At 46.6% G+C, this 121,896-nt stretch overlaps 1 protein-coding gene across 1 annotated transcript; it reads left to right on the forward strand.

Moving 5' to 3' along the window:
- The first annotated feature begins 4,229 nt into the window (after nt 1-4,229).
- Nucleotides 4,230-115,569, forward strand: UBE2H (ubiquitin conjugating enzyme E2 H). Its single transcript, XM_062200357.1, has 7 exons — nt 4,230-4,460; nt 69,813-69,889; nt 70,450-70,524; nt 90,854-90,893; nt 92,218-92,270; nt 111,836-111,964; nt 114,413-115,569. Exons 1-7 carry the CDS (start codon nt 4,408-4,410, stop codon nt 114,535-114,537), a joined length of 552 nt encoding a protein of 183 aa, XP_062056341.1. The 5' UTR covers nt 4,230-4,407; the 3' UTR covers nt 114,538-115,569.
- The last annotated feature ends 6,327 nt before the right edge of the window (nt 115,570-121,896 follow it).

Consider the following 121,896-nt stretch of genomic DNA (forward strand, 5'->3'; position numbering starts at 1 on the left):
TCCCACACACCAAGAGCACCAGAGCTCAGAATGAACTGCCCTCCCCACGCGAAACCCGGGCAGCGGGATCAGGAGGCCGTGTGTGGCGGGGAGCGGGGGATTTTCACACTGGGGAGAAACAAGGATAAATTCATTGTGGCTTCAGAGCCACCAAGGTTAGCGGGGGGACTGCAAAGGCACAGCAGTTTCTGGGCTGGGCTCTTCCACCCCACCAACTCCCTCTTGGTAGTTTGCTCAAAGCGTTAACATTCTCTGCAAGCTTATTTCCTTGCCTGGGAGAAGCTGCTTCTGCCATCAGAGGCCCCATGGGTCAAGCATGGCCCTGCCCTGGGCAGAGATAAACAGGCCCCTGTACACATTTCCCAGATTGCAACACTGGTGAGTCAGGCCGGCTCGCACAGCTGCTCGTTCACAGGCACCCCTGGGTTGCACCTGATAAGGAAGAACACGACTCATCCCAGCGCAGCGTCTTGTGAGTGCACACATATAAACAGACACTCCCTGGCCCCGTGTTGTCTTGGAGTGAATTAGTGACATTCCGAATGACTGAAACATCGGAAAAAGAGCTGACAGCAAACTTCTACTACCGCGGTGCTCCGGTTGTTGGAAGCCAAACTAAGTGGGGCTAGGGCTGTCGGCTGGCTCTACATTTTGTTTTGCTTTTAAGTTTTATTTGTTTGAGAGGCAGTGGGGGGGGGGGGAGGGGGAGAAAGAGAGACAGAGACAGAGACAGAGAGACAGAGAGAGTGTGTCCATCTGCTGGGTCATTCCCCTAATGGTTGCAACAATGAGAACAGGACAAGCACTTGAGGCATCTTCCATTGCCGCCCCCGGCACATTAGCAGGGAGCTGGATCAGAAGCAGGCAGAGCAGCCGCCACTCTAACTGGAGCTCCAGTACTCAAACGACAGCTTAACCCACTGCGGCACAGTGCCAGCTCCCGGTAGCTCTAGCTTGGGGCTACCTCTTGAGCCTTCCTGGTCAAGGGCAAGTTCAGGCATCTTCTGCAGCTGTGGAAGGCAGAGGGGAGGAAGGCAGTGGAGGAGGCCGCACAGGGGAGGTGGATTTATGAAGGAACAAATGGCGAGAGCCCCAGAGAGAAAAGGAGCGAGCTGAGGCCACTACATCTTTGAAAAAACAAAAAGCACTGGGAAAAAAGCCGATGCCACACAGTGTCCAGCGAGTGGGACAAACAGGAGGCTGACATGAATAATCGCGCGATAATCCCACCCCCAGTAACATGTCGCACCTCGTCATCAACACTTGGCCTTCATTTCTAGTTTACAGGGGGCTTTTCTGCTCATTCTCCCCTTTCGCTTCACAAACCACTCAAGGGAGTAGTGGCGTAGAAGCCACGTTCTACGTAGGAGAAGACGGAGTTACCCGAGGCATAATTAAGAGCGAGATGGGGCAGGTTTGTCCTAAGGAACCCAGAGCTGAGATACCAAAGACACAGTAACTCTTGGCGTTGATTGCTGTTCAGTGACTGCCCGGAGGGCTCCGTCTCCCGCAGCATTTCTGGGCGCTTCAGCCCCACCTCCTCCAGCGCCCAGCACGTTTCTAACACTAAATACTCCTCTACGTTTGACCCAGAATTTGGATCACAGCAGCTACAGCGTTGGAGGTTAGAACACCAGGGGAGGGGGAGGTTTCCTGTCTCCTACTCCGTGCCCTTGTTCCTGGAGCGTCCCTGCCTTGACCCGTTCCTTCAGGTCTGTTCTGTACTCCGCTCTGACTCCTCTAAGGTTCCCACTGTCCCTGACAGGCTGAGGAAAACCGGAGGGCACGCACACCCTCCCTTACTTGAAGGACATCACAGGTGCACTTAACCCACCTGGAGCAGTGGGGCAGGTGCTGCCTCCTGGTATCCTCAGCCTTCGGCCTGTATCAGAATCATGTGGGGGGGAGGGGATGGTTAAAGACCCGGGTGTCCAGGTCCCTTGCAGCCTTTCTCAATCAGAATTATCTCCCGGGGCTGGGGCCTGAACTCTCGTGAGCTGTGCCAGCTGTGCAGGTGATTTTTTAAATACACCAAGCTTGAAAACCACCAGGGCATTGCGGGGAGCCTGGGTTAATTAGGTGACGGCGGCAGGGGTGTTTCGGGAGAGGAGACAGCTGCAGCAGCAGCTCAGAGAACCAAGCTGACACTGGATCAGGAAGACAAAACTCTGCTCTGGCTTTCTCTCTCCTTAAGAGCGAGGTCAGATAGAGGGGGTCAGGACTCTCCATTCAGACGTGTCCTCCTCCTAATAGATGTGCTGTGTGCCGCAGGAGAGAGCCATGAACTCCCATTGGAAGCAGTTAAAATAGCCCCTGGTTCTCAGAACATAGAGGATAGGTCACCCCCTGCCGAGCAGAGGGAATGGAGAGTTATTGTTTCATGGGTACAGTTTCTGTTGGGGATGATGAAAAAATCCTGGAACTGGAGAGTAGCAATGGCTTGGAGCATGGTGAATCTATTGAATGCTCCCGAGTTACATGCTGCAATGCTAAATTTTACGTTATATACATTTTGCAGTGAAAAAAAAAAAAATAGCCAGGCCTTTTGAGGGCTGGAACTGTAGGAGCAGACAATATTCAACTTCACCGATGGCTGTAGGCAGAGTTACGTAAGAGGACACAGCTGGCCAGCGCCGTGGCTCACTAGGCTAATCCTCCACCTTGCGGCGCCGGCACACCGGGTTCTAGTCCCGGTCGGGGCACCGATCCTGTCCCGGTTGCCCCTCTTCCAGGCCAGCTCTCTGCTGTGGCCAGGGAGTGCAGTGGAGGATGGCCCAAGTGCTTGGGCCCTGCACCCCATGGGAGACCAGGAGAAGCACCTGGCTCCTGCCTTCGGATCAGCGCGGTGTGCCGGCCGCGGCGGCCATTGGAGGGTGAACCAACGGTAAAAGGAAGACCTTTCTCTCTGTCTCTCTCTCTCACTGTCCACTCTGCCTGTCAAAAAAAAAAAAAAAAAAAAAAAAAAAAAAAAGGACACAGCTCCCAGCACAGGGGCTGACAAAGTACAAGCGGATTCACAGGAGCCAGGGAACAGGTGGAAACTTCAGAAAAGCTGATATGGATATGGGCGATGCCTGGAACCCTGTCTCCTGCCCTCTTTGTCTCTTCACTGTGCACGGGGATCACCTGGGGAGCTTGTTAAGCTGCACCTCCTAATTTCATAGGTTTGAGGGGAAGCTGGTGTCTGCAGTTCTAACAGGTTCCCAGGTGATGTTCATGCTGTAGCTCACACGGACTGGGAGGGCTGTGCACGTTTAGCCTTGTTTAGTTCCCCCATGACAGCCTCGTGTCCAGCAACGTGAGAGCCCCCAGGAGGGGCTTAATTATTATTATTTATTGATACCGAGGCAGTCGTAAGAGGTGCGTGCAGGCGTTTGGAGGATGGGGGAATCTTTGCCGTGAACTCTAGCATATTCGAGCCGTCCCCGGGTCGCTCACCTTGTGATCTCAAATTCTGTAGAATAAGGGTGTTAGTTCTAAGTTGTTTCTGGGCCTTACCACCTTGCTGCCTCCACTCTGATCCTTGAAATCGTGGCCCTGACCACGTGAAAAGTAATGGCCCTGATTTGCAAACTGCGGGGAAGCCTGCAATCCTGCAAATTCTCTTCACCTGAGGAGGCAGGGGCTTCCCAGACCTGGGCGTCTGTCTGAATAATTGCCACTTTGGCCTCCCCCAAATCAAATAAACAGCCTTTAGCGCCGTCTGTGTGTGAAGGCGGTTCATTCCCTAAAACACACGCGGGTGTCATAACGTTGCCATTATTTACTAGGAACGTCTAGGACGACGCTAACACATTGGCGGTTGAGCGACGAAGTGTGTGGGGAAGGTTGGGGGAGGGGACAGAGGGCGGAGAGAGCAGGAGAAAGAGGAACTACAACTCCCAGAAGTCCCCGGGAAAGCCCACGGCGCGGCGGCGCCCCACCCCTCTCGCCGCCCGGGCCCGCCCCTCGGATGACGTCACAGAGGTGACGTCACGGCGCCCAGAGCGAGGCTGGGGTAGAGAGGCCGACCGAGCAGGAGTCGTCCGCTTGTCGTGGAGGCTGCCAGGAGTCGGCGAGGGGTGCGCGGGCGAGCGGCGATCGGGCGAGCGAGCTAGAGCGGGCCGGAGGGAGCGTGGCGCGGCGGGGCGCCGGGGCGGCCCCACAGCCGGAGAGAGCGGCGGAGCGGGGCGCCGCGGGGTCCCCACCCCCACTCGGCCGGACCGGGCCGGCGTTCCCCCGTGCGGGGGGCGGCGGCGGCGGCTGACGGGACCCGACGGGACCCGACGGGACCGGGGGTGTTGCCACCTCCGCCGAGGAGCCGGCGCGGCCGCGGGCTCCTCAGAGCCGGGCCCTTGACAGACGGGGCCGAGGACCGGAGAGCGGCAGCGGCGGCGGCGCAGGCGACGGGGAGGCGGCGGCGACACCATGTCATCCCCCAGTCCCGGCAAGCGGCGGATGGACACGGACGTGGTCAAGCTGTATCCTTCGAGGCGGGGGATCGTGGCTGTGGGGAGGGGGGCGGCGTGGGGACGCCCGGGGCTCCCCCTGAGGCTCGGCCGAGGCCCCCGGGGCGCTCCAGGCCACTGCCCCCTCCTCCCGCGGCGCCCACGGCGGCTCCCCGGCACCTCCCAGGAAGCGAGGGCCTGTTCGGCTCCCCTCTATCTGCAGCACCCCACAATATGCGTAGCTCCTGCTCTTCCTGCAACCCCCCCACCTCTCCAGTGCCCGTGACTTTTCTTTGGGGCTCCCAATACGGCCTTTTTTTTTTTTTTTTCTTCCCCCCCCAGGACCAGCCGCCTCACTCTGTCTACCGCTGGGCCCACCGACAGGGTCTCTCTTTCCTGTTTGTTCGCTCTGTATTTTGGGACTCCAGGCAGGAGGCCTTTCTCCCTGTAGATGCCCCCGTTCCCTGCACTCACAATGCCTCTTGAACTGGGGTAACTCCAGCGACCTTCTTTATCCCTAATTCCTTTCTATATTAGGAAGAGAGTAGTCGGCGCAGGGCCCCCTCTGCTAATAAAGAGCTCGGTGGGTTTTTTAAATGAGAGACTCCTGGTGCGGTGGCCGGTCCTGGCAGGACCCTCCTGACAAAGCCTATCCCACCCGTGCTCGCGTGCCGTGAGGACCCCCGGGCCCTGCGGCCAGCCTCCCTCCATGTTCTGGCTGTGACAGCTGGGGGCAGGGAGAGCAGGCCTCCTGAGGAGACGGCCCCCCAACCACCCACCCAAGCAGAACTCCCCGTGTGAGGCTAAGGTTCCTGGGGAGTGCTCGCCCTGCCCCCGCCCCAACTTTATTCTCCCTGGAGGTTGCAGTGGGGGGGAGGCCCCCCCCCCCCCCCAGCAGGCAAGGGTTCTGGTTGGAGTCCAGGCTGATTGTTTCATGACCAGCTAGAGATATTCGCGAAAGTTCCTGTGACAAATCAAGGAATCTGGCTTTTGAGGGGATAAGTTAGAGATTGAGGGGGGCCCTCGTGTGGGGAACAACTAAGCCCTGGGGAGGGGGGACTCGGGGATAGGGTGTGAAAGGCAGTTTAAAAAATGTCTCCTGTTTGTCTTTGGCCCTCACCCCATCCCCCCATTGCCCCCTGTTGCAGGGTTTTGTTTATATAACTCAGGTTGCTGGGCCAGATTCTTCAGGTGAATTCTTCCTGACTTTTATTTGTTGCCATTTCCGATCGGCTGTTTTACTTCTTTGTAGGGATCGATGATGGTCAAACACTCAGTGATGGGATCTGCACAAGTTTTTAAAAGTAGTTTTTGCATATGGTTTGGAGGTGGGGGATGGGAGGGAAGTTGCCTGGGCAAGAGATTATTACTATTTTTTTTAATAGTCTTTTCGGTAATAAGATGTTTTTCTCCTCACCCAGGGAAGACTTGGCTAGGAATTAGGAACAGTAGGTGAACTTCTAAGTTTAGGGTTTGGAGTTTTAAAATTTTGGGGGGTGGGTGTAGGGATTAGACACAAGCAAGTGATAGAGTATAATGTGCAAATAACACATGGCTAGGCACAGGTGAAATCAACTGTGAGGTGTTTATGGCTGTGATTGTCTTGTCAATATGTGAATGACACCAGTAATATTGGAGTTTTATAAGGTTGTAACTGACTGTGGGTGTATTTTAGACAAAGCAGTGTTGGGTTTTATTTTTGTTTAGAAACTAGGAAATGACATGGTGGTAGAAATGAGTTATTTTTACCTTGAATTCAGAGTTACTGTCACACCTAATGCAAATTTCTACTTAATGTGTGATTGGGATGGGGGGGAAAGAGAATTCCAGCTGTTTGTGATCGATGTCAGATTATGTACATACATAAATTTTTCACAGATTGGGGAAAAGAGTGAGGCCTAACTTGACCTGATGCCTTTTCCATACGGTGCCTTTTGTTCATTGAGTAGTTGTGGCATCTAGAATGATTACGGCATTTAGGAGTGGGGCGGGGAGGGGGGGCAGAGGGAGAAGAAAACAGACAAAGAACAGCAGGGTGTCTTTTTTTTTCTTTTCCCCTAAGTGGCTTATTTCATAGCTTATTTTTAGTAGAAGATGAAGAAAGGCAAAGATGCTCTGGCCTTCTGTTCTTTCCCCACCTTCCTCCTTTCTGACAAAGCAGAGGCGGCTTTAAAATCGCGGGTCTCGTAGATGGCAGATAGCGGGGAGGCAGGAGGTCAGCTTTGTGTGTGTTATTTTCTGATCTCCCATAGTTTGGAAGTTAAAATTTTCGGATTTCCGTGTGTGTGTTGTAGGGGCGAGGGATTTTGTGGCCTCCTTTTCCCTGTTGAATTCGCCTCAGTAGGCCCAAAGGGAGCCAATTTTTTTTTTTTTTTTTTTTTGAGTACAAGGTATATTTAGCAAAAACGGTAAGGGAGAATTCCCCAGCCCACCAGTAAAACGTGTGCAATTGTGTGAAAGGGCCAGGGGTTGAAAATGAAAGATGGTTGAGAGGAAGTAGAAAGAAAAGGTTTGCAGGAATGTGCAATGCCTCCTGCCCCTCATTGCTCCTGGATGGTTTCCTTGGTGTGGAGGCTGATAGCTGGCTTCATTGCAGTCTCCTCTTTCAGCCCATTTTTGGGTGTCTCCCGAGTGCAATTACACCACCAGGATTTACAGCCTGGCAGGGAACCTACAGAGTAGGGAAGAAGCCCTGTGGGGGTAGGGAGCGAAGAGGCTGTGTAACTAATTGGCCACTGCCTCCCACCACCTTGCCAGGTTCATGGGAGAGACTGGCTCTGGTTGTTTGGAGTCGGCGATACTTCTTTTGTGATGGGTCGGTCGGAGGAGAGCTGACTCCCAAGTTATGCAGGGAGTGAGTGTTTTGCACCAATGCATTTAATCTGCTGGGCGATTATGTTCTGAAACTCTGACTCATTCATTGTTTCTCTTCTGAGCCTCTGCTAAGGGTTGTGCAAACCTCCCCAGGAGCCTAGAAACTGATTTTCATGACTTTTGGGTGCAGTAGGAATCCCCTCCCCCCCCAAAAAAAAAACACCAAAAGCAACAACTAGAAAACTTGCAGTTAGCCTGAATCTTGTGGAATGGTCTGGAACAGCGCTGCCATTTGCGAAGTCAGGTAGTGGGTGATCCCGTGCTGCTCCCAGCTTGGCAGCCTCTGAGGTTTCCATCTGCAACTGGCTGATTATTTAGATTGTCTGAGAACTGGGGCTCTAGTGACCTTAAAGCGTGATTTGCCCTAAAGGAATATCGGTTTAAGTTCTCCCTGGTGGAGGAACAAACAGCTCAGATTACACGGGTTTCCTTGTTGGTGGGGGTGACGCGTCTCACCCTGTTGCACCGAGCTGGTGATCCTTTTATCTGTGAACCAGTGGCCCCTGCTGAAGGCTAGACCTGCTTGTTTTGGAAAAGCTATGCAGGCAAAAGGCCGCAGGCAGAGCTCCTCACTGCTCATTGGCTGCTCTGTTACTACCCGGAAAAGGAGGAGGGGTGGAGCTACCGAACAGCTGATGGAGTGTGTGACAAGAGAGTGTGTTTACATACAAAAGAGCTGGGGGCTGGGGAGACCTGGGCCGCGGCCTTAGGAGACCTAGTGTATTTTCAGGGGGTGAAAAGAGGAGAGGAAACCCTGACCTGTTCAAGTAGAAGAAATGTCCAGAAAAATTAAATCAGCTCAGAGTGGATCTCATAATAGTGGTGACTTGGCATATACCATGTTTGTTACTGAAGTTAAGAGTTGGGAACTCAGAATACAGAGAATTTTCACACAACAGGATCAGTCTCCTTCACTGGTTCTCATGCACGAATTCAAAATTACGGTAGAAATGTTAAGATTCCCTTTAAAAGCTTCAAGAGTGATAGAGCTTCGAAGGTCGTTGTCTTACAACTACATTCATTACCAGCAGGAGTGAGTGTTTAGGGTTTTGGAGAGCTTTCTACAGCAGGTTCAGACTGTCAAGTGTTTGAGTCACCCATTTTGTGTGCCAGGCGTGCTGGTGGGAGTTTAGGAGTGAGAAGTCCAGTGTGAGTGGTCCTGGGGCTTAGGTAGGTAGTTAGAAAGAAGAAATGGTTTTTCAGGCCGAGAAGTGAGGCTGTGTTTCTGTCGGGTCAGCACTACACCAGAATGTGTCACCTTGCTTTTTGAGTAACATGTATTTTTCAGTTGACTTCTCCAAGAATAGAAAGGTGAAAAAGTGAATTTCTGTGATGAGGTATATAGAGGGATCTGTACTCTTGTATTTAAATGATATTTTTAAAACAAAGAAAAACATTAAAATGTGTGGCCATTAGTCTTTGACTTCAGCTTTGGCATTTTGCTGTTAATCAGTAGTTATTCTGTCCCTCATTTAGTAGTCTTTGTTACTCTTTAATTTGTGTGCACAGCGTAAATGATTCTAGGATCTTTTAACTTGCTCCAATGTCAGTTGGGAACCTAGGATTTGCCTTTTATTTCCTGTGGCCTCTGTTTTAATGAGTGGATGAGATGGAAGGTTGGGACAGTTTCGTGGTCTTCAAGCTGAAAGTTAAAGATTTGGCAACTCCCAGTGTTCTGAATTTGCCTTCCCTGCCTAGATTTTGGTGACAAATATAGCCTGCTGGTACTTTGGTTAAGCAAGAACCTCTATGAGTAAGCGTTCACAGCTTTAGAACATCTGATTTCTTCAGTGCGCTTCTAGTAAATTATACACAAGCCTAAAAATTCATCTTTTAGGGGGGAAATTTTTGCAGATGTAACCCATAAAACTTTCCTTTCCCTGTTGGTGTGCGTGTGTTGGAACAACCTAGATTGTTTTGTTTTTGTAGTGTTGCTATCTTCCCAGCACCGTGTGTGTGTGTGTGTGTGTGTTTTAAATTTGGAATCTTGTTCAGTCTTAGCAGATTGGATGGTCTTAAGAGTCACTGGAATTCTAGGCATGCAATTCAGACCTTAGATTACAGTGCTTACAAAAGCTTTATGCCTGTGGACTCCACAGAGTATACATTTAATAAAATAATGAAAAAAAATTTGTTGCATTCTAAAAGTAATAATTGAGGAAAATAGACATTACAAAAGAAAAAGAAAATAGTTACCTCTAAACTTAACCTTTAAACAATGATGCAGAACTAGTTACAGGGTCCAGAAAGCCAGAACCCTGAGCTGTTCCAGACCTCCCAGAACCGCAGTGTGGTACTCATCTCCTGGAGGGCTTGGTGAACATGTTACTGGGTCCCACCACTGTACTTTTCCGATTCAGTTGGTTTAGGGTGGAGTCTAGGAATTTATATTTCTTTTTTTCGATTTATTTCTTAGGCAGAGGCAGAGAGAGAGGTCTTCCATCCGCTGGTTCACTCCCCAAATGGCTGTAACTGCCAGAGCTGAACTGATCTGAAGCCAGGAGCTTCTTCCAGGTCTCCCACTCGAGTGTGGGGGGCCCAAGCACTTGGGCCATCATCTACTGCTTTCCTAGGCCAAAGCAGGGAGGGAGCTGGATTGGAAGTGGAGCAGCCAGGTCTCCCATATGGGATGCCGGCACTGCAGGTGGCAGCTTTACCTGCTATACTACAGCACCAGCCCCAAGAAGTTGTGTTTCTAAGAGGTTCCCAGGTGATACTGATGCTGTGGTCCAGGTACTACAGTTTAAGAACCATTATTGTTGAATACTAACCTCTTGGTGTTTTTCCCATCTATTGTTCTTCCCAGGATATGTTGTTTCAACCTGTTGAATCATATGCTATGTACCTGCTTAATATTTTTGTCATTGTTTCTACCAGATAAAAATAACAGGCATGGGGCATGTGTTTGGTCTAGTGGGTAAGATCCCAGTTAGGATCTGGTGTTGTGACATAACAGATTAAGCTGTCACCTGCAATGCCGGCTTCCCATATGGGTGCCAGTTTGTGTCCTGGCTGCTCCAATTCCGATCCAGCTCCCTGCTAACGGGCCTGGGAAAGCCCAAGTGTTTGGACCCCTGCACCCCCTTGGGAGACCCAGAGGAAGCTCCTGGCTAAAGTGGCCATTTGGGGAATGAACCAGAGGATGGAAGCTCTGCCTCTCCCCTCTCCCTTATTCTTTCTCTTCTCCCCTTTCTTATAACTCTGCCTTTCAAATAAATCTTAAAAAAAAAAAAAAAAAAAAAAAAAAAAAAATCCCAGTTGGGACGCCTGCATCGCATTTTGGAGCCTTTGAGTTCAAGTTCCAGCCTCACTTCCCATTCCAGCTTCCTGCTAGTTAGCCCACGCTCTGGGAGGCAGTGCTGGTGGCTCTATTAGTTGGGTCCCTGCCATTCATGTAGAAGACCTGGATTGAGTTCCTGCCTGGCCTAACCCCTGTTGTTGTAGGCATTTGGGGAGCAAACCAGCCCTGTCAGTCTCTGTTTCTCTAATAAGTTTTTTTTTTTTTTAATTTATTTTTTGACAGGCAGAGTGGACAGTGAAAGAGACAGAGAGAAAGGTCTTCCTTTTGCCATTGGTTCACCCTCCAGTGGCCACCGCGGTAGGCACGCTGCGGCCGGCGCACCGCGCTGATCCGATGGCAGGAGCCAGGTGCTTCTCCTGGTCTCCCATGGGGTGCAGGGCCTAAGCACTTGGGCCATCCTCCACTGCAATCCCGGGCCACAGCAGAGAGCTGGCCTGGAAGAGGGGCAACCGGGACAGGATCGGTGCCCCGACCGGGACTAGAACCCGGTGTGCCGGCGCCGCAAGGTGGAGGATTAGCCTAGTGAGCCACGGCGCCGGCCCTCTAATAAGTTTTTTTAAAAATTAAAATAACGGACACAGGGACCAGTATTGTGGCACAGTGGGTTAGGCTGCCGCTTGTGATACCAGCATCCCATATTGGAATGTCGATTTGAGTGCTGGCTGTTCCACTTCTGATCCAGCTTCCCGCTAATACACCTGGGAAGGCAGTGGAAGGTGGCCCAAGTCGTTGGACCCCTGCACCTGTGTGAGGAAGGAAGCTCCTGGCTGTTGTGGTCATTTGGAGAGTGAACCAGCAGATGGAAGATCTCTCTCCCTCTCCCTGTCCCTCTTCTCTCTGTCACTCTGCCTTCAAGTGAAGAAATCTTAAAACCAGACATAGTAGTGCATGGAATATGCTGTCCCACAGCTGTGCCAGTGATTCTTTGATGAATAAGGTTGAAATTAGCATCTCTACACCTAAGGTTTTTCTTTGAGTTATTTCTATCCTCTAGGAATGATTCTAGACTAAAGAAAGTAAACATTTGAATTAAAATACTGAAATAAAAATGAGGCCACATACTTAGTGGACCCTCGTTCTTGCGTTTTCTTGTGTTTTGCATGGTGTCCTTTGGTGCTGAAATAGGCAGCCTGGTGTAGTGACTGAAGACGAGATTTGTTCTCATTGTTTACACTCCGTGTTTTTTGTGATACAGTGATTCTAAGATTAGGCATGCTTCTGCGCTTCTCAGAGTGCCTTCTCTGAGTTGATAGGTTACATAAGTTGGATTCGTGGTCAGATTGGACTTGCAAAGGCTGTAGAATTAGTTTTGATATTTTTCTTGAGCTATAACTGGCATGCCATAAGCTATACATGTTTAAAATGATAACATTTGATGTTTTCATGTCATGCATCAATCATGAAACCTTATCACTACAATCATGATAGCGAACATAGTCATCTTCCCTGAGAGTGTATTGGGGGTCTCCCATCCAAGTACTCACCAGGCCCGACCCTGCTTAGCTTCTGAGATGAGTTCAGGCATGGGCGCGTTCAGGGTGGAGTGGCTGGAGACTGTTGGGTCTCTTAGTAGTCTTTTCTTCCCTCCCTCAACCATTGATCTGATTTCTGTTGCTGAAGATCATCTTTTCTGAAAGATTGATTTACTTATTTATTTGAAAGGCAAAGGGGGAGAGACTGAGGGAGAGATTTTTCTATCCATTGGTCCACTCCCCAAATGGCCACAGTAGTCAGGTCTGGGCCCGGCTGAAGCTAGGAGCCAGGAGTTCCCATCCTGATCTCTGGCGTGGGTGACTGATGCACAAGGACTTGGCCCATCTTCTGCTTTCGCAGGTGCATTAGCAGGAAGTTGGAACCTGCACTCCAGTCTGCTATGCTGCTGTCACAGCGGTGGTTTAGCATGCCAGTGGCCACGATGCCGGCCCCCACGGGATGTTATTTTATGTTTCTAGCATTGTACAAAGGGTCTTCATAAAGGTCATGGAAGTAAACTCTGGAATAAACTATAAGTGAGTTTCAGAGCTTTCTGGTTAATTTTTTGTTAATTCCATTTCCACAAAGTATCTGAAGTAGCCTGGTAAGATTCCATGTAGATGTGCAATGTGTACTCTTTTTGTGTGGATTCTTTGATTGGAATTTGAGATTCACCTGGTTGGTTCCTTTTTATGGCGGGGTTTGGTATTCCATGTTTATTCTCTATTTGTATGCATTCACCTCTTGGTGTTGGTGGCATTTGGGTTATTTTCAGTTTGAGGCTGCTCTGAACGTTTGTATGGACATAGGCTTTTTTCCCCCTCTTGGCTAAGACAAATAGCTGGAACATCTGGTAAGTGTATGTTTAGCATTTGATTATTATTTGAAAGAGAGAGAGATTGAGAACTCTTGCAACCAATGGTTTACTCCCCAAATGCTCACAACAACTGTGTCGGGGCCAGGCTGAAGCCAGGAGACCCACATGTGTTACAGGGACCAAAGTGTTTGATCACTTGTTACCTCCCAGGTGCACATTAGCAGAGATATAGAATTTTTAAGCAGAGCTGGGACTCTGATATGGGATGTGGGCCTCCTAAGTGGTATCTTTTTTTTTTTTTTTTTTTAAGATTTATTTACTTGAAAGGCAGATTATCAGAGAGAGGTAGAGGTCTTCCATTTCCTGGTTCACTTCCCAAATGGCTGCAACAACAGGTGTTGGGCCAGGCTGAAGCCAGGAGCCAGGACTTCATCTGGGTCTCCTACGTGGGTGCAGGGGCCCAAGCACTTGGACCATCCTCCACCACTTTCCTAGGCGCATTGGCAGGGAGCAGATCGGAGTTGGAGCAGCCGGGACTCGAACCAGCACCCATATGGGAGGCCGGTGCCACAGCACCAATCCCCCTAAGTGGTGTCTTAACCACTACACCAAATGTGCACCCTATATTTAACTTTTGAAAAATTAGTTTGAATTTAAGTTTTACTGTGAGAGTTTGTGTTTCATTCACAAAAACTGTGATGATGCATTAAATAACCTGTTCCTAGGGCCTGACTTTGTTGAAGCTGGTTTTGTAGCTGCTTTTCTTCCTCCTTCATCTGAAATTAGTGAATTAAATTTTCCTTGTGAATTATGTTTGTTTTGTGGCCTTTGGAATAGCACTTTAGGAATTATAGTCAAAAATAATTTGTTTTTGCATTTGCTAACAAGACTTCATTATACTTTTTAAAAAAATTTTTTTTACTTGACAGAGTTAGACAGTGAGAGAGAGAGACAGAAAAGTCTTCCTTCCTTTGGTTCACCTCCCAAATGGCCGCTACGGCTGAGCTACGCCGATCCGAAGTCAAGAGCCAGATTCTTCTTCCTGGTCTCCCTTGCAGGTTTAGGGGCCCAAGCACTTGAGCCATCCTCCACTGCCTTCCCAGGCCACAGCAGAGAGCTGGACTGGAAGAGGAGCAACCGGGACTAGAACCCAGCACCCATATGGGATTCCTGCGCCGCAGGCGGAGGATTAACCAAGTGAGCCATGGCGCCGGCCTCCTCATTATACTTTTTTTAAAAGAGTTATTTATTTTGTTTGAAAGGCAAAGTTAGAAGGAGAGACAGAGACATCTTCTATTTGCTGGTTCACTACCCAGGTGGTTGTAGCGCTCTGGCTAGGCTGGGCTCAAGCCAGGAGTTAGAGGAGTCAGGAGCTTATTCCAGGTCTCCCACGTGGGTGCAGGAGCCCAAGCACTTGGGCCAACTTCCACCGCTTTCCTAGGCACATTGGCAGGGAACTGGATTGGAAGTAGAGCAGCCGGAACTTGAACCGGCATCCATATGGGATTCCGGCATTACAGGTGGCAGCTTAACAGCTGTGCTACAGTGTTGACTCCTATATAAACTTTTTAAAAAGGTAAGGACAGGGACCAGAGTTGTGGCTCGGCAGGTTCAGCAGCCGCCTGCTGGTACCCCGTAGGAGTGCTGGTTTGAGCCCTGGCTGCTCCATTTCCAATCCAGCTCCCCGATACTGTGCCTAGGAAAGAAGAGAAGATGGCCGAAGTTGAGCTCTTGTGACTCAAGTGAGAGACCCAGATGGAGTGATCTGGCTGAGCCCCAGCTGTTGGGGCCATTTGGAGAGTGAACCAGGGAATGGAGGATTGATCACACAATTGATTGCCTTCTCTAATTCTGCCTTTCAGATAAATGCTTTTTTTTTTAAATGTAGGCACACTTTTTGATGGTAACCTTTCCCTTTTGTAAAGTATTGATAAGAATTTTTTTTTTAACCTTTCCTTAGTATCTCCTGCGAGGTTTATAATAGTTTACAAATAGTTGCGTCGGACTCTGTTGATGTATAGACGGTGTCTTCAGTTTTCATAGAGATTAAATTCAGGTAAAAGAAACCAGCAATAGCTCAGTGACAGAACTGGAAACTGATTTTTTTAAAGATTTTATTTATTTATTGAAAGAGTGACAGGTGAAGGAAGAGGGAGGTATCTCCCATCTGCTGATTCATTCCCCAGATATCTGCAGCATCCAGGGCTGGGCCAGGCTGAAGCCAGGAGTGTATAACTCCATCCAGATCTCCCACTTGGGTGGCAGGGGCCCAAGCACTTGGAACATCTTTGGCTGCTTTCCCAGGGACATTAGCACTGAGCTGGACTGGAAGTGGAGCAGACAGGACTTGAACTGGTGCTCATATGGGATGCTGGTGCCTTTGTGCCACAGTGCCAGCCCCTGGAAACAGATTCTGAGAGTATCCCTCAATATGCTTCTCGAAATTATGAAAGTTAACTTTTTTAAAAGACGTTTTTTTAAAAAAAGATTTATTTATTTGAAAGAGTTACACAGAGAAAGGAGAGGCAGAGAGAGAGAGAGAGATCCTCCATCCAGTGGTTCACTCCCCAGTTGGCCGCAACGATCGGAGCTGTGCCGATCTGAGGCCAAGAGCCAGGAGCTTCCTCCAGGTCTCCCACTTAGGACTTGGGCCATCTTCTGCTATCCCAGGCCATAGCAGAGAGCTGGATTGGAAGTAGAGCAGCTGGGGCTCGAACCAGTGCCCGTATGGGATGCTAGCACTGCAGGTGGTGGCGACTTTACCCACTATGCCACAGCGCCGGCCCCAAAGTTAACTTTTAATGAGATGGAGTTTAAACTTTTTTTTTTTTTTTTGGTATTCTGTATGAGCTGATAGGTTAATTAATAGACATTAATAGACATTGCCATAATAAAATGTCGGACATTGGCGTGGATGTTGTGGCACAGTGGGTTTATCTGTCACTTAGAACTCCTGCAACCCATGTTAGAGCACCTGATGTTTCGTTTCTGCTTTTTTTTAAGCATTTATTTTATTTATTTGAAAGAGTTACAGAGAGAAGTAGGGACGGAGAGAGGTCTTCTACCACTGGTTCACTCTCTATAGCTGCAGCGGCTGGGACTCGGCTGATCTGAAGCCAGGAGTCCAGAGCTGCTTCTGGTTCCTCCCATATGGGTGCCGGGGCCCAAGGTCTTGGGCTTGGGCTATCCTCTGTTGCTTTCCCAGGCACATTACCAGGAAGCTGGATCGGAAGTAGAACAGCCGGGACTCAAAATGGTGCCCATGTGGGAAGCAGGTGCTGCAGACTGGGTCTTTAACCTGCTTTGCCACAGTGCCTGCCCCATCATTTCTGCTTCTGGTCCAACTTCTTGCTGATGTTCTTTGGAAGTAGTGGATGATAGCCCAAATAATTGTGTTCTTGCCATCCTTATGGGAGATGTGGATGGAGTTACTGGTCTGGCTTTGGCTTTGCAGGCATGTAGGGAGTGAGGCAGCAGATTCAAGATCTCTCTTCCCCTCTTCTTTGTCATTCTGCCTTTCAAATAAATAAATGTTAAGAAAAATAGACATTACTTTGTAATAGTTGTTAAAGTCATACCTTCTGACAAATTAGACAATTTTTATTTGGGTGTTTATATGTGTGTTTCTTAAAAATTACTGACAGCTGGAGCTTTTAGTTTGGCTAACAAGAAAAAGACCATCTGGTTTATGCCTGTTTTAATTGAAGTTGACCACAGTGTGGAGTATATTGGGTGAGTAGACTTTGTCTCCATAGTCAGTGCAGGGATGGTGCAGTGAGCATGTAACATAAAGTGTATTTCTAATTCCTAAGCGTAATTTAAGTGCAGTGTAGACATATTGGAAAACAGAGAAGTCATTTCATGCATTTGAGGGGCTGCTGTTGCATTAGTGGTTCTCAGCTGGATATCAGATTTGAGAAGAATTACTGTGTTTTTAAGGACACGTAGTTTATTCTGTGTGTCTTAGCAGCCGCTTGAGGAGAGTCCTTGGTTTGCAAGCGGATGTGTGTGGTGTACAAATATCTGCTCCTGCCCAGTAGAACCCAGATCCTCTCGAGCCAGGTGGAAAGCCCATCGGGCAGCTGTGTGCTCATGAAGGGTGAAGGATCCTTTTCACCTCCCCCTGCTGTGTAGGTATCTAGGGTGTTAGGTAGGCGGTTTGAATGGGTGCTGCTGATCTGACCTGGCTCCGCAGACTTCAGGGAGGAGTAGGAAACCCTTGTAAAGGTGAGAGGCTTGACTGCACTTTGCCATTCTCTGGAAAGCGGGCGCTGCTGGTGGGTCTGTCCCTGGGCTGTGGCATTGGAGGAGCTGTATTTTGAGTTAGAGTATTATTTCTTTGATTGGGAATGCAATCCATATCTTTTGTCCAGCTTCCTGGAAACTTTTTTTTTTTTAAAGATTTATTTATTTGAAAGGCAGAGTTATAGAGAGGCAGAGGCAGAGAGAGAAAGCTCTTCCATCCGCTGATTTGCTCCCCAGATGGCCGCAATGGCCGAGCTGTGCTGATCCAAACCCAGGAGCCTCTTCGAGATCTCCCATGCGGGTGCAGGGGCCCGAACACTTGGACCATCTTTTCCTGCTTTCCCAGGCCGTAGCAAAGAGCTGGATCAGAAGTGGAGCAACTGAAACTCGAACTGGTACCCATATGGAATGCTGGCACCGCAGGCTGGGGCTTTAACCCACTGAGCCCCAGAGCAGGCCCCTAACTTTTTTTTTTAAGTTTATTTATTTGAAAGGCAGAGCAACAGTGTGAGAGAGACCTTCTGTCTACTAGTTCACTCTCCAAATGCCTGCAACAGCTGGAACTGAGCCAGGCTGAAGCCAGGAGCCCAGAATTCTCGGGGTGGGGGGGGGTGTCTCAAGGGGAGGCAGGGACTAAAGGACTTTGATCATCTGCTGCCTCCCAGGGTGCGTGCTAACAGGAGGCTGGATCAGAAGCAGAGGCGGTGCTTGTCCCCAGTCACTCGCATGTGGGACAGGGACGTGCCAAGGCGCAGCTCCACCTGCCCCTGCTTTTATCTTCGGGGAGATGTTATGCATGAGAGTAGGAGATACTCCTTAATACATGAAATTGTTATTAATGGTGTAAGTTACATATTTGTGTTTTGATATTAGGCAAGCATTTTTTTCCCGTGTGTCTCTTTTTTAAATCATGTACACTGGTAAAGGTTTCTTGGTTTTTAAAATCTTAGATGAAGTGATATAGGAAGGAGATTAGATACAGGGTGGGCCTGGTTCATTTTACCTCAGAAGCAATTGGGATGCCACTCAGTCTCCTAAAAGGCCGAGTTGGTTTGTTCAAATGATAGCTATACAGGTGAGGCTGTGGATTTTGCTTTTTAATCAGTTGACTTTATATTGTATAGGCAGTTCCTGGAAGGCTGATTCATTGAAAATTCAGGTGAACATTTCTTTTGTAGCATTTGTATCTGAGGAGTTGGATTGGGTTAGAGTTGTGTCTAGCAGATGACGAAGTGTAATGTAGTTGTATATATTGTTTTATGGTCTTACACTGAGAGCTAGATGTTTAGTACCTTTTTGCTAATCTTGAAAAATCTAAAGAAATTAGTGAGAAAGCTTGAAACTACATAACCCTTGTTATTTCAAAGAAAAGAAACTGGGTCGGTTTTTCGTGTTTCTTTTTTTCCCCCATTACCAGTCTTTATTATAATGGACTTACGTTCTCGTAAGTGTTGTTGGTCAGATTACTAGTCCAAACTAGGAGAATCTATAATGGAATCATCCCATGATGTGGATCTTGGACAGTTTGGATTTTTATTACAGATTATTTTTATATTCAAATGGATGAATGAAGGAAATGCATTTTAAATACCTTAACTTGGTAGCCGATATTAATGTTGTTTTTAAGTATACAAAAATGTAGAAAGTAATACATGTTTGATAGAATCATTGGGTGAGGGTCCAGCGCTGTGGTATAGCAGGTAAAGCTGCCACCTGCAGTGCCAGCATCCCATATGGGCGCCAGTTCGAGTCCTGGCTGCTCCACTTCTGATCTAGCTCCCTGCTATGGGCTGGGAAAGCAATGGAAAATGGCCCAAGTCCTTGGGCCCCTGCACCCATGTGAGAGACTGGGAGGAAGCTCCTGGATCCTGGCTTCAGATTAGCCCAGCACCGACCGTTGCAGCCATTTAGGAAGTGAAACAATGAATGGAAAATCTCTCTCTTTCTCTTTCTGCCCTTGCCTTGCTGTAACTCTGCCTTTCAAATAAATAAATCTTTAAAAAAGGGGCCGGCACTGTGGTGCAGTGGGTTAAAGCCCTGGCCTGAAGTACCGGCATCCCATATGGGCACCGGTTCTAGTGCTGGCTGCTCCTCTTCAGATCCAGCTCTCTGTTATGACCTGGGAAAGCAGTAGAAGATGGCCCAAGTCCTTGGGCCCCTGCACCTGTGTGGGAGACCTGGAAGAAGCTCCTGGCTCCTGGCCTCTGATTGGCACAGCTCTGGCCGTTGTGGCCATCTGGGGAGTGAACCAACGAATGGAAGACCTCTCTCTCTCTCTCTCTCTCTTTGCCTCTCCTCTCTCTGTGTAATTCTGACTTTCAAATAAATAAAATCTTTAAAAAAAAAAATCTTAAAAAAATTATTGGGTGAATAGAGGAAGAACAGTGTTGATGATGATGTAATTTGGTGCTGAATGATTGAACTTTCCACAGGCACTATCTCGATACTGAATAAAAGGGAAAACCCTGTATTTCAGCTCTCTTCCTGTCTATAGATTGAGAATACAAACCAAGATACCTTTTAAGTTAGAAGGAGAGTAAGCAGACTTCTGAGGATGTTTTTGGTCTGATTATCTGGATTGTTGCTCGTTTCTCCTGGCAGTAAAGAAGGCCAGCTCCTAAATTGTGTCGTTGATGGTCAAATGACACATATTTGAATAGATCTGTGTTGTCAGCCATGCTGTTGTGAACTCTGCTTTGTTTTTTCCTTCTACAGACTCTTCAATTCGAATCATTAGTAACCAGATTCTGCCCTTGAGTAGTTAGTTAATGTGTTATTTCTGTTGTTAGAGATTTAGCAAAGAGTTTAGTAACGGGTTGACCATGATGTATGATTATCATGAAGGCTGTATTGGAGGTTCCTAAAGACTGTGGCTTCATTTTCATATATTGTGTGTTTTCGAGTCTCTGTGTCCATTTTCTGCTAGTGCTCTTTGATTTCTAGGAATTAAGGCAGTTAAACTCACTGGTATGAAAGTACCTGTATGTATGTATGTATTTATTATTGACTTGAAAGGCAGAGTTGGAGACGAGGAGGGACAGAGATTTCCATATGCTGGTTCACTCCCCAGATGGCTGCTGCTGCGCCAGGCTGAAACCAGGAGCTTCTTTCGGGTCTCCCATGTGGTTGCAGGGGCCTAAACCCTTGGGCCATCTTCCTCTGCTTTCCCAGGCACTTTAGCAGGGAGTGGGATTGGAAGTGGAGTAGCCAGGACTCGAACTGGTACCCACATGGGATGCTAGTGCTGCAGGTGGTGGCTTAACCCATTGTGTCACAGCACTGGTCCTAGAAAATCCCTTTAGATTGCCCCCCCCCCCCCCACATATATGTTTACCCCTTTTGGAGAGAAGGTATTTGCAGATCTTTTATAATATCTAAAATAGTAGCTTAATTAATAGTAGTAAAGCCATGTTTTTTGTTCTAGAAATTTGAAAATCAAAGTACACTTGGTTTATTTTTATTTTGTGCTTTTTGGCAATTATATATCAAATGTGAACTTAGGCTAAACAGTATGTATCCCCTGAATGTAAAAATAGCAGGCAACACCTTCAGTTTGCCTTAATTCTGTCACTGCAGTCAGACACCATGGAACTTGAGATCCAAATTGTGTGTTCTGTTCTTCTCAAGAATTTGTCCTTTCTAAGCTAGATAGTTTTGTCACTGTGAGATTCAGGAGCTGCAAAGTATTTTCTCTAATCCTCAGGACGGCTAGAAACCTGTGTCACTCAACATCTCCTGTCCCATTCAGGCAAGGTAAATGAGAGTGGTCCCCTGCCCCGCGGGAGTTTATTCCCAGGATTAAGTTTGGCCCCTTTGCATCTTGTAACTGAAAGAACGGTTACTAAAATCCCTTGTCTACCTGTGTTTATTCTGCATTTCTTTTCCTTTTTGGGGGGAAGGGTTGGTTACCTGGCATATATACTCAAGCCTTTGAACTGGATTAATTTGACAGACAGACATGTCTTATCTTTCTCTTTGCTTAATGGGAAATAGAATTAGAAATTCTATTTTTTATAAATCAAGAATTACTGTATGACTTGTGTGCTTTTAAATTGGAGCTTATTACTCATTTGAATGAACTGGATAAAATATAATGGTTTTAGTCTGCCAGTTCTGGCTGTTTTATTTCTTAACTGTCACTCTTAGAGTGTTTTGTCAGCCATGATGAAGCTCTGATGACATCTTATTATTTAAAGTTAAATTTCAGTAGATATTACATTCACATAGGTTTTAGCATGCTTTTATACTTAGAGAAAACCTGGACTGCAAATAATAGTATTAAAAGGCAGCGGTTGCTTTCTGAATATGAGGGCTCTTTGAATGAAAGTTAACTTACATTTTTCTAGGCAATATCATTTTGGCCTTCAATAACAGTTTAAGAAGTACCGATACTTGCACTGCTACAGATTAGGGCCGTAAACTCTGGAAACTTTGTTTTTATTGTTGATAGAAAAATAGAGGCCAACGTTGAAATAAAGAGCCTGCTTTTCATCTGTGAGTTGTAAACTCAGTCACTCAGTTTTACTAGTCCGTAGTCACATCTGTGTGAAAAAGAATTAAAGCATAACCCAAGAATGTCCTAGCTAATCCTGTGTATGAATATAATACTCATAAAGAAAAAGTAAGCATGGCTTAATAGGTTTTTTTTTTTTTTAAAGATTTATTTACTTATTTGAAAGTCAAAATTACAGCAAGAGAGTAAGAGACAGGGGTGGGGGTGGCTTCTATCTGCTGGTTCTATCTGCAGGGGCCCAAGCACTTAGATCAATATATGTTGCTCTTCCAGATGCATTAGTCGGGAGTTCGATCAGAAGCAGAGAAGCTGGGCCTTGAACCGGCACGCTGATATGGGATGCTGGAAGGCATATGAGACGGCCTAACCCACTGTGCCATGCCAGCCCTACTTCTTTTAAAAATGATTTACTTACTTTGAATGTCAGAGTTAGAGGGAGAAACAGAGATCACCCATCTGCTTGTTTGCAACAGCCAGCACTGGACCAGCTGAAACTAGGAGCCAGGAGCTTCATCTGTATCTCCCAAAGGATGGCAGGGCCCCAGACACTTGGGCCACCTCCTGCTGCTTTTCTCAGACCGTTAGTAGGTAGCTGGATTGGAAGTGGAGCAGCTGGGACATGGACTGGTGCCTGTATGGGATACTGGCTTTGCAGGCGGCATTATCTGCTATGTCACAACACCAGCCCTAGGTTGTCTTTGTTTTTTCTTTAAAGATTGATTTACTTATTGGAAAGGCAGAGTTAGAGGGTGAGACAGAGATCTTCCATCTGCTGGTTCATTTCCCAGATGGCTGTAGTGGTCAGGGCTTGGCCAGACGAAAGCCAGAATCATGGATCTTCATCCTGGTCTCTCACATGGGTGTCAGGGGCCTGAATTTGAGTTCCGGCTCTGATCTGATTTCAGCTTCCTATTGGTGTACACCCCGGGAGGCAGCATGTAGTGGCTCAAGTACTTGGGTCCTGCCACCCACATGGGAGACCTGGATGGAGTTCTGGGCTCCTGGCTTTGGCCTGGCCTTTCCTGGGCTATTTCAGGGATCTGGGGAGTGGACCAGCAGATGGAAGATCCCCTCCAACCCTCTTTGTGTTGCTTTCAAGTAGGTGAAAAATAAGTAAATAAACATTTTGAGAGTATATTATTCATGTATTTATTAGAAAAAGCATTTGTGTGATTTTTGAGTTGTGAGTTGAATGAGCTGCTTTTTCGTGGAACACAAAGTATGACTGACACTGGTTATTTGGACTTGGGTGTTTGGTCAACCTTTTTTAAAAGAGTTAAATGAGTCTGTCACTTCAAGAAAAACTGGTAGCATGTGTTGCCAGTGATAAAATGTGAACCTTAAGACTCAGAATTTTGAAAAACTGCTACCATGTGTTTGACAGCTTTCTGATACGTCTCTGCCGTGATGTTCCAATGTCATATGATGGCATGTGCCAGCTTTTAGAAGATCTGTGTGAAGTTCGTGTACCAGTTATTTTTCTAATGGTCAGTATATGATAGGAAACCATGCTTGAGTGAAAGATCCATTCAAAATGCAGGGCAGATCATGGATTTTAATGTAGGAGTATGAAAAGTCCTTGATAATGATTTCAGGTCCATATTGTGGTTGGGAAACTACCAGTTGTCAAGTTTTGGGGTAATATCCATGAGGAATGTACAGAATTACTGAAAAGTCTGTTATAGTACTCTTCTCTAGTTTCATTCAAAACATATTTGACTAGGTTGGATGCAGGAGCAGATAGGAGAATCTAGGTTTCTTTTATTAAGCCAGATGTTAAAAAGATTCATAAAATCACTTTAAAAAAAAAATGCCATTCTTGGGGCCACCACTGTGGAGCCATGGATTAAATTGCCACTTGTGACTCCAGCATCCCATAATTGGAGTGCCTGTTCTAGTCCCGCTGTCTCACTTCTGATCCACCTTCCTATTAATGTGCCTGGGAAGGCAGTGGAAGATGCCCAAGGACTTGGGACCTTGCCATCCATGTGGGAGACCAGGATGGATTTCCGGCTCCTCGCTTCAGCCTGGCCCAGATCTGGCTGTTGAACCATCTTTCACTGTTTTCCCAGGCACATTAACAGGGAGCTGGACTGGAAGTGGAACTGGCACTCAGATAGGATGCCAGTGTCACAGGTAGTAGCTTGACCCACTGTGACATGACAATGGCCCCTATAGTTATTTTTCATAAAAATGATTTGTGTTAACATGCATGAAAATTATTATATTTAAATGAACTAATATTTTAAGTTTCAGAAATGGTAATATTTTTAGATAAAATTCACATTACAAAAGCTTGTTGCGGTCCTTAGTCTTTGAGAGTATAAAAGGGTGCTGAGATGAGAAAGTTTGAAAGCTACTCCAGTGAATGTCAGAAGAGAAGTTGTTATACTACCATCCAGTTTAGGAAATATTTTAACTGCACCTAGCATGGTGCCTGGTGTATTAGTAGGTTCTTTAATAAAATAATCAAATCAATAGAAGTATACAATAAAACCATATAAATGCATTTAGCCATGAAGGAAAATGGGTGTTGTGTGAAGATGACAAGTGTTGTTATGTTAGTAAACAATGTCAGATTTACATCAGGTTTTATAGATGCTAAGGCTTTTCCCTCCACATCTTAACATCTTGCGATGTCTTAAAATTGGTGTTGAGTCACAGACTGATTGGCAGCTGTTTGCTTTCTCGGTTTATCATGACACGGCATGTTGTAGAGTTGATGAAATGTGGTAGTTTTTGTGTGTGGAGAAGGGGAGGAAACATGTTGGGGAAACAGTTCAGTTCTTGAGCTACAGGCTATGCTGCATTAAATATTATTTTTTATTAGGCACTGAATTGACTCTGGGCAGTTGACAGTGTGCCCATTGTTGGAATATTCCATTCATAAAGCAATTATCTCTATTTCAAGCCAGAAAACTAAACTTCAGTGCTGCAGTTTAGTCTTTTAAAATAAAATGAAAAACCTATAAATCTTGTTTTTAAATATTCAGAGCTTTTTAAAAATCATATTGTTGGTTTCCATAAATTTTTTTAGTCTTTCAATAGTACTACTTAAAAGTTACTATTTATTACTTTGTACCTTTTCTTTATTTTGTGTAAAAAAGAATAAGAGCATAACATGGCATTATAAAGATACCGTACAAAGATAGGCATCCTAAATGTAAGTCTCAAAAGGGGATGGGGTCTTGGAAAAGTACAGAATTGAGTCTGTCAGGCTTCTTGGAGGAAGTTGAGGGCACCTAGGGGTTGGCGAGGTGGCGGGTGGCTTAGCTTGATTAAAGGATAAGAGGTTGTGAATTAGTCATGGGAGGTAGGCGTGTGTGTGTGTGTGTGTGTATACTAGAGTGCAACACGTGTAATGAAGATTGTGTGGGTTTCCCTAAATGAGCTTTTTGCTTTTTATGATGTAAGGGATATTTTGGAACCAGTATGGCCACACCTGTTATTTTTCTGAAGGTGTGAACTCCGATAATCAGTCAGCCGAAGGAGGATTCTAGGTAGAGAATTTGCCTACAGAGTTGTTGAAATCTGAACATGGGTTTGCACAGTTTTAATGGATAGACGAATGCATGGATTTATGACACATTATATGACAATGATTAAGATAATATTTTGAAATGTGTATTCTTTTTCAAATATGTGCTACATTTGGTGAAGTAAAATATAGCAAAACACGTATAGGCTTTAGTCATAAATTTGGATTTGCATCTGCCTTTGTTTTATTTCTTCATCCAAAAAGTGCAGAAAATACCTATAACTTGTTTTTGAGGGTTATATGAAATATGTATGTGAATGCATTTAGTGTGTAATTGTTTAGCAAATAACTCAGGAATTGTAACTGGCTGCCAGTTCCAGTTTTTAAACAGTATAACTATAATGGGAGGTTAGCTGGTAGACAAATGCAGGCAGGCTTGGTGTCAGTGGGAACCCAGATTCCTTTTTGTGTACCCAGCCCCAACCTCTCTTTACTATGGAGTTTGCATCCTAACGGGCTTGCTCCTGCCATCACCTTAATGTTTGGTGCAGAGGGTAAGAAAGCAGGAAGGCGAGGGGATAAGACCTAACTCACGCTGCCCCCTACTCCCAACCTGCGGGGCCTTCCCTGTGAATTTCACTGGTAAGTCAGGGTAAGAAATGTCAGGTGACCAACCCTTGCTGCAAACAAGACTAGAAAACATGGCTTTTTAATTGCACTGAATAAAATTAGGATTTTATTACTAAGAAAGAAGGGGAGAGGAACCAGCATTGTGTGGCATAACAGGTAGAGCCGCTGCCTACGATGCCGGCGTCCTATATGGGCACTGGTTCCACTTCTGATCCAGCTCCCTGCTAATGGCCTGGGAAAAGCAGCTGGAAGGTGGCTCAAGTGTTCGGGCCTCTGCCACCCACGTGGGAGACCCGGATAAAGCTCCTGGCCCCTGGCTCTGCCTTGGCCCAGCCCTGGCCATTATGGCCCTCTGGGTAATGAACCAGTGGATGGAAGATCTCTCTGTGTCTGTCTCTCCCTCCCTCTTTGTAACTGTGCCTTTCAAATAAATAAATAAATAAATAAATAAAAATAGATTTTAGGTTGAATAACCAGCAGTGTCATGAATTAATGTCAGGTTTAATTCATTCTCTTATTTCCATATTGACAAAAAGGAGGTATCTTATAAAATCTGATAAAGGGGATTGTCCTGTAGGCCTACCCTCCCATTAAGTGTCCTGTTTTGTTCCTGAAACTTTTTATCCTATGTCTTTTAGTTTCTGCTTTGCTGGGAAACTGGACTTATGTGATAAAATTATTTTCTCTTGGGCAATAAGGGAGAAAGAAAGCAGTTGAGCTGCCTGTGCGTGTAGTTTAGCTGACGTCTTCACCCTTCAGCCCAGCAAACCTAGTCTGGGAGTTTTGTCTCTGCTGGAGGTCGGTAGTGGGGATGTGGCGTGTGGGTTGTGGGAAAGAACACACGCTTGGCAGACTGTCCAGGATTCTGCCCTAGGTTCTGGGCTCAGTGACCGGGAGACTCTGGGGCTTTCGATGCTTTCTTGGGTGCCTGTGGTCTTATCTATCAAATAAGGAGTTGGCTTAGATGTTTTTTTTTTTTTTTTTTTTTTTTTTTTTTTTGACAGGCAGAGTGGACAGTGAGAGAGAGATAGAAAGGTCTTCCTTTTGCCGTTGGTTCACCCTCCAATGGCTGCTGCGGTAGCGCGCTGCGGCCGGCGCACCGCGCTGATCCGAAGCCAGGAGCCAGGTGCTTTTCCTGGTCTCCCATGGGGTGCAGGGCCCAAGCACTTGGGCCATCCTCCACTGCACTCCCTGGCCACAGCAAAGAGCTGGCCTGGAAGAGGGGCAACCGGAACAGGATCGGTGCCCCGACCGGGACTAGAACCCGGTGTGCTGGCGCTGCAAGGTGGAGGATTAGCCTAGTGCACCGCGGCGCCGGCCTGGCTTAGATGGTTTTAAGTTTTTCCAACTTGAATATTTTGATACTATCCGAACATAGTTTGCATATAACTTTTTTAAGAATTTGATTCCTGCATATTACATTCAGTCTGGGGACACAGAGTTCCACAGTACTGTTGCTGGAGCCCTTTCCATGCTGCTTTTTTTTTTTTTTTTTTGACAGGCAGAGTGGACAGTGAGAGAGAGAGACAGATAGAAAGGTCTTCCTTTTTGCCGTTGGTTCATCCTCCAGTGGCCGCTGCGGCCGGCGCATCTTGCTGATCCGAAGCCAGGAGCCAGGTGCCTCTCCTGGTCTCCCATGCGGGTGCAGGGCCCAAGAACTTGGGCCATCCTCCACTGCCTTCCCGGGCCATAGCAGAGAGCTGGCCTGGAAGAGGGGCAACCGGGATAGAACCCGGTGTGCTGGCGCCGCAAAGTGGAGGATTAGCCTGTTAAGCCACGGCACCGGCCTCCATGCTGCTTTTAAGATTTTTATTTATTTATTTATTTAAAACTCAGAGCTACAGAGAGAGAGAGAGCTTTCATCTGCTGCCTAACTCCCCACATGGCTGGAACAACCAGGCTGAAGCCAGGAGCTTCTTCCAGGTGTGGCAGGAGCCCAAGCACTTAGGCCATCTGCCACTGCTTCTCCCAGGCCCTTAGCAGGGAGCTGGATCAGAAGCAGAGCAGCTGGGACACAGACACCACATGGGATGCCGGCATTGCAGGCGGTGGCTTTACCCGCTATGCCACAATGCTTCCTTCCCTATCATATAACTCCTAAGTGTGCATATGAATGTACAGTCATATCTGGGGATACTTCAAAAAGTTTGTGGAAAATGGAATTTAAGTGTCTTTTTTTTTTTTTTGTAATTTAAATCCAGAAATAGTTTTTTCATTATACATTTTCCATGAACTTTTTTTGAAATATCTTGGTATTGTCTTCCAGGGAATAGAGATTTGAACTTAGAGTTACAAAGCACAAACTTAACATCTTACCACCTGCAAACTCCCGCATTCCACATCTCTTTGGTTTGGGTTCTGGCTGCTCCACTTCCTATCCAGCGCTCTGCTGTTGCTCCTGGGAAAACAGCAGAAGATGGCCCAAGTGCTTAGGCTCTTGCATCCACATGGGAGACCTGGATGGAGTTCCAGGCTCCTGGCTTTGGCCTGGTGCAGCCCCAGCCATTGCAGCCATTTGGCCAGTGAACCAGCAGATGGAATTTCTCTGTTTCTCCTCCACTCCTGCCATCATTCTGCCTTTCAAATAAATAAACCTTTATAAAGATTTTTTAAAGTCTTAAATTTTAGACCTTAATATCTTTGCACATAAATACAGGCAGTAAACATAAATTTTTCTGTTTTACTTTCTTGGCATGAGTTTTTACTGGGATCTTTTGAAGTCTGAAATAGAAAGTCCTTGACATCTTCATTTATGTAATTTTAAAATACGGTTGTAAAATGTTCCTTCATATTTAGAAACCTGTGTTAATGTTGAATTTGACTAGAAAAAGCCTCTGTCTTAGGCCAGTAATGAAGGGTTATTACTCTTTTGCTTCTAGGAATGTGTCACTGGAATTGGTTGACGTATTGTGGATGTGTAATTATTAAAATGCTATGCAGTTTTAACTCATCACTTGCCTAGTTAAGAATTCAGGTGCTCTATTTACCATGTGTAGGTCAGACTGACCAGCTTTGTGGATGAGTCAGTTGTTGCCATTATTACAGGTGGTGGAACAGAGGCAAGATGCTGATGATCCTCGCTTGGAATGGGGATCAGCCAACGGAGGAATGTCTTCTGATTCCATCTTGTGGGGCTAGCGTCTCCACTTTATGTTCTAAGACAGGGAAACTTGCAGTTCTTCTGTGTCTTGTTTTGGTTTTCGTTTTTTTTTTTTTTTTTCTTTTTTTAAGGTTTATTTATTTGAAAGTCAGAGTTACACAGAGAGAAGAAAGGCAGAGAGAGGTTGTTTTTTTTTTTGGCAGGTAGAGTTATAGACAGAGACAGAAAGGTCTTCCCTCCGTTGGTTCACTCCCCAAATGGCCGCTATGGCCGGTGCTGCGCCTATCCGAAGCCAGGAGCCAGGCGCTTCCTCCTGGTCTCCCATGTGGGTGGGTGCAGAGCCCAAGGACTTGGGCCGCCATCCACTGCCCTCCCCGGGCCACAGCAGAGAGCTGGACTGGAAGAGGAGCAACCGGGACTAGAACCCGGCGCCCATATGGGATTCCTGCGCCGCAGGTGGAGGATTAATCAAGTGAGCTACGGCACTGGCCCAAGAAAGGTCTTCCATCCGATGGTTCGCTCCCCAATTGGCCCCAACTGCCGGAGCTGCACCAATCCAGAGCCAGGAGCTTCTTCAGGGTGTCCCATGGGGGTGCAGGGGCCCAAGGACTTGGGCCATCTTTTTTTTTTTTTATAATTTTATTTTATTTTATTTATTTATTTATTTTGACAGGCAGAGTGGACAGTGAGAGAGACAGACAGAAAGGTCTTCCTTTTGCCGTTGGTTCACCCTCCAATAGCCGCCGCGGTAGGCGCGCTGCGGCCGGCGCACCGCGCTGATCTGAAGCCAGGAGCCAGGTGCTAATCCTGGTCTCCCATGGGATGCAGGGCCCAAGGACTTGGGCCATCCTCCACTGCACTCCCTGGCCACAGCAAAGAGCTGGCCTGGAAGAGGGGCAACCGGGACAGGATCGGTGCCCCGACCGGGACTAGAACCCGGTGTGCTGGCGCCGCAAGGTGGAGGATTAGCCTACTGAGCCGCGGCGCCGGCTGGACTTGGGCCATCTTTTGCTGCTTTCCCAGGCCATAGCAGAGAGCTGGATTGGAAGTGGAGCATCTGGGTCTCAAACTGACACCCATATGGGATGCCGGCACTGCAGGCCAGGATGTTAACCCTCTGTGCCACAGCACTGGCCCCTGGTTTTGTTTTTCATGAAGAATACATATAGAGAGGCAGTATGGCAGAACAAATGAAGCAAGGCCCTTGGTTTGAATTCTTTCACATAATTGCGTCATTAGGACCAGTGAACTGCATCTTCACTCCCTGATCCCTGGTGTTATGAACAATAGGTTTCAGAAATTTCCATGTTTTAGAACCACTTCTATAAATTACCTTAGATCTTAGTAATTGGTAATTGGGATATTTTAATAAGGTAAGAGTAAAGTTTTATAGATCTTTAAAGCTAAAATTGGCTTGTTAAAGGTATAGTATCCCTTCTCTAAGATGCTTGGAGCTAGAAGTATTTTGCTTTATTTTTAAATTTTGGAATATTTGTATATACATAATATATCTTGGGAGCTGGCCCCAAGAGTAAATGTGAAATTTGTTTTTTTACATGCCTTATACAGTTGCCTAAAGATAATTTTATACAGTATTTTAAATAATTTTGTGCATAAGGGGTGGGTATTGTGGTGCAGCAGAGTAAGCCAGCACTTGGGGCCCAGCTGCTCCACTTCCCACCCAACTCTCTGCTGTTCCTCCTGGGAAAGCAGTGGAAGGTGGCCCAAGTGCTTAGGCCCTTACATCCACATAGGAGACCTGGATGGAGTTCCAGGCACCTGGCTTCAACCTGGCCTAGCCCCTGGCCACTGTGGCCTATGGGGAGTGAACCAGCCAGTGGAAGATCTCTCTCTCTCTCTGTCTCCCTCTTTCTCTGTATAACTTTACCTTTCAAATAGATAAATCTTTAAAAAACAAAAACAAAAAACCCTGTGCTGTCCTAGTGGAGAAAATAGTTTTTATGCATCCTAGTAATTTATGAAGTCTGCTTTCATATTAGGCTTTACGTTTACTGTTGCAGCTGCCTATTTTTAAAAGTTCAGCAATTGGTGCAGGGTGTACTTGAGAGGGGACCCATATTGAATTCTTTCATTTTTATTTATTTTTTTTATTTGAGAAGTGGGGAGATTAAGTTCCTACCTGCTGGCTGGCTCACATCTAAATAGCTATAACAGGCAGGGTGAGGCTAGGCTAATTCCAGGAGCCAGGAATTCAGTCTAGGTTTCACATGTGGGTGGTGGGAACCCAGTTACGTGAACTGCATTAGCAGGAAGCTGGGGTCAGGAGTTAGAGCTGGGAGTTGAATGCAGGTACTCTGATAAGGGATGCTGCTGCCATAACTGCCGGTCAAATGCCTAACCCAGGATTCCTTTATTAAAAAGGATGTATTTATTTATTTGAAAGGCATAGTGACATTGATCTCCCATCTTGCTGGTTCACCCCTGCCAATGCCTGTGAACAGCCAGGTCTAGGCCAGGCTGGAGCCAGGAGCCAAAACCCAGTGATTGCATCCAGGTTTCCCATGTGGGTGCAGGAACCCAGGCATCTGCCTCCCTGGTGCATTAGCAGGAAGCTGAATTGGAAGCAGCATAGCTGGGACTCAAACCAGGTGCTCTGATACTGGATGCAGGAGTCCCGTATAGCTCTTGAACCTGCTGTACCACACCCAGTCCACAAATTCCTTCATTTTCAAAGCCAAGTGGCCTAGATTGGTGTTTATTGTGTGTATGATTATTTTATACAAGCTCAGTAGGTAGGATACTTTTTGGTGAAATTACAGCTGTATATAATTCTTGAAGTAGTTTCTTTGGATTCACTGAGGAAACCCTTTGGATTTGAGACCATTTAAAAATTTCCCTGAAATACAGGGATCCATTTTTCTACCCATATTAAATGTGGAGTGGTGAGTACAGCTAGACCCTCAAGAGTCAAAGATCAGAGACAGGGATGCAGTCAGGTAGAAAAATAAGAGTTGCTACCGTGGAGGGCCACTATACTAAGGAAGTGAAAGTGTTCCTGCTGGTTATCACAGTGTCTGACATCTAAGCACGCCGACGTCAGCTTCTAAAAACCACCATACGGATGAAGTATGCCCTGATTTGGAACTGTGGACACCAGGACCTTTTCAAGATTGCTTTTTCCCCCAGTGTCCTAGCTGTTACTCATTAAAATTTTTTTCACATGGTAAAATAAACATATTAAGTGCCACAACAAAGAGGAATAAAATCATCATTGAAGGAGCATACATTACCCAATTTGTTTTTTAAAGATCTGTTTATTTATTTGAAAGGCAGAGTTACAGAGAGGCAGAGGCAGAGAGAGATCTTCCATCCCCTTGTTCACTCCCGAAATGGCTGCAACAGCCAGAACTGAACCAACCTGAAGCCAGGAGCTTCCTCCAGGTCTCCCATGTGGGTGCAGGGGCCCAAGGACTTGGACCATCTTATTCTGCTTTCCCAGGCCACAGCAGAGAGCTGGATTGGAAGTGGAGCAGCCAGATCTCGAACCAGCACCATTCCATTATTCAATTTTGTCTGAGTCTGACATTTTGCCTTTTTGCTTCAGAAAGTTTTTTTTAAAAGAATTGAAGTTACGTTGAAGCTTCCTGTGACTTCTTCCCTATTTCCACTCTCTCCATGAATTAACTTTCCGGTCATACTTTTTAATTTTCTTATGTATATCCATAAATAGTGTGTAGTAGTATCCTGCATATTTAAATAGCATTATGTATACTCATACTTTTTTTTTTTTTTTTTTGCTTCTTTAAGTTAAAAAAATGTCTTTTCCACTTGAACGGCAGAGACAGAGAAAGAAATATCCTCTGATTCACTGCCCTAATGCCTGTGATAGTAGCATGGGTTGGGCCATGCTAAAGCCAGGAACCTGGAACTCAGTCCTGCTCTCACATATGTGGCGAGGACCTGAGTACTTGAGTCATTACCTGCTTCCTGCCAAGGTATATGGTGGCGGGAAGCTGGAATTCAGCCTGGAGCCGGGACTTGAACCTAGGCCCTGCTCTGGGTTGCAGGTGTCCCAAATGCTGTCCTAACCACTCAACCAGATGCCCACCTCAGCTTTGTTTTTAAAAGTCTAGAAGTGAATTCTAATATTTAAAACAAACAAACTTGGTCAGTCAAGTGTTTAGTTCCCATTTCAAACTCATTCGTGTGGCTGTTATTTTTGGTTTTTTGAAACAGATAGGTAATAGAAATTATTTTACCTTTGAACTGGAGTTGCTCATTGGCTATCTATCCCAGCAGGAAAATGGGATCTAGCCTAGTACTTTGAAACGTTTGGTCTCCTCTGTGCTTCCTGGGTTTAAGTGTGATAACGTTCATCCTGGTAGATGTTGTTTGTCGCCAGATACAGCTTTGTATAGGATTGGTAATAAGTATTATATTTATTTGAGGAAAAAAAAATAGAGACATCCCATCCACTGGTTCACTCTCAAAATGGCCAGCAATGGCTGGGGCTGAGTGTGAAGCTGAGCCTGGGCCAGGGCCAGGACCTGGGAAATCAATCCTGATCTCCCACACTGGTGGCAGGAACCCATCTCTTTGGAGTCAGCACCTGCTGCCTTCCAGGGTGCACATTGGCAGGAAGCTGGAGTTGGAAGCCAGAGACTAGCATCAAACCCAGGCTCTCTGATATGGGCCAGGGGAGTCTTAGCCGCCAGGCCAAATATCTGCCCCTGTCAGTCATTTTTATTCAGAGCATTTGTCTTGTAAGGCTGAGTCCTTGAGGTCTGCCAGCGCCTGATTTAACAGAGGCCGTTTCAGGAGACAAAATTAGAGTGGTAATAGTAAACACAGGGCACAGCATGAAAAGCGAGCACGTTTTGTGTGGGCATATTTGGTGGTGATTGTTGGTAAGACATCTCCAGCTTGTATTAGTGTGTTATTCAAAGGTGTGCTCGTTGAGGAGCTGGGGCAACCCTGAGCGTTGCATACATTCTGTTTTTACGAGAGTCCTGGACAGGGACATTAACTTTTCTAAACCCTACAGTTAAGTTTTGTCTTTTCTAGCTGCTTGATATTTAAAAATTATATACTTCCTTCACTTCTGAAATAAAAGCTTTTTATTTGTTTAGAATTTGAAGTTTTCAGTGAGAGAACCATGCTTGGAATGAAAAGAAAACGTAGAAGCATGTGTTGCCCAGTAACCCTGCCTGTGTCCGTCCTTATTAAAAGAAAAAGAAAAATTCAAGCAAAAAAACCCCTGGGGAATTCAGCCCCAAGGTTTCCTGTTGGCCACCCAGACTCCAGCATGCACTCACACTTGTGCACACAACAGTTTAACAGGAGGCAAGGCAGGGATGGGAGAGCATATTCTCAGTAGGAGCTGGAACTGTTTTTATTTACTTCCTGCCTTCAGCAATTGTAATACATGTTAACACCTTGGCAACAAAAGTGGGCTGGATCAACTGGATACAAGGTGACTGTTCTAAAATAAACAAAATGAAACAGCATAATCTTGAGTTTGCAGGCAGCATGTGAGACTGAACAAATGGCACTTTTGCAGGTGGTTTGGCCATTAGCTGTGAGCATGCTCAGAGCGTATTTAGGCAAGTGGACAGGATGTTCTCTGTGTGTACTGTATAACCTTGAAGCCTTCTATTTCCATTTCCAGAAATGAAATCTAAAACAGAAAAGCCACTTTCCTTCTCCTTAGCTTTCAAAACAAGTTGAGGCTGCTAAGTCTGAACTAGACTGTTTTAAAAGTGTTGAAGAGGATGGTGTGGTCTTAGATTTGATTTTTTTGGCTGAGTTAAAAAAACTGTTGAAATTTGAGAATAAATACATGCTATTTAAAACATGAGAAGAAAATACAAGATCGTTAACCATATATGCATATTGTGTTTCAAAGGCTGCGAAGTTTAAAGCAAATTTGTTCAGGTCTGTGGGAGCTGAGGGTGTTGATTTCTGCAGTGGGTAAACGCTCATGCTGTGCCTGGAAACCGGTTGCCTGTTTTTCTCAGACACCCCTTGAACTGGATCTGTTTCATGGTGGAGAACTTCTGTGTTAAGCCAGTTATAATGCCCATTAAAACTTAGTGTTTAGGATATTAGGGCCCTGAAGTGAATGTAATTATCTGCCTATAAAAAAGCTGAAGTCATTTGAAGAGAAATTAACAGGTGCAGGAATATGAGCCATTTGAAAATTTAAAATGCATTTGAAAAAGCCTCCTGAGGGTCGGAGAGGTTTATGGATTTCTTCTGTCTTGTCTTTGATAATTGAACTTGATGTGAAAAGCACATTTTAGCCAGATGGACGTTCGAGGCTGGTCAAGGTCAAGGAATTGTTTTGTTGTTAATTACAGATAGTCTTTGCATTACCTTTGGTCTGTTTCTATAATTGAAAGAAAGATCTGTGCAACTCAGCGTCTTGGTGGCTTTTGAGAAGTGAGTGGAGCGCAGAGGTAGCTGCCGTGCCGAGTGGTGGGAGTTCCTTTGAAAGACAGATTTAGTCTTGCAGCTTTGCCAAGCCTGTTTGCTTCTGCTTTGGCCACAGGTGCAGGCAGGCTGTTTTCTGAAGAGTTAATGTTCTGCCTGTGAACAGATGCCTTTCTGTTTCAGGGTTTCTTCTTGGTGCTCAGAAAACCATATGTGGGGGAAATAGTCTGACTTTTTCAGAGATTAAGGGTGTGGCCTGCCTGAAAGCCCCAAGTAGTGTATTTAGTGTGTATTTTAAAGTCTGAAGTAACAGATGAAGGTATCTTCTCGCCATCTGACAAAAGAGAGCCAGACCGGCAGCTCCTGTCTTGGGAAATGGGCTTCTGCCACACCTTCAAAGCTTTAAAAGTTACTTCTGCAGCCTCAGCTCTCACTTTCCCAAAAGATTGGGTCTATAACTTACACCGTCACTTGGTCTATAACCTACACTGATAAGAAGCTTCTTTGAGTGCTTACCCAGTGCCAGATGCCTTAAAAAATAGTCCTAACAGCTGACGCGGGAGTGCTTTCGTGTTCTCCCTCCATCCTCAGAATGACCCTGAGAGGTGGGTGCTCTTCATTTGTCCTGTTTCACAGATGAGAAACCTGAGGCGTAGGCCCCAGGCTCAGGCCAACTAAGTTGCAGAGCTGGGCCATAAACTGCACTGTGGGACTGGGGATCTTTGTGACCTGCTAAGCTCCGATTTACAGGTAATACCCTGGACTATGTGGCAAGGAAGTGGGGTGGGCTCAGAGAAGATTAGCGATTTATTGTCAGAAGGTTCATATTGGACCCAGAATTCAACCCTGGGTCAGTTTGAAGTGAAAGCTTGTATTTCCACCCGGTGGATCGTATGACTTCTTAGAGTACATTACTGTAGTGTCTGATTTACAAAGACTGTTTTATTGCTTGTGTGGGCTGTCCCCTGTTGATGGAGGTGGCTGTTTAAAAGTCGATTTGTGAAGTGGTTATTTGGAGCTCCGAAGGCATTGTGTCCTGCGGTGGTTCTGAGGCTGAGGCCAGAGCCTGTTGGTCCAGTTGCTATGCTTTGTCTCTTTAAGCTGATAACACCAACCTGCCTTCTGAGACCTACACTGGGTGCCCAGGGAGGAAGAGAAGCCAGTGTGCGTCCCTCGTCACCTCCAGATGTCACTTGTCCCTTTTCAGGGACAGCTCATCCCCCTTGGTGTGGCTAAGCACAGAGTCACTGAGGTTAGACTTGCCTCTCTCACCCATGCCCTACATGGTGTTGAGGGAAGGCTCTTAACTGTTCTAGGGCACAGTGTCCTTATCAGTAGGATGGATGGCTTGAATGAGACACGTGGGTGTTAGATGCTCAGAATGGTGTCTGTAGGTGTCCAGGAAATTATGGTAGCGGTGGAAGAGATGGTGGTGATAGACTCCACTGTGTAGTTCGCTGCTTCTGTTACTGGAGAGTTCTGTGGAGGTGAATGTGGCCTGGAGTCGGTGGGGGATAGAGGGAACGTTTAGATTCCGTTTACTTTGTGGTCACATGTAAGTCAGTAGATTGCCTTATAATGTAAATACTACTGGTTTATACTCATTCTAGTTTCTAAGTTTTTATATAATTTCAAGCTTTGACTTTAATTGGAAACACACTTGGTTGTGTTAAACAAAATTGTTTAAAGGTTGAGTAGAAATTTTGATAAATGGCTTTGAAATGAACAACTTTCATGAGTCTTAAGTTCTTGTTGAATCTAAACATAAAGTACTGTTTCCTCTCATTTTTCAGGTAGAGAGCCTGAGATAGGAAGTGGGATTAGGCTTTGCCCAGGGACTTGGCCTCCAGTGGGAGTGGTGGGGAGGGCAGACTTTCTCTGTCAAGGGCCCAGTTGTAAATATCCTAGGCTTTGTGGGCAGCACAGGGACAGCCACTGACAATATGTAAATGGGGGGCAGGGCGGATTCCAGTGAAAGTTTCTGTGGGGAATCAGGTGGTCTAAAGGAGCAGTCTCAACTCTGAGCACCTTGGTCTTAGCTATCTCGGTGTCCGTTTATTGAAAGTTGGCTTCCCTAAGGGCTTCATTTTCAGTCCTTATTTGCTGCAAAGATAATTCTCATACCTGCATCTTCAGGTGAGTTGTTTCCCAAACCCCAGATTAGTGTGGTTTCCACCTCCCAAACATCTCTCCAAGAATATCCCAGCAGGTCCCTAAAACTTTTTTTTTTTTTTTAATTTTTTTATTTGAAAGAGTTACAGGGAGAAAGAGAGACAGATCTTCCTTTCACTGGTTCACTCTCCAGATGGCCACAATAGCCAGGCTGAAGCCAGGAACTTCTGGGTTTCCCACATGGGTGTAGGAGCCCAAGGACCTGAGCCATCTTCCGCTGCTTTCCCAGGCATGTTAGCAAGGAGCTGGATCAGAAGTGGAGCAGCTGAGACATGAACCAGCATCCGTATGGGATGCTGGCGTTGCAGGTGACTGCTTAACCTGCTACACCACAGCGCTGGCCCCTGGTCTCTAAAACTTTACACGTCTGGTCCTGACTTGCAAACTCAGTCTGCCATTTGGTGTGTGTATTTTCAGTCATGTGTTACCACACATGGGAAACCTGTGTGTCTTGACGTCTCCCTCATCCTGTGGGTTGGGCCTTCATTCTTCTTTCCGCTTTGCTCCGTCCCTGCCACCAAGGATGTTTGATTGCAGGCCTCATAATCTTCCCTGACTATTGAAAATCATCTCACAACTTCAGGGCTCCTTCTGCCTCCTTCCACTCTGCCTTTGATTTTGCTGCCTAAGTGACCCTGTTTTTAGTACCTCTGATGAGGCTACTTCCTGCTCAGAACTCCTCAATTGCTCTGTACCGAGGTTAGGTTTAAAGCCTAACCTAAAGCCTAACCTTGGTCTAAAAGTCAGTTTGATGGAAAGGCTAATAGCGAGGTCAGCATTGGTATGAAAGCGAATTGGTAGAAAGGCCACTCTGTCCTACCTTGTATGCCCAAGACACAGTGGTTTCCTCCCTGCTGCGCACCTCCGTTCAGTCACCTGTCAAAGAACAGTTCCTAACTGTCTGTTTTATATAGTCCCTTTCACTTCTGGCTAACTTTTGTACTTTTTGCTTTTTGAAGATTTTCGTATTTATTTGAAAGGTAGAGTGACAAAGAGAGATCTTCTAGCCACTGCGTCACTCCCTAAATAGCCTCAACAGCCAGGGCTGGGCCAGGCTAAAGCCAGGAGCCAGGAACTCAGTTCAGGTCTCCATGTGGGTGGCAGGGACCCAACCACTTGAGCCATCATCCATTGCTTCCCAGGCACATTAGCAAGGAGCTGCATTGGAAGCAGAGTAGAGGGGACTTGAATTTGTATTCCCATATGGTATCTGGGGTCCCAAGCAGCAGCTTGACCTGCTGCACCACGATACCTACCTGTTTGTTCTTCAGTATCCCTTAAGCCTCATTCCTTCCTCAGAAACCTTCCTTGAAACATGTGGGCCACTCCCCATCATCAAATGATGAAGCTGTTAATGTCTCAATTTAGAACTGAGTGTATTTTAGAAATATTGGCATAGATGAGGGTTAATGTTAGCAAAGTAAAACAGTGTAATACAAATGCAAGTGGGTTAAATTGGCTTTTATTCCTGAGGAATTACATTCTAAGTAATGACCTTCAGAACTTTTGAAACAAAATTCAATTCTGTTAGTTGAGGACTCAAGGAATCGTTAATATCATTCTGTACTTCTTGCTATACCCCCTCCTGCTTCCCTTGTCTCTTACCATTGCAGATAGAACCCAGGAGCTCTATACAAGCAGCCTTTCTTGGGAGAAATAGTTGATTGGCCCCCTGGAAAGTGAGTTGGAAAATAGGGAAGGAGGCACTTGTCTGTGTTTCTCTGCAGCTACATCAGAAGAACACAAAAATAATTCTTTGCTGTCATATTGAGAAGTATGCTCTGCAGGGTGTGAGATGGAGCCTCTGCACTTGGTTAACTGGAGGCTGTAAAGAAGTGAATTCTTTATTCTTAAGTGACTGCTTAGTAATCTACATAACAAATGAACTGGTGTGCTTCAGAGATGGGAAACAGGCATCTATAAATGAATAGTTTTTGAAACTAAAGTTGTTAAGACAAAGTTCATCTTTTCACAGTAGGGTTTCTCAAAAAGAATGCTCTACTCTATTGAAATGCAGCTAGTTTGATCTAGGAAAGCATATTCCAATAATAGGCCCTTCCAATTAGCCTTTACTATAATGGAATGAATGCTGGAATTTTTTGTACGTTATCAATTGCTATTAGTCCCAGGCAAACCATATAAAAGGTAGAAACCTTAATTGAGAGACTAAACAAAGGTTTCTGGCTTATTCAAAGGCATGCTTTAGTTCTTGAAACTAATAACAACTTTAGGCTCTTAAGTCTTAAACTTTGCTTTGATAATCATTTACGGATAAGATTAAGAAATGATGCTTCAGAACTGTATCACAGTTCTGAGTTAGAAAATGTTGAAGACCCTTCATTTAGTCCCATGTTCAAGCTGGACCTGTGTAGAAATGACACAGTAATGTGCTGGTGCATATTGAGCAACCACCTTTGTAAGGAGAATGTCCTGATTTGTAGTGTTTGCAGATTTCTGAGGTACAGTTAATTACTCTGCCGTGGCTGGCTTCAGGCTACCAATATGGCGTCACTGAAGTTGAAGTTGGGAAGAGATGCCTATAGTCAGCTGGTTTGAATTAACCTCAGCTATCAAATGTTGAGGATTAGTAGCCTGTTTTTTTTTTTAAGTCTGCATTTTAAAATAATTAACATTCCTTTCTTTACCTTTGTCAGGATTTAATTATTTTTCAAGATTTATCGAGGCAAAGTTAGGGAGAGACAGATCCTCCGTCCACTGTGCCAGCCACTCTATTCACACCCCAAATGGCTGCAACAGCCAGGGCTGGGCCAGTCTGAAGCCAGGAACCAGGAGCTTCTTCCGGGTCTCCTACAAACATGCAGGAACCTAAGCACTTGATCACCCTCTGCTGCTTTCCCAGGCACATGAGCAGGGAGCTGGATTGGAAGTGGAACGGTAGGGACACGAACTGGCGCCTGTATGGGGTGCAGTGCCAGCATCACCACAGGTGGCAACTTAACCCACTATGCTACCACACTGTCCCCTGTCATTAGTTTTAAAATTTGGTGGTACTGGAGCCGTGCTGTGGCATAATAGGCTGAGCCTCCACCTATAGCACTTGTTCATGTTTTGGCTGCTCTTCTTCAGATCTAGCTCTCTGCCTGTGGCCTGGGAAAGCAGTAGAAGATAGCTCAAGTGCTTGGGCCCCTGCACCCACGTCAGGGACCTGGAGGAAGTTCCTGGCTCCTGGCTTCAGATCAGCCCAGCTCTAGCCATTGTGACCATTTGGGGAATGAACCAGCAGGTAGAAGAACTTTCTCTCTGTCTCTATCTGTAATGCTGCCTCTCAAATAAATAAAAATCTTTAAAAATTGGTGATACTGAAGTATCACTTACCTGTAGTAAAATTCAGCTGTTTTAAGTGCACGTATTTGTTGAGTTTTGACAGAGGTTCACTACCCCACAATTGTGAGAACCCATGACCCCTGCTATATACAGTTGCCAGCTTAATTTTTTAAAAAACTTGTTTTGTATCTCTTATCTACTTGTCATAAAAACTTCACTAGCTATGTACTGTCCATATGATAAAAATATAAAGCTCTGTGGCTCTCTGCCTTCTTACCTCTGGTCTGCTTTTCCGGCCTTATCTACAAAAACCTGCCTGGTCCTGTGAACTTCTCATTCCAGTAGAACTGATCAGCTGGTTCCAGGCATTGTTCCTGCATGGGGGCTTTGTTCATGCCTGTACCCTGCCTACAATATTCTTATCACCTCACATTCCTTCTTGTCTTGGCTGTGGTGCTTTTCCTGGAGTCTGGGTCAAGCTACATTTTTTTACTACAAGACAGTCTTTAGTGACTACTCCATCATACCACTTATTTCGCACTTAAAATTTTTTAAAGAAATTTATTTGAAAGATTTTCCATCTGCTAATGTACTACCCAAATGCTGGCAACATCTGGGGCTGGATCAGACTGAAGCCAGGAGCTTCAGCGTGGCAGGGACCCAAGTCCTTGAGTCATCACTGCTTCTCTCTTGGCGCACATTAACGGGAAACTGGAATCAGGAGTGGAGCCAGGACTTGCACCCAGACACACTGATACGGGGTGCAGGCATCGCAAGTGGTGTCTTAACCACCATGCCAAACGCCCACTGCTTGGCACAAAACTTTTGCAACTTGCATTGAAATCCCAGATTTTTTATGGAATTGTCTGGTTTTTCCCCAACAAAGTTGTAAACTGTGATGTTAAGGAATGTTAGACAACTAATTTAGCTTTGTTAAAAATAAATTAATAAAGGTTTCTTGATGACAACAAACCTTTAAGCAGTTGTTCCTACACAGTGAGTCACCAGTTCAGTGGCACTGCTGGGGAGAACAGTACCATGATCTACCGTAGACCTCTTCGAGACTGAAAAATCTTTTTAAGTGCTTTCTTTCAAAGCAAGTGTTAATCATTAGAATTCACATTGGAGGTTATATCTGTGCCTTGAAAATTTATCCACAAGTGGTTAGCCTCATGGACTTTAGACTTCTGGCAAGGATTAAAATTTAAAATCTGTCCTCAAAGAGAGTTCTTTGTTCCCTTCAACCAATGTTACTACAGTTTTAGAAACTGGTGAGAAGTCAGGAGGGTGTATCTCATTGGTTTCCTTCCTGTCCCAGGGAGCCACATTAGGGCATTCTCAAAGAACTTTTCTTTCTCAGTAACTTAGACTGTAAGCAAATCGTTTTTCTTTTCATTTTAAAAAAAAATTGGCATTTTCTCTGTGAAAAATTACAGATGTGAGGGGCAGGCCATTGGTGCAGTAGTTACTATGATACTTTGGATACCCTCTTTCCATATCCCAGTGCCTAGGTTTGAGTCCTGGCTGCCCTCCTGATTCTGCCTTTCTGATTCTGTACATCTGGGGAGGCAGCAGACAGTAGTTCAGATAGAAGGGGCTTTGACACTTAACATGAGAGACCCACCTTGAGTTCCCACTTCCTGGCTTTGGCCTAGCCTCGCCCTGCCTGTTAAGAACATTTTTTAATAAAGATTTATTTATTTGAAGGGCAAAGTTAGAGAGATGAATCTTCCATTTGTTGGTTCGCTCTCCAAATGTCCGCAGTGGCCAGGGCTGGATCAGAAGTGGAATAGCTGGGACTCAAATTGGCACCCATACGGGTTGCTGGTGCTGCAGGTGGTGTTTTAACCCTCTGTGTGCCACAGTGCCAGCTCCTGTTACATGTATGTGCTTGTTGATAGCTGACATATCAATGGCTAAATGATAACCTAACAGATACTTAAGATAATTGTGGATCTGCCTGTTTCTCAATCTGCCTTGCAGGTTCTCCTTCACCCGTCCTTCAAATGCTAATTTCACTCAGGGTCGCATGTAGATCCTTATCTCTTTCCTGAATGATTTCATTTGTTTTTGTCTAAGTACATGTTTCCAGAATAGAATTAAAATCCCAAATCTCTTGATCTCTAGTCTTAGATGGCCAAATGCCTACACAGCACCTCTTCACTTAGCTGCTCTTCAGAGCTCGGAGTCAGCATGTCCTCCATGGCACCTGCCCCCACTCATTCCCCACTTGCTCAACAGTGCTTATTGTCCCCAAATAACTCAGGCCAGAGACCTTGCGGTCATCCTTGGCTTGTCAGGTCCACGTCCAAACATTTTTTCTTACATCCTTATTTTCTCTTTGAATTGGGGCTAACCTTATCCTTTGGGAGGGGGACTTCCCTGCACTCCCAAGTATTTCATTTGTGAATTAAGAGCAAGTTCACTTCCCTGGCCTCTGGTTAACCAAGCTCCTACATCTCAAAGGTGAAAATGGAAATTTTCATTGGGTTCTCCCCCGACAGGGGGCATAGCTGGGAACCTACACCGTAACTAGGTTATTGGAGAAGGACTTGGAACAAGAGCAGTGAGATGAATTGACCGTAAAATGGCCTGACACCATCTGATGCTGCTGCTGTCTCATTGCAGAGGGAGCTGTTCTGGCGAGAAGACTGGTGTGTGTGAGCAGGAGTTCCTTTGCCCCCCTCTTCAGTAGCTTCAAGGGCCCCTCCCAGCCTTTGTTTTTTGTTTGCTTTTGTTTTTTTAGTTTTTCCAGTGTTTGCAGAGTTGATGTTGTGTCAGGGACCCATTGTCTTCGCCTGTGAGTACATTCAGTCTGGTCCTACTTGAGTCTCGCTCCATGGAACCCTCAAGCTTTGTCTTTGGCTCACACCCTCCCCCCCCCCCCCCCCCCCCCAGTGCTCCTGTGCTGCCCTTAGTTGTACCGTGTTACTTCCTGTGTCAGAGGAAGCGTCACTGTAGGTTCCACGGAAGGCTGGAATGCTAGTCTCCTTTCAGGATTAGTCAGCATCACCACCTCCAGAGGCCCCTTACCACCGCTTATCACGGTCTCTTGGGGACATGCTCACTTGCCTATTTCCCCTTCGAACTTTGAACTGTCTCAGTGCAGGCGCACTGCTGTTTCCAGATTGACCATGTAGCATTGCCTGGCGCCCATTCTCAGTATTTGTTTAACCAGTTTTTGTTGCACAGCTGGAATAGGCCAGACTCTCAGCTAAATGTCAGGAATAAAATAGCAAAATCAGAAAAGATTCTTGTCCTCTTGGAAATTGAATTGTGTTGGAAGTGAGGGAGGATAGTATTCATAGTAAGACCTGCAGGTAGGCAGACAGTTATTGAGGTAGGATATAAATGAAGGACTACAAATATTTTGCTACAATAAAAATATTGGAATGTAAGTATTTGGGTGGGGAAGGTCTGTTGGAGTGTGTTCTTCAGGTGATCAGAAAGGTCTCTGAGGAAGTGTGTCATTTAAAGCGGAAAGGGCAAGAAGCAGCAAACCATTTGTACAAAGAGGGAAGTCAGGGCTGGGCAAAAGAAGTGGCCATTGCAAAGGCCCTGAGGAGGAAGAGAGCTTGGGTGCTTGGGTTTCAGGAAATGAAAGAAGACTGTAGGGCTAGAAAGGCAGAGGGGAGGAAGGTGGCGCAGAGTCAGCCTTGCGGCCTTGGAGGAGTGAAGTTGGACAACTATTGATGTAGTAATTCATGCAGGTTAAAATGTGTTTGGCATTAGCACTGTTAGAACTTGTGATTTCTGACAGACAGATCTTCACCTGCTGGTGCGCTTCGCACATGCCTACAACAGCCAGGTCTAAAGCCAGAGTCTGGGACTCAATCTGTCGCCCACATGGGTGACAGGGATCCAGGTGCCAGAGCCATCATCTGCTGCCTCTTGGAGTGTGCATTAGCAGGAAGCTGGATTGGAAGCAGAGGAGCTGAAACTCGAACCAGGCACCCTGATAGGCCCAAGCAGTGTTTTAACTGTGGCCTGAAACACCTGTCCCCTAAAACTTGGGATTCTAAATGTTTGTTTTTGTATATTTTTCCTGGAATGTTAATATTCACAAATAACGATAGAAAATCTAGAATTGAATCTTAATGTGAAATGTATCCTACAATTGCAGATGCCCCCTCCCTTGCCTGAATTTCTTTCCCTGGTGAGCTGGAATGTAGTCAAATTGAGATATTTTGGTGTCATACTGAGGATTTTCATGCAATCTTAATTGGCCATCATTGTTTTCTGTTGCTTGATGTACTACTTTAGCACAACTAATGAGATAAATACTATTACTTTGATGTCACAGCCTTATCTGAAAACCAACTTAAAGCACGGACAAGTTATTTAAACTTGTGTGAGTAGAGTTATGTTGACTGATGTTTTAAAACTCTTGCATAGTCTCTGTAAGTACAAAGCTTCGCTCCTTTCCTGCACTCACACCGTGAAGTGCCTTTACTGCACTAGGTTGCAGGTGCAGTATTGGGGATGATGGGAAGCCGAATACAGCGTAGAGACAGTGAGTAGTGGCTCCACTGTTCACCAAGAGTCTGGCTTTGGACACTGTTGCAACCTGGCAACTTCATCTTTTTTTCCCAAGTTTATATTTTATTTATTTGAAAGTGAGCAAGTGAGTGAGAGGGGGAAAGAAAGAGAATTTATCTTCCATTTTCTTATTCACTTCCCAAGTGCCCACAACAGCCAGGGCTGGGTCAGACCGAAGCCAGAAGCCTGGAACTTCATTCAGGTGTCCTACATGGATGGCAGGGACCCACGCACTTGAACCATCATGTGCTGCCTCCCAGAGTGTGCATTAGCAGGGAGCTGGATCAGAAGCAGAGGCAAGACTGGATCCCAGGCATTCTGATACAGGATGTGGTACCCCAGGTGGTAGCTTAACCCACTGTGCCACAACACTCACCCCAACTTCTTCATTTTTCTAGTGGAAATGATACTTGCATGATGGGGTTGTCGGGAGGATTAAATGAAGCCACACTGTAAGACCCTAATGTTTGTTGGAAGGTGCTTGGTGAATATTTGACAATTGTTAATCCTCAACTGTGCTACAGGATCAGTTCTAACTTTCATAAGGTGGGGGAGAAGCAAGTGCTCCTCCTGCAGGTAATTAATTAAAATGCACATTTGGATTCAGTGCATTTTTAAAACGATTTTTATTTTTTTGAAAGATAGAGTTACAGAGAGAGACATGTCTTCCATCTGCTGGTTCACTCCCCAGATGGCTGCAACAGAGAGGGCTAGGCCAGGCCAAAGCCAGGAGCCAGGAGCTTCTTCCTGGTCTCCGACATGGGTGCAGGGGCCAAAGCACTTGGACCATCCTCTGCTGTTTTCCCAGGCACATGAGCAGGGAGCTGGATCGGAAGTAGAGCAGCTGGGATTCATGGGATGCCAGCATTGTAGGTGGCAGCTTAACTTACTATACTACCACACCAGCCCCTGGTTTCTGCATTTTTTTAAAAAAATAGGTTTTCTGTTTTGTTTTGTTTTTCAAAGACTTATTTATTTATTTATTTAGTTGAAAGGCAGAATGACAGAGAGGGAGATCTTCATCTACTGGTTCCCTCACCGAATGGCTGTAACAGCCAGGTTTGGGCCAGGTGGAAGCCAGGAGCCTGGAACTCCATCTGGGTCTCCCACATGGGTCTCCCACAAATACCTGGGCCATCTTCTGCTGTCTTCCAAGGTGCATTAGCAGAGAGATGTATTAGAAGGGGAGCAGTTGGGACCTGAACCAGTGCTCAAAATGGGATTCCCTGCATCGCGAGCAGCACCTTAAGCCGCTGCACCACAATGCAAACCCCAGGTTTCTGCATTTGCAGCATTGCTCCCCACCCCTTGAGTAGGTAGGCCCTGGGTGCTACCTAGGAAATGGAGGAGCTGAACCGCACACCCAGTCCTGCTCAATTCCGAAGCCTTTCCCCATTCCAGAGGTCTCCCTGACTTACCAGCAGAACAAGAGACCTGCAAGTTACTTAATAATTCCTTGGGCTAATAAGCATCTGAAGTTTATTTGTTCAGGATTTGTTTAGAATCTTTTTTGTGCTTAGTTCCCTTTCTAAGGAAGTAGGGCTAGGTACAATTTGGTGACTTACTGTTGTCTATCGGACAGTTGTCTGGTGTCATCACGTTACACCTACATGCTTCATATTGCTTTTTTTTTTTTTTAAGATTTATTTATTTCCTTGAAAGTCAGAGTTACACAGAGAGAGAAGGAGAGGCAGAGAGAGAGAGGTCTTTCATCTGTTGGTTCATTCCCCAATTGGCCACACGGCCGGAGCTGCGTTAATCAGGAGGCAGGAGATTCTAATGGGTCTCCCATGTGGGTGCAGGGGCCCAAGGACTTGGGCCATCTTGTACTGCTTTTCCAGGCCATAGCAGAGAGCTGGATTGGAAGTGGTGCAGCCAGGTCTTGAACCGGCGCCCCTATGGGATGCCGGCACTGCAGGGGGCAGCTTTACCTACTACATTGCTTTATCACTTCTCCACCCGAAACGTGCTCCTCCTCCTGCCTTCTTTTTGACTTTTGTTAGGAGAGTGTTTTCATCTTCATCTACCACGTTAAAAATATCCAGTACGCTTGAATCTTTCCTCTCTCACATACGATTAGTCATCGAGTTGTTTCAGGTCACAGAAAGCTGTCAAAATGTCATTTCCTCACCAGCCCTTCTGTCACCTCTCAGCTCTTACCTGTCCCCAGAGTCTCCCACCAGCCTCCCCTCACTGCTGTCTCCCTTTGTGCTCTGCAGTCTCATTGGAGTTCATTTTCCTCACCAGAACGAGTCTGAGTATGACGCACTCCTCTCCAGGAGCTCGGTGGTCTTGAGAGAGAGACAGTATAGGAAGCGGAAGAGTGCAGAGTTGAAGGAGACTGCCTTGTTCCCATGTAAGCGCTACAGCTCATGGTGCTGTGAACCTTTGCAGGCCACTTAACCTCTGCTTGAAGGAGTAGCCCACGTAGTCTGGAGATTGTGAGGGTTGTAAGTTTGTTTAGAAGACTGGAAACAGCATTCAGCATACTGTAAGTGCTGAAAAGGCTAGCTGTCGTTAGTATTTGGAACTACAAAGGCAGTAGTAAGTTAAAAAATCAGGCAGGGGCTGTCCCAGCAAGGAGGTTGGGCCAAGTGCCCAACTTGGAACAAGGTATGGATTCATTGTTTCTTCATTAGCAGAAGCTAACATGAATAGGATAAGGAACCAAGCATACTAAACATAAAGTTACTTAATTCTTAAGATTAAAGCGATGTAATTTTAGCTTTGTAGGTTAGTAACTAAGGTAGATTAAACCATAGATGTACCCTGTTAAATCTGCAGATACGGTTTTGGCGTAGTGATACTGGTGACCGCTGAGCCTTGCCTTAATCTCGTGTTATAGTTACTGTTGCTCCCTTTTCACATCGAGGAAACCCAGGCGCAGGGTTTAAGTGACTTGCCTGGGACCACATGGCAAGGAAATAATCAAGCTGATATTAGAGGGCTCTTCCTCTGGGAGCAGGGAGCTCTGAACTTCCAGTTTTATAAAACTTGAGTGGCAGGAGACAGTTGGGTGTTGGGAGCATGCTGTCCTCTGTCAGTCCCTAGCAGGTGACCTGTGAATCCTGGATTTTACATTGTAGAATATAATGCTGTTGTTGAATACTTCTGTTTTTCTCATTTTTTTCCCTAAGATTTATTATTTGAAAGGCAGAGTTACAGAGAGGCAGGGAGGGAGGGAGAGGTTTTCCATCCACTGGTTTCACTCCCCAGGTGGCCGCAACGGCCGGAGCTGTGCCGATCCGAAGCCAGGAGCCAGGAACTTCTGGGTCCGCCACGTGGGTGCAGGGGCCCAAGGACTTGGGCCATCTTCCACTGCTTTCCCAGACCATAACAGAGAGCTGGATCAGAAGTAGAGCAGTGGAGCAGCGGGACCATAAACTGGTGCCCATATGGAATGCCAGCACTGCATGCGGCAGCTTCACCTGCTACACCACAGCACCTGCCCCTCTTCTTATTTTTTCGATTAATTTGAAAGACAGTGACCAAGAAAGAGAGCTGCCATTTACTGGTTCACTTCCTAAATGCCCACTGTGGCCAGGGGTAGGGCTAGGAACTTAATCCAGGTCTCCCAGGCTGGGAGCAGAAACCTAGTTGCATGAGCCATTACTGCTACGTTCCAAGGTCTGCATTCGCAGGAAGCTGGAGTCTGTAACTCAAACTCAGATCCTCTGATACGGGATGCAGGTGAAATGCCCATCCCTAAAGTGAATTCTTTTTGATCCCTATCTGGCTTCCTTCTGTTAGCTAGCATATTCATGGGTCACCTTCCTTGGCCATCAGCATATGTGTAGGGAATGCATACTACCTGATCAAGCTGAAGCGTGAGAAAAGTAGATTCTTTCTGGAAATCAGTCAAATACAGATATTCATCTTGATGGGTTTAAAATGTTGAGACAGTTCTGTCAGAGTTGAGGGACAATGTAAGTATGGATACATAGGTTTCCTACAGCTTAGTTTTTAAAAAAATTTTTTTTAAGATTTTTAAATTTATTTGAAAGGCAGTTACAGAGAGGCAGAGGCAGAGAGAGAGAAGTCTTCTGTCCGCTGTTTCACTCCCCAAATGGCTGCAGTGGCCGGAGCTGGGCCCATCCAAAGCCAGAACTCCATCCTCAAATCCCACATGGGTGCAGGAGCCTAAGGACTTGGGCCATCCTCCACTGCTTTCCCAGGCCATAGCAGAGAGCTGGATCGGAAGTGGAGCAGCTGGGACTTGAACTGGCATCCATATGAGATGCCGGCACTGCAGACAGTGGCTTTCCCTGCTGTGCCACAGCGCTGGCCCCAGCTTAGTTTTTTTTTTAAGGTAGTGATTATTGCCTCATAAAACAACACTGAAAAAATTTAATCATGCAATGTTGTATGGCTCAAAAGTTGGTAACATTTACGTGGTCCCAGTGTAATCACTGAATATTAATTTGATTAGCCGCGATTATAAAACTGTGTTCCAGAGGTAAGGACAGGTAGTATGGGCTTAGGTAAATATTGATAATCATTGGTGAGAAAGTCATTTGATAATATTTGAAACTGGAAAATCAAATAATATATTTCTTTTTAGGATTTATATATTTATTTGAAAGAAGAGAGATCTTCCATCTGCTGATTCATTCCCCAGTATATTTCAAATAGTATATGAGAATGTAATTTAGATATAGATAATTTTGAATTATCTTCCAAATGCTTGTTATTGCCTGTTATAATCTTGGTTAAATCGTCAAGAGAAAACTATGGCTTTTAGTAAATTGGTCACATTGCGTATTTTTTTTAAAATGTTGAATATCTGTTTTTGCAGGACTTAAATTCATGTAATTCTTTCATGATGAGTCATTATATACGCAGTAATAGCAAAAATAGTTTGAAATAAGGAACTAATTAAAATGCCAAGTCCAATTAAACAGAAACTCACCTGAAATCCTACTTAGGCCATGATGTTAGTTTGTTTCGCATTACCTGAGACCGAGTACTGTTAGGAAGGAAAGACATGGATTCTGGCTCAGAGTTCTGGCCCAAGGGTGAGTGTGCGCGTCCTGTGACGGCGGCCTTCCTGCTGGCAGAGTCCAGAGTCCAGGGCCTCCCCTGGCAGGAGACAGGGAGCACGCGTATCTCTGTGTGAGTCTCCCTTCCTTTCTCTCTCTCCTCCTAAGATTTATTTATCTGAAAGACTTAGGTCTTCTAGCCACTGGTTCATTTCCCAAGTGGCTGCGACAGTGAGGGCTGAGCCAGGCCGGAGCAGGAGACAAGAGGTTCATCGGAGTCTCCCATGTGGGGGCAGGGACCCATGCACTTGGGCCGTCCTCTGCTGTTCTTTCCAGGTCATTAGTAGGAAGCTGGATTGGAAGTGAAGCAGCTGGGTCACAAATCAGCATCCATATGGCATGCCAGCTTTGGAGGCCGCGGCGTTACCCACTGTGCCACCACACCGATTCTTCCTCGTATGGAGCCGCCAGGGTTCAGTCATGGGAGCTCTGTCCCAGGCTCTTATCCAACCCTAATCACCTTGCAAGGGCCCAGGTCTATACACATTGCCAGTTAAATTTCCTCCATCTTAGCATTTCACTGTGGGGTTTGAATTTCAACATAAGAATTTTTTTTTTTTTTTTTAATTTGACAGGTAGAGTTATAGACAGTGAGAGAAAGACAGAGAGAAAGGTCCTCCCTCCGCTGGTTCACTCCCCAAATGGCCGCCACAGGCCGGCACTGCACCGATCTGAAGCCAAGAGCCAGGTGCCTCCCCCCACCCTCCCAGTCTCTCATGTGGGTGCAGGGAACCAAGCACTTGGGCCATCTTCCATTGCTTTTCCCAGGTCAGAGCAGAGAGCTGGATTGGAAGTGGAGCAGCTGGGACTTGAAACAGCAGCCGTATGGGATGCCAGCACTGCAGGCGGTGGCTTTATCTGCTATGCCAGTGTTCTGTTTTTTAAAAAAGATTTGTATTTATTTATTTGAAAGGCAGAGAAGAGAGAGAGGGAGAGACCTTTCATCTTCTGGGTTGACTCCCCAAATGCCCACAACAGCTGAGGCTGGTCCATGTTGAAGTCAGGAACCTGGAACTTCATCCAAGACTCTCGTGTGGGTAGCAGGGGCCCAAGTACTTGGACCATCTTCTTTTACTTTCCCAGACACATTATCAGGGAGCTGCATTGGAAGCAGAGCACCTGAACTTGAACTGCTGCTCCAACGTGAGATTCTGATGCCTGCAGTGGCTTAACCCGCTGCACCACAATGTTGACTCCTTTATAAGCGTTTCTGTGCAACAAACTTTAACAATGACAGTATGTCTGCAGTGGAACTAGAGGGTTAGGAGGATGGAAAGACTCGTATATTTTCAAAGATTTGATTTTTGTTTGAAAAATAGAGCAACAGAAAGGGGGAGAGACAGAGAGATCTTCTATTTGCTGGTTCACTTCTCCAAATGGCTGCAAAAAGTGGGACAGGGACAGGCCAAAGCCAGGAGCCAGGAACTCCATCCTCATCTCCCCCATGGGTGGCAGGGCTCAAGTACTTGGGCCGTCCTTGGCTGCCTCCTCAGACATAGTAACAGGAAGCTGGATTGGGGCAGAGCGGCCTTGGCTTGAACCGGCACTCTGATATGGGATGCCAGTGTCACAAGTGGTAGTTTAACCCACTTCACCACAACACTAGCCCCCTCCTCATTTTAAAAATGACCAAAAGGGGCCGGCACTGTGGCATGGTAGGCTAAGCCTCCACTTGTGGCACTGCAGGCATCTCATATGGGCACCGGTTTGTGTCCCAGCTGTTCCTCTTCTGATCCAGCTCTCTGCTGACCCAAGTGCTTGGGTCCCTGTACCCGTGTTGGAGACCCGGAAGAAACTCCTAGATCCTGGTTTCACATCGTTGCAGCCACTTGGAGAGTGAACCAGGGGATGGCAGACCTCTCTGTCTTTCCTTCTTTCTATCTGTAATTCTCTCAAATAAATGAATAATCTTAAACAAAATAAATTACAAAAAAAAATTTAAAAAGATTCCAGTCTCAACACATGATCTGACAAGGTTATTTAGTTATGTTGGGAGGTGCTGTCCTCATGGCTTCCAAAGGGGACCCTTAGCTGCACTTTGGCCTCTGATTGCAGCTCCTGCTTGTCCCACTCAGTGGCACCTGGCCCTATCTGTTCTGCTTTTCTTCATGGTACAAACGTCAGAGAGGGAAACCCAATAGGTTTATCACCTTTTCAATGCCAAACTTTCTTACTATATATACACCTGCTGTTGCATATGTGTCTGGGTTTTTCTTGTTTGGTAAATAACTTCTTTTTTGTGTTGTCTGGTTATTGAGTGAGTAACTGGATTTCTGTTTTCCTTCCTATACCTCCTAATGATACAGCCTTTATTGTCTTACAGATGCTATTTATGCATATTTAAATCTCACTTTTCTTTTCACTTTAAAGTATTGGGCTAGCTTCAGTGTCCTTTATCATTTCTGTATCTCTTGCTTGTACCTGATGGAACACTTCTTGCTCTAAGTTGGATGTTGCTGTTGATTTTGACCTAGGAGTCTTACCAGGAACGCAGGCCAGCTCCTCTCTGAGCTGTCACCTGTTACTGTTATGATGCTGAAAATAGCTCTGACTGCTCTTGTTGTCGTGTCACATTGCACACCTAGTCACAATCTACTTTCACTTCACATTCTTAACTTTCCAGGGTTTGTTGCCTATCTGTTCATGTCGGGGTGATTTTTTTTTATGGTAGGATACTTCTTTAATCCATTAAGTCCCATGTTTTCAGTTCTATAAATATTGCAGTGACATAATACTTCTTTGAGAGTTAAGTAAGTGGTATATTTATTGTTTAAGCTTTTATAGGCGTCCTATATAGAGGACAATGGGACATTATGGGTTAAAATCTTTTTCTCCCCCATTTAAAAAAAATTTATTTTACCTTTCATGCTGTACTATTTTATAAAAAGCAACATTAAGGGTTTGTGGGGTTTTTAAAGATTATTTGAAAGGCAGAGTGACAGGGAGGGAGACATAGAGGCAGAGAGTGAGAGAGCTACCATCTATTGGTTCACTCCCCAAATGGCTACAACAGCGGGGCCTGATTCAGGTTGAAGCAAGGAGTTCAGAACTCCATCTAGGTCTCCCACGTGAGTGGCAGGGCCCACAGACCTGGGCCATCTTGTGCTGCTTTCCCAGATGCAGCAACACGGAGCTAGGTCAGGAAGTGAAGCAGCCAGGACTCAAACCACCACTCTGCTCTGGGATGCTGGCATGGCAAACGGTGGCTTTAACCCACTTCACCACAATGCCACCACAGCATTTGCAATTTTTGTTGACAGTTTTCGTCCTAGGTCTTTTGTCCTAATTATTCATGAAAATAATAAATTTAGGCAGCTTATAAGAGGTGTTTGAACATATACTGAACAGGACATTTTCTTATTAACGACTCTTTCCTATAGTTTTTAAGCAGAATTTCAATTTTAAAAAAGCTGCTTTATGCATTACTTTAGGTTACTTTCTGATTTTTAACACTGTCTATCCAGACTTTCATTAAAGTTCCATAGGTGATTGCTACTGTGTCTCATAAGTTCCAGGTAGGCAGTAGGAACTGGACCCAGTTGAATTCTTGAACCTGCAGCTTTTTGTGCATGTATTGCTTTAAAAAGGCCTCTAAGTATGTGCTTCTGTTCCCCTTTTTAATTTTGTGAAATCAAAGTTGAGTTATTAATGCCACTTAGTATTGACACCTGCTATGCCTGATGAACATGGAGTAGTAAAAGAAACAGCAGGTGTCAGCTAGACATGTTCTAGAAAAGAACTAGGGGCTGCATGGCCCTGCGATCTGAGCTCTAGCCCAATGGTTTCTAACCTATTAGTAAAGGTGAACTGGTCACTTTTCATGTGCGTGTGTGTTATCTTTCCCATTTTCCTCAGATTTACAGGCATTTATGTTTGAATTTTATTTTATTTTTGACAGGCAGAGTGGATAGTGAGAGAAAGAGACAGAGAGAAAGGTCTTCCTTTTTGCCGTTGGTTCACCCTCCAATGGCCGCTGCGGCCGGCGCATCTCGCTGATCCGAAGCCAGGAGCCAGGTGCTTCTCCTGGTCTCCCATGCGGGTGCAGGGCCCAAGGACTTGGGCCATCCTCCACTGCCTTCCCGGGCCATAGCAGAGAGCTGGCCTGGAAGAGGGGCAACTGGGATAGAATCCGGCGCCCCAGCTGGGACTAGAACCTGGTGTGCCGACGCCGCAAGGCGGAGGATTAGCCTGTTAAGCCACGACGCTGGCCATTATGTTTTAATTTTAAAGAGCTTGCCTTAAGGCATTTTCCTTCAGATTATTAAAGTCTTGAAATTAGAATTTGAGAATGCTGGGTAATGAGCAGTGTAGGGAAGGAGAGGAAGGCGAGCGTGGTCTGGCTTGTGAGTAGCTCCTTGTCTTTGGAGTGCATTGGATGTACTGTACAAGGATGGGGAGGACGTTGTATCTGACGTCTCGCTCACTTTCTGTGACCCACTGTTGTTCACGTTTTGATCATCTTCACCCGCCAAGTGGGCACCACTGCTTGGTATTTATTAATTTTTACCCACCAGTTTGCAGATGTAAAGAACTCTATGCCACTGTGAAGAATGCCACATGAAATACTTCGTAGTAAAATGTCACTGCTTAATGGGAATGATCGTTTGCCTTGAGTGGAACACCTGTTGGGATTTTTAAGCACTTGGTTTCATTCAACACTGGGTGACATTGTGATCTACTTGACAGCAGTTAGGATAAAATGAATTCTACAATAGTTAAAACAGAAGAAAGTAATGTTCTTAAAGCTTTTTTAAAGGAGAGAAGAACATTGCAAGCATAAGCACCAAATACCTGCATAGACACTTCATCAAGCCATATTAAATTTAACTTAGTTAATATTGGGAAGCTGCTGCCAGATGAGATTTATCCTAAGCTCTGTGGGCAGCACAGCAAACAAGTAAGTAGCCCAGTGTTTTAAAATAGATGTTTCCATTAGGATTTTGCAAAGGGCCAGGCTCTTATCTGCATGTTTCTGTGTGATTTATGGGGAAATTATATGTTTCTCAGGGGTTGGGTGTTTTCAAGGTCAGGTGCAGTAGTCATTCTTAATGTAGTTTCTCATTTGTTTTTCTCCTCTTCTGTCTCGCAGCCTCCTGTGACTAAGTTGAGTCACATCCTTGGACTGACAGGGTTCTTTCTGCTCCTCCCAGGAGGATCTGCAGGTCCAGGTCTCCCACCCGTGTTGCTCTACTGTGTAGCTCCCATCTGACGTGGGCTAGGGGCTGCATGCCCCCTGGGGTTTGGGGCGTAACATGCCAGATGCCTCCAGCCCTGCGTTTCCTGAGGACAGCTTTTTGTTGTCCAAGAAAGTAATTTTATAATTCCCCAAGAGAAAGAAGACTGAAAGTGTTAATTACATACCAGATCTATTTTTTTAAAATATTTATTTATTTGAAAGTCAGAGTTACACAGAGGAGAGGAGAGGCAGAGAGAGAGAGCTTCCATCCACTGGTTCACTCCCCAATTGGCCACAACGTCTGGAGCTGGGCCTATCCAAAGCCAGGGTCTCCCACATGGGCCCAAGGAGTTGGGCCATCTTCTGCTTTCCCAGGCCATAGCAGAGAGCTGGATCAGAAGTGGAGAAGCTGGGACTTGAACCCGCACCTATATGGGTTGCCAGCATTGCAGGGGGCAGCCTTACCCATTACGCCATAAGGCCGGCCTCAGTACCAGATATCTCTTAAAAAAAATTTTTTTTTAAAAGATTTGTTTTATTTATTTGAAAATCAGAGTTACAGAGAAAGAGGGAGAAACAAAGATAGAGATCTTCCATCCTCAGTTCATTCCCCAAGTGGCCAGACCAAACTCAGGAGCCAGGAGTTTCTTCCCAGTCTCTTACGTGGGTGCAGGGGCCCCACGCACTTGGGCCTCCATCTGCTGCTTTCCCAGGCTCATCAACAGGGAGCTGGACTGGAAGTGAAGCAGCCGGGACTCAAACCGGTGCCCACCAGGGATGCTGGCACCACAGGTTGTGCTTTACCTCCTATGCCACAACACTGGCCCCTAAAAACTTTTTTTTTTAAATTAATATTTATTTACTTGAAAGACAAAGTTACAGAGAGAGGGAGAGGGAGAGAGCGATCTTCATTGGCTGGTTGCGATGTGATGACCAGAGCTGGGCCATTCTAAAGCCAGGGTGCTGACATCGCAGGCAGAGGCTTTACCTGCTACACCACAGTGCCAGCCCCTGGCATTTTCTTTCTTTTTTTTTTAAGATTCATTTATTTTACCTGAAAGTCAAAGTTACACAGAGAGAGGAGGAGAGGCAGATGGGTGGGTGGGTAGGGGGGTAGTTTTCCATTTGTTGCTTCACTTCCCAAATGGCCACAATGTTTAGAGCTGTGCCAATCTGAAGCCAGGAGCCTCTTCGGGTTTCCCATGTGGGTGCAGGGGCCCAAGGACTTGGGCCATCTGCTTTCTCAGGCTATAGCAGAGCGCTGGATTGGAAGTGGAGCAGCTGGGTCTTTAACCGGCGCCCACATGGGATGCTGGCACTGCAGGGGGTGGCTTCACCCGCTAAGCCACAACACTGGCCCCCGACCCCTGGCATTTTCTTAACCAAAATGCCACTATAATAGTTAAGAAAATAAATGATTGGGAATATGCTGTATTTGAAATATGCCATTGATTTTTGCCGTGTGTGTGTGTGTGTGTGTGTGCTGTTGTTTTCTTTTGAGTGCAGAGGCATAGAGCTCCATTCACTGATTTACCCCCCAGGTGCACACAACTGCTCAGATTTCACCAGTAGCAGAGAATGCTGTCTCCAGCACTGGGTGGTGGGAACCTAATTACCTGAGCCATCACCACTGATTCTTAGCGTCTGCAGTGGCAAGAAGCTGGAATGAGGAGCCAGAGCTGGGGATCCAACCTGGCTCTCTGATTTGGGTCGCAGACATCCTTACCAGGAGGCCAAATGCCCACCCAGGCTTTTACTTTCAAATTAAGCTCTAACAAGGGAATCAGGACGTGAAAAGAAAGCTTTTGGTGAACGTTCTATGAGTTATTTAAGAGTAATGTGCTATGTAGCTAACATGCTGCTAACTTATGTACATGTGTTATGTAAGTTTGTAATTTTTAGCTGCAAGTAAAAATGCACTGTTACCATCAAATGGCAAAGCAATGAAGTTTGGTTTCTTAGGAGCTGTTAACATTTTATTGATAACCTTCTGACTGCTGAATATTTTGAGGTGCTTAATTGGAATTGAGTTTTGAAAAGTATAAACCTTGTTTTTGTTTGAAAGGTTTATTTGAAAGGCAGATCGATGGGGTGGTGGGGGCAGGGGGAGGCACGACGGATTTTCCATCTGTTGGTTCACTCCCCGAGTGGCCTTAACATCCAGGACTGGGCCAGGCTTAAGCCAAGATCCAGAACCTCCATCCTGGTCTCCCCCATGGGTGGCAGAGGCCCAAGCACTTGGGTCATCTTCTGCTGCCTTCTGAGGCACTTTAGCAGGGCGCTGGATCAGAAGTGGAGCATCTGGGACTTGAACCGGTGCTCTGATAATAGATACCGTGTTGCAGGCTGCTGCTCAACCCTCTGCAGCACTGTGCCAGCCCCCTTACCTTTCTTGGACTAGATTTCCTTGATCTCAAGATGGCATCGTTCCTTTATACCATTTCCTTTGACTTTTCTCTGTCACTTTTCTGGACTGGATTCTCTTTGACAGCTCAGCTTTGTAAACCTGCTTTTAAAAATGTGTTGGGTGGGGTGAGCGTTTGGCCAGGAGGTCAGCGCCATGTCCCACACTGAAGTGCCTGGGTTTGCCCGCAGTCTCAGGGTCCTGATTCCGGCTTTCTGGTAATGCCGGCCTTGGGAGGCAGCAGACGATGGCTCAAGGGGTTGGGTTCCTGCCACCCGTGTGGGAGGCCTGGACTGAGTTCCTGGCCCCTGCTTTGGTTTTGGCCCACACCTGGCCATTGTAGGCGTTTGATGAGTGAATGCAGTGGATGGGAGCTCCCTGTCTCTGCCTCTCAAATAGAAAAAGAATTTTTTTCTTGTTGTGGATGGGGTGTGTGATGTATTTCTAGAACTTGTTTTAAAATTCTTGTCCGTAACTTACGACTGTTTTTCTTTTGAATTTTTAACTTTATTATTTGGGAATCTGGTAGTGAGTAATAGATCCAGGAAAGTCTAAGTTAGTGATGATTTTTCCCACTTTTTAAAGTAACATTTACTCGGATCTTGCCAATGTTTACTTTGGTTTCTGACATGGAAGCTCCAAATGGAGCGTAGCACTTGAGAAGGAAAATCTCTCCTAAGGGCTAGCGTGATTTGTGGTTTGGTGGGTAGTAATGAATATTCTTGATATTTAACCTTACTTCTTGTTTGAATTGATTTTGTGAGGATTTTAAAGTATAAAATACTGCTCTTTATTCCTTAGATAATGAGTCCTTACATGGTCAGGATCCAATAGGAAGTTGACAAAGATTTGTCGGCTGTATTTGCTTCTGGATGATACGTATTTATTTTGAAATGGCTATTTCTTTTTTATTTAAGGTGTGTTTTATTTATTTGAAAGACAGAGTCAGAGAGAGAGAGAGAGAGAGAGGTCTTCCATCTGCTGATTTAATCCCCAAATGACTGCAGCGCCAGAGCTGAGCTGATCTGGAGCCAGGAGCCTCTTCTGGGTCTCCCACACAGGGGTAGGGGCCCAAGCATTTGGGCCATCTTCTATTGCTTTCCTAGGCCATAGCAGAGAGCTGGATTGGAGTGGAGCAGCTGGGACACAAAGCAGTGCCCATATGGGATGCTGGCACTTCAGGCCAGGGCATTAACCCACTGCACCACAGCGCCGGCCCCTGAAATGGCTATTCCTAAATACTTGATGCTTTCCTTGTTCAGAAGTTGTTTGGTAACCTCAGCCAACTAACTTAGTTGCAAGGTTGCTAAAAGTTATGTATTTTAATCATTGGACAGGTTCTTTCTTGGTCTACTAGTGTATTTCAAAAACTCAATGGAAAATAGAATTAAAAGATTGTTGTGTCTTTGTGCAAAGTCTTTTGAAATCCACGTAGATGAGGGACCTTCAGTAAGTTCATGGAAATACAAATGGATTTCAAGATTTTTGCACCAAAATAAACTTGCCTTTTTTTCTTAGTTTTCTCTCTCTCTCTCTCTTTTAAATTTTATTTATTTGAAAGGTAGAGTTAGAATAAGGGAGATGGAGGTAGAGAGAGATAGATTCCATCCTCTGGTTCACTCCCTGAATGGCCAAGCCAAAGCCAGGAGCCAGGAGCTGTTTCTGGGTCTCCCGCATGGGTGCAGGGGACCAAGCACTTGGGCCATCTTCCACTGCTTTCCCAGGTGCTTTAGCAGGGAGCTGGATTGAAAGTGGAACAGCCAGGGCTTGAACCCATGCCCATATGGGATGTCGATGATGCAGGCCATTGCTTAACCCGCTGTGCCACTGCACCGGCTGCATAAACTTGTCTTTTAATTCTATTTTCCACAAGCTTTCTGAAGTACCCTTGTATATTTATGCTTAATTTTTACATGTAATTTCATGAACTGTGGTTATTTGGCTTTTGTAGGCCAAGATATAATTTAAGGGATAGTAACCTGTTGGCAGCTCCCATGCCAAATTAAAAAAAAAGAGAAACTGGCAGAAGGAAACATGAGTATGAGAAATTTTTCTGTAGCAGAAAATAATAATTTACCTTATTAGTTCCTAAGGCCATCATTGATTTTATAGTACAGTATAGCAGCTGTTACTCATGTTGACCCAGCATCAAGAAAGGGCATTTGTTCCTTTTCAGTAATCTGCTTAAGAATATGGAAGCCAAAGGAGTTTTTAGATATATTTTTTAAAGATTTATTTATTTATTTGAAAGAGTTACACAGAGAGAGAAGGAGAGGCAGAGAGAGAAATCTTCCATCCGCTAATTCACTCCCCAGTTGGCTACAATGGCCAGAGCTGAGCCAATCCAAAGCCAGGAACTTCTTCCGGATCTCCCAAGCGGGTGCAGGGACCCAAGGACTTGGGCCATCTTCTACTGCTTTCCCAGGCCACAGCAGAGAGCTGGATCAGAAGTGGAGCAGCTTGGATTCAAACTGGCGCCCATATGGGATGCCAGCACTGCAGGGAGGGGCTTTACCTGCTACGCCACAGTGCCGGCCCCTAGATATTTCTATAAAAAAGCTTTTTGAGGCCGGCGCCACGGCTCACTAGGCTAATCCTCTGCCTTGCGGCACCGGCACACCGGGTTCTAGGCCCGGTCGGGGCACCGGATTCTGTCCCGGTTGCCCCTCTTCCAGGCCAGCTCTCTGCTGTGGCCTGGGAGTGCAGTGGCGGATGGCCCAAGTGCTTGGGCCCTGCACCCCATGGGAGACCAGGAGAAGCCCCTGGCTCCTGTCATCGGATCAGCGCAGTGCGCCGGCCGTAGCGCGCCTACCGCGGCGGCCATTGGAGGGTGAACCAACGGCAAAAAGAAGACCTTTCTCTCTGTCTCTCTCACTGTCTACTCTGCCTGTCCAAAAAAAAAAAAAAAAAGCTTTTTGAGTGTTGTGTAAGTAAATTTTAATCATATGACAGAGTTCTGTGTATTTACATTAGAAAAATGTAGTTACTCTTGTGTCAGCTGGGCTAGATATCTTTTAGATTCTATTTCATCTTCAATAAGCTGGTGAGTGGGGTAACATCCCACCCTCTTTTTATACAGATTGGGAAACGGACTTGGACTTAAGTGATTGATAAGGAGACTGAAGTCATGAGTTTCTCGCTGCGTTTACACTTTGCTGCTTGGTTTAACCACTAATACTCCAGATTCATGTCTGTAGAACCTCGCGTCTTCCATTTTAGAAAACTGTTTCCTGGGACAGGTGTTTGGCCTAGCCATTAAGATGGCCACCTCCCATTTTGGAGGGCCGAGTTCAGTCCCCGCTCCAGCTCCTGAGTTCAGCTTCTTGCTGGTGCAGGTCCTGGGAGGCGACAGTGCTGGCTCAGGTAGTTCGATTCCTGCCACCCCTATGAGGGGCCTGGTTTATGTCAGTGACTCCTGGCTCCCGCTTGGTCCATTCCTGGCTACTGCCAGTGCTTGGAGAGTGAACCAGCAGATGGGAGCTCTCTCTTTTCCTCTCTCTTGGCCACCCCCAGAAATTAAAAATATGAAACCAAAAACGTGTTCCTTCTTCCCCATGTTTTCCTTTGTCATCGGTAGTATCCCCTCAGCTGTCTGACCAGACTGAAACTGTGCCGAGATCTGACTGCAGGGCTGCAGCCCATGGCTACCTTGAACTTTTACTCGTGTGTTCATTGTGTGACTCTGAGTGCGTGCCTTCTTATGTGCTGGGTACCCTTGTAGACTCCAGCAGCGCGTCAGTGAACAAAACAGACAATCCCGGTACTTACAGAGTTGTCATTCCAGTAGAGAGAGGTGACAGAGTGAATAGAAGTAAAATAAATTCTGTGATCGGATTGGAGGAGAATGTGTGGTTACAGCAGGGGTGATCCTCGAAGTCCTCGCTGAGACGTTGGAACCTCCGTGCTTTGTTCATGTTTAGAAGTTAGGAGACGGATGTGTGAAGTTAGTGTTTTGTTTCCTCAGGAAAATGAAGCATTCATTCTACCAGCCGTGTCAGGTCCAGTCCACTGCAGACGCCTGTGACGTTTCCTTTTCATCTTCTCCCATCACTCCTGCAGCTGTTAAATTAGTTGAGATCTTGAATATTTCTGGTCTGCCCTTTTGCTTTAGCACTGTTTATTCCCACCTTTTGCCAGTCTTAGGCACCACAGCTGGGTTATTTTTGTAAAGCAGTTACATATACTGTATATGGAAGTATTGACTATCTCCTGGATCACCAGACAAAACCCATGTCTCAGGGCCCCCATGATCTGGTCTTGCCCTATGTTCTAGTGTTCCCTGCGATCCAGTCATCAAAATAAAATGCACTATTCTCTCTCTCTGAACCTATCCTGTGCTAAGTTTTTGTTTGCCTTTATAATTTTTTCTGTTTTCATTTTATTAAAGAAATATCTCCATTTGCTAGTTTACTCCCCAAATGCCTCCAGTAACTAGAAGTGGACTAGGCCAAAGCCAGGAGACTTAAACTCTGTCCAGGTCTCCCACATGAATGGCAGGGTCCCAGGTACTTGAGCCATCATCACTGCTTCCCTGGGTGAACATTAGCAGGAGACTGGATCCAAAGTGGAGGCGGAACTTGAACCTAGGCCCTCTGATAGGGGACATGGGTGTCAGGTGTTATAAGTGTTGTGCTGGTGGTTGCCTGTTCAGTAAGTTTTGTTTTAAATACCTTCTCCTATCTCATCACGTCCAAATCACACTGTTCTTAAGGCATTGTGTAAGTCCTTGCCTTCCATGGTAAACAACTGCTATCCCTTCCCCAGGCCAGAAGAAAGCTCTTCCTACTCTGAACTCCAGTACACTTTCTGCACATTCTTCTTGCATTTACTTCTTTGTATATAACTTAAAAAGTCTTGTTTTTCACCTTCCTTGAAAAGCAGAGACACAGAGATCTTCCATCCACTAATTCACTCCCTAAATGCCTGCAACAGCCAGGGCTGGACCCGGCCAAAGTCAGGAGCCCAGATCTCAGTCCGAGGCTCCCACATGAGTGGCAGGAACTCAAGTACTGGAGCTGTCTCCTGCCTTCCAAGATGCCCATTACCATGGAACTGGATGGGAAGCAAAGGATCTGAAACTCTAACCAGGCGCTCTAATGCAGCATGTGGTATCCCAGGCAGTGTCTTAACTGCTGCCTCAAATACCTACTCCTGCATTTACTGTTTTTTTGTTTTTTTGTTTTTTTTTTTTTTTTAATGTATTTGTTTATTTGAGAGGCAGAGAGACAGAGTAAGTAAGCTAACTCCCATCCACTGATTCACTCCCCAAATGTCCAGTGTAGCCAGAGCTGGACTGGGGCCAAAGACAGAAGCTGGGAATACAACCCAGGTCTCCAGGTGGGTGGCAGGAACCCAGTTAGATCAGCCATCACCTCTGTCTCCCAGGGTCTGCATTGGCAGGATGCTGGATTCAGGAGCCAGAGACAGGAATAGGAGCCAGAGACAGGAATTGAACCCAGTTACTTCAGTGTGGGACCGCTGGACATCTTTAAGAGCCTGCCCCTGCGTTTACTTTTTAATGAACAGATCTCATGTTCTTTTACTAGACTTTAAGCTTATGAAAGCAGGCTCATGGCACTTACGTAAGGTCTGTAGAACATTTAGTAAACCATTTCAGATTAGAAGTAAGACCTCCTTGGCGTCAGGCTTTTAGCCTAGTTAATTCATAAGATGTCTGCATCCCACATTGGAGTATCTGGGTTTGATTCCTGACCCTAGATTCCACCTCCCTATTAATGTGTACCCTAAGAGGCAGCAGTAATGGCTCACGAAGTTGATTCTCTGCCACCCACGTGGGAGACCCAGACTCACTGCCGGCCATGGCCTCACTGTTGAAGGGGTTTAGGGAGTGAACCAGTAGATGGGAGCTCTCTCTGTCTCTCTGCCTTTCAGGTAAATTTTTTTTTTTAAATAAAGATTTATTTATTTGAAAGAGAGAGATCTGCCATCTGCTGGTTCACTGTCCGGATGACTGCAACAGCCAGGGCTGAGCCAGGCTGAAGCCAGGATCTTCATCTGGATCTCCCACATGAGTGCAGGGACCCAAACACTTGGCATTTTCTACTGCTTTTCCTGGGTCATTAGCAGAGAGCTGGATCAGAAGTGGAGCAGCTGGAACTTTAACCTGGCTTTACCTGCTGCAGCATAACACTGGCCCTGAACACAAACTTTTTAAAACCTTTCGTTTAATTTAAGCTCCTCATGTCAGCCAGAAGCCTTGGTATGACCATTTTGTCTTTACCTACAATTAGACAAAGGTGTTTTAGTTAGTATTTTTCCCAGAGCCTGTCAGTAGCACACAGAGCTGCACTCTTAGTCTTCTGTGTGATTGGGTTTTCCCAGACACCCCTGTGAGGCCACTTAGATTTGATTCCTCAAGACTGCTAGCTGTTGGTTTTCTATCTCTGTTGGGTATTCTTCTCTTTGAATGGGAAGTCTTCGTTTTCTTCAATGCGGGGTTCCTGGCGACTTTTTTCCACCTTATACTAAGTGTTGGATCATTTCACAAAACTCTGCAGAGAGCTGTGGTGGCTGAGCTCTTCTGAACTGGTAACTGGTAACTGGCTACATAATTTCTTTAGAACTTTTATTATGGAAAATTTGAAACATGCAGAAGTAGGGAGAGCAGTATCGTGAACCTCCGTCTACCCATCGCTCATATTGAGTCATGATCAGCTCAGGGCCGTGCTGGGTTTTGTATATTCCCCGCCCTGACCTCCACTGGGTTATTTTGATGCAAATCCTCAATTCTATATTTTAATTAGTAAATATTTCAATGATTCTGTATAACATAACCCAAAAATATTTTTGTGATAGTTTACGTATTAATAGGTTTTAAAATTTATTGTTGTTTATTTAAAAGATGGAGACAGCTCATCCAGCTGCTGGCTTACTGCCCAAATGGCTGCAATAGCCAGGGCTGGGCCAGGCTGGAGTTGGGAGCCAGAACTCCATCCAGGTCTCCCTTGCGGGTAGCAGGGACTCCGGTACTTGGCGCCATCATGTGCTGCTTCCTTGGCACATCAGCGAGAAGATGGAAGGAGTAGCAGAGACTTGAACCAGCACTACCAAATGGGATGCAGGCTGATGGTTTAACCCACTACACCATAGTACTCTCCCAGCACACCATTTTTTAGCCAAGAAGAGTAGGTAGTGAAAGTTACTGTATTTCTTCAGTTTCCCTGGTGTGCTCAATTTCAAGGTGAATTGGAAATGGACTAGAGGGAGGACAGCAGGCAACTTCATTCTGCCTTCTGAGTGCACGCACGGTCCTTGTCCCAGCCCCCACTCTCTTAGACACAGCTCAAGGAGGTCACCCTCTTATTTGATAAACTCGTTATCAGGAAACTGAGGACTCAAGGGTGTCTGAAACCTAGGTCCTTGACCTGTTCATGTCCTGCTTCACAGGCATAACCTGGGCTCCTTTATGATTTTGAAAATTTCACAGCCATATAAAGATCACTTCTGAAATCCGACAGACGCATTTACCAAGAGTGTCAATTATCTCTTGACAGTTTGGCATTTATCTTTAAATATTAGATTGTGTAATTGTGATGCCATTCAGGGAAAATAAAGTGGTAGGTGGCTGGCATTTTAAAAGTGGAATGGACGTGGGTTCCTAGGGATGTTAATCATTATTTTCCCAAAAATAGTGGTACTCCTTACTGGTAAAGTGCTAAGTAGATTTAAAAAAACAACAACAACAGTATTTTGTGAATAACTTGGAGGAAGATGTGATGACATATGGATTTCTTTAACAAAACTTCAGGAGAACAGTTTATAAAAGATGTTTTATGTTTTTAAGCTTTGAAACTGAGACAGTAAAGGACCCTCTGAGTGAGTTCCCACCAGTCTACCAGCCTGGCCGGTGCTTCGCAGAGAGTTCTGTCGTTTTAACCTGCCACCGCCCTGCCTGCCTTGCCCTTGGCTTTGCAGCAGGGAGGGGAAGAAACTCGTGGCCTCCACCATAAATACCCGTGGTCGTAGCAGTCAAGTAATTTTATATGTTTTTGTGGCAAGTCATTCATTCAGTGGTGATGGAATGGCTTATTTTTAATGCAGTGTTTTTCTTTTGACTAAACCTAAATGCTTTTTTCCCATCTGACTTTGTGTCTCTACCATTCCAAGGCAGCATAAATTTAGCACAGCTTCTCATCTTACCAACTTGGTGGAAATTTTAAAAGTTTCATTCAGTTTGCTTTTAGCTTTTCATATGAAATGGACTATCTGAACCCTTTAATTTGTGGTGTGCTGTGTAATTAAAGACACACCCTTTGTATCTGGCCAGTAGATTGTACCAGGGATCATGGCGAAAGAGGAGCATTGATTTCTGATCTCATTGTTAATAGGGTTTAGGAAAGGAGAACCCTCTCTTCTTTTTAAACATTTATTTGAAAGGCAGAGTGACAGAGAGGGAGAGACAGAGGAGAGATTTTCCATCCTCTGGTTCACTCCCCAAAGGCCCATGTCAGCCAGGGCTGGGCCAGACGAAACCCAGGAGCCAAGGACCACAAGTACTTGGGTCATCATCCACCAACTTCCAGGTACATTGGCAGGAAGCTGGGTCAAAAGCCCAGTAGCTGGAACTAGAACCAGGCATTCCTGTCTGGGAAGCAGGTGTCACAAGTGGGGCATTCCTGCTGCACCACAACATAAGCCCCAAGAATCTTCTTGGTAAAGCAGACCTAAGTGTCGACTAAATCCCAGAAGAAACTTAGTTTATCCCATCAGGTAAAGGGTAAAACAGACATCTTTAGGAGTCAGCACTGTGGCATGGCTGGTTAAGCTGCCACCTGTGATGCCAGCATCCCTTATGGGCGCTGGTTCTGATCCCAGCAGCTCCACTTCCAATGCAGATCCCTGTTAATGTGCCTGGGAAAGCAGTGAAAGATGGCCCGAGTGCTTGGGCCCCTCCACCTACATGGGAAACCCAGATGGCTTTGGCCTGGCCTTTGCAGCTATTTGGGGAGTGAACCAGCAGATCTGACCGAAGACCCGTCTTTCTTTTTTTGTAACTCTGCCTTTATTATTTAATTTTGTCCATTTCAATTGTCTTTTTTTAAAAATATTTTATTTATTTTATTTGAGAGTTGGAGTTACAGACAGTGAGAGGGAGAGACAGGAAAGTCTTGTTTTTTAAGATCAGAGAGATTGAAATAGTGTGTGTCAGTCTTCTTGATGGTTAGACTTTGTTGGGCTGTTTGTATTATTTTCATAATTGCATTGTAATAACTCCTTATTTTAAAAATTCACATTTTTTGACATTTACTGTAATTTTTTGCCTAGTTTTGCTCTTTATGTTTTACAAGATGGATGTGTTAAATGTGTGTGTACCTACACTTGCTAGTCTTTTCCTTCGTGGTTTCTGGCTTGCAGTCATTCTAAGGAAAGCCTCCTCTACAGAAAAGTCTGCTTTCTTCAACAGTTTTATTGTTTGTATTTAATTTTGTTTATTATAACTGGATTTGACCTTTTCCCCCCACTCACATAAGAAGGCTTCTTTAAAAAGTGAAACATGGCACAGTTTTTTTTTTTTTTTCCAAGTTACATTAGCATTAACTTGGGAACATTTTGCAGGATGTGGGAGGGTCGCTGTTGGATGGATCAGGGAGAAAATAGTATGTGTGTGTGTGTTTGTGTGTGTGCATATGTGAGAGAGATTTGACCAAGTAAAAAATTTCCTATGTGAATACCATTTGGGTCCTTTTATTGTACTTGTTATTAAAGTAGATAATTAAAGTAGATAAATTTCATTTAGAAAAGAATGCGCTCAAATTAGCCTGCACTAAATTATCTTATTTGTGGATACCACTCAAGGCTGTTGAGCAGGGACTTTGCCAAAAATGTATCTAGCCTCATGTAGTGCTTTTTGTGGCCGGCAGGGAACAGACTTAGAGAGAATGAAATACTCAGTTTTAAAGCTTTAAGAATAATTTTTTCCTCCATTTAAAAGACACTTTTTAAAAGATTACTTTTTGAAAGGCAGAATTATTAAGAGTAATTTTCTGTCCATTGGTTCCCTCCCCAAATGGCCGCAATGGTCAGGGCTGGGTCAGACTGAAACCAGGAGCTTCTTCTCAGTCTCCCACATGGGTGCAGGGCCTTGGACCATCCCCTGCTGCTTTCCTAGGCACATTAGCAGGGAGCTGGGTGGAAAGTGGAGCAGTTGGGACATGCCCATATGGGATGCCAGCATGGCAGGTGGCAGCTTTACCTGCTACACCATAGCATGGGCCCAAGAGATCATTTTAAAATTTCTTTTATGGGGCCGGCATTGTGGTGTGGCAGGTAAAGCCTCCGCTTGTGACACTGAGATCCCTTACAGGCACCAGTTCGTGTTCTGGCTGCTCCACTTCTGATCCTGGGAAAAGCAACAGCAGATGGCCCAAGTGTTTGGGCCCTTGCCACCCATGTGGAAGTCCCATCTCCTGGCTCCTGCCTGGCTCAGCCCTGATCCTTGTGGCCATGTGGGGAGTGAACAAGTAGTTCGAAGAAGATAACTCTTTCTCCCTTTGTCTCTGCAACTCTGACTTCTAAACAAAGAAATCTTTAAAAAAATTTTTTTTAATTTGTTTTTCTATTCTGTATAAAAATGCATGCAATTAAAATGTAATTTGCATTCCTGATTGAAAAAGATGTGCTTTTTGTTTCTAATGTTTTAGTGATTTTTAAGACATCCAAAGCCCCTACCATCTAAAACTCCTTTCGGTAGGAGCTGTGTGTAGCTTAGTGATTAGGACACCTGCTCCCTCATCCGAGTGTTTAGATTCGATGCCTTGTTCTGGCTCCTGATTGCAACTGGCCGCCAGTGCAGACCCTGGGGGACAGCAGTAGTGACTTCAAGTCCTTGAGTTCCTGCCATCCACGTGGAAGACCTGGGATATGTTTCTGGCTCCCACTTCTGCGCCCTTCATTGTGGGCCACTTGGGGAATGAGCTAATAGATTGGCAGCTCTCTATCTGTCTCTCACTGCCTCTCAAATTTAAAAAAAAAATCCTATAAATAGAGCTATTATTTGGTGGTACCTAAAGCAGAAATACATTACAGATCTTAGGCCGGTAACCCTCTCTTCTGAAAAGGATGGATTTGGTTTTTGTAATTGAATCTTAGTACTTTCTAAGGTACTAGTACTTGTGAATCTTAGTACTTTCTAAGGGATGGGAGTCTTGAGGGCAGGCGGGCTTTTGAGGAAGACCACACAGAAGTAGTACTCCTCTTTGCTTAGAGCTCTGGAGTGTAGCACAGCCTAGAGGCACATGTGAAGTGCCACAAAAGAACATTTGGTTTTTTTAGAAAAACTTTGGGTGGTCGTTTGCATTTGGCAGTACTGCTTACAGCACGGGTGCATCACTAACTAGTTTGAATTGTGCAGCAGAGAACATTGTGAGGACCTAGTAGGTTCATCATGTAGGAGCGCAGCATTTCCAGTTGAAGCGAATCAGTGTTTGGTGAGGTATTTGAGGTTAGATAAAGAAAATCCTGGATTGGATTTATGTTAAAGGCTCAGTTGGGGATAGGTTGGGAAGGAGAGGATGGAGGAGAAAAGCTACAAGTAAGTTCCCGTTTTTCATTTCCCTGTAGGTAAAATGTAGTCTTACAGATTTTACGTAGTTAGCCCATTTATTTCTCAGAATTCTAGGAAGTGGTGGTCCCGCAGTTTGCAGAGAAAGCACAAAGTCTTGGGGAACGGATGTACATTATTTCTTCTAGTCTCCCAAACCCAGTATGTGGCAGTCCTTGAATTTGAACCCTAGCCCCTCTGAATCCAAAGTTTACTCACTCTTAAGAGTCCTTGTCGTGTCTTAAACTATGGAATTATTATATATTTTATGTTTGATAACTCAATTTTGGCCACCTTTTAAATGCTGTATCTTGGGGGGTGGGATGTCACCAGTTTTCTTCCAGGTGTTGTAAAACCTGTGTAATTTCCTTTACTGTTCACCTTAGCATTGAGAGTAAACACGAGGTTACGATCCTGGGAGGACTCAATGAGTTTGTAGTGAAGTTTTATGGACCACAAGGAAGTAAGTACACGTCTTGGTATGTGTTCCTCTGCTACAGTCGTCTGCTCTATTCCTTCCTAGACAGAAACCAAGCAGATGATGGCATGCAGAGTGTTTGAAAAATAGGTTTAATTGAACTCTAGAACCAGTGAGAAGTCTTCCACTACTCATAATTGCAGACTTTTAAACATCTTTATGTGATAGTATTAGAGTTGTGGATTCTGGTTTGGTTATGGGTGGTTTCTGGGAAATGTTTTTGTTTTCATTTGGAGGGAGGCATGAAGGTTTATGTTTCATTTATTTTTTAGGTAGAAGAGAAAGGGACAATAGTGTTTAACACTAAACAAGTAAATCTGGGAGAGAGAATGAACCTTGGCTTATCTTCTAACCCCATATCTTTTAAGCAGAAATATCTTAATCTGAATGTAGGGTACTTTTGGGTTGTAATAGGTCCCTGGCTCCTGAAGGAGTCAGTTTGAAAGGTTATCTGAGGAGGCGAGGGTTAATGTTTAACTTACACTGAGGTTTATTTTCTGATTTGGACTCAGTTCTGGTGTTTAACATGTTGGCTTTTATTTCAGCACCGTATGAAGGCGGAGTGTGGAAAGTTAGAGTGGATCTTCCTGATAAATACCCTTTCAAGTCTCCGTCTATAGGTACGTGACTGGTTTATCTAAGAGAAGAAACCCAGCATCTCGTGGGTAATTAACTCCAGAAACAGTGACTTAGCTATGTTCTGTGACTTTGGGGGGCACTTCCTTGGTGTCATAGAAGACATTCACATTTTCCTTTTCTCATAATCACAGTGACAGTCTCTAGATTTCTCTCTTTTAGTGTCAAATTAAACCAACATTAAGGCCCACGGTCCTTTCCAGTTTTGAGCAGTAAAATAATGAACGGTCTTAAATCTGAGTTGGTTGGCACGAATCTATATGGAATCTATTTTAGTTTTGTCATTTAAAAATCCTCTGTAGATCTTAATTTGTGTTTGTTCTGGGTACATAGCAACAAAATGGTCCTTTTCCTTCGTCTCCACCTGGAATCTTTATATAAAGCCTCTAAACCGCAGAGCCTCAGTGGGGCTGTACAAAGTGGTACTTCTTCCACGCCTTCATCTTCCTTCTGCCTTACCTGGTGATCTTGTTAACCTGTTGCCCCTGTTAAGGTATTCGGTGAGAATGGGGGTTTAATGTCCGGTGCTACAAAGGTAACATCCAATTGAAAATTGATACTTTCAAATGTATTAATTATAGAATGGTGATAATTTAATTAATCCAACCTTTTCACTTCAGTCTATACATAGCTTTAAAATATCACAAACTTGTGACCGACTTTAAGTGAGAATAGTAAAATAACATTGGCATACACTGTGTGTTAGACAGTCTGAGCAAGCCTCATGTTCAGGGTTGCCAAAGTTAAAAAACATCTTGCCACTGCCTTAGGCTGCCTTCAGAGCTGGAGTTAGGCCATCCCTTATACCCCCTACTCCCAGCAAAGGGTTATTGTTTGTTTCATTTTAAAGGAAACATTCTGAGCTCTAGGCCTTGATCCCACGCCCCCACATTTCTGTGTGGAGTCAGTGTGCAGAAAAGTTGGGATGGTCACTGACCAAGTTCCAACTAAAAGCAACATCTTCCCCAACATCTAGCTACTTTGTGTGCTGTAGAGTTTTATGCTATAAAAACCCGACAATGCATCTGTAATGGCTGGGGAGCTCTTAGTGTTCACTTGGAAGAATAAACTGGTAATTTCCTTGAGGTTTTCTAAACCTGGTACTCGAGAAAATATTTTGTGGATAATTGAATCAGAAATTTCATCATTGCCACAGGGCCCCGAGCTTTAGAGTTAGGGATGGTGAAACAGACTGGGAGGTGTGGAGGCTTTTGCAGAGAGCCTCAAACGCCTGCCTTGTCGGGGCAGCTGCCCTTTTCCTAGCTCCTCCCCTGGGCAACAGAATCTAAATTTCATGCATTTGGAGGGCTGTTGTCAGATTTTATGGTTCCCCAGCCCCAGCTGATCTATTTCTTTGGGCCACGTCTTCCTCCTATCCAGCTATTTTGAACTTTTGTGTAGTTGAGTGGTGTTACAGAATGATAAAACCAAATAAATTCATTCAAATATATTTGATTACTATCTATTTACCCAAAGCTCAGGAGCTGCTGTGCCAGGTATGGTTTTGTGTCCCCACATTCCTAGCCTAGGAAAACAGTAGAGCTCATCCTGCAGAAATGCAGCTGTTTCTCAAACCTTGTCTTGACCTCTTTTTCCCAGTGATACGATGGCTTCATCCTGTCTTTGTAAGGAACAATATCTAAACGTAGGCATTCCTTCTGTAATGACACAAAGTAGCATGAAATGGGTTGGGACAGTGATAATTTAGCTTTGCATTTCTGTGTGCTGTCAGAACCGGTGATGTCCACACGTGGCCATCAGCTCTTGGGGAAGTAGATCTAGTTGTCCTTGTTTCCTCCAAAGGAAGACTGCGTAAGAGAGCTTTGATCCGCTGTGTGGGGTGACCCCTTTTGGTTGGCAACGATGTCATTACTGGTGAGATGGCGTTTAGCATTTTGAGAGGTAGTGGCTTACTTAGAAGGGTCGAAGTTTCCTCTTTTGAGTTGTACGGATGTAAAATTCCACAGAAGGACCAGGGAAATAAACTAAACCTGACCTGATCGTCTTAAACTTTGCCCCTGTTGAATCTGGGCAGGTATACTGTTATTCCTGAGCCATATTAAAGTAAGCACACTCAGACGAATGTCTTTGATGCTTAGATCTTGGAATTGTAAACACTTTATGTGTATACAGTTTTTGTTTGGTCTCATCTTTATATATGTGTGTGTGTGTTTTAGCTCTAAATGATCCATATCACTGGAGGATTATAAGAGTCCAAGTGAGCCAAAATAAAGAAAAATTAAAAAATACTGTCTCCTCATGGGCATCATCGTTTATATTCTGGATGTTCTTTAGATATTTCTCCAAACACTCAATCCAATTTGACATGCTTGCCTGTGAGATACTTTCCAAATGTAGTTTTAGGGAGTTTTCCAAGTTAGACGATTATCCTTTAAAAACAACTTACAACTGTGAATAAGTGAGATTTTTGTTTTTGTTTTTCAAAATAATGACATAGCTATCTGAAATCCTGTTTGGAAAGAAGAAAATAGAGTACCTTGGGAAGTTATGAACCTACTCTTTCACTGTCATTACTGCTTCAGACACTTGGGACTTATCTTTTGGAATTTTATGTTTGGCTTAAATATCCTAAGTGATGGTGAATCTTTTTTTTGGTTTGTTTGTTTTTTTAAGGCTTATTTATTTGAAAGGTGGAATGACAGGGAGGGAGAGACAGCTAGAGATTTTCCATCTGCCAGTTCACTCCCCAGATGGCCACAGTGACTAAGGATGGGCCAGGCCGAAGCCAGGAGCCTGAGACTCCAACTGGGTCTTCATATGGGTGTCAGGGACCCAAGTTATTGGACCATCTTCTTTTTTGCTTTCCCAAGCACATTGGCAGGGAGCTGGATCAGAAGCAAAGCAATGAGGACTCGAATTGCTTCTGATGTGGGAGGCTGATTTAAGCTGTGGCCCAACCCCCTTTGCTACAACATTAGCCCCTGTGATGGCAAATCTTGATGCTTTGAAGTTAGCTATGGATTCTTGAAATGGCTAAAGGTCATTTGTGCTCAGAGATAAGATGAATGGGAAAATCCAGTAATACAAATGGATGTATAAAACTGCTCTGGATGCTTCCAAAGTGAAAGTATAAAATTTAATCAACTGTAATATGAAAATATTTGCATGATTTTTTTTTCAGAGAATGTTATGGAAAGAATAGTAATTGAATCTTAATGTTTCAGTGTATTTAAAAATGTTCAGACTTTAATCATTTTCATTCAGAAAAAGACACATTTCCTAGATGCATAGCAGTGCTGCTGGGCGTGTGTAGAACAGGGAGTATGTCATTGGTCAGTGGACTGGTAACCAGGAAACCAAGTTCTGGTCCTCATTCTCTTTGGCCATGGGAGTGACATTTAGTTTATCCGAATCACTGTTTCTTCTACTAGAAAACGAAATCGGGATTAAGTGAGCTCTACATATTTGATATGACCAGTATTTTTAAACCCTCAGGACATGTGCCGTCCTGCTGGACGTTAGGAAGGTTTTATGACACCTTTGCTAGTTAGGAGAGAAGAGGCGCACATACATAAAACACTACACAGGCGTGAGTGGCTCCGTTTCACTGTTGTTTAGTGAGGCGTGAGTCAGCACCTCAGTTTGGAAGAGAGTGTATAAAGAGCAGATTTTACAAGAAGGATTGTTTGTATGTTGAAAGCAGCCTTTACAGAGCTCAGAGATGTGAAGAAGGTACACGTAAGGCCCTTGGAAATCCTCGTCCAGAACCCCAAATAATCCCAGCCCATGAAGATTTTGTTGTATGCGAAGAAGTGTCTGAAAGACTGCCATATCCCGTACGCGGCTGCTTCCATTTTTAGCCATTACACCTGTGCTCAGCTATTCTGAGACCAGTCACTGAAAACACAGACTTTCTATTGGGGTAAAATAAAGATGAGTGATCTTTAAAAACAGGAGAACATAAAAAGAATAGTATAGAGTCATGTTTAATTAAAAGATAAAAAAGGGCCAGTAAGTATAGGATGCAAAAGATTTTATATCTAACCCCAAAAAATGCACATTTAAGCAGTGAGATAATAGGATTTTTCAAATTAGCATATTAAACAGTATTGGCAAAGGTATTGTGATATAGCCAGGCTAGCAGTATTTTTGATCAATAAAGATTCTATGTCCTTTGAAAAATGTTTAAACCAAAAATTACCTAAGAAATGTGCATTAAAATTAGTATGTAAGAATGTGAATTTCAATATTATTTATAGTACTCAGAAATTGGAAGCAACTTAAATGACTCAGTTGATAATGAAGCGCTAAAGTACAGTGCATCTTACTGGGAAAAGGTTTTGTATCCATTACTCATGGTTTAAAACCATCTTTGAAGCAACACCCAGGAAAATGCTTAACTTCGTGTAGTATAACTCTGATTTTGTCAACGCGAATTTCAAATATGAATGCTAAAATAATAGACTATAGTTATTTGTGGGTATTGGGCTCAAGGGGATTAAAAGCATACTTCTCTGTCAGATGTTTGCTTTTATTATAGAAGGATGTCTAAAGCTACTGTAAGTGCATGTCTGTTAAATGTCTTGTCTACGTCGTGGAGTCTATGCCTTTCCTGTCTTCCATTCTTTTTTTTTTTTTTTTCTCCAGTTTATTATTTATTTGTAAGTCAGACTTAGAGAACTATAGAGAGATCAGCCCTTCACCTGCTGGTGCGCTCCCAGATGGCCATAATGGTGAGGGCTGGGCCAGGCTGAAGCCAGAAGCCAGGAGCTTCTCCTGGGTCTCCTACACAAGTAGTAGGGGCCCAAGTGCTTGGGCCATCTTTGTCTGCTTTTCCAGACCACTAGTAGGAAACTGGATTGGAAGTGGAGCAGCCAGGACATGAACCCAGCGCTCATATAGGGTGCTGGCATTAAAGGTCCCACAAATCCGCCCCCACTAGGCCACAAATCCAGTCCAATGTCTGTCATTCTAGAAAGTCAGGAAGCTATCGTGGGCCAGAATTTCCACCTGGGAACTTGCTGAAGACCTGCCTGACTCACATGTTTCCTAACAGCTTTCTCTCTTCTTTCCCTTTGATTGTGTGTACGTGTGAGTGTAAGTCTTTTTCTGTCTCCTGTTTTTCTACTTCGTTTAGTTTACACCATCTCGAGTGCTGTCTTTGCACCTTCACACAGAGCTGCTCTCACTCCTCTCCTGTCTCCCCCGTCCCTTCTCTTAGGCAGTCGCTCTCAGCAGTTCTCGCCTCCTTTCCTTTGCTGTCTTACATCTACTTCTCCCTGGCTCATTTCACTTTTCCCTTTATGAGAAAGGCCTCAGTTCAAAGCTAATAATAGTAGTAATACGTTTGTGTCTTCTAATAAAGTAAAGGTATGAGGTATAGATTCAGGGCGTTCAGTCCCTGTGAAAGTACCATGAAGTGCCCTTCAGGGTCTGTAGTGCTCTCCCTCAGATAATACCTATTTTACTTAAATACTAGCATTTACCTTACATTTAGATGATTATTGGCTCGTACATTAATAAAATTGCTGTCTATTAATTTAAGTTAGAACTAGAGAGTATTTTGTGATCTTTTATAAATGCTGTTAAGACCAATCTAGGAACCTTGTCACCATTTATACATTTTTTTTTAAGATTTATTTATTTATTTGAAAGAGTTAGAGAGAGAAGGAGAGGCAGAGAGAGAGAGAGAGATCTTCCATCTGCTGGTTCACTCCTCAGTTGACTGCAACAGCCAAAGCTACACCAGTCCGAAGCCAGGAGCCAGGAGCTTCTTCCAGGTCTCCCACGTGGGTGCAGGGGCCCAAGGACTTGGGCCATCTTCCACTGCTTTCCCAGGCCATAGCAGAGAGCTGGATCAGAAGTGGGGCAGCCAGGACTAGAACGGCGCCCATATTGGGATGCCGGCACTGCAGGTGGTGACTTCACTCGCTACACCACAGCGCTTGCCTCTATACATTCTTTTAAAATAGGGGGAAAAATCCCACGATGTTAGAAGATCCAGCTAACAAATCTAGAAACTAACTTCTGAAATGCTACCAAGCTGTCTCTGCATCTTCTCAGTGAAGAGGGCACGCACTCAGGAGCAAGCCGTGTGCACCGTGTCTGAATTGCAGTCTGAGGATACCCAAGCTGAGCATCTGAGGGAAAAAAAAAAAAAGAAGAAATGGTTAGTTGAGAATAGGCTTAATGGTTTCCTGAATGCTGATAGAGCGGCCAGAAAAAAAACCAGCAAGCTCATACTGCAGTGGAAGTTGATGTTAAAGGCGAGTAGCAACAGCTAGCTAAACCCATGTGAGTAAACAGAGATAAAATGAGAAAAGTCATGGACAGGCCAGCGCTGCAGCTCACTAGGCTAATTCTCCGCCTGCAGTGCCGGCACCTCGGGTTCTAGTCCCAGTTGGGGCACCAGATTCTGTCCCGGTTGCACCTCTCCCAGTCCAGCTCTCTGCTGTGGCCCGGGAATGCAGTGGAGGATGGCCCAAGTCCTTGGGCCCTGCACCCGCATGGGAGACCAGGAGGAAGCACCTGGCTCCTGGCTTCAGATCAGTGCAGCGCGCCGGCCGTAGAGGCCATTTTGGGGGTGAACCAACGGAAGGAAAGCCTTAACACACACACACGTTCATGGGGCAAAACTAGTTAAAATACTAGCTTAAGGTATTCCAATGGCCTTTAAAATTAGGTCAGACTACCATCTAAATAGGGTGGTTTAGGTTTAGGTTTGCCTGTTTCACTAGACTTGATACCTTGTCAGGTCCCTTTTAAAATCTTTTTTAATTAAAAGATACTCTGGCCGGCACCATCGCTCAACAGGCTAATCCTCTGCCTAGTGGCGCCGGCACACCAGGTTCTAGTCCCGGTCGGGGTGCCGGATTCTGTCCTGGTTGCCCCTCTTCCAGGCCAGCTCTCTGCTGTGGCCCAGGAGTGCAGTGGAGGATGGCCCAAGTGCTTGGGCCCTGCACCCCATGGAAGACCAGGAGAAGCACCTGGCTCCTGCCTTCGGACCAGCGCGGTGCGCCGGCTGCAGCGCACCGGCAGTGGCGGCCATTGGAGGGTGAACCACTGTCCACTCTGCCTGTCAAAAAAACAAAACAAAACAAAAAAACAAACTCTGATAATCAGTGTGCCATATATATTTTTTCCTTTTTTTTTTTTTTTTTTTTGAACTTGGGCCAGTGATAACAGGAAATGATTTAATCCTTTTGATTGTCAGATAAATAGACTTTTGCGGTATTATGTTCTATTTCATTATGATGAGAAGTTACCTCCCACTATTTTATTTGAGAGGCAGAGAGACAGAAAGATTGCATCTGCTGGTTTACTCCCCAGATGCTTGCACCAGCAGAGAGTAGGCCAGGCTGGAGCTGGGAATTCAACCCAGTTCTCCTGCTTGGGAAGCAGGCACCAGCTGCTTGAGCCATCATTGCTGCCTCTCTGAGTCTGCATTGGTAGGAAACTGGAATTGAGAGCTGGAGCCAGGTATCCAGGGTTAGTATGAGCATCTTAACTGGTGTCCTAACCACCAGGCCAGACGCCCGACACTGTGTTTGGAGTGCGATTTTATAATATGTAGAACTTTGGAAAATCAACACTTTATTTTTAGGGTGATGTGTGTATGTTTTAAGGTGTATTTATTTGAAAAGCAAAGCAACAGAGAGAGGGAGAGTTCTTCCCATCTGCTGGTTCACTCCCTGATTGGGCAAAAAAGCCAGATTTGGGCTAGGCACCTCCATTCTGGTCTCCTTTGTAAGTGGCAGGAATGCAAGAACGAGGATCGTCTTCCAGTCCTTCCCAGGCACATGAACAGAAAGGTGGGTTGGAAGCAGAGCAGCCAGCACTCAGGTACTCCAACATGGGATGGCAGCATCACAAGCAGCAAGGTAACCTTCTGTGCCACAATGCCAGCCTTATGGGTTTGTGGGGGTTTTTTGTTTGTTTTTAAGATTTATTTATTTGAGAGGCAGAGTTACAGAGAGGAAGAAGCAGAGAGAAGAGCCTTCCACCCACTGGTTCACCCCCCAAATGGCCACAGCAGTCGGAGCTAGGCTGATCCGGAGCCAGGAGCTTCTTCCAGGTCTCCCACATGGGTGCAGGGTTCCAAGCACTTGAGCCATCTTGTACTGCTTTCCCAGGCCATAGCAGAGAGCTGGATTGGAAGAGGAGCATCCAGGACACAAACTGGCACCCATATGGGATGCCGGCACTGCTGGCACAGTGCTAACCCCTCTGGTTTTTTTTTAGGTAGAAACTTTCTTTAATTTCCCCCACAGAAACTCATGTGAGTGACTCCAGTGAGCCATGCTTAGTGAGAGGCAGACCACTGTTTAAATGAAGAAGTGTGTTGTTCATGAGAAGTTTTGGTTTAGTCATTTGACGGAGGCCTAGTTAGGCCACTGCATTTCTGCAAGTAAAATGAATTTTGGGTCCAAGGAAGCAAAATGCTGTTAAGATAACCTTGTGCTTCTCTACTTTCATGACCTTGGGTTTTAGTTTAGTTCCTGGTTCAAACAGTTACTTTATTGCTACTCTGTAGTGCTCTGAATCTCTTTAATTCCAGTATAGAAACAATTATAATAAGTTATAGAGAAATCTTTTGTGACAATGCTATAAAAATATAAGCCAATTTTAAAAGCTCTTTGTAACTCGGTCTGAACATGAAAATTTTCAGGATACATTTAAGAACATGTCTGGCAGGTAAGGCTTTAGTGTATCTTGCATCAGTTCTTCTAATAAATCCCACAGATAGGACAGGCATTTGGTTCAGCAGTTGGAACGCCCGCATCCCCTACTCAAGTCCCCAGGTGTGAGCCCTGGCTCCACTTCAAAGTCAAGACTCCTGCTAATGCGCACCCTTAAAGGCAATAGGTGATAATTCAAATACTGGGGTTCCTGCCACCCAGGTGGGAGACCCAGATTGAGTTCCCAGCCCCTGGCTTTGGCACAGGAGTGAACCAACAGGACTGTGTGTGTGTGTGTGTGTGTGTGTCTGGCTTCCAAAAAGAGTGAAAACAAATGATTAAAAACAAATGCAGGGGCCGCCGCCGTGGCACACTAGGTTAATCCTCCGGCTGCAGTGCTAGCATCCCATATGGGCATCAGTTCTAGTCCTGGTTGCTCCTCTTCCAGTCCAGCAGGGACTGGGATAGCAGTAGAAGATAGCCCAAGTGCTTGGGCCCCTGCATCCACATGGGAGACCAGTAAGAAGCACCTGGCTCCTGGCTTCAGATCGGTACAGCTGCAGCTATTGCGGCCATTTGGAGAGTGAACCAATGGAAGGAAGACCTCTTTCTGTCTATCTGTCTGTCTCTCACTGTCTGTAACTCTACCTGTCAAATAAATAAATAAAAATCTTTATTTAAAAAAAAAAAATGGGAGGGTGGTAGACAGCAGAGTGAGCTGCTGGATAGAGGGGAGAGAACAGTGGCAGGTGCTGCTGAGCCTGAGAGAAGTGCCTGGGCTTATTTTGACAAGTTGATGTGTATTTCACTTAGGTGTTTCCTCCCGTCAGCTTGGCAGTCACAAACTCCATGCAAGCAGTTCCTAGGTCTGTTTTACCAACAACCGCACCAAACTTGGCACCTAATCTGTTGCCTGTTTCCTAGAAGAATATTTGAATGAACACCTACCTAGGGACATCCTCAGGTCCAGGTATGGCACACGTGAACGATTGTAGGTTTGCAGAGGGTTGATAGAGTAGTGACAGTGACGGTTCTTAGATTTTGAATGAGGAGACTGAGGGGTCTAGCATTGTGTGCAGCATGTTAAGCCACCGCTTGAGACTCTGGCATCCCGAATCTGAGTGCTGGCTGAAGTCCCTAGTGCTCCGCTTGCTCCACTTCTGATCTGGCTTCCTGCTAATGCATGTGGTCTGAGACTAGAGCCTCTGCCACCCATGCAAGAGATTAGGATGGAGTTTCTGACTCCTGACTTCGTCCTGGCCCAGATCTGGCTGTGTGGCTTTTGGGGGAAAGAACCAGTGGTTGGAATATTCTCTTTCTCTCTCTCTCTCTCTCTCTCTCTCTCTGCCTTTCAAATAAATAAATCTTAAACAGAAAAATAAAGAGGATGAGGATAAGAGGGCTGACGGGAAGAAATAGGATCACTGGATCAGAGTTGACAGAATTGTTAGGTTGAGAGCTCTGTGGCAAAATTAGGAGTCTCTGGTCAGAGCAAGGATGTCTGAATGGGTGAGTTAGGAGGTGAGGACATCTGCCACTGTGACAGAGTTCAGGTGTGTTCTAGGGACCGTGAAGGGGCACGAAGCAGAGGAAGAGTCGCTGAGGGGAAGTGTAAGGAACTCGGGGACAAGGGTGTCAGCACTGTGGTCTGTGGGTAACAGCACTAGGAATGAGCATAAAGTCAGAGTGCAGTCTTGGTGTCCGGAGTGGAAGTGCTCAGTGAGGGACGAAGCTGTGTCAAATTGCTTCTATCTATTAGCAAACCCACTGTTAGTGTCTGTGGTACCTAAATTCCTTCAGCTTCCTCACCTTTATTTGCCTGGGTAGAAATCAGTGCCTTAGTGTTCACTCCCCTCCCCAGGCCACCACCGCTGTGGATAAGCTGCCATCACAGGACTTGTCTACTTCCTTCTTCTTTGTAGTCGTCCTTGTTGTCTTTTTTGTTGTATAAGATTTATTCTTACGTATTGGACAGGCGGAGTGGCACAGAGAAACAGATCTTCCATCCACTGCTTCACTCCCCAAATGTCTGCGATGGCCAGGGTTGGGCCAGGCTGAAGCCAGGAGCTCCGCTGGCTCTGATGTGGAAATCAGCGGAACCTGCTGACCACAATGCTGGCATCACTCCATTTCCTTCTCTTTTTTTTGTTAAAGATTTATTTATTTGAACAGCAGTTGCAGAGAAAACAATATCTTCCATCTTAGATGGCTGCAATAGCCAGGGCTGGGCCAAGCTGAAGCCAAGACCTGGAACTCCTTCTGGGCCTTCTACACTGGTGCAGGGGCTCAAGCACTGGGGTCATCTTCCGCTGCCTTCCCAGGCACATTGGTAGGGAGGTAGATTGGAAGTGGAGCTGGGACTTAAACTTCCATCCATATGGGATCCCATGGTCACAGGTGGTAGCTTAACCCACTATGCCACAACACTGGGACTTCATTTCCTTTTTGAAGTTGGCTTGTGCCAGTTTTAATTTTCCCTTTGACAGTTCATTATAATATCTTTCTATTTGTTGTGTAAAAATTCCATCTAACTTGCAGCCCAAGTTCCTACTTTATAGTAGATGACCTCTAGTTTTTGGGCCAGTTACTGTGATTAATGTTTTAGCGTTGACTTCATTTCTTTTGCTTTAGAACTTGGTATCATAATGAAAATGTGTTCTTGGCTTCAGTTTTCTTTAAACTGAAATTCTTTTGAAAACAGAGTAAAGTCTTAGTTTCCTTTGAAAAACTTAGTTTAAGATTTTCTTGCTTTACTGGTATTGGTGAAACCATATTGCTAGCAGGTTTAGAAACTGTCATTTATTTTGCCTCATTTTAAGGATGGAAGAAATTAGCCTGAGCTATATTACTGCTAAATAGCCTCCACATCTGTCCTCTAGATTCTGTTCTGGTATTTTTGTTTTGCTTTCACTATACCAAAATGCAGTCTGAATGGTTTAATAAGTATTTGAGTAACTGTCTTTTCCATTTCCAGTGAGATAGGGTTATAGGAAATATAATATCTCTATATCAGAGTATTCTCTCATGTTCTTGACAAATCCCAAAGGACTTAAAGATGGATATGTAGAACAGATCTTGTCATTTTTAGTTATGAGGAAGGTGAAAAGAAACCACATATATCAAGTCGACTTAGGCAGCAGAGTCCCCGCTGCCCTGTCTGGTGGCGGGGGATCCAGTGGCTGGAGCAGGACGTAGGAAAGGTGTCTGAGCCTACATCAGAAACACCCAGAGGCTGAGGCAGGCCAGGGAGGCAGCTCAGGCTGAGGTTGAGCTGTGCCGTCTGCAGAGGGAGGAGGAGTTCAAGGCCGAGGAAGCTGCGGCCCAGGGATCGCATGGCAGTTGTGGCAGTGCTGCACAGAAGGGGGTCAGGAGAGGACGGCTCCTACATCTGGTAGGGCAGGATGATGTCTCATAACCTCTTGGCCTTGGGGTGTAACCTGCAGCCAGAAATCCATGAAACCGCCACGTAAATGAATGAAAGGTAGTTCAGGTGTGTGTGTGGTTGTTTAAGATTTATTCATTTACTTGAGAGGCAGAGCCACAAACAGAGGGAGAGATAGGTCCCCCACCCGCTGGCTCATTCCCCAAATGGCCTCGACGATCAGGAGCTGGGAGCTCCCCTTGGGCCCCCAATATGGGGGCTGGGGCCCAACACCGGGGCCACCATCTGCCGCCCTCCAGGCCACCAGCAGGGAGCTGGATCAGAAGTGGAGCAACCTGAACCCAAACAGCCCCCCCCCCCCCCCATGCCACCGTGGCGGGCCCAGAGGCAGCTCTTGTTCCATGGTTGGGCACTTAGATGCCCGTGTGGAACAGGAAGCTCCAGCAGGGCTCATGTTCTGCTCTGTGACACATCATCAAGTTACTTCTGTGTGTCACATAGGAGGACCTTCCCTTGTTCGCTTTGTACAGACCTGACCTGGAGCTTACCCAGAGTTCATCTCTTTACTTTGTTTTCTTAGAAGAGTATATGTTGTCTGTTTTCCTGTGCCTTTGAGTCAAAACAAACAACATACATATCAAAGTTGACTTCTTTCTTAGACCTAGAAGGGAAAAAGCACAATAAAGGAAGAAAGGGATTAAACAGCTTTTTTTCCCTATGCTGTTTTGAAGGTCAGAGGGTTTATCTGTGACAAAGCAGTAAATAGTTACTTGGAACTCTGTGAAACAGCACCCTTAAGGAGCAAAACAAAGAATTACTTGAGTTGTTTGGGCTGCTTTGTTTCCTAATCAAAATTACTACATGATAGCATTTAAGAACTTGTTAATGGTGTTACTTGGTGTACTGATTGTCACTTAAAAGTAAGGACTTTGTCACGTGTTCTCCCCACATCCCACCAAGAAATGACTTAACCATGCTCGCAAAGCTAAAATTAACATTGAGTGCTTACTGTCCAGATGCTTTTTTCATGTTTACCTTTGTTGAATCTCCATAGCAATTCTGTGATGTGTAGGTACCATGATTTCATCTAGTTTGGGGAATAAGAGAACAGAAAGGCAAGGAGTTTAAGAAGTTTGCCGGAGGCTCACCCAGTGGGACTGAGGCAGTCTGACTAGCGCCCGATCTTCTCACCACAGCTTTGTTTAATGAGGGGTGGAGACTTGAGGCTGGGTCTTGTGATCACAAGTCCAGTGCGTTCTATAACATATTGCCCTGACCACAGAAACAAACACCGCCTGATTCCAGCAGCGTGGTTCTAGGAATGGCCAGGAGATGGGAAGATGTTGAATGCTGGGGACAGGAGAAGAGGTCGCAGTCTTCCAGAAGTGGAGCCAGTGGAGGATAGGCTGGAGGTTTTCCTACTGTGTTAGGTAGGAAGAAGGCCTGTGCTGTTGAAGGAGAGCACTGTGGTTACAAATGAACTTTCCCTATCCGTCCAGCCATCCCTTGGACAGAAGAGAGGACCGCCTTGTTGAGTTAGACCCTCTGAGCACACACAGGATCAGTGAGAAATTCCCATGCACAGGGAGTTGAGAGTGAGCTCCTTGCTTGTTGATTCCGGAGACCCACACAGGTCCCTCTCTCCTGAACAGAGAGACTCAGCTCTGTGAAGGACTCCTGCACAGATGCAGGCTGCCACAGTCCGGGCCTGTGGCCGAGGGAGGACGCAGTCTGTCAGGTTATGCCCTGGTGCACACAGCTGGCATGCATCTGTCCCTGGTGAAACTGCTTCCCTGCCACCCCCGATTGTGGTCACCTCCACCCTGCAAGCCAAGAAGGTGCAACCAAGTCACTGTCCTTGAAATACTTATATTCTGAAGTCCAGTCTTAAATATATTTTGAACATATCCCTACGTTTTAAAATAGAATTAATCAGTTTTATTGTAGCTAGACTACGTGGGCGTTTGTCTTGAAGATAGAGTATGAGAATGATAGGTTTTTCACTCACTGTTTTCTTAAAGGAATTCATGACCTTGTAATTCAGTTATATCAGCTCCAGCTGCCTCAGCCGTTTCGGTCCAGGCTTGTTCTGTCCCTGAGATAGCACTGTCGTTTGTGCCTGTGCACTTCTCACCTGCTTACCTTAGAGTGGGCTTTTTTGCTCGTTTCATTAGTCATTTGGCCTCTCATTTCATCAAGATCGTTTTGAGTGACATTTCTGGATAGATGACTGGACCTGGCTAATTCATCCACCCACAGTTCTGATTATTAATATCTTCTCAAGTAAAATGAACAAAGGTGGTTTTTTTTATTAATAAGGTTAATTTATTTATTTGAAAGGCAGAGTTAGGTCTTCTACCTGCTGGTTCACTCCCCAAATGGCCACACAGCTGGGGTCAGGCCAGTCCGAAGCCAAGAGCCAGGCGCTTCATCCAGGTCTTCCACGTGGGTGGCAGGGGCTCAAGTGCTTGGGCCATCATCTGCTGCTTTTCCCAAGCCATTTGGAGGGAACTGGATCAGAAGTGAAACAGCTGGGGCTCGAACTTGCACCCAAACGGGTTGCTAGCATTGCTGGCAGCAGCTTTACCCACTGTGCCACAAGACAGGAGGTCTTTTTGCCTCATTTAGGCCTATTAACCCAATATCAGCAGTTACAGGGTGTACAGACCCCCTGCCCAGCAGCACTGGACAGAGAAACAGGCTGAAATGGAAACCAGTTTTCACCATGGCTTGGTGTCATGCTGTTTACCTTCTCTGCTTGTTAGCCAATGTTTCAAGAGATGTGTTATGACCAGAGCGAGGAGTACTGGAATGGCACAAGCCTTGTGTATTTATCTGTCGGAATAATCTGTGCTTTGAAAATGACACCGTTTTGCATCTCTGTAGCATTATTTGTATTCCTCCTCCATAATTATAAACCACCTGATTTCTTCCTGCTGGATGATAAGGGACAGAGTGACAACCTTTCAGCAAGACATTTATTCCTATTGTCTCCTCTCCTTTTTTTGTTTTTTTAATACAGATGCGGGAGCTGTGCCAGAATAATTATCCAAAACAGTGAAGAATTTTTATTTGATCAAATCACTAAAATTTATCATTAGGAAATGTCTAATAGTGAACAAAATCTTAAATCATGTGCATTAAAGATGACTTGCCCTTTCTACTTGTTGCCATAATAGTAATTTTCAAAATATGTTCTCTTAAAATGTCTTCAAAATAGTCCCTGGTTGAGTGGAAGCAAGTGTTGGGAAAATTCTCTCACTGCAGCCACATTCATTAGCAGGGTGACAGCACTGCCAAAAGGAAGGAGAGTGTGCCAGGGCAAACACCCAGTCCTGAGAACGCTCTTTCTCTGAAACCCTGGCCTGTTCTTTCCCAGCCGCCTCCCCTCATGGTCCACAATTCCATTGTTGGCATCCTCACCCAGCGTGGAATGGCTTTGCCAGAAACACTGTCCATCGCTCGTCCAAGAACAGATGCCAGGGAAATATGTTCCTTTCCATTGGTTTGCTTTGAATATTAAAAAAGCCTGCTATTGGAAGAGATCCTTTCAGTTAAAGTTGTTTTTTGGTGAAGTTGGTCTGCTGTGCCTGTTCCTCAAAGGCACGGTTATAAACTCTGTTTCTGCCTACTTGGGAACAGCGGATTTTGTGGTTCGTCATGGTATTTTGGCATGTTGGTAGTTTTATATTTTCCAGAATATTTCTGTACCTAAAAATGCTTCCTTACAGAATTCATTTCCTTTGAGAGCTTAGTTCCCAGAGTTTCGGCTGTTACTAAACCCTAGATTTTTAAGAGCCGATAGACCCTCAGGAGTAAAGAGGAGGGAACCCGCATTGTAGCACAGCAGGTTAAGCTATTGCTGGTGATGCCAGCATCCCCTATTGGAGTGCTGGTCTGAGCTAATGCACCTGGGAAGGCAGTGGAAAGTGGCCCAAGTATTTGGATCCCTGGCACAGCCCTGACCGTTGGGGGAATGTGGGGGAGTGAGCCAGCAGGCAGAAAATCTGTCCCCCTCCCGCCCTCCCTCGCTCTTTCTGCCTTTCCAGTACATAAATACATGTTTTTAAAACAGAGAGGTTTTGCGGGTCATGCTGTCGTCTTCATGGGTGAAGGAACAGGCCCCCAGAAGTAAAGGGATTTTCCAGCGCCTGCAGCTGATGGCAGAGTCAGCGTTGGAACCCACAGCCCTCTTTAGCACCTGGTGTTCTGCTGCTGCCCTCGGTCCGAGAGCTCAGATGGTTATTTTATTCTTAGCAGAGGCTCTGGAGACTGAGCTCAACCCATTTAATTACTAAAGCATACGTTTACTATGTCCTTTCTGTTATATACTCCTGGCCAAATCTAGATCTAAGGGAAAACAGTGTGGAAGCCGTATTGATTTCAAATGCACTCTCCACGCGTGGACAGTGGGGGAGGCCATGATCGTTCAGATACAGTTTTGGTAAACGTTTAAAGCTTTTTTCGCCACAGCTGTTGTCTTGACGTAGACTTTGCAGGTGCGCTTGGCATCAGGTAGTTGAAGCTGAACTCCTCTGTAGGCTTTCCGTTCCGTTTGCTTGATCTGCTTTCTCCATCCTTTCCCAAGCCCTGAGGCGCTGTGCGCTATTGCTCTGCTCCTTGGAGAGGACGAGCCATTGATTCTGAAACCTGAGAACGTGTGCGCAGGATCTGGGTTTGGGCACTGATGGGAGTGGCTTCCCGGTCCTTCAGAGGACTCCAGATGCTGATCACCCCTCTGACCCCACTGTAGCCTGCCACCCCTCGCTCATGCCACTTTGATTTCACTGGTGTCTTTGCTGTTCTTCAAACACAACAGTAAACTGCTGTGCTCTGCACTGGGCTGCCCCTGCTGTGGAGACTGGGCTCCTCCGTTGCCTCCTGCAAAGTAAACCTCCTTCCCCAAAAGTGCAGCCCCTCATCCTGGCCTTGCCACTTTTTCTTCCTCCATAACATTCACCACCTTCTAACATAGCGTGCACTGTGCCTGCTGAAGAGCTTCCGAGGGGAATTCTCATCTGTAGCCAGCATTGGGAACTTGCTTTTTCTTTTTTAAGATTTCTTGATTTATTTGAAAGGCGGAGGAAGAGAAAGATCATCCATCCACTGGTTCACTCCCCCAATGGTCCGCAATGGCCAGGCCGAAGCCAGGAGCCAAGAACTCCATCTGATCTCCCATGTAGGTGTCAGGGATCCAAGTCTTTAGGCCATCATCTGCTGCCTCCCTGGCATATTTTCAGGGCAGGGGAATAGCAGGGTGCCGGTATGGCAAGCAGCAACTTAATCTGCTATGTCACAACCCAGCCCCAGCGTTGAGAACACAGACACTGCTTTACTGGGTTGTCGGAGGCCCCCTTCCTTAGATAGTTGCCCTCTGCTAGTTCACTCCCCAGCTGCTCACAGTGGCCAAAGCTAAGGAGCCAGGGACTCAAGCCAGATCTCCCACATGAGTGACAGGGACCCACCTACTTCAGCCATCACTGCTGCCTCTCAGGAGCCACATCAGCAGGAAGCAAGAGCTAGAAGCTGAACCCAGGCACGCAGATGTGGGATGCCAGCGTAACGCCTGCTCGCAAGGGTTGGTTTTGAAACGTTAGCAAAGGCAGGGTTTTAAGTATCAAGAACACATCTTGAATTAAGTCACGTGGGTGGTTCATTACCCCCACTTGGCTCATTGCTCCCTTGCAGCCTATAGCAGTATGTCCCCATATCTACTGCGAGGATCGAGGATCGGCCCTGGCACCTGAGGGTGGTCTTACCTGAAAGAGTTGTTTAAAAAAAAAAACTATTAGAATGGCACATTGTAGACATTTGGGGGGTCTGAAGTAGAAATAATGGGAAAGTTTCTCACACACATTACCACTGACACCTGCGTGTCGTCTTAGCCATTTTCATTACTGTGATTCGGTACCTGGGTGGTTGGGAGGGGCAATGGAATTTGCTAGGTACTGTGGAGAAAATACTCCCACCATTAGTAATTCAGCACTTAACATTTGTCCACATCTACCTGTGCACGCTCTAAAAATAACAACAGATAATATACAAGCACTTGGCCTCTTTTTCAAAGGAATATAACGTTATAGTCATTTTTAACCATGTCCTGTTTTGTTCCCTATTCCCATTGTGAGCATGGCCCTGGACCCAAACTGAAGTGATTTCTTTTGCAAGTTTGGGATGTGTTGGCTCAGTGCAGTTTTCCTGTACATGCTGATGACCACTTATTGTAGAGAGTACTGCTTTGTTTTAATATGTTGGAATGACGTCGTGCTGCAAGTATGTCATTCTACAACTTCTGTTTCTTAACCTCACTTTAGTTCTGAGTTGATACACACTGATCTAGTCATTACCAGGATACTCCAGGCTGGTCCTGTTGATACAGTTGGATTTGGTTCTTGGCTTTTGTCAACAGTGCTGCTACAAATGTCCTCACTGGCCCTTCTGGACATGTGTGTTGGGGTTGAGTAGAATTTTTTTTTTCCTTTTTCTCCTCTGTGTAACATTTATTTTGAGAGACAGATGCACAAAGCGAGTTCATCTGCTGGTGCACCCCACAAGCCCCTGCACTGAGACTTGGCTGGGGATTCAGTCCACGTCTCCCCTGAGGGTAGAGGGGACTGACTACCTGAGCCATCACCAGCCGCCTCCCATGGTACCCATTAGCAGGAACCTGGAGTCGAGAGCCAGAGCCAGGACTCAAACCCTGGCACACAGATATGGGATACAAGGGCCCCAACTGTCAAGTGAAACACTTGCCACTCTCCTCTTGGCTTTAAGGCATGGATATTTCCATCAGCTTATTACAGCCACATCCCTCTTAAATCTAGATGTTGAAGCATTCTGTTTCCTGAATGAAGAATTAACGTTGTACACCAGCCTTTTCTTTTTTGCAAGAGGATAATTTGAACAGCTCGCAGCCTCTCTTGTTGGTAGTGGATAAAACGTTAAACTAGTTCCACACAAAGCCTTCCGAAACAAAAACCAGAAGTGATTAGTATTTGAGCAATCAGAGGTTGGAGTACCTGAGATTTTCTATTCTTATCCCCTGTTCTCTAAGTGGAGGGACGTTTCTTAGCTTTTTGGAGACAGAGGCTGTAGCAGCTCATTTGGGGTTCCTCCTCCAGTCACTGCTCTGCGTGTTTCCTCTCCTCTTCCCACACCTGTGTACCCCTCCCGTGTGTCTGTTTTGTACACAGTACAGTTTCTTCACTCTTGTCCCACTGCCGCGGGGACCTCCTGGAGAAGATTGTGCTGTCTTATTTTTGTACCCTAAACAAGCCCAGTGTCCGGCCATTGTGCTGACCAGGAGGTTTTGAACAGGTGAATAAGAGAACCTGTGGGGAGAGAAGGGGAAGGTGGGCTAGGACCTAGTGGTGCGAATTGTCTTCCTAACGAGCTTGAGTTTATTGACAGTGGGAGGTGAAATATGGGAGTCCTCAAAGGAAATGCGCAGCTAGGATGACAAAGTGGCAGCTTTGACAGTGGGTCTCCCCTGGGAGAGCTTGTCATTCCCATGCATAGAGTGCTGATTAAATCACCCGTGAGATGAGGGGTGCATTGATTTCTCTTTGAAATTTAAATAGCAACAAGTTTGTTAAATCCTGTACTTGTTTTTTGAGGAATAAAAAAAAGCCAGTACCTGACAGTCATGGTAAAAAAATTTTTAAAAAACTCTTTGCCTCATTTCCTGGTGGCCTCAATTTTAATCAAAACTGGGTTTCTTTGAATGAGTAGGCTAAAGTTAAAGGAAATACTTTGGCCACTGTTGTTAAGAAATCCTTTGTGGTTTGGAAATGGTGTTCCTTTAGCATTTCAACAGCTTCATTCATGTTCCACACAAGGTGTAGCCTGGTGATGCCAGTAAATGAGCTGCAGAAGGAGAAGTTCAAAGGAAGAGCCTCCGGGTGCAGAGCTTGGACAGTTCACCTCCAGAGCGCAGTCAGGCCCGGTGGCCTGATCCTGACACTAGTTATAAGCCGTTTAGTGTTACACATTCTGTTGGGAGTCCTGCATCGCTTAGAAAACAGTTGCTTTAATAATGATTTTGTGTAAGAAGCTGCATTGTCCCCAAAGTTCACTTGTCTGTTAATAGAACATTTTGTGTATTTTAATTACCTGAAACTGTTAGGAGAGGAGAGGATAGTCTTACCAGGAACCAGGGGTCCAGGGTGGCAAGTGAGGCCGTAGGAGTGAAATCCTCCTTGTCCACGATGAAGTCGTTTTCAGAGCTGAACTACTTTAAAGCTAATTGTTCACTGCATCTTTTTTGCTGCTAATTAACATCTCTTTTTACAGGATTCATGAATAAAATTTTCCACCCCAACATTGATGAAGCGTAAGTAACTGTTTTAAAATGTTTCAATTTTAGCAGCAACTGTTCTCAATTCAAGTTCATCTCTCTCTCTCTCTCCCTCTCTCTCCCTGTTGTTTAAAAACAAGAACCCAAAAATCCCAATGATCTTTTTGGATTTTCTCAGGAATTTATATTGTATGAATGGTCCCTTGAACTCCAGATTCACAGGGATACAGTCTTCAAACCACTGAGTTCAAACCCTGTGGTGCTGTTGCTCCTTTTCCCTGGGTTTCCGGTCAACGTGGGTAATACTCCACATCTCCCTTCTCTCTGTACAGATGAATTCAGACATCTGTTTCAACACACAAATGTACTGTTTTCAGCCCTTGAAATGTTTCTCAGTTTTTGAGAGTAAGGCAGCAGATAAGACTGGCGTGTCATTTGTTAATGAATCCTAATTATCCCTTTCTTTCCTAATATTTTATTAGTGATGTTTTAAAGTACGATCCCAGTGTGTCCTGTTTTGTACTCCCAGTACTGTTCAGAGTTCATGGCTATTTGGACGGTAGTTTTTACTTGTCAAGGCACTAAATGTTGCTGTTTCTCTCCCATGGGAGGTTTTTCTGAACCCCTAGGAGTAGGTTGTGCACATGCATACGCCCCCTTCTGTCCTGTAATCCTGAGTTAGTGCGTCAGCCATCGTTCCAGCAAGGGCGATCTCTGGGGTACCCACATTGTGGCCGTCAGATTCAGGGAGTTAACACTGACTCAGGGCTTTTGCTCTAATCTCCTGCCATACGCCAACCATGTACCTTTCTGCACCTTTTTTTCTTTCAGCAAAGGGTCCACACCAGAATCATGCATTGCATTTGGTTGTCGCATTGCATTTGGTTGTCATGTTTCTTTAATTCTTTGGCCTGCCTTCCTCTTTTATGAAATCTTCACTTTTAAAGACTAGAGACCAGTTAGTTATTTTACAGATTGTCTCTCAATCTAGGTTTGTCTGAGGTTTCCTTATTAGACGCAGGGCCTGCCTAAGGCCAGAAAACCACAAAGTGGTAAGATGGAGTCCTTCTCCGGTCACATCCAGAGGCCTCCATGGTCTCGGCACCCCGGCTCCCAGTGTTATTTCTGATCACCTGGCTCAGGTGCTGTCTGGTTTCTCCACTGAGCAGTTGCTATTGTTCCCTTTGCGTTTGTGAGGAGACACTTCAGACCTTGTAAATACGCTGCTGCTCCTGCTGTTCCCCTAGAGGGTTTTTTTTTAAGGATCTATTAAAATTATTTATCTTGATAAATAGTTGCCAAACACATGCAGTTGACTTTCTAAGTTTTTAAAAAATGCCATTCTTTCCATCTGTTTCAGGTCAGGAACTGTGTGTCTAGATGTAATTAATCAAACTTGGACAGCTCTTTATGGTGAGTTTGGCCATGGAATATTTTTTGGAGATGTTGAGACACTGCCTTAAGAAATGTTTGTCTTTTCTTCTCTGGCTTAAGATGTTTTGCTGGGAATGAGAAGGGATTTTGAGGGACTGGGTGGGAAACTTTGGGAAACTTATCAGGAAAAAAGATATTTTAAATACAAACATCAGCAGTGGAAGTTTAAAATGAATCTTGTGAGATTCTGAACTTAGGCATAAAACATTTTATGTGTGCGTAATGTATGCATATTTATTAGATATTAGGAAGACTCTTAGGAGTGTTCTTCTGAAGTGATATGAAAGATGCAGTAAAAGGTTGGGGATCATCAGTTATCTGTTTCAAAGTCCAAAGCCTCACTAAGTCAAGAATAATTCAGCTTTGCCTTCAGTGCTAAAATTGACCACGCCAAAAAAGAAAAAGTCTGGCTCTCTCTCCCTGGACAAGGTAGCCACATTTGTTTCAAAACAAAAGCTTTGTTGGGCTGCATCAGATGCATAGGGGCCTGGTTAAATCACCAGTGAGCATATAGTGAGGTATGCCTCAAGTGAGCCTTTAAAACTTTAACAATGAAACTGTAACATACTTGTGCAGTAATATTTTTTCCAGTGCTACTAATGAAAAAAAGAATTAAAGCCTGCTCTGGAAATTTACAATGTGGCAGAATTTTGTTTCTACCTTTTGACCCTAATGAACCGATTTTATGACAGGGCCTGTGTCAAGAATCTAAATATGTCCACAAGATTTCAAACATCACTGGGAAGCTGAGTTGAGAGGAAACCACATCAGATAAAGTACAGTGCCAGTGACAGATGGCGTGAGGTTTTTGAGAAGGCTCAGGTTAAAAAGATAGACACGAAGGCCTTTTAAGATGACCCTCGGCGTTGTGTGCTGGTCTGAGCAGAAGGACAGCAAGTGCCTGGCAAGGGGTCCTCTGCAGAAAGACACATTGTCCATTAAAAATAGATTTATTTATTTGAGATGTAAAGTTACAGAGGGAGGAAAAGACAAAGTTCTTCCATCCACTGGTTCACTCCCCAGTTGGCCGCAATGGCCAGAGCTGAGCCGATCTGAAGCCAGGAGCTTCTTCCGGGTCCTCCATATGAGTGCAGGAGCCCAAGGACGTGGGCCATCTTCTACTGCCTTCCCAGGCCATAGCAGGGAGCTGGATCAGAAGAAGGTCAGCTGGGACTCGGACTGGAGCCCATGTGGGATGCCGGCACCGCAGCACCGGCCCCAAGAATTGTCCACTTTTTAAAAACTCTGCCTTTGAGTCCTCCACCGTTACCATAATCCACTGAATTGCCCATATCAATGCCCGTGTTTTTGTTATTTCCCATTTGACTCTCCAATGAATTTACATAATTTCTTCATCTTCTGTGGCCCTGGCTCTCTCTAAAAGCCTCTCAGCAAAAGTGATAGGAGGGAAGGTTTCTGACCTGCAGTGAAACACAAAAGCCCACAGCCCTCCCCTGCCCCGTCCCTGTCTACAGCGCCTCCTATCTTGACCACTCATCCCCTAACAGTGAGTCAACAAGTGAACTGCCCAACTCTGCAAAATATGGGAGCGTTTCAAAAAGTTAATGGAAATGCACATAGTGAAAAAATGCATGGATTTCAAAATTTTTCACCTAAACGTGCTTTTAATTCCATTTTTCATGAACTTTTTGAAGTACCTTCATACTGTGCTGAATACCATAGAGCATCTGGCCTCCTCTCCTTGAGCTTGTAACCTGGCCAGGCTTATTAAAATAATTTCAGAGTTAGTGAGGAATCTAACAGATCTGTTCCCCACCTTGTCCATGTCTTTGGGTTTCATGGCTACTGCCTGAGGCTTCCTCTGCTGGGAGCAGTCTCTGGATGTTCTTGGAGTTTGTAGCTGTCTGTATGGCCCACTCTGACTTCCTACCTCCTATCTCTTGTTTTTTGTTTTTATTTATTTATTTATTTATTGACGGGCAGAGTGGACAGTGAGAGAGACAGAGAGAAAGGTCTTCCTTTACCATTGGTTCACCCTCCAATGGCTGCTGCGGCCAGCGCACTGCAGCCGGCGCACCGTGCTGATCCGAAGCCAGGAGCCAGGTGCTTCTCCTGGTCTCCCATGCGGATGCAGGGCCCAAGGACTTGGGCCATCCTCCACTGCACTCCCAGGCCACAGCAGAGAGCTGGACTGGAAGAGGGGCAACCGGGACAGAATCTGGCGCCCCGACCGGGACTAGAACCCGCTGTTCTGGCGCCACGGGCAGAGGATTAGCCTATTGAGCCATGGCGACGGCCCTATATGTTTTTTATGCCCGCATATTTTGTGCTTCTAGGTTATTTTCTACCTTAAGGACTATGGTTTCCATATCTGGTTTGAGTGCTGGGAAGAAGAGAAGTGGTGCAGATGACAGTTGGCTGAGAGGCATGAGCCAGGGTGGAAAGATCACTTTGGGCTTGGCTGAAGTAGGGAGGGCTTCCTCTTGCTGAGTTGGAAGCCCCTCCAGTGGTCCAAGGCAGGGGAGCCGTCTCAATCCACCCACGGCCTGCAGGTCACCATGCCCGGCATCCTTGTATGAGGCTGGGGAGTAGGACTCGCAGGAAGCCTGGGCTTTCTCATGGTGCCATTCCAGTACTCCCTGACCTGTGTGTGGCTGGCGAATTTTCACTTCCTCAGGAAGGCCGCCTTTCTTAGCTGCTCCATATAAAGTTGTGCCCTCCCTTAGCTCAGAACCCTGTTTTTAAAAACTGGCACGCACTTAGTGTTTATGCTGCCCTGATATTAGATTGTAAGCCCAATGAGAGCAGGACCGCTATCTTGTTCCTGTCCACGCACGCACGCCTAGAACATTGCCCCATGAACATAAGGCTTCCGCTGTTGACTTAATGAGTGAAGTAGCAATACCTTACAAGGAGATGAGACAGTAGGAAGAGACCATACACTCTGAGGTTAACTAAATAGATTCCTTTCAAGTTTTTTTGTGTGTGAGTGAAAATGTCTCATGGCACTCTGCCTGGAACATCTGATGTAATAATGTGTTGTCTTAAACTGCATTCACATTTTAGAAATGTACATATCAAAATACTGCAAGCTGCTTCCAATTACAACAAAGTAAATTGGACTTTAGCTTCACTAAAGCTTTTACCACTGACCAGAAAGGCTTTGTACAAGAGGTTTGCTGGTTTTCAAGTCCTCATGTCTCAGAACAGATTTTTTTTCTTAATGGCAGCATTAGAGTTATAATTCACAACCATACAAGTAATTCCATAGCTTTTAGCATGTTCACAGTTACATGCAACCAAAACCCTTATCACACCACAAAGGAACTTGGACCCTCTGGCTATTCCCTGGTCCCACCCCGCCAGCCCGAGGTAAGCTCTTGGCTGCTCTCTGTCTCTGTTCTGGAGGATGCTTATCCGTGGGTGGTGTGACGACCTCTTTTTCACCTTGTGCAGTGTTTTGAAGGTCGGTGCATGTTACAGAATTTTCTTCCTCAGGTTATTGGCTGGTGTTCCGTTATATGACTGTGCCACATTTTGTTTATCCTTTTGTCAGATGATGGACATTTGGGTTGTTTCCACCTGTGAGCTATTAAATAATCCCTCTGTAAATATTTGTGTGCAACTCTTTATGCGGACATATGTTTATGTTTCTCTTGGGTATATATCTAGGAATGGAGTTGCTGGGTGGTACAATATATGTTTAACCATACGAAGGCTATTTCCCAAAGTTCCTGTACCATGTTACATTTCCATCAGCAGGTATATGAGGTTCCAAACAAGGTTATTTTTTTTCCTCTCTACTCTTCAACTGATAGTGACCACTTTGCCTAGCTAGAATTGATGTTCATAGGTTTATTAACGAGTTTCATCTTGGCATTGGCAAGCAGAGCTGTTTCTTTTCTTTAACGTTTTATGTATTTACTTGAAAGGCAGAATTACAGAGAGAGGGAGAGGGAGACAGAGATCTTGCATCTGCTGGCTCACTCCTCAAATGGCCACAACGGCCAGGGCTGGGCCAGGCTAAAGCCAGGAGTTAGGAGCTTCTTCTGTGTCTCCTACTCGAGTGGCAGGGGCCCAAGTACTTGGGCCATCTTCTGCTTTCCCAGGGGCATTAGCAGGGAGCCTGGTCAGAAATAGAGCAGCCAGGACTTGAACCAGTGCCCATATGGATGCCAGCCTTGCAGGCCAAGATGGTTTACCCTGCTGAGCCACAACACTGGCCCCCAAAACATATTTATTTTATTTTATTTTTTATTTTATTATTTTTTTTTTTGACAGGCAGAGTGGACAATGAAAGAGAGAGACAGAGAGAAAGGTTTTCCTTTACCATTGGTTCACCCTCCAATGGCCGCCAAGGCTGGCACGCTGCGCCGGTGCACCGCACCAATCCAAAGCCAGGAGCCGGGTGCCTCTCCCGGTCTCCCATGTGAGTGCAGGGCCCAAGCACTTGGGCCATCCTCCACTGCACTCCCAAGCCAGAGCAGAGAGCTGGCCTGGAAGAGGGGCAACTGGGACAGAATCCGGCGCCCCAACCAGGACTAGAACCCGATGTGCCGGCACTGCAGGTGGAGGATTAGCCTATTGAGCCACGGCGCTGGCCCAAAACATATTTTTTTAAATGAAATTTTGTTTGTTTACACCGAGATATGGAGACCTCAGCATTTAGTCTTTTTGTTTTTTTTAATTTTACTTATTTATTTGAAAGAGTTACGAGGAGAGGTAGAGAGAGAGTTCTTCCATCGGCTGGTTCATTCCCCAAAAGACCACAATGGCTAGGGCTGACTCAGGCCAAAGCCAGGAGCCAAGAGCTTCATCCAGATCTCCCATGTGGGTGGCAGGGGCCCAACCACTGGGGCCATCTTCCACTGCTTTCCTAGGTGCATTAGCAGGGAGCTGGATCGCAAGTGGAGCATCCAGGACTGGAACCAGTGCCCATATGCGATGCTGGCACTGCAGATGTCAGCTTTAACCTGCTATGCCACAGCACTGCCCCCCTCCCCCCAATAGATTTAAAAGCAGAAGGCTAACATGACTCAGGTTGCATCACATTTATAAAACATTAGTGTGTTGTTTATTGGCTTGCAAAGCAATTTAATGAAGAAGAGTTAAACCAGGGCCTAGCGCTGTGGCACAGAAGCCTAAGCCTCTGCCTGCAGTGCTAGTATCCCCTATGGGCGCCATTGGAGCCCTGGCTGCTCCACTTCCAATCCGGCTTCCTGCTAATGTGCCTGGGAAAGCAGTGGAAGATGGCCCAAGTTCTTGGGCTCCTGCCACCCATGTGGAAGAAGCTCCTGGCTTCTGGCTTTAGCCTGGCTCTGGCCGTTTTGGCTATTTGGGGAGTAAACCAGCCGATGGAAGAACTCTCTTCCCTCCCTCCTTCCCTCCCTCCCTCTCTTTCTCTCTCTCCCTCTCCTTCTCTAGCTCTGCTCTCCAATCAATAAATAATCCTTAAAAGCAGAAGAAGGGCTAACCGGCAGTGGTCAGAGTGAGCTGAAGGCAGACTTCCACAGTGTGTGTGTGTGTGCGTGCGTGTGTGTTACTTGAGTGCTCGATAATAAATCATGCGCACACTGCGTCACCGGCAGGTGCAGGAAAACGGGAAACAATACTGTCAGTGGCGTCAAAAGTATACTAAGCAGGGCACTCTTGGTTTTGACTTTTCCAAACACAAAATGTTTCTCAAAATTCAGCACTTCAAGGAAAGCTTGAGGGAAAAGTAAATAAAATGTATATGGAAGTCCTGGCAGGAAGGGTTGGATCAGATGACCTTAAAGGTTTTTTGTTAGACTTATCTTAAGATCTGAACTGAATTTTTATTACGAACTGCTGAAGCCTCTGGCATCGATCATGACCGGTGAGGTCTGACTCACTCCCTCAGTGCCTCTTGAGACGCTTGGTCTGTTAAAGGACAAAGAAGAAAAATGGATGTAATACTAAATAACTGGCAGGAAGTTGGCATGTTAGCATAAATATCCAGCTGTACAGCAGAAGGCTTAGCCTGGCACCTAAAACTTGTTGCAGCACCTACTTCTACTGCATGATGTGATGAAATTTCCTGTAATTCACTCGGCCCCAGGCATGTGCTGTGCAATGGGTGTGCATGTTCGTGGTGTACCAACAGCCCCCAGTTACCATTTCAGGCTTCTGCTTACCATAACCTGGGGTTAAACAGTGTTCATGTGAGCGGTAAATCTCGTTCTCCATCCCATCACCCTCCCACAAAAGAAAATTATTTCCCGTCACCCATTTGACCCCTTGCCTTTCTGTTCTCATCCTGTTTTCCAACTACACATGCAGTTTGTTTGTTCAGAAGCTCAATTGTAATTTGATCAGTAATTTAAATTTTTTTATTATTTAACTTTCCAAGGGGGCTAATTACGCTGAGTAACATGGTTACTTTTGTATAAAGTTACTTATCAAGGATGAAGTCATCTATTGTTACTCCGGTGGCATCAAAAGGAAAGTAACTGATGACAAAATTGACTCATTTTGGCTTCCTGCACGATAGCATCTTTTTTACATCCCTTCCTGCTCTTCTAGACAGGGGTGATAAACGCTCTGGAAAACTCAAAATGCAGCCAAAGGGATCTGCATTTCAGTTCCAAAAACAAATGTAATTTTAAGAACTGATGGAGGCAGAGGTCGCTAGAGTATGCCACAGGTAGCTAACGCGCCTCTTGTCCAGTTTTCCTTTTTTATCACAGATTTTGTCTGTTGGTGGCTTACCAGCCCATGCTTCTACTGCAACCCAGTCCTGATTGCCCTCCTCCCCCGTGGCCAGGCCCGCATGTCCTCCCTCCAGCGTGCTTCGTACTCCTGCCTCAGCTGACTGGGTAAAGGACTAACATTGTGGATTAAGTTGTAAACAAGTGAAGTGGAGCACAGTCTTTTTTAAAGATTTATTTATTTATTTGAAAGAATCACTGGGGTGGGGAGCTGGGGAGAGACTGACCTTCCATCCGCTGTGCTGGTTCACTCCCCAAATGGCTGCAATGGCCAGGATTGGCCAGGCAGAAACCACACGGGTACAGGGGCCCAAGCACTTGGCCATCTTGCGCTGCTTTCCCAGGCACAGTAGCCAGGAGCTGGATCAAAAGAGGAGCAGCTGGGACTCAAGATGGCGCTGCAGACGGTAGCTTAACCTGTTACTCCACAGTGCCATCCTGGACAATTTTTTTTTTTTAAGACTTATTTATTTATATCAAAGAGTTAGAGGGAGAGACAGAGAGGTCTTCATCCTCCTCTTCACAATTCAGATGGCTGCAGTGGCCAGTGCTGAGCCAGGTCTAAGCCAGGAGCTTCTTCCAGGTCCCCAACGTGGGTGCAGGAGCCCAAGCACTTGGCCGTCTTCTGCTTTTTCCAGACCACTAGCAGGGAGCTGGATCGAAAGTGGAGCAGTTGGCCACTGGGGCCGTCTGGGGAGTGAACCGGTGAATGGAAAACCTCTCTCTCTCTCTCTCTCTCTCTCTCTCTCTCTCTCTCTCTCTGCCTCTCAAATAAATCCCCCCCCCCTTTTTTTTTGACAGCCAGAGTTACAGTGAGAGAGAGAGAGAGACAGAGAGAAAAGTCTTCCTTCCGTTGGTTCACTCCCCAAATGGCCGCCACGGCCAGCACTGCACCAATCCGAAGCCAGGAGCCAGGTGCTTCCCCCTGGTCTCCCATGTGGGTGCAGGGCCCAAGCACTTGGGCCATCCTCCACTGCCTTCCCAGGCCACAGCAGAGAGCTGGACTGGAAGAGGAGCAACCGGGACAGAACCGGCACCCCAACCGGGGCTAGAACCCAGGGTGCTGGCGCTGCAGGTGGAGGATTAGCCTCGTGAGCTGTGGCACCGGCCAATAAATAAATCTTTAAAAAGAAAAAAAGAAAAGCAGCCAGGACTTGAACTGGTACTCATATGGGCTGCTGATGTCACAGGTGTTGGCCTGCACTGTTAAGACAGCCCCTTGACTACTGCGCCTTAATTTGTGCTAGTTCTGTCTTCGGTTTGTTTAGAGGAGGAAGGTGGCTACACGACTGTCTTCAGTGAGACTGTGTACTGTTTTTAAAAGATCCCCACCGACTAACCTGAAAACAGCATGAACCCGATGTGCTCAGGCCTTTCGTACACCTCGTGTGCACATAAGACCCTGGGAGTTAAAGTAACTGTGCATTCTTGAGTTTTCCTTTGAGCTGACTGGCGGCAGAGCATGTTGTTCCCATGCAACTTGCTGGCGTTCCCTGAACTCAACAGCATGTGGCAGGACTGGTGTCGGCCCAGCCTGTTCCAAGGTTCCCCCCAGGGCGGGGAGGGGGCTGCTACATTTTGGCCCTCGCGTGCCCTGTGTTGAAGCCTGGGGCTCAAACTACTGTCTTTAGAGAATGCTGCTTTCAAGCTCAGAACCACTTCTTCCTGGAAGTCCTCCTGCCTGCCTGAGGGGCTCCTAGCTGGCTTTATTGAAATTTTCCTTGGGTGGGAGGTGGGGTGCACCATATTTTAGGGCCCTCTGTTTACTGAGTTTTCTTGTCACAGCTGCTTGGTTGTGTGCAGTGCAGGACTTTCATGTTGATGGAAGTGTGTAGTTTGGGGGTTTTTTTTTCCTACCTTTTTTGTAGAATTTTACTGGTGGCTTTTTTTTTTTTCCTCATGTTCTTAGGCTATCAGCAGGAAAAAAGTAAAAAAAAAAAAAACCTCATCCATTATTAATACTACAAGTTCCTAGGAGCTGTTAAAAGGGTAGAAGGTAAATTATTAAATAACCAAAGGAAGTCTGGAAATCTTACTATTTCCCTATTTCAATCTTACCAAAAAATACGTGGCTGCCGGGTTTTGACTCGGATAGTGGATAACTCTGCCACCCACTCACGCAGCGGTATGTCCGGTGAATGAGAGGACATTCTATGGTCAGCTTTATCTTGAACACATACTATAAGGTCATGACTTGTGCTTTAGGATGAGTTTAATGCAGTTCCTTATAAGATAAGCAAAAGTCAGCCAGTGGGATTATGAAAAACCAGTGGCTGATTTTCCCTAGTAATCAAGGATATGAATGGCATGACTGAAATTCATGGTGGCTCCAACTTTACTTGGCCGTTAGTTTCAAGACAGAGCCCTGTGTAAGTTACAGAGGAAACACTGGTTCTGGATCCTGAGAATTCAACTCATGATTTCGTCCATCTCTTTTCCTCTAGCAGGAGAGGAAAAAGGAGAAGGGGAGAAAGAGTTGCAGGGAGGGGGAAGAGAGAGCGAAAGCTAGAGAACAGGAGAGGGGGAAAGAGGTCTTCCATCTACTGATTTACCTCCCAGATGTCTGTGATTTACTTCCCAAATGTCTGCAACAACCAGAGCTAGGCCAGACTGAAGCCAGGAGCCTGGAACTCAATCCGGGTCCCCACATGGGTGTCAGAGACCCACTACTTAAGCTATCACCTGCTGCCTCCCAGGGTATGTATTGGCAGGAAGCTAGAATCGGGAAGTAGAGCCAGGACTCAAACCCAGGCATTCTATATGGGATGCAGGGGTCCCAAGTAGGCATCTTTAAAAATAAATAAAGATTTATTTTCTCTATTTCATAGGGGAAGAGATAGCTCTTCCATTTGCTGGTTCACTGCCCAAATGGCTGCAACAGCCGGGCCAGGCTGAAGCCAGGAGGCAGGAGCTTCTTCCAGGTCTCCCATGTAGGTACAGGGACCCAAGCAATTGGGCTGTCCTTTTGTTGCCCTCCCAGGCGCATTAGCAGGGAGCTGGATTGGAAGTGGATCAGCCGGGACTTGAATTGGTGCCCATAAGGGATGTCACATCAAAGGCGGTGGCTTTACCCACTGTCCCACAGTGCTGGCCCCCAAAGTAGTATCTGAACCCCTGTGCCAAATGCCCACCCCTTTGGGAAGCTTTCCCTGGTTACAGAGACACGAGTTGGAAGCCTCAGCAGCCTTCTAGGAGCTGGCTACTGGAAAGACGTGGAACTGGAATTGTTTTCTTAGGGCAGGTAGTAAGTCTGGAAACCCAACTGAGTCCATGGAATTAAGGGGGTGGGCCTTACCCAATTCCTTCCAAATGCATAGCACACGGGAGCAAGTGTTTTGGAGAAGCCTACACTGCCTGTTTGGAGACGGGAATAGGTTTTCCAGCAAGTAATTTATGCAGGTCAAATTTACTAAGATTGGAAACAAAAGGACCCATCAAAGATTTCATAGGTATCAGCACAGACTAATTTTTTTTTTTTTAAGAATTAGGGTAAAGGGGAATTTTTTGTTTTAAGATTTTATTTATTTATTTGAGACTTAGAGTTACAGACAGAAGGAGACACAGAGAGAAAGGTCTTCTATCCATCTGTTTGTTCACTCCCCCAAAAGGCCACAAGAACCAGAGCTGGACCAATCTGAAGCCAGGAGCCAGGAGCTTTCTCTGGGTCCCCCACGCTAGTACAGGAGCCCAGCAACCTGAGGCATCTTCTACTGCCTTCCCAAGCCACCAGCAGAGAGCTGGCTCAGAAGAGGAGCAGCTGGAACACAAACTGGTGTCCATAAGGGATGCTGGCGCCTCGGGCAGAGGCTTAGCCTACTACACCACGGCACCGGCCCCAACTGACTGACATACTTTTTTTTTTTTTTTTTTTTTTGACAGAGAGGACAGTGAGAGAGACAGAAAGGTCTTCCTTTTGCCGTTGGTTCACCCTCCAATGGCCGTCACGGCCGACGCACCGTGCTGATCCGAAGCCAGGAGCCAGGTGCTTCCCCTGGTCTCCCATGGGGTGCAGGACCCAAGCACTTGGGCCATCCTCCACTGCGCTCCCGGGCCACAGCAGAGAGCTGGCCTGGAAGAGGGGCAACCGGGATAGAATCTGGTACCCCAACCGGGACTAGAACCCAGTGTGCCGGCGCTGCAGGCGGAGGATTAGCCTATTGAGCCATGGTGATGGCCCAGACTGACTGCTTTAAAATTGTGAGATGACGGGCTTCCCAGAATAGGAATGTGCAAGGCTAATTTTTGAAACACAAATACCTTAGAATTCACACTACTGTGCATGAGGCTGCTGTAAACCCAAGGAATTTTCTTATTTGTTACCTGGTTGTTTTTAAAAAGAAGGAACCCAATGCACTGGGCTCCTGGGAACAGGGAGGGGCCAGCATTTTGGCACAGGAGGTTAAGCTGCTGCGTGGATGCCAGCATCCCTCACCCCCTGTCAGAGCACCTGTTTGCATCCCAGCTGCTGAGCTTCCTGCCAGCTTCCTTCCTGCTGATGTGCCTGGGAAGGCAACAGAAGATGGCTCAAGTTCTTAGACCCCTGCCCCACCGTGTGGGAGGCCTGGATGGAGTTCCTGGCTCCTGGCTTCAGTTTGACCCAGCCCTGGCTGTTGAAGCTGTTTGAGGAGCGAAGCAGTGGATGGAAGATCTCTTTTCCCCATCCTGTTGTCTCTCTCTCTTCCCCCCCTCGCCTTCCTTCCCTCCCTCTCTCTTCCCTTCTTTGTCCCTCCGCCCTCCCTCCTTCTCTTTATGTAATGCTCTGATAAATTAATATAAATTAATTCAGATAAATTAATATTATAAAAAAGAAGTAGGAAATGGAACAGGCAAAATGGCTTTTGGGAAGGGAGAGATGGCTTTGATGGTTTTTGGTGCTTGGCTGTGACTGTTATATGATGGTGGTGTTTTCTGAGTTAGAGCTTTTGTTTTTCAGTGTTAAATCCGAAAAGCAAATGAAGATTCTGCAAGTAAAATTCTCCTAGATAGCTGGCTGCTTACTAATAGTAGGTGCTTGTGGGGCAAGCCACGTGAGGCTTTGGACAGCCGCAGGATTTTAACCTGAGGAAAGCAACTTTACAAAATTTTCCATTCCAATGTTCAAAGGAAATAGAGGAGGAAGAAATAACCATGGTCACTGGTTCATAAACAGCCAGGAATAAACCATGAGATCCATGATTCACCTCCCTCTCTGGCCTTCTCTCCTTTAAGTCAGGTACCGTTTTGCTGTGAGTCACCTGGAATAGGGAGGCCTTGCTCTAAGAATTGGTGCGTTTTTTCCACCATGACTCATTTTCATTAACTCCCCGTAAGGGATAGAAGCGGCAGGAATTTCTCCTCTGAGAACATAGTCGTGTTTTCATTAACTCTCCGTAAGGGATAGAAGCGGCAGGAGTTTCTCCTCTTAGAACATGGTCGTGTTTGTATGTATTCCAGACTAGTCCTTCGGTGCAGTCTGAAGCCTGTCTGAGCACTGTGTGTGTGATGCTTCCTGCCAAGGGACAGCAGTGTCATAGTTCTCTTTTTTGCAGATGAAGAAATGTGAGTTTCCGAGCAGGAGACCTGCCCAAGGTCACGGCCAGTCAGTGGGAAGCCCGAGATTAGACTTGTGGGCTTTTCGGGTTTTCGTCTGTTGCTCACTAGGGAGGAGTCAGCTTCCCTTTCGTTGGAGACAGCTGGGCCTACTGGGATTTTCCCTGCCAAACGCCCAAGTGTGGTAGGTGACAGCCGCCGCTGCCCGCTCACCTCTGCTGCAGCCCTTTCGCGCCCCTCTAGAGTGGAGCCACTGTCTCCTGACTCTGGCGTGGCTTCGCTTCCTCCTGGAGAAGCCATGGCGACAGCAGTGTGCAGGAGACAAGGAAGAAAGCTGCCGCGGGGCGGCTGCACTCCAGGCAGGGCCCTCCCTTCCCACGGAGCTGCTGGGCCAAGCTTCCTGGCTGTGCAGATCACACAGAGGCCAGCCAGGCCTGGAGCAGAGGCCGTGGGGACACTGTGAAGCACCGGCGTGTGTAGTATCTTCATAAAAACAGCGCGGTCATTCTGACAGACAAGCAGCCACTGCTGCTCTGGCTGATGGGCCCGGTACACTGAGGGCTGCGTGTTCCCGTGAACACCGCCGTGCGCCTGATGGACCACATTCTGGGAACTGCCGATCGAGTCTGAGGTCAGTGAAGAGCCATTTGCTGAGCTTACGCTGGAAGACAGCAGGAATGGAGCCGGCACGCCGTAATCTTCAGTGATGTGTAGTTGGCTCTCTCCCTTTCAAAAATTTGAAGATTAATGTTTGTTCCGTAGTTTAAAAAAGTGTTGAGGCCAGCATTGTGGTGTGGTGGGTAAAGCTGCCACCTGTGATGCCGGCATCCCATACAGGAGCCGGTTTGTGTCCTGGCTGTTCCACTTCCAATCCAGCTCCCTGCTAATGCCTGGGAAAGCTTAGTGTAAAATGGCCCAAGTGCTTGGGCCTCTGCTACTCATGTGGGAGACCTGGATAAAGCTCCTGGCTTTGGCCTGGCCCTGCCCTGGCTGTTGTAACCATTCTGAGGAGTGAACCAGTGGATGGAAGATCTCTGTCTACCTCTCCCTCTCTCTGTAACTCTTTCAAGTAAATAACTACGTAGGTGTAGGTCTTTAAAAAATTTTTTTTCTTTGAGTGGTCGGGAGACAGACAGTAGTAGTTCCCATGTCCTGATGCACTGCCCAATGCCAACGACATCTGGGGTTGGACAGAGGCTTGGAGCCTAGAATTCAGTCCAGGTCACTCAAGTGGGTAGCAGAAACCCAGCTCCTTGAGCCGTAACCCCTGCCTCCTGGGGTCTGCATTGGCAGGAACCTGGAGTTGGGGGCCAGAACCCACAATGAAACCCAAGCACTCCAGGATGAGATGCAGGTATCTTAGCCACTAGGCTTAAATGCCCACTGCCAAGGTTCATGCTTTTAAAATGAAGCTCTTTGAACTAATACATGTTTTTATTAATAATTCTAGAGAGATACGCTCATTGTGATGTTTTTCCTGAGATGAATCTCTGTTTCATACTTGTCTTGTGGTTGGACTTCCGGCCAGCGTCTTCCATCTTGAAAGCTTTTCTGCACGTACGCACGTGTGAGCAGTGCCCCTTCCAGGAGGCCCCTACCCCGAAGTCACTCTGGCAGCCACGTACGGGAATGCTTTGCCACCCAAAGGTGGCCACGGCCGTAACATGCTGGCTTCAGACACTGTCGTCTTCACCCGAAACTGCAGGCTCAGGGGTGACTCAGCACATCTGTAAATGTGGATCTGAAGTGTGTGAGCACAGGAAGGAAAACCAGTAATTAAGGGTTCTTTTATTTCTTTGAAACATATGTGTAGGCAAAGCCACTTACTGTAGCTTGAGGAAACTTAAAGGTAGTAGGAGAGGGTATAAAAGTCTCTTCCTGGGACCGTGAGACCCCTAGTGATACAGTGGTGGTCTGCAGTATTTCTTGAGCCCTGGAGCCCTTCTGAACATTACTGAAAGATGACGAAGCCTCTCCTTTGACCTGGGAGGTTTCTTCGCTGTTCAGGGGGCAGTCCACAGCGCATCCTCCGCACGTCACCTATAATCGCAGTGTACAGGAGCCTGAGTGGCCTGGGTCCTGCCTCTGCTGAGCTACTCGGAGACGGTCACACGGCCTCTGTGAAGCAGGCCCTGAAAAGCCTGCACGGTCTCTGTTTAGGGCTCCGCCTTCTGGCTTGCACTTGTGAATGTGCAGTGTGGGTGCACAGTGTTGGTGCGGGGCTGTGAGCAGTGGCGTCATGACAGTTGAGACCATATTGTCCATTAATAGAGGCAGCATAGTAGGTAAGCTCAGCCTTTAAAAAAAATTTATAGATTTGAAAGGCAGAATTTTAGAGACAGGAGAGACAGAGTGATCTTCCGTAAACTGATTCACTCCCCAAATGGCCAGGGCTGGGCCAGGCCAAAGCCAGGAGCCTGGAGCTTCTTCCAGGTCTCCCACATGGGTGCAGAGGCCCAAGCACTTGGACCATCCCTCTATTGCTTTTCCAAGTGCGTTAGCAGGGAGCTGGATCAGAAGTGGAGTAGCCAGGACTTAAACTTGGCACCCATTTGGGATGCTGGCACTGCAGACGGCAGCTTAACTTGCTACGCCACAGCACCAGCCCCGTAAGCCCAGCTTTGAAATCCTGCCTCTCAGGCGAGTTAACTAACCTCTGTGTGCCTCAGTTTCTCTGTATGTAAAATGGACATAATGATACCTGCCTTAATGACTGTATGGAAGCTAGGAGCGTACAGGAAGTGCTGCACATGGTTGACCTGCCGCCCGCTGTGCCTGATGTTCCTGCTAAGGGAACTCTGAGTAACTCTTTCTGCCCTGGGGTCACGTTCGTTCAGTCGGTAGAACTCTTCTTGATTTGCTTACAAGTGTGTCTGGGTTTTTTTTTTTTTTTAAAGATTTATTTATTTGAAAGTTGGTGTTACACAGAGAGAGGAGGAGAGGCAGAGAGAGAGAGAGAGAGGTCTTCCATCCACTGGTTCACTCCCCAAATGGCCATAACAGCCAGAGCTGCGCCAGTCCAAAGCCAGGAGCTTCTTCCGGATCTCCCACATGGGTGCAGGTGCCCAAGGACTTGGGCCATTTTCTACTGCTGTCCTCGGCCATAGCAGAGAGCTGGATCGGAAGTGGAGCAGCCGGGACTCGAACCAGTGCCCATATGGGATGCAGGCACTGCAGGCGGCGGCTTTACCCGCTATGCCACAGCGCTGGCCCCAACTTGTGTGTTTTCTACCACTGCCTTAATAACTCGCCTACTCAAAGAGAAGGAAAGAAACATCCTTCAGACTTTTCACGTTTTATTAGATACTCAGATATTTAACATACATGAAAGTGGAAAGAAGGGGCCGCTGTTGTGGCACAGCAGATTGAGCCACTGCCAGCATCCCATATTGGAGCACTGATTGTCTTTTTTTTTTTTCTTTTTAAGATTTTATTTATTTGAGAGGTAAAGTTACAGAGAGAGAGGGAGAGCCAGAGAGAAAGGTGTTTTAGCCTCTGGTTCACTCACCAAATGGCCACAGTATCTGGAGTTGGGCTGATCCAAAGCCAGGAGTTTCTTCCAGGTCTCCCACACAAGTGCAGGGGCCCAAGGACTTGGGCCATTGTCTACTGCTTTCCCAGACCATAGCAGAGAGCTGGATGGGAAGTGGAACAGCCAGGGCTAGAACAGGTGCCCATATGGGATACTAGCACCACATGTGGAGGCTTAGCCCAGTATGCCACAGTGCCGGCTCCTGGAGCACTGGTTTGAGTCCCGGCTGCTCTGCTTTGGATTCAGCTCCCTGCTAATACACCTGGGAAGGCAGCAGAAAATGGTCCAAGTGCTTGTCTCCTGCACCCACATGGAAGAGACCCAGAGTCCCTGACTCCTGACTGCAGCAAGTAGAACATTTATAGGAAAATGTTATCTTTAAGTATAAAATGAGCAGAGCATCAATTGAAGTGTAAAAGGTAGAAATTACGAGGTTTTTGCCTTGATAACTTTTAAAAACAGTCACCTTGGGATAGATGTTTGGTGCAGTGGTTAAAGATGCCACTTGATGGCCGGCGCCATAGCTCAACAGGCTAATCCTCCACCTTGCGGCGCCGGCACACCAGGTTCTAGTCCCGGTCGGGGCGCCAGATTCTATCCCGGTTGCCCCTCTTCCAGGCCAGCTCTCTGCTATGGCCTGGGAAGGCAGTGGAGGATGGCCCAGGTCCTTGGGCCCTGCACCCGTATGGGAGACCAGGAGAAACACCTGGCTCCTGGCTTCGGATCAGCGTGATGCGCCGGCCACAGCGGCCATTGGAGGGTGAACCAACGGCAAAAAGGAAGACCTTTCTCTCTGTCTCTCTCTCACTATCCACTCTGCCTGTCAAAAAAAAAAAAAAAGATGCCACTTGAGGCGCCTACACCCCACATTGGAGTTCCTAATCCAAATCCTAGCTCTGCTTCCAACCCAACTTCCTGCTAATGTGCACCCTAGGAGGCAGCAGATGGTGGCTCAATTTCTTGGGCCCCTGCTGCTCCTGTGTGAGAGACCCACATTGAATTCCAGGCTCCCGGCTTTGGCTTGGCCCAGTGCTGCCTGTTGCAGGCATCTGGAGTGAAACAGTGAATGGATGAGTTCTATGTATCTTTGTGTGTCTACCTTTCAGATAAATAAAAATAAATTTAAAAATTGTGAACACTCTTCTTTTGCATGCATACTATACCTAGTGGTAATCTAGAGAATGTATGTAGATCCCATTGTAGGGCCTTTCTCCACCCAGCGTTGAAGCCCTTAAGCGTGCTTCCTCTGTTCCTTAGCCCTTAACAAACACTTCCTAATGGTTTTGTGCCGCAAGTAACTGTTGATTTGTTGAACACGTTGCTTACTTTTTTAAAGCAATTATAAAATAAATGGCAGGAAAAATCTTACTGCATATGGTTTGGGCTTTATCTCAGAAGGTTGTTTCTGTTTTTGCTTTTCTGATTCGGATTTTCAACATTTGTGTCCCGGTACGTGGGAAGCTTCCTCTAATGTGTGTCTTTGGGCTTGGCCTTGTGAAGGTGAGATAGCCCTGGGTGGACTGGCCACAGGTCTGTCGTTTCCAGTTAGAGGTCAGGGCGACACCTGGTGCATGGGAATAGGGCTGGGCCGGCTGCTGTGGGACCATCACGCCACTCCCCAGATGGAGGGGCTCCTACCCCCGTGGGGCTGTTTACGTTAGGTAGTAGTTCCTCCTCAGCATCCAGCCCAGCCTTCTGCCAATGCCCGCCCTGGGCGGCAGCAGGTGCGTGGTCCCTGCCACCCAGAGGGGAGACTGAGATTGAGTTTGGGGGCTGCTGACTTTGGCCTGGCCTCGCCTCAACTATTGTACACATCTGGGAAATGAACCTGTCTCTCCAGCTGTCTCTCTGATCTGCCCTTCAAATAAAATTAGGGGGAATAAACACTTTTTAATGCAAAGTTCATTTCCTGAATCCCAGCAGCCGTATTTCTGCGTGCTGTGGCTGTGGCTGGCACAGCCACTGTTGTCAGGTGCAGCACATTCCATGACTGTAGCGGTTCTGTTCAGTTGTGTCTTCTAGATTATTCTCTGTTCCATTTCTTAACCTTACAGTATAAGGAAGGCCTCTCATGTGTGGGGTCTTCTAAGCAAAGTTAGGCAAACTGTGGCTGTTTTTGCATATAAAGTTCTATTGGAACACAGCTACACCAACTTATGTACCTGTTGTCTTCGCCTATTTTTGTGCTACGGGGCATAGCTGAGTGTTGAGTAGTTTTAACAAAGACTGTAATGTGGTCCACAAAGCCTGAAGTATTTCATTTGACCCCTTTACAAAAATGTTTTCTCTAGAGTAGCATTTCTGAAACTCAGCATTACTAACATTTTAGTCCAGATAATCATGGGGGCTGGGGGGCACTGCCCTGAGCAGCCCCCGTGGCCCCTACCCACTGATGACAGTGGTACCCTATTTGTGACAGCACAGTCTCCAGACAGTGCCACTTGGAAAAGTCACACCTGGCTGAGAACTGCCTGCCTCCAGCACTATGGCTTGGGAAAGTAGCCATCCATATGGATGCCTGGGCGTCCCCCATCCCCATCCATTAAATGGGGCGGAATAAATTCAGAAGTAGTGCTGTATGCTTTAGCATTCCCTTCGGAAACAGAAATGTTTTCTATAAAACATGACCAAGTGGCTGGAATAGGGCAGAGAAATGGAAGCACCCCGGCTTCCATTCCAACAGTGTCACTGTTGGCCAACGAAGGAGCCAGTGGCCTGGGGAAGGTTAGGTTCTGTGACATTCGGATGTTTGAGGCCTGTCTCTTCTATAGAACATACAGAACAGCAGACTTGCTGCTGACTGTGTCTGTAGATGTCTTCTGTGTGTTCTTGACAAGAATGGAATTAAGAAATGCAGATCGGTGCTTAATCTGGTTTTATGTAGTTTTTGGCAGGTCCGTATAGGTTCCTATCATTACTACTCAGGATGATTGAAAAACTGCTGAATTGACCTCTGTTAGGAGAATTGAATTAAATGTCAAGTCTGCAAAATTGTTCAATTCTTTTAAGAGCTGGCAGCTGAATGCTTTTTCAAATAGGGAGCTTTGGGAGTTATAGAAGATGACCTATTCAGTTATTCATTTTATAAGAATGTAAGGTGCTAGGCCGGCGCCGTGGCTCAACAGGCTAATCCTCCACCTTGCGGCGCCGGCACACCGGGTTCTAGTCCTGGTCGGGGCTCCGGATTCTGTCCCGGTTGCCCCTCTTCCAGGCCAGCTCTCTGCTGTGGCCAGGGAGTGCAGTGGAGGATGGCCCAAGTGCTTGGGCCCTGCACCCGCATGGGAGACCAGGAGAAGCACCTGGCTCCTGCCATCGGATCAGTGCGGTGCGCTGGCTGCAGCGCGCCAGCTGCGGCGGCCATTGGAGAGTGAACCAACGGCAAAGGAAGACCTTTCTCTCTGTCTCTCTCTCTCACTGTCCACTCTGCCTATCTTAAAAAAAAAAAAAAAAAAGAAGAAGAAGAAGAAGAAGTAAGGTGCTATAGGGTATTGGAGTAGCTGTTGTAGTAAATATGTAGTATTTCCAAATCTTTTTGGTTTGGTAAATGGAGTGAATTAAATTGTGACAAATATCAGGTACGTCTATCTGGTTCTTCTAATTAAGATTAAATGTTCTATTAGCATTCAACTGACTATATAGCACAGGTCCTAGGCAGTGGAAATATGCCTGTGGAAATAAGTGGTCCCCAGGTAGTTAAGCACCCACAAAGGTAAGTAGTTTTGACCACTGAATGCAAGTGAGTTGTAGGTGACCTTGAGTGCTCCTAGGCTTGACGTGTTTGTCTGTCTCTTCAGATCTTACCAATATATTTGAGTCCTTCCTGCCCCAGTTGCTGGCCTACCCCAACCCCATCGATCCTCTGAATGGTGACGCTGCAGCCATGTACCTCCACCGGCCAGAAGAATACAAGCAGAAAATTAAAGGTGAGAAGGCAGGTGGGCTAACCTGGAGTCAGAAGAACTTAATTTGGGGAGGCTTTAAGAGCCTTCTTAAGTTATTTAACTCCAAATAGTTTTCCTCAAGCTTAAGATAAGATAGTAGTGGACTGAGGTAGCACTCCCCGGCGTCCGTGGGAGTGGTGGTGGCACTGGTTTGCTCCTCCTCTAGGGTTTGGAACCTTGTTTTCCTGTGCTTAATACAACTTACAGGCTAACAGGAAGTGAACTGCAGAAGTTCTGAGGGCCCGTGGGGGCTGACCAGTGTCTACTGGCATGTCCTTGAGATCGTCATGTGGGAGAAGTTTCACAGGGAAAATTTAGCTGCATAAACCTTCCCCAACAAGGAAAGACATGAACAGTCCTCAAAATGCACCCGCTCTGCTGCCAGTGCACCTGCCGGATCTGTGGTCTCGGTAGTTCCTGGTCCCTTGGCCCTCCCCCGAGGCCCATTTCACGGGCATCTCTGCAGCGTGGCTGTTTTATGCCCTACCTCTCTGAAAACTTGGGATCCCATCGTCTAGACCTGAGGGTTCTTCTAAGAGCTGCTCCTGGGGTTCCCTTTCCTGTCCCCTGCCCCTCAGGGAGTTTGTTCACCTTTCACAGCTTCTGTGGCAGGTGATTTCCAGGTGGGTGTAGCATTTCCATCTGTGTGGCCATCCCACCTACCCTGACAGCTCACGGCAGGACTCTGTGTGTGTGCCTTGTCCTCATATTTAGTTGCTGCTGTCTTGTGGTGCGTTTTTGGAAACCTGTTTAAATAGTGGACAGCTTGCAGAACTGAAGCTGTCACTGCCTTGCTCAGAGCAGGGCTCTCTGGTACTGAATTAATCATCTTTCCTCCTCTAAGCACATCAGCCTGTGACAAATCAAGCTAGAACTCTGTGTGCCTCCTTTATTGGCCATGGAAAGTTTCAAACATGCAGAAAAACCATGACCATCCACTTATAGCAAAACCTTTACATTGTGCCTTATTTCTTTAGTCTTTTTTCTTTTAAGAAGGAAGACAGAGTTCTGAGTGTTGTGTTTTAACATCTCAACCACTTAGCTTTGGTGAGCTAAGCCTGGCAAGGCTTGGGACTCGCTGTGGCTGTGGCTGCCTTCCTGGGCCCTCAGCCAGGGCCCTTCTGTGACTGCCTCCCCCTGCTGGCCCTCTGCGGCTCCTGCCTTTTAGCTTCGTCCGCTTACTCTTCATTAGTGACCTTGCTTTTCATTTCTCTCTCCCTGAAAGCCTTTTCCTAGTAAGTGCTTACTAAGCATTTGTTCCCTGGGGTATACTAAAGAAGGTGATATTATCAAATTACAGCGCTAAAACATCTCTCTGAAAGGTAAATTCCTACCTAGCTATGGGCTGGTTGAATTTCTTCATCTCAGTATAAAATTCTGTTCTAATGAATTTGAAGGGAATCTAAGTTACCTGTCACATTCTTTTCAGGAACCCTTTAGAACAGTTTTAAGAATGTTCTTAGCCAGAGCCCTTGGACCGGTTACTCGGTCCGGGCAGGCCCGCTGGGTCCGTCCCCTTACTTGGCCAGCGCATGAGGACATGGGGGCGTGTGTGCAGCGTCCTCGTGCGCTGGACAGGATTCTGAGCTGCCGCACATAGGCGCTGTCAACTGGGGGCGGTGTCTGCTCTTAGGAACCACTGTGTTTATGCAGCAGAGTCGGGGGGGCGGGGGGGAACGGTGCACGGTCCCAGCACTCGGGCCAGCCAGTCAGTCTCCGCAGGGCAGGCTCTGCCGAGACTCAGCTCTGTTTGGAAAATAGCAGAGCTGAGCTGATGTAATTATATAACTGCACATCTAAAAAGGATGGGGGATTTCCCGATAAATGACTAGTCCCATTTGGTCTGGGTGGTGAGTTATGTATTTACACAGTAAAAAAGAGGAGCTGACACTGTGGCAGGGTGGATTAAGCCCCTACCTGCACCACAGGCATCCCATATGGGCGCTGGTTCGAGTCCTGGCTCTTCCACTTCCCATCCAGCTCCCTGCTAATGCGCCTGGGAAAGCAGCAGAGGATGGCCCAAGTGCTTGGACCCCTGTATCCACATGGGAGATCAAGAGGAAGCTCTTGGCTTCTGCCTGGCCCAGCCCTGGTCATTGCAGCCATTTAGGGAGTGAACCCGCAGGTAGAAGACTTCTGTCTCCCTGCCTGCCTGCCTTTCAAATAGTCTTAAAAAGTAGCAGCACTGGGTGGGTGCCATGGCGGTGTGTTTATTATTCCCCTGCAAGTCAGAAGTTCTGCGTGGCCCCTCCTGACCATCCCTCCTCCTCGGGGGCAAGATGTGTGGACTCTGCTCCAGAGACGGCTCCCCGTGGGGCTCTCCTCCACGTCGGTGACCTCGCCAGCCCCTGGCGCTGAAGGTAAGTGGGAACCCCACTGCGCGTGCCCGGCGGCTCACTGCCTGCGTGTTCTTCTCCCCACCCCGTGCAGAGTACATCCAGAAGTACGCCACGGAGGAGGCGCTGAAAGAGCAGGAGGAGGGCACCGGGGACAGCTCGTCGGAGAGTTCAATGTCAGACTTTTCGGAAGACGAGGCCCAGGACATGGAGTTGTAGTAGAAAAAGCACCTGCTTTTCAGAAAGACTATTATTTCCTAACCATGAGAAGCAGACTATAATATTCATATTTAAACAAAGCAATTTTTTTTATTACTAAACAAGGTTTTTATGAATAATAGCATTGATATATATATATTATATATCACCCTTTAGATCTTGATTTCTTGGTCATTTCTCACCTGGAGGTGCATAGCATATTCCCACATTCCATTTTGGTAGCAATATGCGGTCCGAATGCATGCATTCATAAGTCCATTTGGCCAAGTCAGCTTGTGTGCTACTGAACTGTCAGAAGAACTAGCCGCTCTGATAGGTAGACTTAAGAATGACAGGAAAAAGTTGCTTCTTTTATTGATGGTTCCAAAGAAACAAACCAAACCAGCCGGCACTTGGACGTGCAGACAGAATAGTGTTTTCTCGAAGTGGTCAGGAAGAACTGGGGGAGAAAGAGGCCTGCCTTGGGAACACTGAGAGCCAGCCACGTAGGAATCCGAGCTGCTCCTCCCAGTGGGCCCACGCTGGCCCCCAGCCTGTGCAGTCATGGTAGGAAACGAAGCTAACTGGGGTGTCGAGACTTCGTGAAGTACATTCTTATGTGTCAATTCCTGCCCTTCACACCGCCGGGCCCTGCTGCCACAGCGTTCTGCCTGGGAGAACCTTCTGGAAGTGTTTTCAAAACCTGATTGTTTTTCTTGAGGTCAAGCTGGTAAGCCAGACCCAAAAGGGACCGGGAAGAGGTTTGGTCACATCCTGCCCCTCGGCCGGTGTGGAGAGCATTGCGTTAGAGGGTGGTGGTTTCTGTGTGGGTCGGGGGGTTGTGTGTGAATTGTGCTTAGGTGACAGAGCTAGCCGTGCCCTCCCTGTGAGGCTGGGGCACGCTCCTTGGCGTTTTGGTTTGGTTTTCTCCTGCTGCCGTTCCTGGCCGCAGCCTGGTCCTCATCTGGGAATGAGCATTGTAGACGCGACGTGCATTCTAAATGTAAAACAGATAAAGAGTTGGAACAAATAAAGCTTCTTGTACCCAAAGTGGCCCGGCATTTGGAAAAAGAGCTTTTCTTAAGGGAGTGGCTGACTAGGAAGGAGGGGCTCAGGGTGCAGGAAGACAGGTTCTGAAAGCTGAGACAGAAAAGGAGTTGGAATGTTTGCTTGGCCGACCCTGACCCTGACCCTGACCCTGACCGCCAGATCCTGGGCTGCCTCGTGGAGGAGGGGTGGGAGGAGTTGCAGGCTGCCGCCCCGCCCCGTGTGGGTTTGTTGTTGGTGGTGTTCCAGCCAACGGGACGAGAGCAGAATCAGCCAATCCTAAAGACAATTTCTGAACATCCCGCTGGGCTCACCTTCCCTTTCCTTTCCCTGGGTTTTAGAAGTGCTGTGCTCCGGAAGTCGATGAGGGTGGAAGCCGCCCTGTCTTGATTCAAAAAGCACAATCAATCTTTTCTTTGAGAATCTATATAAAGGACAACCTGCTTTTAGCATGATTATTTTCCTAAATAAAAAAATACAAAGAATTTACTTATTTTATGTTAATTACGGGCATGAAGGAAAAGGTTTTTCTTGAAAAAATTGGGAAGTGCGGTTGTGTAGGGCTGTGGTTAGTTAACTGTACTGAGCGCCCTCTAGCGTTTGTGGCTTGTTGGAAGGTAGAACTAACTTGAACACGTGATGGTGTGCTTTAACTCGTCCCTAGCACGCGGGCTGCTTGCGGGAGGGAGGGTCCCCGCCAGCACCGTCCGGCTCGCTTTCCTGCTGACCTTAGCAGTGTGCTTGTGCTGTAACTTTTACCGTAGGTGCTATTTAGGGTAGACTTAAAGTGCTGGGTGCTGATTTGAGTTCAAACAATAAAAAAAAATTGTATTTTTTCAACATTGTATAAATAGTACGCTAATTACCTTTCAAAAAAATAATGTCCAGATAAGAATTGCTTTTGATCTTGTCCAAAAACAGCTAGTTAGAACAAAGTTTCGGGACAGCCTGCCCCTCACCTGAATCCACTTTTCTCGAATGCAAAGACATCACTCACCTCCGGTCAGGAGCTCCAACAGCAGAGCGGATGGGGCGGCCGCCCTGTGCCGGCTTGCAGGGTTGCTGTGGGTGGGGTGGGGGAGCTGAGTGATGGAGGCACAGCACTGCACGCTCTGTCCGGTGCAAGTCTCTCCGTGGGCCCGGCCTGCGTGAGCTTGGTGGGGCTTTTCCCCTCTCTACTGCAGAATGGACTTGAGAGGTTGAACAGGAGCCTTCCTTACACTAACTTTGGGTCCGTCCCCGCACCTGGGAGAGGGGGGTAGAGAACAACTTGGAGGCCAGCTGAGAGCCAGGGCCCTGGGCCCCCAGAAGGAGGCGGGAGAGGAAGGGGTTACTGACACCACCACCCCTCCCCGATGCCCACGGTCACCCCCTACCAGCACTGCAGCAAGCCCGTGCTGGGGCTGGCCTTTTCCCAGCACGAGCCAGGCGGCCGCATCTTCTCCCCAGCACCAGGGCCGCCAACCTGGGCGCTGGCATCCTGGCTGCGTGCGGTGTCGCCGCCCACTGGAGGGCGCTGTTCCATCTCGGCCAGCGTTTTATCTTACAGTAGTGAGATGGTTCTCCTATGTTGCCATAAAACCTCTCTGGGACCCAGCACTTCTTGGCCACTTCCCAAGCTGCAGAAGCAGCCAGCGGGTGATGGAAGCCCCCTGCTGCGCCCCGCTGACCTTGGCCTGAGCCTGGCCTCTCACCAGGCCTTCTGTTGGGACAGCTGAGAGGCATGGCAGAGCCTGAGCCTGCCCCCGGGGGTCCGGATGCTGTAGCCTTGTGTTTGACTTTAAGAGGCAGTGGCCCTTCGGCGGCGGCAGGAGCGGAAGCTCACCAGTTTCATTTCATCCCCTCCCTCAAGGGAGATCAGACTGTTTCTGATTGGGCAAAGAACTGCATTTCTTTGGACTTCTGAATCCATGTTTGTACTTTTCTCTGGCTACTGAACACCATTAGGAACTGGAGGGAGGGGGGATGCCCCTTGGGAAGCGCGACTCAGTCCTCAGGTGAGCCCCGTTTCCACTCACCTGAGCGAGGGCCAGTCCTGTTAATTTAGCAAATACGTGTCTTGGCTGTGGGCTTGGGAGGAAATGGCCATTATATACTGATTGTATCTGGTACATATTGTGTGATACTTGAAGAGATAAAAGGGACATGCCAGCCCTTAACTGATCTAAGCTTTGTTTCTGCTTATTTTTTCTCGCCCAGTCTCCTCCCTTCCACCTTCCCCCTCGCATTGTGATGGTCTCGTGGGCACGCCTGTCCCCAGGACAAACGCCGCCTCTGACTATAACCTCTTACTAGTTGTGTATAATGAAAACTGTAAACTTTTTTAAATAAAATGTGTACATACCTTGGCAAACGGCTGGGCCTCCATCACTAAGCTAACAGGCCCCGCGGAACGCGCCCTCTCGGCAGCGGGCGGAGTGGCTCCTGGTGGTTCTGACCTGCAGAGCAGATGCTGGATCAGTTTTGGGGAGGCCCTGCCTGGAGTCCGGTCCCTGTCCCAGGAGCGCTGGCTCCTGACTGCAAACGCAGGCTGGGAGGCTGCTCCTCCACAGCCTCGCAAAGCCGCCTCCCGTGAAGTCCACCCCACACCTGACCCTTCCAGCCCTGGCCAACTCTAGCTGAGTGGGGGCACCCACTGGGCCTGGGGCTCACAGGTAGTGCTGCTTCCTGTCAGAGCCCGTCTACCCAGCAGCCCCGAGGGTGAACTTTGCAGAGGAAGCCAATGCTCAGTGGGTTCAGCGAGCGCTGCCAGTCCTTTCTGAAGCGTTGGCCTTCAGTGGCCACCAGAGGGCGCTGTTGCCGTTTGTCTAAGCAGGTCCTTCAGACAAAGGGAACAGTTTCCCTTGGTCTCTGCCCAGACCCCCTATGCTTTACCCAGACTCTTCCCCCACCCCACCTCCGAAACCTGATGGATTCTCCTTCAGCAGGCCAGCATCCTATGGACCTGCCAGGCACACTATCGGTGAAGCCGCCCAGGGCTGATACGGGGGCCCCCACTCCCTCCCCCCGGGATGTAGACCCTCAAGCTGCCAGCAGTGCTCCGAAGGCAGACCTCACAGGTTCTCTGCCAGAGGTCCTCAAAGTGCCGGCTCGAGTCCCGCACTCCCGCTGCCCAGCCTGCAAACTGTGCAGTGCCTGGGTGAGCGCCTCGTGGGCTCAAGGAGAGGCCACTGTGTAGTAAGCCGCGAGACTCCAGGGTTCCCGGTCTCTGACTCCAGGGTTCCCGGTGGAGACCGACCGCTTTTAGAGCCCTGGACCTTCAGCTCAGCAGGGGGATGTGCAGGTCGTGAAGTCGGGGCAGCTGCTCTTAAAACTGCCTAGGACTCACCTCGGCGCCCTCAGTGGGGTGGGGGTCCCCCAGAATCCTCCCCTAGCCTCCCTCTCTGCCACTGCCTCCTGGGAGGGGGGGACACACATCATCCTGAAAACGGAGTAGGGGCCTGGAGCCCCAGCAGCTGTACTCACCAGCACCCCCCTGGCAGGCTCTGAAGGCTGCCGTGACACCCGGCCCGGGGTCCCGCTCTCCACCTAGAACCAGGAGAGAGGATTTTAAGGACCCCGTAGTTCCGGGCCCCGGCCGAGGCCCTAGAGCCGGCCTCAACTGTCAGGAGCTGTGGCTCTCGAGGGCGACATCGGAGAGCTGTGGCAGCCTCTGCTTCTTGTAGGAGGCAGGAGCGCTGCCCTGGGCTGCAGGTGTCCCCTGGACTCGCACCAATGTGTGCCACACAGACCTGGCAGGAACAGACCCCGACTCCTGAAGACAAGCACTCGGCCCCCATGGCTGCCTCGCCGCTGCCACTGGCCTCACGTCCCTCCCACCTGCGCAGGTGCTAAGCAAACAGCCCTCTGTGAGCAGCTCAGCCTCGCTTCTCTAAGGTCGCATGAGCAGGAATCGGGTGTCTGCCGGCCTGCATTTGAAGGTATGCAGGGGCCGGCGCTGTGGTGCAGCAGGTAGTGCCGCCATCCCATACGGGCGCCAGTTCTAGTCCCAGCTGCTCCACTTCCAATCCAGCTCTCTGCTATAGCCTGGGAAAGCAGTGGAAGATGGCCCAGGTCCTTGGGCCCCTGCACCTGCAAGGGAGATCCAGAAGAAGCTCCTGCCTTTGGATTAGCGCAGCTCCAGCTGTTGCAGCCAACTGGAGAGCAAACCAGTGGATGGAAAACCTTTCTCTGCCTCCATTCCTTTCTCTCTTTCAAATAAATCTTAAGTGTGTGGTTTTTGTTTTGTTTTGTTTTGTTTTTGAGTGTCTGTATCTCTCATCTGTTTAACTCTACATCTGAATGTTACAGCCTATAATATTACATGAATGGGATACTGAACTGTCTGACTTCACATAGCACATCTTGACTGGGACGCTAAGGTTTCAACATTTAAATGACATGCAGTCCAACCAAAACAAAGTAATTTTGCAGAAAAACTTAAACTGCTTGTTTTAAATGTTCAGTTAAGGGGCCGGCACTGTGGCATTGCAGGTTAATCCTCCACCTGTGATGCTGGCATCCCATATGGGCGCCGGTTCAAGTCCTGGCTGCTCCACTTCCCATCCAGCTGCCTGCTGACGTCCCCAGGAAAGCAGCAGAAGATGGCCCAAGTGCTTGGGCCCCTGCACCACGTAGGAGGCCTGGAAGCAGCTCCTGGCTCCTGGCTTTGGCGTGGTCCAGCCTGTTGCAGTCATTTGGGGAGTGAACCAGTGGATGGAAGATTTCCCTTACCTCTCTTCCTCTCTTCAACTCTGCCTTTCAAATAAAGAATAAATCTTAAGGGCTCAATTAAAGTTACATACTTTGGGTGTGGATGTTACAGCCGGCGACGCTGCCATTTGCCACGCTGTGAAAGTCCTCAAGTCCCAGCTGTCTCTTCAGTCCAACTTCCTGCTCATACCTGGGAGCAGCAGGGGAGTCCTTGGGTCCTGGCCATCCCCAGGGAGACCTGGGTGGAGTTCCAGCTTCCTGGCTTCGTTGAGCCTGTGGGGCCATTTGGGGAGCGAACCAGCCGATGAAGATGTCTGCCTCTGCTGTCTCCCGGCACTCTGCCTTTCAAATAAATAGAAGTTTTAAAAAGTTATAGGCCGTGAATATCATTATGTTCTTAGAATTGTATCTGCAAATCACAACGAATCTAAGGAACTCATTTTAAATTGAATTTTTTAAAAAAAAGGAAAACATACACACAAAATATGCTGTGACAAATGTGCAGAGGCCACTGTGGCTCCAGTACACCTGCTGGAGAGGTGGCAGCTCTCTGCGCTGCGGGAACGCTTAGGGGAGCGGGGCGGCAGGGGACTTGGGGCGGGGAGGTGGTCTGGAAGGAAGGGAAGTGTGTGCAGTCCGTGCCCCCCTGGGCGCCCTGCCCATGGCGGCCCCTATAAGGCGTCCTGCGGGCCGAGCCAGCCGTACTGGCGCTGCGGTGCATGCTCAGCCCCGCCTAGGCCACCAGGGGGCGCTCGGGGCAGGCATCGGCGCAGGGCGTGGACCCCAGTGGTCAGGGACGTGGGTGGAGAACCCTGCGGGGGGGGGGGGTTGCCACGCCCCCGACGGAGGGGAGAGACGCACAGGCTCTTACGGCATCTTCGGGGCTCAGAGCTGAGCGAAGGGGCGGCGGGGTGGGAGCTCCAAGCTTTGGCTCAGCAGAGACCCCCAGGGACCAGGGAGCGAGAGGGCCTGGGGAGGCGGGGCTGGGTCAGCCGGGCCGCTGGGGGGTGGGGGTGGGGGTGGGGCGCCGCCCTGGATGGGAATCCGTGATCCCGCGTGTGCTTAGGCTCGGCATTTGGGGAGTCGCTAGGCACGTAGGTAGCTGATGCTCCGTGGAACCGCTGTGCTAACTCCAGACTGCGGAACCCCAGACTACTGCCTGCCCTGTTTAAGCTGCCACCTTAAGCGGTGTTTGGTGCAGCGTGAAGCCACCGCCTGGGAGGCCCGTGTCCCATCTCACGGTACCTGGGTTCGAGTCTCTCGTCTGCTCCCCATCGCAGCTTCCTGCTGGCGCACATCTCGGGGACCGCAGGTGGTGGCCTTGGGTCTCTGCCATCCGTGACAGACTCCTGGCTTCAGCCTAGTCCCGGCCCTGTCTGTTGTGGGCATTTGAGGAGTGAACAGGGCAGAAGGGAGATCTGTCAGGCTCTGTGGCTTTCAAACAAATCAAATAACACAAATCTTGGTTTTTTTCTTTCTTTCTTTCTTTCTTTCTTTTTTTTCACTAAAGAACCTACTCTTAAGCGATTTTAGACTGCAGACAGCAATGGGCTGGGAAGTTTGTCTGTCTGCCATCCCAGCTTTTGCTCCCACGTGCACCATCACTCCGTGGTCCAGTATAGCTGCTGGAGCACCTGAAAC

Source organism: Lepus europaeus, chromosome 1 (assembly GCF_033115175.1).
Source record: "Lepus europaeus isolate LE1 chromosome 1, mLepTim1.pri, whole genome shotgun sequence".
Lineage (NCBI taxonomy): Eukaryota > Metazoa > Chordata > Mammalia > Lagomorpha > Leporidae > Lepus > Lepus europaeus.

What these genes read in the sequence shown, in the direction of transcription:
- UBE2H (XM_062200357.1), top strand. Translation starts at nt 4,408, where the DNA reads ATGTCATCCCCCAGTCCCGGCAAGCGGCGGATGGACACGGACGTGGTC. An exon ending in TTTCAAGTCTCCGTCTATAG is followed by an intron (nt 70,525 to 90,853) that starts GTACGTGACTGG and finishes CTCTTTTTACAG; the next exon opens with GATTCATGAATAAAATTTTC. An exon ending in AACTTGGACAGCTCTTTATG is followed by an intron (nt 92,271 to 111,835) that starts GTGAGTTTGGCC and finishes CTGTCTCTTCAG; the next exon opens with ATCTTACCAATATATTTGAG.